The sequence below is a fragment of the Sebastes umbrosus genome, chromosome 22, assembly GCF_015220745.1.
Source record: "Sebastes umbrosus isolate fSebUmb1 chromosome 22, fSebUmb1.pri, whole genome shotgun sequence".
Classification (NCBI taxonomy): Eukaryota; Metazoa; Chordata; class Actinopteri; order Perciformes; family Sebastidae; genus Sebastes; species Sebastes umbrosus.
The window spans coordinates 10,470,243-10,593,480 of NC_051290.1; the positions used below are offsets into that span (position 1 = coordinate 10,470,243).

A 123,238-nucleotide genomic window follows, 5' to 3' on the forward strand; every position below is an offset into this window, starting at 1 on the left:
CTATGCACAATAGCACCATGAAGATTGTCATGGTTTTGCATCACAACAATTGCAAACGATAGATAATTTAGTGAAAGGGGAATAACTCACAATTCAAAATGCATCCACCTTTGTTGTTCTTGTCTTGATGGACAAACAATCTGTAACTGTGAATATCAGAATCACTTTTGTTTAATTTGTTTGGATTTTGGATTGTTAATCGGAAAAAATAAGGAATTTCTTAATGTCACCTTGGGTTCAACGTAAAGTTTAACGTTTTCCATTTCTTGCAATAAATGGACTTTGAAACTGTGGATAATAAATAATAAAATGGTGTTAATTCTCACTTTTTGATGTTATTCTTTCATAATTGTTAGATTATTTGTTAATATTTTTAATTACAACAATATTTCATCTTAAAAGTACACTACATTTAGCCTGTAACAAAGAAATGCCTATCAAGAAAAATAATTTCAGCAAATTTTTTAAGCATATCCTCTTACCCACTGGTTCCCAACCTGTTTTCCTTGAAGCTATAATAGCATGAGAGACAAAATAGATTTTTTATTGTGGTTAAATAAATGTAATTTATGGTGTTGTTAGATTGGTGCTAAACCGCCCTGTTAATATATATGTGCCTTAATATTATTTAAGGCTCCGGGGCTACGGACACAGTATGCCACAGCAACTTAAATTCAGAATCCCCCATCAATGGACGGTGACAAATATTAAATGGATCATCAATCATCAGTAAACAGAATATGAAACTCGCCATTATAAGACAATATGTCAACAATAAGTCAAGACAACGCTGTTATTAAGCCCAGTAGGCCTGTGCGTTCAGCGGCAACACAAGAAGATCAGTCTTATAAATTAAAAACCCACAAATATCACAGGCAAAGAACTGGTATAAATGTGGAGTGGAGGTTTGGGGTCCTCCCCCAAGACAATTTGAATGTTTATGACCTAAAACTATGCAATTTTACATCATTCTGAACCATTATTATTACTATAACGCCAAAAAATCTTGTATATCTTATAAAAATATTCTGTAAATCAATGGTGCAGATTCAGAAAACTTTTAATGTTTCAGTAATCAGCTATATTTATTCTAGCCTACAGCCTAGATCCTGGGTTAGGCACCATTGCCCGTTAATATCGGTGCGGGCCTCCCCTTGTGTGCATCAAGCAGGAGAGCAAATAGCTTTTTGACTGCAGTGAAAATGTTGTTTTTGAAAGGCTAAACGCCAAAAAATACGGATTAAAGCAGAATATTTTGTTAGATTTTGCTATTTAAGTAGCAAAAATGTATATATTTTTAAATAATTCTATATACAGACTTTGTTTAAATTATCCAGTAAGTGTGTTATTATGATTTTAGAGCAAAACAAATTTTGACAACCTCAAAGCAGACAAATTGGGGCGCCTGAGGGTAGAGCAGGTCGTCCACCAATCGGAAGGTCGGTGATTAGATACCCGGCTGCTCCGGTCACATGTCGATGTGTCCTTGAGCAAGACACTTGACCCCAAATTGCTCCTGACGGCATAGCCATCGGTGTGTGAATGAGTATTTAGATTAGATCCTGATGCACCTTGCATGGCAGCCTCTGCCATCAGTGTATGAATGTGTGTGAATGGGTGAATGCTGACGTGTAGTGTAAAGCGCTTTGAGTGGTCAGAAGACTAGAAAAGCGCTATATACAGTAAATGCAAGTCCATTTACCGTTTACAAATCCTGACGCACCCCAGTTTTTTTTTTGGCGCAGGCGGACGCCAGGTTGAAATCGACTGCTCTAATTAGTTTTAATATGTCCCAGTGGTGATATGGTAGTTTATGACCATCTTGCTAGAGATGCAATAACGAGGAAGGAAAATCTGTCACACGCAGTCATCACCTGGGGAATGTTTACTAGTCACGTCTCTGCATTCATCTTCGATCACATGTCAGGATGAGTTTTGATAGCTTTTAAAAATCCAGAGAGCAGTATGTCAGTTATAAAATACAACAACGGCCAGTGGGTTTAAGGTCTAGACCAACCCAGTTCCTTTAACAGCAGTATTCGGGACTTTGGCTTGCCTATAAAAATTCCTGTCTTAAAATGTTGTAAAATATTTTTGCATGGACAATATCATAATCATAAAAAAAAACAATGCGCTAGTCTGTTTCTCAATATTTTACAACTTCCCTACTCTGTCTGTGCCACGCAGCCCCAAGCCCATTGGTTTCCTACTTCCTACTGAGGATGTAAATCTTTAAAAATAGATGAAAAATATGTAATTAAATTTTTTTTAATGGTCAAATAATTTGCATTATTAAAGGCCTGGTACCGTTTTTAGATGCCTGGTGGCGTTGGTCTTACTGTTGCATATTGTTGTTATGGCCTAACTGTTCTTATGATGATGCTGCTAATCAGACCCGGTTCTATAAGGGTGCAAAAGCATGCATTGCACCTTCAGTTTAATATTTGCACACTGAGTTGAAATTTGAATAATATTGTATGCTCAGTTTGTTCAAAGCAATACCTTTCAATAAAATGTGGCTTTATACACTTCTTTATATACAGTATATAAAATAAAAAACTGCACATACACGACTTCGTGAGTCGGTCTGTGTTAGTGGCATATGTCAACGTGCCCGCCCAGTAATTTGCTTGAAATTTATTTCTACATGTGCAAATTTGGTTAATCAAATGAATAAACCAAATATGAGCATTCAAGCAGAACAGTCAATGTGAAGGACATCCGGGCTGAGAATATCCTCAGCGTTTAGGATCAGTGAATTCAGAAATACTATACATAAAGTGTGACACCTACTTCCACCACAAATCACTGCAGACTAACTCTCTATGGGTTATTAAGAAACTTGTTTCAGAGATTGATAATTGAAAAACAGTATCATTAAAATTGTTTAATAAGTTCTGAAATACAAAACTAATTTTTGTTAATGAAAGAAATCAAATAATTTCGTATATAAAATTTATTTTAGAAAGACAACATTTATACATAATCAGTTTAATTAAAATAACATGTTTATTTCACATTTTGTGATAATTTGCAATACGATTAAAAGATTATACAGATTTTGCATCAAATCAAATGATTAAAAGAAACATTAAAAGATGCAATACGTCGGTTTTGCAAAGGCCATCAAACTGCCTCTGCCACTTTTGCATTGCATTGTGGGAGAAGATTGTACATCAACAGCACGCTCAAAACTCAAGAGCTTTTTAGTCTGCATACTGACTGTTTTGAGTATACTTAGTAGGCCTATAGATGTACAGAGGAATTTATTCAACAGACTGCAAAGACTTGAAACTTGACTTGGACTTATGAGCATCTCTGCTTTTTAGTTCATGAAAGTATACTTTGTATACTTTAATTTATAGTACTTAGCCAAGGATTTACGTATTACATAAAAAGACTTGCTCCTTTTGCTATTTGACTTCATGATTTGTGATGAGATTAAAAAAAATAATAAAATCAGTTTTTCTCGCGTGCCTCTACGGCGAATGGGTAATCCAAAACCTTGATGAATTGAAGTAAATTAATATCAAAACATCCTTTTACAAACTCTCACATACTTTAATAGGCTACTCTATCAAAAAGTAAGCACAACTACAAGCCAAGTAATCTTTTCTGTAGGCCTATAAGGCAAGAATACTTAATTATACTTATCTTAAGTATATCTTCATTAAGTAAGTAGGCCTATAAGCAAAGTATACTTAGACTTTTCTGTATACTTGTCAGTATAAATCAAGTATACTTAGACTTCTCTGTATACTTGTCAGTACAAGCCAAGTATACTTAGACATTTAAGTATACTTTTGTTAAGTATATCTCTAATAAGTACCTACAAAATAAACTGAAAGTATACTCGTTTTTTAAGTTCAAAAGAAGTATACTAATAGCATACTTGAATAAACTTAATTTTGGTAAGGGAAGACATGCTGCTGCCTCCTACAGTCAATACTAACATTTTATTTTGAAGGGGCTGTTGTGTCAGTATCTGGACACCAGTCAGAATTTTCTTATGACAGTGTTGCACTCATGCATGTCATTATGTAAATGTGATTTCCATTTATTTGTATGTAGGTCAAATAAAAAGCAGAATACAGGAAGGATTGGGAACACTTTGATAACCAAAGTCTAGACATCATAAACACGTTATGGATTTACACCATAAATGAAACAGAAAAGTTCTATAGATCATGGAATGGAAATTCATTTTCATTTGGGGTAAGTCATATAATTTGTTTAAATGAGTGGATTTTTGGTCTTTGTTTGAAATAAAAAAAAGATGAAGAATCACTATTACAAAATTAAATCTATTTTTTTTATAACGTATGGCTCATTTACAGATTAAATCCGAGATGGTGGCCATTCATTTATTTTATTTTTAATTTTCCTAAATTCGAATATCAGTGTTTGTCATACAGTGGGCCACATTTAGAAACTAAAATGTGTTTTTAAGAAATTTATAAAGCTGCAAGATGTATATTGATTGTGTATTGAAAGAGTTTTATGTCAATATTAAACTTTATTTGCAGGGTCTATCCTTCTCAGTTTGAGGATTACTCATCAGGCAGGTAAGAAAATATTTAGTATGAAAAGCAGTGATGAAAGAAGTACTCAGATCATTTACTTTAAGTATAAGTACCAATGCAACAATGTAAAAATACTCCATTACCAGTAAAAATCCTGCATTCAAAAAGTACAAAATGAGCAAAATGTAGTTAAGTACTTGTTTTGCAGTAAAATGTCCTGTGTTGACATTAGATTGTTAATACTAATGCATCAATGTATCATGAGATGATTAATGGCGTAGGAACGAAGAAACTCAAAGTTCTGCTATACAAATTTATATTTATTTTTTTGACTTTTCTCTAACCTTCACTCTTTCGTGAAATACGTTGACCACTCTGGGCGTCAAACAGTTATTCAGGATATCTGCAGGTTTTGAAAAGTCTTAAAAACATTTTAGTTATGTAAAAAAAAATATATATTTTACATATTTTGCTCTGTACTTGATTACTGATTCTATAATCTTTGTCGCTGTGCTAACTCTCCAGCTAACGTGGCTCTGGGTGGAGTGGCTGCGCTGTCTTCACTGTTGGACCCCTTGCTTTTACCAAACTTGGTGATTGATGGCAAACCTTATTCAGACTACGCATCTCAGAGCTGTGTTTCCACTTTGAGGGAGGACGACCCCTGGTGGAGAGTGGACATGGGGCGTCCGCATGAAATCTCAACAATTGAAGTCATTCGGAGATCAGATTGCTGCGTTTCTGAGCTAAATAGGGCGGAAATCCGCATTGGTAACTCACTGGAGAACAATGGCACCAACAATCCTAGGTGATACAATGTGGTAAAATGAACTTGATAATCAGACTGGATTGTTTTTATTTATTTTCACTCCAGTATTCACACTGACATGTGTTCATGTTGGATAGAAAGGGGGGGAGCTAATTTGCTTAGTTTTGTCCTCAGACCAGCAGTACGGACGATAGTCGGCTCTGGATAGTGGTTGCTAGGAGCTGTTAACTTTTCATATTGGTTGAAGAAATATGCTGTTCTAAGAGTCTTTATGTGGAATTACAACTCTATCTTTCTGTACTATTTATCTCTTCTCCCTTCCTCCTTCCTCAGATGTGCAGTCATCACTGGGACCAATGACATTTACATGACCTTCCACTGCAACCCGATGAGAGGACGTTACGTCATCATTTTCCTCCCTGGAGTAAATAGAACACTTCAGCTTTGTGAGGTCAAAGTGTACCCTGCAACTGTTACAGGAGGTAACGAACAATGGCATCTAAAGTTGATTAAATTATGCAGTGGTTATGTAATGAGGTAGAAATTGACACAATATTGTTTGTTAGTTGCATATTGAACAACATACTGTAGGGTAACGGGGATTTTGTTAATTTGTTTGTTTGGATTATTTGGTTTTAATGAACAATTTAATAACAATAATCAATAATCGATAAGCTACATGTAGTGTTTTTGTTGTAAAACTTATTTTCTCCCTTTAATTTCGCTTCATTTTCAAGATTCTCATTAGACTTTGACACCCGAACTTACCGATCCGATACCAGTACGTTAAAAACACATCGCCGTTTTACTCGTGGGATTTTCCAGTGTGAAATATTGCCAAATGATGTAGCGATAATTGTTGTTACGGAGCTGATGATGGAAGTAGCTAATGACAGGATGGACGGATCGAGTAACGAGCAAACCCCCAGGAAGAGCGCCGGGCTTTGAAACAAATTTCGCATAGTGAGCAAACCGAGGAATTACAACTTCCGTGTACGTCACATGATGCCATTGGGCCCAAAAATACTTTTTCCCATAGTCTTACATTGGGGAGGAGACATATACTGTAACTCAGTAGATAATTTTTTTTAGCTAAATCAACTTCCTAGTGCGAACAATTGAATAGCCTTTATTTAAATCATTAGGTCTTAAAAGTTGTAAAATGCACTAACAGCCAAATCAAGAGTTACTTTCCTACCTCCGTTCATGTAGGCTGTATTGGAGGCTTTTCCGCTACTGGTATCGGTATCGGAACAACTCTAATTCTCATGAAGTGCTTTCCTGTGTAACATATTTTGCATCGCAAACATAACTCTTTGTCGCTGTGCTAACTTCTCCAGCTAACGTGGCTCTGGGTGGAGTGGCTGCACAGTCTTCGTTGTGGGACCCCTTGTTTTTACCACACTTGCCGATTGATGGCAAACCTTATGCAAACTATTGGTATGGGAGCTGTGTTTCCACTCTGTATGAGAACAACCCCTGGTGGAGAGTGGACATGCGGGGTCCATATGACATCATATCAGTTGAAGTCATCCGAAGATCAGATTGCTGCGTTTCTGAGCTAAATGGGGCAGAAATCCGCATTGGTAACTCACTGGAGAACAATGGCAACAACAATTCCAGGTGATACTTTGGGTTAATATGCAATATGCTGTTTTAAGAGTCTTTATGTGAAATTACAACTCTTTCTTTCTGTACTATTTATCTCTTCTCCCCTCCTCCTCCCTCAGATGTGCAGTCATCACTGTGAACAGTAACATTACCATGACCTTCAATTGCAAACAGATGAGAGGACGCTACGTCAACATTTTCCTCCCTGGAGTAAAGAGGAGACTTCAGCTTTGTGAGGTCAAAGTGTACGCTACTACCCACGTTACAGGAGGTAACGCAACACTGAGCAATGGCATAATATTATGATATAATATTTTTTTATTTTTGTTCAATATAGAGTGCTACAGGAATGAGTCCTAACATCTGGAAATGAGTTCTTCCGGTTCCCTCGTCTGCAGGTCAATGGGCTTTTTGAATGGGTTTTTAGTTAGATGCCTGAAATAAGGTCTGTGGTTAACACAAGCTTAAAGAGATTTTAATGTTTTGTTCTACGACATAAAATACATCAATAAATGCCCCGCTCGTTAATTTTGCAGCTTTGATGTATCTTAAAAAAGGCGGTTGCTAAGTGGCTAAAGGCCGACTTGTCCTCCTTTACAGCCTCGTTGTACGTACTCTCGCTGATGCGACCATGGTGTAGTTCGTCTATAGCCTAACATTAGCATTTTACTTCTGTAGATTGTATTCACACTTCAAAAATCATAAAAGTGGTGTTCATTTGTTAAGATTATCTTGCTGAACAAAACGTGTAAGTATCATCAACGTGTGTTTGCCACAGAGCTTATTTTCTGCAATAATCCAAAACCCAATGGAAAAATCCCATTGGCTTTTTGTCAAGGGAACCCAGGGCAATGCTAACTTCCTGGTCGGCCTACAATAATACCTCATCCCTGGAGCACTCTATTGTTTTATGTTATTACTTGGAGTTACACAATTACTTCAGTGAAGAATAAGGTCTGTGTACATTTACAACCAGTTTCCAGGTTGTGAGTTTGAAGCATTTTCTTCGGAGGTAAAATTGAGTTTATGATTCAGAATAATAATTTTTTTTTATATTGTTGACTTTTAAATGTTTTTGGTGATTTTAACCACGCTAGCAACTTGTTTGAGGGATGGAAATGTCATTCTGATGGACTTTTATCAAGCGCCATTATCAGGTCAAATTTCTGATTTGTCTAATACTTTGGTTTATCTACCTAACAACAGTTTGGTTTGCTTTACAATTTGTATTACAGCCTCAAAGAGCCGCTAGCGTGGATGTAAACTTGGACCAATGCTATGGTTTTCCAAATGAATCTTTAACTGGTTCTTTTTCATTCATTTATTCATAACTGCCTTCATGACACTCCTGACAGTTAACCTGGCACAGAGAGGTACAGCTACACAGTCTGCTGAACCAGCTTCTGCTGAAACTGCTCCACGTAAGGCCGTCGATGAACGCCCTGGGCCGAAGCAGTCGCGGGAAACCTGTGCCTCAGTCCCAATGCGAAATAATCCCTGGTGGCGACTAGACCTGAGGAGTATCTACCGCATAACTGCTGTGTCAATCATCAGCGTTGGAGACTGCTGCTCAGAGGAGCTGAATGGTGCTGAGATCCGCATCGGCCTCAGGAGTGACACCAGCAACCAAAGGTGATATTAGCCGAACAAAAGAGTACTTACTTGCTGTAGTAGCACTAATACTTACCAGCCACTTTGATACTCTTACTTATACTTCCTCCCCATGTCAGGTGTGCCATCATCTCCATTGCAGAGGGACAGCGCAAATACAACTACCATTGTGGAACAATGGAAGGTCGCTTCGTCCATGTAGTTCTTCCTGGACTACTGAAGACTTTGACTGTTTGTGAAGTACGGGTGTTTGGTACTCTGCTTGGTAAGCTCCACACACCATGACGAATACTGGCTTCCATTTTATGTTTACACCAATGGCTCTTTGGACTTCTCCAAACACCATTGTTTAATTGAAATTAAATTGGAGATATTTGCAGATATGTGCATGTGATATGTTTTTTGTCAAACAACTCATCTTTTTTAACACCTTTCTCCTCACTAGAAAATGTAGCTTTGAGAGGAGTAGCTTTTCAATCTTCCTCAAGATGGAAAGCCGAAAATAAAGCTAGCACAGTTATTGATGGCCGTAGGTCTTCCACCTGCAGCAGAACTCAAAACAAACCCGGTCAGTGGGTGAAAGTGGATCTACTGGTTCCCTACAATGTGACTGCGGTCCAGCTTGCCTACAGCAAGGACTGCTGCTATAATGCCAATGTCCGAGTGGACAACACAAGGTAAATATATAGTCGGCCAAGGTTGGACGAATGCATCGCCCATTATGTTAAAAGTGGGGACTGTCTAAAAAGTGGAAGTGGAACTACATAATCAGTCATTGCAGCAAATGCCCAACATTTTTTACCTTCAATTGACAAAACCCTCTACTAGTCGCCGTAGGATTTATGAATCTTGTCTGTTGGGAGCAAAGGAGGAAATAATGTAACAGAGGGAGGAGGTTGAGGTGGATGGCTGTCTCAACAAATCATGGGACTTTGACATTGGAGAATGTAAACAACTACAGCAAATACTTTGGGAGTTTGGCTCATTCAATACTTAACCCAGTATCTCATAGTTTTGAGGATTTTGTCATGGTACCGTAAATATTGTAAAATAAAATTTTGATAATAAAATAAATAAAGCAGTATCACATGCACCACCTATGTTTCTATATCTCTATTTCAGATGTGGGGTCATCCCAAGTGGTTTACAATCTCTGGTGACCCTGGATTGCGGTGGTGCTGTGGGTCGCTATGTGACTGTATTCCATCCTTTCATACCACCGTCTCTGTGTGAGGTGGAGGTCTATAGCACTCGGATAAATCTTCAAAACAAAGTCCCTCAGCAGCCCCCGCGCCATGGTAAATAGATTATGCAGTTTCAAAAAATCCTGACAATGCAAAATTCCAATCGAAATGGAAGAATCATCAGATTTGCAGATGATACTGTGATTTATGTTATTTTGTTAAGACAATATTCCTTGTTTTGCAGAAATGTACAATGCCAACATTTTTTTCCTATCAATCGGGCTGTAATAAAACTTTCAAGGCTAATGCGGTGATAGTGGCTGACTGTATTTTCCATTCATAAATACAAATTGCCATTTCAAATGAAGGATTTTACTTTTATGACCTCTATAAATACCACAGTAATGCTGAATAATTGCTATCGATGCTCTCAATTCTTTTTAAGAATACTGATTTTCAAGATTGATTGAAATTTTTCTCTTTGATTGATTGATGTGATTTATTCAAGCCTGGTTTTACGGACTTACAACAGGTATTCATACTAGTTCATCATAGCTACATCATGCATTCACAAAAAAATCAATATTGTTGAATTTTCCTTTTTCTACCAACAGATTACTGTTCCCCCTCTTCCTGCAGCCGTGACTACATTCTCATTCACAATCAACCTAAAACATGGTTTGAAGCCCAAACCTACTGCAAAGAGAGGCACGGTGACCTGGCCTCCATCAACAACGTCTGGGACATGAACAGGGTCATCGATAAAATGGAGAAAGACTTCAACGACTTTTGGATTGGGCTGTATGAAGATGTCGTAACCTGGAAGTGGTCTCTGTCAGAAAAGGGTTACTATAGAGACGGTGAAGCTGAGTTCAGGAACTGGGGTGTTGGTGAACCCAACTACAAAAGTGTCATCCGGCACTGTGCTGTCATACGACACACGGGTGAATGGAAAGACCTGGACTGTGACTTACTTCAGTACTTCTTATGCTTTGATGGTAATATTATGGAAAATATTATTCACATGTGTTTACAAAGTATCTGTAGTGAGCTAGTGTCTATTGTCTCCAAGGAATGTCTTCTACGACATACTATACTATGACTTTTTTTTTCTCGACATACTATACTATAACCTTTTTTTCAACATACTATGACTTTTTTTTGACATAATATACTATGATTTTTTTTTGGACATACTATACTGTGACTTTTTTTCCCCACATACTATACTATAACCCTTTTTTCAATATACAATACTATGACCTTTTTTTCAACATACTTTGACTTTTTTTCGTCATACTATACTATAACCTTTTTTTCAACATGCCATACTATAACCTTTTTTTTTTTTTTCGATATCCAATACTATGACTTCTTTTCAACATACTATGACTTTTTTTACATGATATACTAGGATTTTTTTTTGGACATACTATACTGTGACTTTTTTCCACATACTATACTATGAACTTTTTTTTTACATACTATACTAGGATTTTTAACTAACCTGTTTTTTGCATGTTATATACTATTAACTACAAAAGTGTGGGTGATTTAAATATCATCAACCAATTTCCAAAGCTCATCATTGTTTCCTTCCAGGAACAACTGGCGTTCTTAGTGTGTTGTTTGTGCATCATGATTATTTCTGTGGTCACAGGCAAAAAAGGTGCACCCGAAACAAAGATTCTCGTGAAAACAGCATTGAACTGGACCGACGCTCGACGCTACTGCAGGGAGCACCACACAGACCTGCTCAGCGTGAGGAACTGGACTGAGAACCATGAAATCAAGAGCATGGTGCCGGCTGGAAAGCGGGTCTGGATCGGCCTGTCAGGAGAATCCTGGAAGTGGTCAGATAGGAGTCACTCCTCGTTCAGATACTGGTCTCAGGAACCACTTAGCAGCTTAAGAGGGGGTCCAAACTGTGTTCATGTCTATGACGGGAAATGGAGCGTAAGGTCCTGCAACACCAAATCTATGTTTCTCTGCTACTGTGAGTGCTATACAAGTTCATGTAAGCTCTAAATTAGTGCTTAAGTAAGTAGTTGATTGACCAAAAAAAAAGTAATTTTTCAAGCAAAAATGTCCAACATTTGCCGATTCAAGCTTTTTAAATATGAGGATTTGCTGTTTTCATCTTTTTTACATCTTTGTAAAGTAAATATTTTGGAGTTTGGGACTGTTGGTTGAACCAAAAAAACAAACAAACAAAAAAGAAATTTCAAGATGTCTTGCTTGGACAAAATTAACAACAAATTAAGATATTTTTATAGGAAGTTAAAATAATCCAAATTAAAAGCACTTTTGTAGTTTTATGAATTGGATAGAAATTGCCAAGCACCCAGCTTTTTGTCAAATTTTTTTTTTTTTTTTTTTCACATGAGGAACAAACATTGGATGACAACATAATTTTAACACCAAAATATGGCATTTTAGCAATTTTAAATTACCTATCTCACGCAGATACTAAGTCTCTCATTGTAACTTTATTTATTTATTTATTTATTATTTATGTGGTGATGGTCAGTGGTGATGCTACTTGTAGCTGCAATTTGTAGCCAATGGACTAAAAGTTGCTAAACAAATGACACACTTTAAATCTTAACATTTCATAACGACACCATAAATGCCAGCTATGCAATCACATCAGCAACCATATTTTTCAGACTTTAAGAAGAAGAAGAGATCTGTGTTGAGGATCAGCGCTGACTTTGACATGAGTGACCCGGCCATCCAACAACAAATCTTGAGCCAGGTGAGAAAGACAAATGTTACTGAGAGATTGTTTCATATGTGCATTCGTAAAAGTCGACTCCATTAGTAATTAATAGTTTATAAGAGCTATAGCTAATGATATCCAAGTTGCTAATAATTCAAGTTATAATAAATGTAAATATGAGTGTTGTGTATGCTTCTATGCTTCCTAGCTGGAGGCAGAGATGAAAAACAAGGGCATCAGTGATTTCAAGATTCGCTGGAGGATGTCAGGACGACTTTCACACAAGGAAGAGACAGCACGGTAAGACTTTAATTTAATAATAATATAACTCATAAGTTTCACTATTTTCTAACTTTTATAGACAATTAATGAAGAAAGCAACCAGCACATTAATTGCTAAAATAATATAACAGATAAACATGCAATCATCTGTCAAGTCTTTCATTTTCAATACCTCCTACACTATGTGGAGTCTTAGGCCTACAATGTGTATTCTCTACAGTGCTGTTCTACGTGTTTACCTGTGGAGGGAGTCAGACTACAGAGTGTGTGTGCTGTCTTTTCTCCAACAGGTTCATTCCACCAGAGGGAGGTGAACAATGTGGACTGGAGGGTTTAAACAGGGAAAGTAGAGTAAGATCGTAAACAAATGCAGTATTTTTAACCCCTTATTTTTAAAGTGCTCAATGTAACTGGATGCAAAGTTTGTATAAAAGTTGCTTTGTGCCGATATAAACATAGTCACTTTTTTAGCGAAAAAGCCGAAATAATCTTATACAGTTAACCATGACAAAATGAAACGGTGAAGCTTGCAATTTTTTGCATTCAAAGAAATTGTGTGAAAACATGAATCTTTCTGAAAAACAGTCCATGTTATGAAAAAAAGTTTAAGGCCCTGTCTACACATAAACAGATATTTCAAAAAACATATTTTCCAAAAATTGTCCACAAGACCTTCGTTTTTACAAAATATCTCCGTCCATTCGGCCTCGACATGTTTAATGTGTTCCCTGCTTCGACCTCCTGTGATTGTAACATTTTTCAAATGTAAAGTAGTAATTAGTCAGATCAGTGCTAACAAAACGTAAAAAAGCCAGTTGTCCGCCATCTTTGTTATTGTTTCTGACGCATGCTAATTACACAAAGCAACAATGGGCATGTGTGAAATGAAGAGAGAACCCAAACGCTCCTGTTTTACACGTCCACACTGATACTAGGTAACCAGAGTTTTTAAAAATCTGCACCTTAGAAGGCGTTTTCAAAAATATCCTTTTTTGTGAACCAAAACTTTGTTCGCGCAATACAAAACCTAAGGAATCCAACGGTACCAACCATGTCATACTAGCTTGTTGTAAAGGAGGCTTAATAACACTTCAAACTTGCACTAAATTTTGGCGAGAAAAAACTGGAATGGCCATTTTCAAAGGGTTCCCTTGACCTCTGACCTCAATATATGTGAATGAAAATGGGTTCTATAGGTACCCACGAGTCTCCCCTTTACAGACATGCCCACTTTATGATAATCACATGCAGTTTGGGGCAAGTCATAGTCAAGTCAGTACACTGACACACTGACAGCTGTTGTTGCCTGTTGGACTGCAGTTTGCCATGTTATGATTTGAGCATATTTTGTATGGTAAATGCAGTACCTGTGAGGGTTTCTGGAATATTTGTCATTGTTTTCTGTTGTTAATTGATTTCCAATAATAAATATATACATACATTTGCATAAAGAAAGCAGATTTGAGTATTAAATACTTGACAAATCTCCCTTTACAGGTACATTTTGAACAGATAAGAAATGTGCGATTAATTTGAAATTAATCTTGATTAACTATGGACAATCATGCGATTTCATCACGATTGAATATTTTAATTGATTAACAGCCCTAAAAATGTTATAACAACATGCAACCCCAGAAAGTCTATATTTGTTGTATATATATATATATGTATACATATGCAAAGCACCACTGCTGACAAACAGCACAAACACAAAGATGGACAACCACCTGATGCCAAAGGACCACTGGTAACCAAATCTGCTCATGTTTCCACCTCACTTCTGGTCGCATTTTGCATGAAATGACATGAAAAAGTGACAAAAGCTTTCCATGAATGTTCCCAACACACAACCTGAACTCCTACACAGACCTGGTTGTGGAAGGAAGAGAGAGGTAAGTCCATGTAAAAAAAAATACACAGTATGTACTAGTAATTTAAATTCTTCTACACTGTAGAATTTGAACCACACAAATAATGCAATTATTTTTTTTGTTTTCTCACCGTGATATACTTTCTGTGATGTGCTGTAGGTATATTTTTTTTTCTTCTTCTGGCTCACAGATTAAATGGTGAGGCTACAAAGTGCTGTCCCCTTCATTGGTAAGCACAATTAATAACTAATACTATTGATTTGGATGGTTGTTGTTGAAAGATGAAAATAACACAGTATGCTTTTCTTCACAGGGATTCTCTTTTTGTTTCAGAGATCTACTGCTCAGAGTAAGTACCTGTTCAGGGCAAACATTCATTTTACATCTTGGCCACTGTGAAACATGTTTCATTATTAATAATGTGTGACAACTGGCAAAAGGCACTTTCCAAAACACACAATGGAGCAATTACCCAAGACAATAATGCAGCTATGAGTTAGCTTTTTTCCTTAATTAAAAGATTAAAAATGTACCTCCTTCTCCAGGCTGGTGAGAGATGAATGACCTTTTGGTGTTTCATTGATCACATATCAGTCATTTAATTTTCTTTGTCATCTAAAGCAAAACAAATTGAAAAAGTGCCTTGTTTAAAACAACCTAAATGGTTGCCAAGTTGGCAGCAGGCACATTGAGACAATATTGATTAAATGTTAGTATTTCTATGTTGAAAACCCAAATACTTGCAATTACCGCTTATTGCCATAGAGAACAATTGTAACTTTAAAAGTAAAAAGCTCACAGTGTACAGATTTTGTTGAGACTATCACAGAGGCATTGATTCTGCAGTAATTCAGGACGCCCCATTCACCTTTTTTGATAGTTTGTATATTTGTGCATATTAATGTTTCTGCCCTGCTTTCATTTTTTAAATGTCTAAACTTCTGCCCTAAGTACCTCCGCAGTACCACCTGATCAATGGCCCCCTGACCTGGTATGAGGCACAGAGCTTCTGCCGAGTAAAGTACACCGACCTGGCAACCGTTAACAACATGGGCGACAAGAACGAGCTGGTCAAAATGCTGGGCAGTCGTGTGGCGTACAGCTGGATCGGGCTGCGGAAAGGAACGACTGGCAGGTTGATGTGGTCCGATGGCAGGGGCACACCACACTTCACCAAGTGGTTTGAAGGTGAACCGAACAACGACGGAGGCAATGAATTGTGTGTCGAGATGAATGAGGATGGCATGTGGAATGACGTATGGTGTGGAGAGGATAACGGTTTTGCTTGTTATGAAGGTGAGTAAAGGACACACAGTGTAATTTTTGGAGAAGATGTAATATAAAGATATGAGAAAAACATGCTTTAAAGAGGACCTATTATGCATATTTTCAGGTGCATACTTGTATTTTGGGTTTCTACTAGAACATGTTTACATGCTTTAATGTTCAAAAAATACTTTATTTTCCTCATACCGGTTTTGCTGCTGCACCTCTTTTCTCCCTCTGTCTGAAACGCTCTGTTTGAGCTCCTGCCCCCCAAAAAACCCAGTCTGCTCTGATTGGTCAGCTGACCCACTCTGTTGTGATTGGTCAACCGAACCAATCTCTTCGGACTCCGCTCCAGCTCTGCTCTAACTAGCTTTGTTTGAGTGTGTGCCAAACTAGCCGCTAGGCATGTATTATGCAAATGTGTTACTTGGTGACATCATCATGTTACGGGAGAAAAGGCGGGGCTTGAAGCGAGGCATTTCAGGCAGTTCAGGAGCAGTGTTTCTGGGCGGGAGAGTAACCCCCTTTGGCGTGGACTTTAGGCTTTGTAACTCTGCAGACCTTTTACTAGGGATGCACCGATCCGACTTTTTCAGTCCCGATACCGATAGCGACACATGGGCTTTGGGTATCGGTTGATACCGAGTACCGATCCGATACCAGTGTTTAATTAATAAACTGTATGCTTCACTGTGTGGAAGTGACTGGGATTATTCTTTTATATGTAAGGCAACATCAGGCTTGACTTAAACATTACTCTCTTAACTTTGTAAAATCAAACGTAACAAATAAATACTTAGATATAAATTTACTGAGTTGTTATTTATTAATATAATAATAAGTTGTACAACAGCAACTTAAAGGTAACAAATCTTCAAAAATAACAGGATTTACAATTTAAGTGTAAACCTTTTTAATGCAGCAACAAATTGGTTATAACTTAAACAGGAATTAAAATTCCAGTATATAATACTGTATATACATATAGAATTTAACAGATCGGCCCCATTGCCCCCACAGGATTGGATGCCGCTTTCAGTCCATTGATTCGTAGGTCTTTAGATACATGGACTAACACTAAATAACAGCTACATTTATTTTCATGTTTTCTGATGTTAGAAGTTAGCCTGCATCAGTAATGTTTAATCTCCTAATCTCTTGCTTGACCCCTGGCTTGTTTTGCAGAGGAAAAGACCTGAAATATATTTTTTTTGTCTCCATGTATGTCTCTTTAGTCCGGCAGGATGGCATGGTGAGGTATGTGGTTTACTTCGGAGGAGCAAACTGGGTGAACAGTCAAGAGCAGTGCAGAAGTAAGCACACTGACCTGGCCTTTATAAGCACCGAATCGGATAATTCTGTGATTGCCGAAGTAGCCGGCAAATGGAAAAAAAACGTGTGGATTGGTCTGTTCTATGACACCTGGATGTGGTCGGATGGAAGAGAAACTTCCTTCAGGTACTGGCTGAGCGGCTCGGAAAATTGGGGAGACTGTGCTTCTGTTGCCGTGTCACACGGCACGGGACGCTGGGTTGGCGCTAATTGTGACGCGAAGGCCACGTTTGTCTGCCAAGGCGGTGAGTTATTGAAAATGCAAAATGTATAAATTAATTCCTAGACATGCAACCAAATTGATTTTTATTTAGAAGAAGTTGGCTGAGCAAACCCACATTTTGATCAGATATTTCTTTCAAGAGTTGGTGGAGACCAAAACAGAGCAAAAAGGAGAGTGAATATTGGACTTACATTCATCAGGTGGCCCAATATTGTCTCTTTCAAAATTACGTTCCCATACAACTAAACTGCATTCTCAATTACATTTAGAGTAGGGCTGTCAAAGTTAACGCGATAATAACGTGTTAACGCAAATTCGTTTTAACGCCACTAATTTCTTTAACGCATTAACGTTAGTATGACATGGTTGGTACCGATGGATTTTCTAGTTTCATATGATGCCAGTATCTTCACTCTAGCTTTAAAACTGAGCCCGCTACAACCCTAAAAATTGCAAGTTGCGTTAATACGTTAAATAAATTAGTGGCGTTAAAACAAATTTGTGTTAACACGTTGTTATCGCGTTAACTTTGACAGCCCTCTAAACGTAATTGAGAATGCAATTTAGTTGTATGGGAATGAAATTTTTAGGAGACAGGGCTGGGTGGCCAGAAACACGGCTACAAATGAATGGTAATGTTGCTCCGACAGCTGGATGTTTAAATTTGCTAATAAAGAAGATAATGAGTTGTGTTTTGAAACTTGTTTCTGCTGCCCCCAAGTGGCCAAAGAATCTTGTATTGCAGGTTGAAATAATTTACTTTCTTTGACAGAGACCTGATATGATTGATAATGTACTCTTTTTTTTACTCAAAACAACATGATTCTGTGTTGGGATGCTGCAGGTCTCAAAGTAAAGAGGATGGTAATAAGGATGACGGTGAGCTCTGATGTCGACTTCACTAACTCCACAGTCAGCGATGCATTCCTGAAAAAGGTAAAAAGTATAACCGATGAAGTAGTAAAAAAGATAAATAGATTTGTTTGTATTTTCAGCTTTTCAAAACTGATTTACAGATACAGAAATGTTACACAAATGGGCAGGTAAAGCTATTTCTGGGGGTTTGTGGCGAGTACGAAAAAAGGGTTGTGTTTTTTTCTAACACTGGTGTTTGCCCTCAGTTGGAGACGGGCCTGAGACAACAGCAGGTGACTGATTTTAATCTCAGCTGGCGAAGTGACAACAATGGACTCATCTTCCAACGCCATGAGCAGTTGGAGGTCGCCGAGACCGGTGAGTCTAGCATCCTGAGCTTAAAAGACACCTTTCAAATATAGCATTTTGAAAGGTGTTGGGTCGGCTGAGACCCGTTGACCCAACATCAGTATGGTAAAGTTATAACAATCAGAGCCTGTCGTGGCAAAAGAAAGCATTTTTAGTGGATGTAAATGACAGTGCCAGCTTGCCCCAATAGGATTACATTGCAGCCTGTGAGCAGCTGCCGTCTACAGCGCTCTTCCTCAATACTGGACAAATTTCAGAAAATTTTGGATCAACAAACACATGTGGTTCTTTGATGAAACGATGATTTTGGTTTTACTTATTGAAAAGCCAAATTTTGGATCCCAAACGAGTACGAAAATATGAACAAACTGAGCCTCCAGTTATTTATAGGACATATTTATTTTGTGTTTTCATTGAATAGAAGCCTCTAGCAAGAAAAAGTCTTTATATGAACCCAATGGACAAAAATTCATCAGTTGTCGTACATTTGAAAAGCCTGCAAGAAACACAAACTATGACTAATACCTAATATATTTTAGTTAAATTTATAATAATTGAACCTTAATACTAGACATAATGTGCCTTTGCACAGAAGTCCTTATTTGGGCAAAGGAATTGTCACTTCAGTATTGTTGAAATTTAATTTAAAAGGCATTATAATGAAATTCTACCTGCTTTCATTTAAAAATAAAATGTAATTAATTTAATTAATTATGTAATTTTCTGTTTTTTCTCATTACAGGATGTTAATTGTTCAGCCGAGGTGCCCATATTAATTCAAAACAACTGTTGGGGGTTAAAGTGGGTTGAATTGTACTGTTGAAGAATTGAAAGTGATCATTTTAATACTGTATCTAGCTTTGGTGTATTTATAAACTGTTTGTATAATTGATGTATGCATCTTCTTGAAACCTAAACATATTCTAACCTATTTATTAAGTAAATGAATTGCTCATGTTGAAGTGGTATTTTAGAATGAGAGTTTAAGTCTGTGCTTTTATTTTTGATTAAATAACATTTTATCTGCAAATATTCTCTTCTGTTGTCAACATTTACATTTGTGCTTATTACATGTGAGTGAATTTATCGTGGTGCACAAACTTTCTGTGATTTTGTGGATTATAAGAATCTCTTTAATGTGGAGTTTTGAATACATGAAAGGTGATGTTCATGTTCACTATGAATTGTTACTTAATGTGATTACCCATGTTCTGATGTCAGAATGTCAATCATAAACCATTTGTCATTAAAGAAAAAGATAAAAAAACAAGACCTTTAATTAATGTGATATTAATGTGTTTATACTGTATGGTTGCTTATGTTTTTGTTGTGTTAAAAGTAGAAAAAAAAAAGAAGTCTTAAATCACTTTCTCAATCTCTGAAGTGATTTTTTAGACTACAGGTATGATGGTTTAACCTGTCAACTATCTTAATCCTGCCAGAAATTGTGTAAATGCTTTACGGTACACTTGTAGTCAAACACATGTTGAATACACCATCACACACCTTGGTGGGTTTGCATACAGTATGGATCATTTAACCCTGCAAACTCTGCACATTGTCCTTTGGTTTTAGTTTGTAAACAGCAATGGATCCTGAAAACTGCCTTTTTTTTTACAGGTAAACTTAAACAGTAATCAAAATTTCCATGATTTTTGTCATTAAATGTCTTTTTTGTTGTACTAATAACTTATTAAACAGTAGTTTTGAAGTCAAGGTCCACTCGACTCTTTCAGCAGTATCTCGGGGCCTCATCAGCAAAAGTACACATTTATTTAGGAAATGTAGTGGAGTAAAAGTGAAACTTGACAGATATAAATATAAAAACTCAAGTTAAGTACAGATAAAAAATAGTACTGTAACAAAGTATTATTACTTTACAAATGTTTCAAACCACAGACTCAGTCTCTCTTTTATTTTCATTTTATCTTCACCTGTGTATCTGTTTCTCTTTCTCTCTCTGGTGGCTCACTGGTTGACTCACTTCCTTTGCACCATAAATGGGGCCTTCATTTTCCCGGGAGATCATACCCGGTATGAGACGGAATTGCATAGTGAAAGCTATAGCCATTACATTGTGCATTTACTTCATAATGAAAAGTTAAAGCAAAAAAAACCCATTTAGAATTTATAAGCAGCAGTGGTGTAATGTAACAAAGTATTATTACTTTGTTACATTACTGCTGCTTATAAATTCTAAATGTTTTTTTTTTGCTTTAACTTTTCATTATGAAGTAAATGCACAATGTAATAATACTTTGTTACATTACACCACTGCTGCTTATAAATTCTAAATGTTTTTTTTTTTGCTTTAACTTTTCATTATGAAGTAAATGCACAATGTAATGGCTATAGCTTTCACTATGCAATTCCGTCTCATACCGGGTATGATCTCCCGGGAAAATGAAGGCCCCATTTATGGTGCAAAGGAAGTGAGTCAACCAGTGAGCCATCAGAGAGAGAAAGAGAAACAGATACACAGGTGAAGATAAAATGAAAATACAAGAGAAACTGAGTCTGTGGTTTGAAACATTTGAATATCTGCATTCCTTTTCAGGCACTGCTGGAAAAAAACAGGGTGTGTCTGACGTCAAAATCCGCTGGCGAGCTGACAAAAAGGAACAAATATTTCGTTCGCAGAGAAGATGAGCACAACGGAACCGGACACGTTACTGACCTATTTTAAGAGTCCTGATGCAATAAACAACATCCACCACTTACTCCTTAACTTACTTATGTTTTACTGTAAAACAATTTGCAAACACGTGACGGTTAATGCGATATTGTTCTTCACTCAGTAAACAATGAAACCAGTTTTTCATTTTTCATTGCATTTATTCTGAGGCCAATCAACTAACTAAATCATTCTATTTTTTATTTTGAATGCAGGTGGTTGAATACAGAAGACATTCAAAGGCTCCTGCATGGTGAGGTTGTTCAATGAAGACAAATAGTTATGTTTTTATGTCATTTTGCTTTGTTCATTCAATTCAAAGCCTATCGCTCCTTTGTGGGGCATAGGCCGTTGACCACAGTCCGCCAGAGTCTTTTGTCCTGGGCTTTCCTCTCCAGTTGTTTCCATGTCATCCCGCTCTGTTTGATGTCCGTGTCAAGGTCCCTGCGCCAGGTGCTCTTGGGCCGGCTTCTCCTTCTTTTTGCCTTGTGGGTTCCATCTAAGGGCCTGCCTGGTGATGCTGGTACCGGGTTTCCGGAGTGTGTGGCCAATCCATCCCCATCTCCTTCTCCTGATCTCTTCTTCAACAGGTTTTTGACCTGTTCTCTGCCAAAGATCATTGTTGCTGATGGTATCCGGCCAGTGGATGTTTAAGATGCGCCTCAGGCAGTTGTTTATGAATGTTTGTACTTTTGTTGTTGTGGTCTTTATTGTCCTCCACGTCTCTGAACCATAGAGGAGTATTGGTTTAATGTTGGAGTTGAAGAGTCTGAGCTTTGTCCGCCAGCAGATTTCTTTGGAGCTCCAGATGTTTTTTAGTTGTATGAATAAAGCCCTTGCCTTGCCGATTCTGGCTCTGACATCTGCATCCATTCCGCCCTGTTTATTGATGACACTACCGAGGTATGTAAAGGCTTCTACTTCTTCCAGTGCTGTTCCCTCCAAGGTCACTGAGTCTTCGCTGGTTGTGTTGACCTTGAGGACTTTCCTTTATGGATGTTGAGGCCTATTTGTGATGATGTGTCTGCCAGTATTGTTGTCTTTTCTTGCATGTGTTGTCGACTGTGAGACAGCAAAGCCAGGTCATCAGCAAAGTCTAAGTCGTCTAGCTGTGTTGTGAGTGCTTTGTAATTTGTTGTATTTATGTTCAAATCTTCATGTATAAATCTAGCTCTCTCTGGGCTTTAAACCACATCTTGTGGTGTTCCTCAGCGGTTGAAGTTTGTTTGGTTGTAAAGCTTGATCTCCCCACGAAAACACGACTTCCCATGTTCCCAAGTTCATGAGTTTCATTTGAAGGCACCATAAGTCCATAAGTCAAGTATTTAATACTCTTATCAACATGGGAGTGGGCAAATATGATTTAGTTATGCAAATGTATGTATATATTTATTATTGAAAATCAATTAACAACTCAAAAACAATGACAAATATTGTCCAGAAACCCTCACAGGTACTGCATTTAGCACAAAAAATATGCTCAAATCATAACATGGCAAACTGCAGCCCAACAGGCAACAACAGCTGTCAGTGTGTCAGTGTGCTGACTTGACTATGACTTGCCCCAAACTGCATGTGATTATCATAAAGTTTGGCTTGTCTGTAAAGGGGAGACTCGTGGGTACCCTCATATTTTGAGGTCAGAGGTCAAGGGACCCCTTTGGAAATGGCCATTCCATTTTTTTCTTGCCAAAATTTAGCATAACTTTGGAGCGTTATTTAACCTCCTTTACAACAAGCTAGTATGACATGGTTGGTACCAATGGATTCCTTAGATCTTTTAGTTCCATATGATACCAGTATCTTAACTCTAGCTTTAAACTGAGCTCGCTACAACCTAAAAGTTGCAAGTTGCGTTAATTTGTTAAATAAATTAGTGGCGTTAAAACAAAATTTGTGTTGATGCGTTATTAATGCGTTAACTTTGGCAGCCGTATTTCAAGGTTATTTTATTATTTTTAAAGGAAATTCGATGTTTTAATAATTTAAATGATTTCATTGTGCTGTTTTATTTTGATTGAAAGGTTAAACGCATGAAGTAATGCAGGCTTATCAAGTGAAAAGGCATTTACAGGAAAGCAAAACATAAATGATCACCGGTTCAACAACTGAGCTGAAGGACTACTTTCATTTCTGCGTAAATGTGACTCGAAAGTTAAGTGGCATCTCGTCTTTCAAGCACTAGCTACTGAAACTATTACTCACACAAACAACAGTGGATTCATTGTCGTTATGCCCGATCACCAAGGAGGAATGAAGGTTCAAGAATGTAGAGTACAGAGGGCGTGATTTAAAGCTGTGTATAAATAACATCCTCAGGCTCTTTAGTCATTCTCACACCTGCTGGAAATCAAACAGGTAACAAGATTTGCATACACCTTTATTGCTTATTTTTCCATTGTTATGTTTCTTTTATCATTATTATACGTGTGCTGTTATCTTACTCAAGGCTCAGGGCTTCAGAAAATATTAGAAAGTGGTAAATCTAAATGATTAATATGGGCTCTGTTGTTGTCACCTCTTCAGATATTCAAATACTGCTGGACTACCTTTTTGAAGCAGCACCAAAGAAAAAACTAAACTTTCGTCTTCATCTTGAAGTCTAAGCTTGCCGTCATGGAACGCAACCCATCTCAAACTTTGGTCACTGAGCGCAGAACGCAACTCTTCTCTTTTTTGGCGCTGCTGAACGCGTACATTCCTGAGGCCTACCTCCTGATGTCTGAGTGTCAAAAGATCCTTGGACCACCTGATCCCATCCATGGAGGCCCCCCCTTTGAAGAAAGAATGGAGCCTTTTATAGCCTCTATCAAAACATCCAGTCCAAGACCTGGATGCGTATGTATGATTAACCAAGAGGTTGCACAGGAAAGTGTGGAGGAACTAGCCATTTCCAGGAGTGCTACAGTGGAGAAATTTATGCTCTCGCTTTGTATAGATCAGACCCAGCCACGTATCCTCCAGTACGTCAAAGATTTGCTTACAAAGAGAAAATGTGGAGTAAAAGGTAGAGAGAAGTTCTCACGGCTGATTGAAGATATACGGAAGGAAGAGAAGTTTTCCAACGCTTTGTCTGTCTTGGAAACGGCATCAGATAAATTCAAAGATAACAAGATTTACCCCCAAACCATTTCCCGTCTCTATTACACCACAAGAGGCACCAGAGACTATGGAAAAGCTGAAGAATGGGCAAAGGAATCCATTAAAAGAGCTCCAAACAACTCTTTTGTGGCTGACACTCTTGGACAGATTTATAAGAACCGTTTGATGAGGGTAACCACGCCACCGGAGGATATCTTACACATGGCAAAAGAAGCCTTCAAGGCCTTTAAAGATGTGGAGAGGAAAGCTGACAAAGAAGAGGACCCAAAAATGAGGGACATAGCTGGTACTGTAAGCTTTTCCAGTATCTTCAACAACAGAGGCCTTTTTGGCTTCATTCAAGTGGCAAAGATCGCCCTTGAGAAACTCAACAAGGTACAATGTTCTTCACAGAGACACAGCTTCATCCAAAGGTTAGAAATGGAAGTTGAAGCCAAGTTTGACTTTTTTGAATGGTACCTAGCCTACTCCAAGCCTGCCATGACATCCGTAGAGCCACTTTACTTCTGGAAGGACGTCGTACTTTGTTACGAACTGTTCACAACAAAAACAGCAGCTGAATCCACCAGCGTTCCAGCCCTACTAGATTGTCTGAATCGCGGCAGTTTCTCGTCAAAGGGAAGACGTGCTGGGTTTGAAGAGGCCGAAGAAACTGTGTCTGATTTAGAGGCAATCCAAGAGGATTTGAAAACCGCCTACGAGGCGAATGTTAACGATGTCAAAGCAGCTGAGAGGTACATCCTCTCCAACATCATCTTGAGCAACAAGATGCGTAACTCTCCGAAGCTCACACTGGTGAAAGAACTCCAAAGAATAATTCACAGATTCTTGGTCGCAGAAGAGAGGTGTAGAAGCCCTGAGTTTTACCTTTTGGTTCTGCTGTTGTTTTGGCCTGAGGAAAAGCCTCAAGAGTTGCAAGAAGAGGATGATGAAGGAGAACAGTCCACAGAGAATGAAGACCAGAATGATGAGGACAGCGATGAGGAACAAGAACAGTCCACAGAGGATGAAGACCAGGATGATAAGGACAGCGATGAGGAACAAGAACAGTCCACAGAGGATGAAGACCAGGATGATGAGGACAACAATGAGGAACAAGAAACAAGAGGAGAACCTGCACAACAATCTGTTGACTTCATGTTTAACCTTGACCTGCAAAAGTATGTCACGTTCATGGAGAAAGCGTTTGAGGGAGCTCGTGCCAAGTACCTTCGAGGCCGGTACCTTTTGCCTCTGTTTTTTCTGGGGAAGGGCTCTGGGCTGAGCAAATGGATTCACAAATCCAGGTTGGATGCAATCATAGAGGAAAAGGCGGACGCTAATCTAGCTGATGAACCATATACACAAAATAAGAAGAAATGGGGGCTGATCAATGAAATGTGGATCAATGGGGATGTGTGGCGAGTCTCAGAAATTCAAGACATTCTTCTCCCGGTCCGGATAGACTCTACCACGATGCCACAGAAGCATGATGAAGTGTTTGTTTGTGTTGGAGGGAAGCAAATAGTGGCTACAGTAGAGGCTGAACCTGATGCTTCAACGCTGAGCCCAATGCTTTTCTATCTTGGCTTCACCATTAAGGGTCCTGTCCTCTATAGATGCTGAGATATTTCGGTCTGGACCAAAGTGGTGAGCTGACCGACAGACCAATATTGTTATCCCTAGAGCCAACTTGTTAGTGTTGCTAAAAAATATTGTCTTTGGGACAGCAAGATATGGCCAAGAACCATGTTGTTTTTTTACCATACAGTACAAATGTGTTATTTTTGCCTATTCTAAAAATGGTGTGTTTGAATATATCTTCATACTGGGGTCTTGGAATTAAATAATGATTGTGTATCACTGTAAAGCTGAGAGTCTTGTGTACCAATGAGCCCAATTGTATTCATGTGTGATGATGTTAGTCTCCATAGCAGCCATTCCATTGTGAGACCATTTTATGAAACTTGACCTCACTGTATAAAATTACCAGTGGTGACCTCTAGGATAATCACAGCCTCATGAAACTTGTACAGTCACAAACTAGAAACCTAGAGCATTCAGAGGATGGATGGCTGCTATCTGCCTGCTATCTCCCGTAAAGACCCCATGTACCCCACTAAAAAAGACAAAAACAGGTATATATGGGTCTCTCACGGTTAAAAGATACATTTAATATGAAAATTCAGTCTGCTCTCATGAAGAAAAAAACAATACGAAAGGCATTATCTCTTTAATTTTTTTGCTTTTCCAATATTGTACAGCCTACTTGTATAGAAACATAAATAGTAAGAAAAATGTATTGTATTGGATTACAGTGGACTTTCGCAGTTTTATGATATTTTATGAGTTGTTGGTTATATTCCTGTTTTTTTTATGTATCATGTACGTGTGTTCTAACATAAATCAATGTTTTTATCGGAATGTGTTGTGAAAATGTCATCGGAAATAATGTATGCAGTTTTTTTGGCAATAAAATTAAAATTGCAACGTGGTTATTTTTCCTTCGATGTGAGTTTTTTTAAAAGTTGTTAACTATTATTATTATTATTATTATTATTATTATTATTATTATTATTATTATTATTATTATTATTATAATAATATAATATACCACCAATAATGATCCAGATCCAGTATATGTTTTTCTGAAATGGGTCATTCTGCAAATGAGTACTTTTACTTTTGGTACTCTAAGTATATTTTGACGCTTTTATGTTAGTATTTTTACACTGTAGTATTATTACTTTTAATTAAGTAAAATATCTGAATACTGTTTCCCTCCACTCCCCCGAATGTATGTTGTGACCCATGGAGGTGGCGACCCCTATTGGTAAGCACTGAACTAAACAAGCCAACTGTGTATGAAGAAGTTAAAACTAACTGCACCTTGTACATTACAACAGTACACCAGTAAAATGCTACTTACACATTGATGCATCAAGATTAACAATGTGAAACACATTAACAAATTAGAAAACACAACAAAAAAACAGAAAACACAGCATGAAATATAAAACTAACAATTTAAAAAAATTTTTTTTATTTATTTAACATTTATTTAACCAGGTAGTACTCATTGAGATTAAGAATCTCTTTTGCACGATAGACCTGGCCAAGACAGCAGCATTTAAACATACATTAAAGTTTCAAATGCCACAACATAAAACAAATGCAAAATAAATACATAGCATAATATCATACAAAACACATTCAAATCAAGTATTTGAAGCCAACGTTAAAGTGAAAATATTCAGAAACACAGACAGCTCCCGATTGACTCTGCTTCTAGATCTTTCATTAATGTTTTAAATTCATCAAAAGTAATCAGATTTCCCAGTTTCAACTTAGCTTGCAGTGTATTCCAGGAAAAGGGAGCAGAATAGCTAAAGGCCATCTTACCTAGTTCTGTGCAGACCTTAGATACAGATAATAAGTACAGGTCAGAGGAGCGTATGAAACATAACTAATTCGTTAATGTGGTTCAGCCAGTGTTTTGTGCTCTTTCCACCCCTTCTTAAAGACCGAAGAGTTTTCCTCATTATTATTATTATTATTATTATTATTATTATTATTATTATTATTATTATTATTACTATTATTACTATTATTATTATTATTATTATTATTATTATTATTATTATTATTTTTATAATTATTATTACTATCATTATTATTATTATTATTATTATTATTATTATTATTACTATCATTATTATTATTATTATTATTACTATTATTATTATAATTATAATTATTATTTATTATTATAGTACTATTATTATTATTATTATTATTATTTATTTATTTATTATTATTATTATTATTATTATTATTATTATTACTATTATTATTATTATTATAATTTTTATTTTTATAATTTGTATTATTATTATTGTTTGTATTTATTATTATTATTATTATTATAATTGTTGTATTATTATTATTATTATTATTAGTGTTATTACTATTATTATAATTATAATTTTTATAATTTGTATTATTATTGTTATTTTTTTATTATTATTTTTGTATGATCATTTATTATTATTATTATTATTATTTATTTTATTTATTATTATTTATTTATATACTCCAGTCCAATAGGTGGCGGTAATGCGCCTATAAGCTGGTTTGCCAATAAACACCAAAGAAGAAGAAGAAGAAGAACGAACAGCGCCCTCAGTGGTAACATAACAGTGTAACACGGTAGTTTCCGAGGAGCCCCTGAAGGCATCATTTTGCCCGCATCAACCTGCCCAGCAGAGAAGCGTTTGTCTGTCGCACAGGTGTGTTTCCTTTCGAACAAAATGCCTCTTTTGTTGTCAAATGCCGAAAACACCAGATGAGAAACTAACCGGAACGTTTCCTCTGACTCTCCTAACAACAAACCGGGCAACAAACAGCAGATCTAACGGGTCAGTTAACCATTAACATGTTAGCAGCAGCAGCACGACAGGTGCAGCCTCATCGGTTATTGTGATATATACAGCCTGAAGGTAAATCAGTGTTTCAGATTCGTACAAAGGCAGATTTTATTAAAGGTGAGTAACGTTAATGTTAATCTGTTGTGGTGTTGCTTTAGCTCATCACTCACTATCCCCAGCAACTCAACTAAGGGTGGAGAGATTAGTGTAGCTAACGGGGGAGGCGAGTTAGCTGATTGTTGCTTTGACCCCTGAACCTAACATAGCTAAGAACATAAATAAATAAGTGATAATAAACATGCTGTCAGAGCAGCTTTATAGGCCTTTATATGTCTGACAGGACTGGAATCACTGCTAAACTAACAGGGATGTACCAGTATGTGTGTCATGTTAACAACACAGAGCAGTTTGGCAGATTTCCATGTTATCTTTGAGGTCATAGCCTTTAAACAGACCTGTTTTCAACATGCTTTGGAGGTTTCATCATGGCCTAAAGTTACTTTCATTTCTATCCTTTTATTTAAGAAAATGCAGGAAGTAGGAAGTGTTAATGTTGGTGTTGTGTTTCATATGTTCTCACCAAATGGTTGAAATAAGGCAGTTTACTTGGTTACTGAGGGCCTAATCACATTTAGAGCTGCAGGTAACATTTGTTTTTATTACTGACTAATTTGCAGATTTTCTTTGTCTATATAAATTCCAAATTAGTGAATAATGCCAAACCCAAAGTGATGTATTCAAGATGCTTGTTTTATCACTTGTATGCATGTCATGTTAACAACACAGGCAGATTTCCATGTTATCTTTGAGGTCATAGCCTTTTAAACAGAAATGTTTTCAACCATGCCAGCAGCAGGACAACTGACCTTGTTTTGGAGTTTATTTTTATTTTTATTTTTTTATTTTTTTATTTATTTGAACATTTATAAAATTGCACAAAATCCAGTCAATGAAAAAAAACAAAACAACAAATGTGTCAGGAGAGGTCAAGAAGCCACAGGCTTATACAAAGGACCTCCCCCCCCAAACCCAGGGAGAGAAAAAAAACAATAACAAAAAAGGAAGAAAGATCTAAACTAACATCATTTTAAAAATACAACAAAAGTTAAACAACATGTACACAAAATGTGCAGAAAAACCTAACCAAACAGTGGAAAACAATCCAATAAAAACAATGAAATACATACAAAAAAAACAGTACAGAAGAAAACAAAATATATCTAAACATATCAAAAGATAATTAGTAGATAATGTAGTTTTATAAATGTTGTGTTTTCTGTTTTGTTGTTCTGATTTCTAAAATATTGTTTTTGCTTTTCTTGTATTTTCTAATTTGTTAGTGTTTTCTCTAAAATGTTGTGTTTTTGTTTTGTTCTCTAAAATGGGTTTTTGATTTTGTTTTGTGAAATGTTGCATGAATGTTGTCAAAATACAGTACAGAAGAAAAGAAAATATATCTAAACATATCAAAAGATAATTAGACATAAAAAAATAAATATGATGATAATTTCCTTTTAAAATGTTCTAAGGAAAACGAGCTCTTGATAACATGTATTTTGGGTTTTCCATATTTGTACACCTCGATATCTGAGGGAGTACTGGCCGTGTTTTGTTTTGTAAAAAGGCAGGTGAAGATGATTAACCTGTCTAGTATTATGTGAATGAATTTGAGAATTAGATTTAAAGAAGTTTCTAAACAATGAGGGTAAAGAAGAAGGCAAGAACATATATTTATATATAAACACACATATCTGATGATGATTTATGTCATGAACTGAAAGAGTCAGTGGAGCAGAAGCCTCCTTAGAGTTTGACAAAGTTGCCAGTTTCATCAATTTTATTTGTATTTAACCTTTATTTAACCAGGTTAGTCCCATTGAGATTAAGAACCTCTTTCCCAAGGGAGACCTGGCCAAGACAGTCTGCAGCAAGAACACAACGTTGCAGACACAAATAGAGATAAAAGACAATTCACAAACACTAAAAAGCACTAAAATTTGCATTAAAAGAGAACTATCTAAAGAGAAATGGGGGGGACAGAAATGTACTTTTCTGGGAGTCAGCTGTACAACAAGGGGGCTAAAAACATTGGCATGCCATAGAGTCTGCTTCTAAAGCTTTCATTTTAGATTTAAAAATATTGAATGAGACCAGCTCCTTGAGTTTCAGGTCATTTTGGAGCAAATTCCAGGCTGAGGGTGCAGAATATGCAAAAGCCCTTTCCCCAATTTTCATCCGAGCTTTTGGGACAGAGAGCATAAAGAAGTCCACAATTTTTTTTGCGTAATAAAAACACTTAAGTATCGTGGGAGCAGACCACGAATCACCTTATATATGATGATTGGATGTACCAATGGGAGAGCCTAGGGGTTGCCAGTGCAGGCCATCCCACCCGAGAGTACAACTCACAGTAGTGAGTCAGAGCTTTACAATTTGTGATGACGGTATCAAGGCCTAAAGTTACACTTACTTTCATTTTTATTCTTTATTGAAGAAAATGCAGACGTTGTTCTATAAAATGTCGAAAAATGTCGATCAGTGTTTCCTAAATCCCAAGACGACGTCCTCAACTGTCTTGTTTTGCGAAAGATATTCAGCTTACTGTCATAGAGGAGTAAAGAAACCAGAAAATATTCACATTTAAGAAGCTGGATTTAGAGAATTTTGACTTTTTTTCTTAAAAAATGAGTCTTCTGATTATCAAAATAGTTGTCGATTAATTTAATAGTCGACAACTAATCGATTAATTGTTGCAGATTAAATGACTTAAACAATTAATCTGTCATCAGAATTGTTGTCAACTTTTCAGCTTTACTTTTAAAGCAACGTTTGACAATGATTATTTCTTGTTTTTCTTAAACTTTTAGCAACCTGACATCTACAAAAGGTGAAGTTCTACATCAGGAAACCTGCAGCCACCTTTCCCTCTCCCTGTCCACACCGTCCTGCCTCTCTATCTCCGCTCCCATTCACTTTTCTACCCACCTCCATCTCTCTCCTACCTGATTTCACCTTCCACCACCTTATCTCCTCACTTCTATCCATCCTCATCTTCATCACCACCTTTTCATCTACGACCAGCTCCACTTGCTCACCCTTCCTGACCTCACCAATCCTGACATGGCCTCGGCCCAGTCGGAGCAGTGCAGCGTCCTGCAAGAGGAGCTCACCTGCCCGGTGTGCCTGGACTTGTACCGCGATCCCCACTTGCTTCCATGCGGCCACAACTTCTGCAAGACCTGCCTGGACCGCCTAAAGCGGCAAGCGGATCGAGGTCGCTTCCGCTGCCCGGAGTGCCGCGAGAGCCACCGGTGTGGCACCCACTTTCAGAAAAACTTCAAACTAGCCAATATTGCTGACGACTACCGTCACCGACGCAGAGCCACCACCGCCGCTTTAAAATCCAGAGAATTGGTTCCGTCTTCTCTGTCGGCGCAGCAAGCCAGGAGTCTGTTTGCCGTTCCGTGTGACTACTGTCCCTCAGTCGCCGCCGAGGCATCATGCGCCAGTGCTGTCAAGGACGGGTCTTCTGCTGGTTCTGTATCTCAGGAAGCGGGTGGCAAGCAGGAAGCTGTTGCTGCTGCCGCCGTGTCGGTATTTGCGGTAAAGACGTGCCTAAAGTGCGAGGTGTCGATGTGCCAGGAGCACGTAAAGCCACATCTGGAACTGCCGGCGTTCCGCGAGCATCCACTGACGGAACCGATGAACGACTTCTGGAAGAGGAAGTGCCCGGATCACGATGAGATATACAAGTAAGGAGGGAAGTGCACTCATATTCGTATTTCGTCAAATTCTGTTTTTTCTCAATGCCACAAAGTTTTGATCGACCGTTACTGCGATTCAATCATTGACAACTTTTGCCCACAAATAACTGGATGAATGAAACAATATTTTTGAACTTGTACATAACCAAACTTAAAGGGATAGTTTGAGTGTTTTGAAGTGGGGTTGTATGAGGTACTAAAGGTGTGGTGTCTAAAATACGTTTTGCTGCCGGCCCCGTCCACAGCAGTACATTGCTTTGCTCCTGTCGGTAACTCCTGTCTGCTACTTCAAACTGGGAGCGTGCCGACCGTCATCTACTATAGGTAATACACTGACTATTGATAAGCACCTCATACAACCCCACTTCAAAACACCCGAACTATCCCTTTAAACACATTATTTTACAATACAATCATTTTTTTTCCACTCCATATTTCTATAGTAGTGTTTTTTTTTTTTTTTTTTGCTGCATTGGAGCGCCACTTTATTAGCGAGGGCATTACTGCATTTACAAGATTTATCTGAATCCTGTCATTATTTGGTATGACACTCCAGATATTACTGCATGGATGACAAGATATGCGTGTGCAACGCCTGCACCATAGAAGGAGGACACTCGGGACACACGATCAAGACCCTGAAAAACACGATGAAAGATCTCAAGGTACACTTTTTTTTTATCATCATGGTTTCCACACATGTTAGAAACGTCTGCATTATTATTGTTGTTATTATTATTATTATGGGAAATCATTTAGGAAATTCTTACATCTTTAAAGGTTTTGGAATTGCTCTGAAAGCACAAGTTAGGATTTGTCAGTGCCTTTTATAAGGCAGGGTTTTTGAACGCCGCCGACATTCAACGTTAAAATAGCTGCATTATATTGAAATTATTTTTATAAAACAAAATCCCTGTATTCAAAATAATATTTTTTAGTATTTAAGAGCATTGTATTCAGAAATAAATTGTCTGTTGTAGCCCCTACTCCGTTCGGTTTCACCACCTTCTGATTGTTTGGCTCACACAAAGTCTCGTGATGAGTCTGGAATCCCGATGAATGAATATTGTCAGTTGTTGTTGTTGTAGTGTGTAATGAATGAAAGAGTCACGTGACTCTGAGGTCTTTCTATGGGAGAGTTAAATCCACTTCCTCTCTGCCTCCATTCTCCCGAACAGAGTGTGAAGTTGAGAGGCTTCCAGTTCATTGATCTGGATATTCGGTCCAGAAGGCCTGTTGAATTCAACATGTTGTATAAGTGGTGTCCGACAGAACTGACTCATAATCAGTCAAACTTATTATATTATATTAATTTAAACAGTAAGGTAGTAGGCTTTCAAAATCATCCAGCAAGTTTTCCTTTTGTTGGCAACCAGATGGTGCTATTGGGGCAAGCTGGCAACGTCATTCCTCTCCACTAAAAGTGCTTGTCATTGTTTTGTGTTGTTAATTGATTTCAAATAATAAATCTATACATACATTTGCATAAAGAAAGCATACAGTATTTGTCCACACCCATAATGATAAGAGTATTAAATATTTGTCAAATCTCCCTTTTAAGGTACATTTTGAACAGATAAAGCTATTTACAATCATGCGATCAATCGCAATTAAATATTTTAATCGATACACATCTCTAATTTTAATATTTAAGATCTAACATGTATTGTGACGTCATTGGCATTGAGCACTTTTTCCTCCTCATGTTCACCAGGGCACGCTGGATAAGCAGCTGTACAGAGTCGAGAGGAAATACAGCATGGCAGAGAAAAAACTCCAGGAGCAGAAGGAGAAGGAGAGACAGAATAAGGTAAGGTGGCACACATTTCCATTTCAACAGGACTAAACACATTAAAAAACTTTGAAAACTAGAACATTTGAAAACTATATAAATACGTTGCAAAGGGATGAAATAGAGCTGGCCAAAATGATTATCACGATTATTTTGATCAGTATTGAGATCACAATTATTTATCGCGTCTATTCATTGAATTTAGGAACAAAATATTTGTATTGCACTTTCACATTTAAATAAACAGAGCACTGCTAAATTCCCGTATGATGCATCCTGATGACATCCTGTGTTCTTCCTCTTTTCCTCCTCATCACTTCTCTCATCTCAGAAGTTCATGGACGACTCTGAGCAGTGCTTGAACAGGCTGGGTGAGGAGATGAAGGCCAAAGTCCTCCGCTTCATCACCAGGTTGCGAGAATGCTCGCGCAGTCACTGCGACACCAACGGGCCGGCGATTCAGAAGAACATCTTTAGGATCTGCCAGGACCAGGCCCGTCTCCAGGAGGTCCGCTGCGGCATCGAAAGCCTCATGCAGGAAAACGACCCCTTCCGCTTCATCGAGGTGAAACGCAACACTGTCGAGCTGTTGGCACGTTTTGATCCATTAGACACACTTTAAATTACTGCAAACCTTTTCCCATAGTATACAATTCCTTAGGTTTTCTAGCTTTAAGACTGAGTCCGCTACAACCTCTGAAAATCAGATTAGCGTCCTGATTGTTAAGAGGTTAATAGTTTATATAATAAAAGATAGATACTTGATGTCCGTGTATCGATACAATATTGCCACGCAAAATATCACGATACCATGCTGAATCGATTCCCCCCGCCCCTATTGTGCAAAGGGCTGCTGTACCAATAAGTTACTACTATTAATTATTTATTTTTATGGAAATCTACTTTGTCTGTCCAAACATCTGTTGTTTTTGTCCCTTTTTCAGGCATACAAGACAACAGGAAAACAGTAAGTACTTTTATATTCATTCAGGGCTCAAGCAAAAAATAATTTTCATTCAATTTTCTTTATTGATTGATTAATCGTTTTGTCTATTAAATGTCAAAAAATGTAAAAAAAAATATTCCTACAGCCCAAGGTGATATATTTCGGTCGCTTGATTTATTTGACAACCGTCCAAAACCCACAGATATTTAATGTATATCAAATCCTGACATTTGAGAAGCTGCAACCAGCATTATGTTTGGTATTTTATCATTAAAAAATTTATATTAATAACTATTAATCAGTTATCAAAATAGTTGCTGATTCATTTTCTGTTGATTGACTGACTAAGCGATCAATCAACTAATCTTTGACACTATTTATTACAATAAAAAAAAGCCTTTATTCATGTTATGTGTGTTTTAGGTGCCGTAGGCAGCTAAGAAAAAACATGTTCTACCCAGAATATGTCGACATGGAGACGGAGGTTCTCGGAGTGATGATGGAAGAAGAAATGAGGAAATTCCTTGATGTGGAACTACCGTGCCACATTGTTGCTGCCATTAATTCCCTATGTAAGGAATTTTCATTCGTGGAATCATCTTTTAATGTCACTTTGTCCTAAACGTTGTCAGCTACATGAGCTACGATCAAATACTTTTTTAGCTAAAACTATGACAAAATGCAGTTTTTTTTTGTTATAACAGCTCTGCAGGAGTTTCTTAACGTTGCACAACATAGAGCAAATACAACAGTCATGCAAGAAATGCTACCTTAAAGGGATCGTTTGGGTGTTTTGAAGTGGGGTTGTATGAGGAACTTATCCATAGTCAGTGTATTACCTACAGTAGATGACGGTCAGCACATCCCCAGTTTGGAGAAACAGACAGGAGTTACCGCACAGGAATGCGGTGGGTGTCCCATATAAATGGGGGTGGACAAAATAATAGAAATACCATCACCCCTCTAAACTTTCCCCATCAGAAATGTTTATATTCTGTCAGGTTCATTCTCATCAGGTCATCTTTCAGATCTCCAAGAGGAGGAGGAGGAGCAGGAGGAGAACGAGGAGGAGGCCGCGGAGGAGGACGACGACGACGACGACGACGACGACAGCAGCGTGGAGGAAATGAGGAGCGAGGGGGAGGAGGAGGAAGACGAGGAGGAGGAGGAGGACGAGGACAACGAGGAAGGACGCACCCGGAGCGAGCTAGCCGACGATCTTTACAGCCCGGGGGAGGACGAGGAGGAAGAGGGCGAGGAGGAGGACGACGAAGAGGACGAGGACGGAGAAGAGGAGGACGAGGAAGAGAGAGGAGTTTAACCGAGGACAGGATTTGTATACATATATTTTTACACCTATTAAAGCACTTTGGACAGATGTTAAGGTGGTAGCATCTGTTTCAGTGTTGCGCCCATCTTCTCTTTGAATGTCCGTGTACCGTTCAGGACTCGAGCAGCTACCACATTTTGCCTCAAAACCCTCCTACAATATTCTGAGATCACACACTGGATGACAACAGCTGGATTTAAAACTAACTGCACTGAGAAATCTGCCAATGTGAATCTCATGCTAAAACCTGTGTTGCATACTGCTAAACATAACTGCTAAACTTTGAACTAAGGTGCTTTATAGTAGAAGACGTTTGCTGTATACGTAAACACACGGATGTGAATGTATAATGACAGAATGTGGCTGGAAGGACTCGAAACCGAATTTGGCAAAAACCTCTGCATGTCTGCGATGCCAGATTTTCTACCACTTTGCTAGACATTTTACGAAATAGGAGGAATTTGCCTAAACAGAATTGATCTAATTTGTTTTTAGCACTTTCACTTGTTCAACCTGAATTTTTGATATAACAGGTGCTAGGCAGAGAGAGCTTCTGAAACAATTTTCCTTACATTTTTCGAAGCAAAGGTAAGAAAAGTCCTCGAGTTTCCCAGTTTTCCATCACCATAGAAAGCCTTTTGATCCGTATCCGTAAACATATTTGACCTGACCTGCAGAGCGAACGTGCAAGTCCTGCGTGAATGGGTTGTTGTGATTGTTTCATTCGTGCTACAGTTAAACATTGCAAGCCAAAGAGTGTGAAGAGGATGTGTGTGTGTGTGTGTATGTGTGCGCATGAATAAAAGTTAAAAGTTTTATTGGCTTGGCATGACATTAGAAAAAGAAATGCAATGTGTCAGCAGTTACATAGGCTATAGGATGATGTTGCTTTTCATAGTTGTGCTTTAAAAGCAGTTAATGCATTGTTTTAAGAAAAAAAAAAAAAAAAAAAAAGTTCCTATGCACAGTTCATACATTATTCTCAAAATATCAGTTTCAGGTGATGAGGAATTTTGCACTTTACTACAAACAAAAAAAAATGCTATGTTAGGCCTGAAATATTTGAATGTTAAAAGCTGATTTTTATTTTGATACGAGTGATTCTGTGAGGGGCCAAACTGAAATAATGAATTCATAATAATAATAATAAAGCCTGTTGAAATGTACAGTTGTCTAGTTTTCCTTTTGAAAATATGAAAAACGCAAGTGTGCATGATTTAAATTCAGTTAGAGTTGGTCTACAGGAGGGCAGAGAGAAAGGGTTAAAAATAACTAGTTTTAAATTAAAACGGTTAATTACACTTCAGAGAATAATCACACTGAATTTCTATTTTATTTCATTTCTTTTTTACTGGAATCGCTGAAAAAAAATCAGATGTGGGCAGTGAATCAGGAAGATGTCAGGAACCAGGCTACAAAAAGTGCCATAATAGTAATAATGATAATAAAACATTTTAAGATTGTAAATAAATAAATAAATAAATCAGACAAAAGTAAAAGATAATAATAAAAAAAATTTAAATAATTAATTAATAAATAAAAAAATAGTTGAATAAATAAATAAAAAATATTATCAATAAGATAAGATAAATAGATATAGTGAGACAAATGCATAAAATAGAACTGGAAAAAAATAAATGGCTTTTAGATTCAAGATTCAAGATTCAAGATTCAAGATGTTTATTGTCTCCCCGGTTATACAGGTACAATCGAGTGAAATGCTTTTTGCTGGGAAGCTCCATTAAAATAATAAGTTATATTACAATTATAAAAGGAAAAACTTTGTACAAGGGCATATTAAGAACATATACATTAAGAACATAACAATTCATATATACATAAGATGGGGTTAAAGGGAGTTCATTTCATAAAAACAAAAAAGACTGGGATAAAAGCAGCCTCATTTAATAGTGTTAATTTCTGCATTTTTTTTTTACCAAACATTTACTACATTTTAACAAACAGAAATACATAACACATAATAAATAATTTACATAACGTTCTGCTGTAATAGAAATATGAGGAAATGAGGAATTCCGTTCTGGAATTCGGTTCTGGAATTCTTGTTCTGGCGTGTTCAAACCACGGACACAATTACGGACGGACTAACTTCCTGTGAGTACTTCCGGTTTGTAGCAGCAGCAGCAGCAGCAGCATGTGTTTTGAATGTTTGTAATTGAAGTTACATGTAAACTAACTCACCGAATCACACCGTTTCCCGTTAAATAGACCGAGAGACGTTGAGCTATGAATGCTGTATTTCGAAAGGTAAGGTTGTTTTTGTTTAGTTTAGTTTAATTGAGTTTGTTTTCTTCACAGAGGTCACAGCTACAGCTCTGCTTCTGTCAGCTACTCCACAGAGCTCTGCATGTTTACTATAACATTAGGTCAAGTTAAAGGCATTTCTACTGCTTTGTCCGTGTTTGTGTGCAGATTTAACTTGATATAACGCTAGTTCCTAGAAAATCAGCTAGCCAAACTGGAAAGCTGGAGCCAGTTTGGACTTGAGGATTTACAGCTTTATCATGTAGCCATTGATAAAAACATACCTGAATCATGTCTAGTACTGACAGTGGTGGAGGAGGTACTCAAACCGTTTACTTGAGATTTTACATGAGTGAAAGTAGCTATATATATATATATATATATACATTTATAAATATATTTATAAATATATTTATAAATGTATATATATATATATTTATAAATATATTTATATAAATATAAATATATATATATATAAATATATATATATTTATATTTATTTATAAATATATATTTATAAATAAATATATATATATATTTATATTTATATATATTCTGCCTCATTATGCTGAACAGTCCATTTCAGAATAATATATATTATATTATTGGTTTCTATAAGTATCGATGCATTATGTACATTACTTTAATGTTGAAGCTCGTGAATGTGGGGCTTTTTTTTTTTTTACTATATACACAGCCAGGTAGCAGTCAAGTCTCATCTTAATCCATAATAATACATCATAATATATTTGTTTATTGTATTTTGTATTATTAATCCGAATCTGCAATGTAACTAGTAATTAAAGGTATCAAATAAATGTAGTGGAGTAAAAAGTACAATATGAAATGTAGTTGAATACAAGTAGTAGAAAATGTATACTATATATATATATATATATATATATATATATATATATATATATATATATATATACTGACAATCTGAACAGAGAGATTAATCGACGATGAAAGTAATCGTTAGTTGCGGCCCTAGGTATGAGAATATTGAGAAATATATGTTATATAGAAGCTGTTGTTTTGTTTTGTCCAGTTGCAGGTGTCCGTCACGCAACAGGGATTTGTGTTAAGTCAAGCACTTGCATTATGCTGGTAAGTCTTTGCATTGCTTATTTACTTCTCATACCTCATGTTGGCCTAACAGAAGGCTCAATTGTGAGTGTGATCATTGTAGTCCTTCATAAAATCAACAACTATTTTTACCTAAAACTTAAAAGATTTTATTACATTTGGGTATTATTTTCAAAGTTTTGGCCATTTTTTTGTTAGTTATGATAACATTTTATGCAACAAAGTAACTGCTGAGATTCAGGAAGATGGCAACATCTCATACTGCAAGAAAAGTGCAGTCAAGTCAAATTTTAAGACAGATTTTCTCTGAGCCACTTTGTTTGACGGTGGAAAAATACTACAAAAATATGACCCAAGTTATGCTAAACCATAACTATCCAATAAGTTCCAGCTGTACAACATTTCAACTTGTTATTCACATGAATGCAGAGTATTTACTGGTGACCTTGGTGATATGACTCATCTCTTTCTAATACTGTTTCTGACTAATACATATACTGTTGTATTTAAAGGGCCACACCATCCATCCAGCATCCTGTTTGGGGTGAGTATTTAAAAGACTACCATGAATAAAGAAACAATCAAACTTGTCCTTTGCATGTAAAATACTGTATTTGTGTGTTACTGCTATCAGACAAACTCTCGCCTGTTAAATTTATCTTGCAAATACCAAGATGTGGAGCATGCAGGGTCTGAAATTAACCCTTTCCACTGCCTGCCACTGTGGCAGGCAAGTTTTTTTTTTTGTCTGCAACTCAGAAATTTTATCTGCCGCTTTTGAAATCCATGCGTACATTTTAGATCTGATGTCATTCAATGTTCCACATATTTTACACAAAAAACATATGCATGGTAAATTCCAGTGTTCAAATTACAATCTTGGCATCAGTAGTTTTAATGATGTATTATAAGCTGCTTAAAAGCTAGTGTTAGGAAGTTAAACAGGTCATTATTCCCTCTCTATTATCTATTTTATATTGCTGTGAAAACATCTGTCAAACAACTATTTATTAACTCATTTTACGAGGTTACATTTGAACACATCATGATAATGTTGTAATTTACCTTCGCCCAATAGTCATTTTACTGAGCAGAGTTTGAACGCATCATAATAATAACTCAATGGCACCTCCGTTAACATTAGTAGCTCCATCATTTAACCAAGTAGGACTCTGCTTTCCTGCAGCTTCGAACAGGTAACATTACTAACTCTCCTGCTGATTTCAACACAGATTTGTTGTTCAGTGTCGCATTATCAGGAAAAAATAAGGTGCATCCCCTCAGGTTTAGTAGCGCCATGCTTTTGAGCGCTTTTTTTCTTAACGCCGTGTCTCCGGTCCCAAACAAACTGAAACATGATACGGCGTGCGTATGCGTCTCTGTGCATGTGTAACTTTTGGAAAGCATTGAAGAGGAATCGATTTACACGGAGGCATGAGATGCCAAGGAATTGGACAACTGGCCTGATGATTTTATCCACCACTGTCAACAATTTACCCGCATTTGAGTGGTGGCGGGTGCTAATTTCAGAACCTGGTAGCATGTGTTTACAGAATATGTATTTAAATGGACAAATTGTCTCTTCATCCACAGCTTCTGTAAACGAAAGACAATACAAATCCATGCCGACCCACGGGATTGGGAGGTGGAGACATCTTTTACCTAAAGAAGCGGTAAGACTCTTTTTTCTTGTTGGGAAAACATCTGTTATTTCTGCTGCAAATTCTGCCCTCATTTAAACCATTATGTCCTAAAAGTTGTAAAATGATCTAATGGCTGAATCCAGAGTTTCACGTGATCTTCACTCAAACTTTAAAACTGAGCCCGCTACAACCTAAAAATCGCAAGTTGCGTTAATGCATTGAAGAAATCAGTGGCGTTAAAATGATTTTGCGTTAGGGTGTTATCATTTTAACTTTGACGAAATTTTGATTTAAAAGTGGTATAATATTTATAACAGGGTATAAAATGTCCGTTGTAAAGTGACTTGTGTTTTTTTGTTGTTGTTTTTAGCCAAAGAAAAAGAAAGACAAGCACCAGATGAAAGAGATCATGGCAGAGACGGATACAACATACGGGAGTCTGAATGTGAACGTGTCGGGTTATGACATGACGGTGGTGGAGCATTACTCCCAGTACATCCACAACCTCTGCAACCGGCTCGGCATCAAAGTGGCAGAAAGGTAAGGATTTTTAGAACGCCATAACTGTATATGTGAGTTTTTCCAGTTATGGAATTGGTTAATTCATGTGGGGGAAAAAGCAGGCTGACAAGAAACAATCAGCCAGTAAAGCTGGGCATACAGTGTATGAATTTAGAACAAGTGTGCGTTAATGCATTAAAGGAATTAGTGGCGTTAAAAGAAATTTGCGTTAATGCGTTATTATTGTTAACTTTGACAGCCCTAGTATTACCGGAAGATGAATGTTTTATAACTCTATGAAAGAATCAAGAAATGTCACACGCTGTTGATCACTTGGACTCACTTTATTTATGAAATGAAAAGTGAAATTCAATTCAATTACATGCTGTAGAATAGAAAAAAACAAGCAGTAAACTCTTTAATACAGCCAGAAAGAATATTATTATTATTATTATTATTATAATAAAAATAATAACTTGAATTATATTGCACTAAAAACAGTTACAAAGTGCTGTAACATAAAACAGAACAAAGCAATCAAAAGATAGACATAGCAACGAGACAAATGGTGTCTTCAAATGAAACTCGTTTTTACAACATGGGAAGTCGTTTACACAATATGCTTGGCGTTCAAATGGTTAAGTCGTGAGAACACCGCTGCTAAGCAACAGTAATATTAAGGTTTGTTTTTCTCACACAGCTACGCTTTGCCAACCAAGAGCACAGAGGTCATGCTAATGCCAGAGCAAGGCACCAAGATGTACGTCGACGCCGTCCTGAAGACTCACGTGCGAGTCGTCCAGGTAAAACTGATGACTTGCTGTATGCTCTGCTAGTTCTCCTGAGGAATTTGGAAGACCCGACCGTTGAACCGTGTTGTTTGTCTAGTTGAGCAGCCTGAACGCCACGTTGTGTCCCGTTTTCATGGACGTTCTCTTGAAGAATCAACCAGAGGGAGTTCAGCTCTCTGTGAAGGAGGTGAGTTTAGCATGATGACATCTCTGCCACATTATACTGAAGCACGATCCTTTTTTTTTTTTTTTCCTGTTAACCTGCGTCAAAATTCAGGTTAGGTTCATTTAGGTTGTTGTGGTCAGACATACTTTTGGCCATATAGTGTATATGAATAAGAACCCAAATTAAACACTAATTTATTATGCAAGTCCCGAGTGGTTTACACATTCAAATCTACATTAAAGTCAGCAAAAATATCATTTTACCACGAGCAATGTCAATCATCTTGTGATTATGTATTTTAACACAGAAGTAATGATGATCTCTTCACCTCTCCTCTTCCCTATTTTCATCTCAGCACACCAAGGCTGATTTCGAAGCCCGGTTCAAGGGCCGTCCAGAGCTGGAGGGGCTCATCGCTCAGATGAGCTATAAGGACATGTGACGTTCTCAAGTTTGACCTTAATGACTTCCAAAACTGTATGTGACACAGACGTCACAACTCGTTAACTGTTTGATTTTGTTTATTTATTCCCTGGCATTCCTTAACTGAATGCCGTTAAAAGGTGATCATTTGCGTTTAAAAAAAACTGTACACATTCATGTTTGACATTCTTTTGTGACCGCTGGAAAATAAAACCATGCCTATTTTTCCCAACTTAAGACATTGTCATATTTAATGCTTCAATTTTGTTCTTTAAGATCAAATAAAAACAGTTTTCCTCAAGAATTCAAGCTAACATGGGGTGAGTAATTGATATTCAAATGGTCATTTTGTGGGCGAAGTATTCCTTTAACCTCACCTTAATTTTGTAACATACTATACTATACTTTTTTTCGACAAACTATGCTTTCTACGTGTGTGGGAAAGAGGGAGAATTGTATGATAGGGCTGAGTGTGAGGGTGTCTGCAGATACTGGGCCTACCACAGCGCAGAGTGCAGCAGGACCTTTCCAGGGACCACAGGATATCTTCAAATTCTGTCTCTCCTCTCTAGATCTAGGTGGGATAGCTCACCATCTACATCACTGGAAGGTCCAAGGCACAAAACAAAACCAACAGAAAAAAACCTGACCTGTCAACAGACAGGGTCAGAGAAATATCATGAGTATCAATTATCTATCTGTTTTGTCTGTAGTTAACATCATGTAATCTGCATTGACACAAACTTTAAAGGACCCATATCATGCTCATTTTCAGGTTCATACTTTTAATTTGTGTTTCTACTAGAACATGTTTACATGCTGTAATGTTAAAAAAAACCTTTATTTTCCTCATACTGTCTGCCTGAATATGCCTGTATTTACCCTCTGTCTGAAACGCTCCGTTTTAGCGCATTTTGACGGAATTGCAACAGAATTGCGTTGCTAGGCAACATTTTGGTTCCATGTGTACTTCCTGTCAGCTGATGACATTCACATACACTGCAACAGGAAATAAACTGGGACACATTTAGAATGTTTACGTTTCAAATTGTGTCAATGGTCTAAATATTGTATATTTGTGACATCACAAATGGGCAGATATCCTGACAGCTTGTTTCAAATGCAGAGTTTGTGAATACAGGCTGTGTTTATTTCCCTGTGGATTGAGCGTTTCGATACTTTCACAGTATTTATATAGGACTTAAGCCTGCTTTATAATAAAAAAACATGAAAATCTCACTTTTTTATAATATGGGACCTTTAACATGGCAAGTTATAGATCAAATCAGTTTAGCTGCCATAGAAATCAGCAAAAAGTTACATAAAGTGCAAAATAAAATGACTTTCATTCATGGAATAACCTTGTAAATAGACAGCTTGTATCTACACAATAATTCAGTACAATGACTCCATTAATACAAAATTAAATGAAATCCCTCATTGAAATGAAATTAGAAGGCTGGACAAGCAGGAAATGACTGCGTCCAGGCAGGAAAACCACGAGGTTTCTACATAAGCATACAGTGCTGCTAATAAGACCAATGTAACTTCAATGCCCTTTTTCTTACTGTTCAAATCTCATTAGATGAATGCAGCTTTCATTATGGATGAAATTACAATAAAATAAATGGTTCATGGTTCAAAAATAATAATAATAAAATAAATAACTAAAAAAAAAAAAAAAAATATTCAGAAACATTCAGCTGCAGGAGTTGGGGGACACTGAGAATGATCCTCATTACTGTGGATTTGTCTCAACTGGTCATTGACACAATGAGGTGAAATACACCTTTTCCAGGAAAAAGGAGGCTCTCACGAAATGACAGTTAAAAAAATGACTATTATATATTATTGAGTCAATAGAAGTCTATGCATTTTATATTTTCATATATATTGCATCAATTTCACCAGAATTATTTGTGTGTGAATGTGCAAGTACAACCAATACAATAACACACTTTTGTTTCTTATAGCAGAATTACAACTTTTATTGAATAATTTCAAGTAAAAAATAAAAAAATCTCCATGAGTACACACATCAAAAAGAGATATCACAAGATAAAAACAATCTCATTCCTATTTTCCTTAATAATGTCTTGACAAGATAAAATTACTGATAGTGGTACATAGGGGGAAAAAATCAGTGAGACAGGATAAAAATAACTCCCATTATATATTAAAACGATCAACGTACTTTGTTAAATCCATGTAACATTATTCTGGTTTTATCATCCAGCTGAAGGAAACCTGTTGGGTTTTCGGTCCAAAAATATAAAATAAAACAAACACACAGTAAAGCACATTACAGCAAAACATCAAAAGTCATGTGTTCTTACTTACTTACATTTTTTTTGCCAGTTTCTGGCTAGTTGAAGAAGATAAATGTACTCTCAAAAGCTTTAGAACAGTCACATACAACTCAAACAACATTTAATGTAAAAATATAGACTGTATAATAAAGATGGACAACATGACAGCTCCCCAAAAGTGAAGCCAAAATATCTCAATCGCCCCCTGGTGGCTGGCTGCAGTACAGGTCATAAGTTCCGCCTCCTCCATGTTAGCGGATGGGACATGGGCCAAACTAAAATCAAAGTACACGTCAAATATATTTTTCCCAAAGATGGTTTCTGTCATTTTAGGTAGTTCTTATCACACTGATGTATGTTCAAGTGTTAATTCTTCTTATAAATTTGGTTTAATTAGTTATTTGATGCTATAAAAAGGGGGTGAGACGTCATTATTGACAGCTGGGACCTCTGGCTCCAAATTACGTCAAAATCTCAATCTGGCAGCTCCCGTGTCTGGGATATATTGGCTTCACTTTTGTACAGTGGGAGGAAGTGGAGACACGTCATCCATCTTTATGTAAAATGTTGAATATTAACATAGAAGAAATTTTCCACTGAGAACCATAAACAAAATTTTAAAACAGATACTATGCAAATGATAAAAATTTTAGGAGCTTAATTTCGTTATCGTTCGATCAGCTGATATAATTGACCAGAAGCATTCCTTTAGCAGACATGAATAAGTCCATTTCTAAAAGTGCTGTTTGACCAGTACATTAAGGATCATTATGGATAACATTTAGTCCAGTTTCAATTTTTTTTTCTTTTTTACATTTCGCTCCTTTAATCAGATTTCTCAAGCTCAGCGATCAGAGACCTCGTACTCCTCATCCCTTTAAGGATTTCATAGAGAGCGTCTTTCCCGGTTGGAGTCAAACACTTTAGGATGCCGCACATCTGGTATTGCGTGTTGTTTAAAGATCTCACAATCTCGTAGTTCTCATTTGAGGTCAACCACACATCCTTGAGCTTATCCATGATGGTTCCTGTATCGCTCACTCCGTCTATCAGGGCTCTCCGATGGCGATCCACGAAATGCTGACCTGAGGCAGGAAGATAGAAGCAAACAATACTAGAAGTTGTAACAGTCATATGTTAAAATTCTAAAACAAGGAACTTGTTTGAGCAATTGTGTTCTAGACAAGTCATCTTATCATTTCTCAATCCTAATTTTTATTTTTGCATATTACTTACCTCTAGTGGTATCTTCTGGTTTTATTTGCTCGGGTTCTGAGCTTTCTGTCACTGAGGTTTCTACGGCCACTGAATACAATAGAATGGGATTTTATTAGTGGTACACACAGCTGAATAATCTACAGACCTTCCTGTGAACGGTCTTACTATTTTCTAAGATTCTAATCAAAATACACACAGAACTAAAAAAAATAAGGGGTCGTGTCCACCAAAGAGTTTTTTCCTGAGGCCAGCATATTTCTTTAATGCTTTGCAATGGGAGCGCCGCGTATTTACACTATGGTAAAAACACCAACAGTTTGACGAGGTGCAGAGCATCTTTTCTGCGCCGAAAACTGCACGTTTTGCGGGTTTTTTTTCAGGTTGAGAGTTAAAAAATGTTCTACTTTGGGTTAAATGTTGCGCTCGTCACTGTCACTTTTTACCCAGCTGTCCAGTCACAGTGGAGGAGGGGCGTCAGCACAAATAGCCTACCACAAAGACGTGATCAAAAGCGATTTATTATGGGTATATTGTGTTTGTTTTTTTACTGAGGACTTTATGTTGTCCTCATGTCTGGAGCACTGGACCAAACACATTTCCCCATGTGGGATAATAAAGTTGATCTGAATCTGAACCAAACGATCATACTCGCCGAGATGTTTCCTCATCCACAAAATCTCATGAATCCACATGACCGACAGGTCCGTCTACATGCTTCAGCCTGGAGCAAGCCCCCCACCTTGTACCGACCGACATGTTTCCGCGGATATAGAGTGTTCCAGTGTGACGTATTTTGTAGACCAACCAGGAAGTCAGCATCGCCCTGGTTCCCTCGACAATAAACCAATGGGATTGTTCCATTGGGATTTGGATTATTGCAGAAAATAAACTCTGTGGCAAACAAACGTTTATGATACTTACATGTTTTGTTCAGCAAGATAATTTTCACGAATGAAGACCACGTTATGATTTTTGAAGAGTGAATGCAATCACCAGAAGTAAAAATCGAACGTTACGCTATAAACAATCTACACCACGGTCGCATGAGTTTGAGTATACACAACGAAGTTGTAAAGGCGGACGAGTTGGTGTGATGACGTTTTGTAGTTTTATTTAGCCACTTGCTAGCAACCGCCTTTTTTAAGACACGTAAAAGCTTCAAAATTCACGAGTAGAACAAAACGTTAAAATCACAGACCTTATTGCAGGCATCTAACTAATAACCCATTAACAAAAACCCATTGACTTCGAGGCGAGGGAACCGGAAGTGCTGAAATCATCCCAACTCATTTCTGGGTTGTAGCATTCTCTTCCGTATCATAGCAACCAGACGCAATCAAAGCGTCTCAGCTGAAAAAACGCTGCACCTCCAACGCGCTCTCAAACGCTTTGGTGGACACGTGCCCTAAGACTAAATCCTGGAACTATTTTTGACATTTCTGCCAGGTAGATATTTATTTATGCTTGAGTTATAATATGTTACCCTTCTTGTCCTTTTCTGCAGGTTTTGTCTGGATGTCAAAGGCTACAGGACCTCTGATGGTAAATCCAAGGTAAAAGGAAACTTGGCCTTGTCTCCAGAGGCTGTTTTGGCAGTTTGCGTCCACCTCAATCAATATGCCACCAATAGTTGCATAGACTCTGTAGTTTCGCACCTCCCCTTTGACTTTGAGAAGGCGTGCTTGGACCTTGGGATCTTTGAAAATCTTCTTGTTGCTCCAGTTGCTCGTTTTCTCAAGAAACATTTCTTCGAGGACCTTTCTGTGAACAATTCTGTTCAGATCTTGACCGTTTCCAATGAAAAACAGAGGGCGGAGGTACCTCGATCGAAAGTGCATCTCATATGCGTGATCATAAGAGCAACGCATATGCAGAATTAATTTACTGAGGTCAAGGACACATTTGTCGTCACTATCTGTAGGCCAGCACAGGAGGAGGGTCAACATGTGGAGCTCAGGTGAATCTTCGTGGATCAGAGGCATTTTCTCTTTAAATGCAGTTAAATGTTGGCAATCAGAAGGAAGCATTGCTCCCATGTTTCTTAACATGATATGAGCGAGGATGTAGTTGACCAGAGACGTTACTGAATCTTTTTGTAGAAAGATTTCTTCCCACCATGTAGTTATTTCTTTAAGGTCTGATTCAGTGCATTCTCTGTCAAGACACGAGAGTACTCCAGCGGAGGTGTCCGCTAGGTTTTGTTTCAGCTTCTGGATGAGATCAGCGCCCTTTTGTTTGAACTCGTCTGACGGGGAGTTTCCGACATAATTCCCGTAGCATTCTGAGATGCCTTTGGAAAAGTACTTGGGATCATCTTTCTTCATATCAGGCTTCGAATAAGTCAGATATTTATTAAGAAATGCACATTTCCTCTCAATCTCATCTCTGAGGCTGTTTATTAGATCGTTAAATCTGAAGAGTGTGTTGTCTCCAAGTGATTCCAGGACAGAGCCCAACGAGACACTCTTTGTGAGAACTCTTCTCCAAATATCGTTCTGCTTTACAAGTAGGTCGTACACAAGGTTACAAACCTGCAGATAACCTAACAGCCCTCTGGTGTTAAAAACAGTCGAGACTTTGGTATTGCCATCTCCTTTCATGTCCATCCCTCGTTCATTTTCAGCAAGTCTTTCTTCATCTTTGAAAGCGTCAACGGCCTTCGTGGCCAGTTGCAAAATTTCTCTTGGATTGGAAGGACGCTTCAAATTCTTCAAATGGTTCTTATGGACTTGGCCCAGTGTATCAGCAACAAATGAATTTTGGGGATCTCTTAGCTTTGCTTTCTCTGCCCACATTTCTGCCAGATTGTAGTCTTTTACCTCTATGTAATAAAAACGAGCAAGTGCTTGTGGAAAAAATGGATTTTGAGTAAACAAATCTGACGCCAGTTCTAGAACTAATACGCTCTGTTCATCGCCCTCATTCTCTTGAATGTCTAGAATCAGCCTAGAATACTTTTCTTTGTCCTCTTCAATCTCGGTACTAGTGATTGGGCTCCGTTTGGGTCTTCGTTTGGGTCTTCGTTTGGTTAGCATATCTTTGACAAAACCAAGCAAAAATGGAGGAACCTCATCGCTGCACAAACAGGTCAAGAAGTTTCTTGCTGTGTCACTTCTGGTCAGACCTGCCTCAGCCATCAATTCAGTACAGCACCGTGCTATCATAGGGTGAGCCATGCAGACTTTTTTTTCAGATTCTAGATCATGTTGGAAGGTGACGATGAGATGGCTAAAGTGCTCCATTCTGTCCTCCAGAGAAAAGTCTCTGTCATGTTTGAAGAAGTCCAGGCACTGAGACTCCAGGAGATATGAGCCTGGTACGTAGGCATTCAGCAGGGATAGGAAGGCAGCAAGCTGGGTCTTCTGTGTTCTCTTTGCTCTTTTGACGGTTTTGAATACAGAACAAGCCTCCTGGATGTAATCCTGAGAGAAATTAGTTTGCATTATGTTAAAGCCGTGGAATTGTTTGCATTTCTCACTGTACATTCTGTCAAGTTCTCTCTTTTTCTCAGAAAATGTTTGCTTCTCTGTGTCAGAAAGTACTTTTTGTAGGACGACATGGTCATCCTTCTTTAGAACATCATCCTCTCTAACACAGTTGAGTAAAATCACCACAGGCATATGGGTGACTATTTTCTGCTCAGCAATCGTCGTCCTAATGTGGTCTTCCAGATTTCCCAAAATCTTCTCATCATTCACCAACAGCAGCACAGTGTTCTGGTTGCCTCGACTGCCTGCTGTGAAAAGGTGGACCACCTCCTCTGCAACACGTGTGGAATCTGAGGTTGAGCCTGTTAAAACAGCGCTCCTGAAGGTTTTCCTCAAATCCCACAACACCTTCATGGCCAGTGTGGTTCCCCCGCACCCTGGCTGGTGGAACAGTTTAACGGTTGATATTCCCGGGTTTTTTCTTTTTTGGCGAATTTGTTCCACAAGTGTATCATATCCATCTCGTTTGATGAAAGGAGTCCCAGTGCCTTCTGACTCTGCCTTTTCACTAATATGAAAGTTTAACCATTTGGGTGGGGCCCCTCTGTAAAAGTTTTCCTCTGTCTGATCAAGAAGTTCCTGATTGAAAGACTCTCCTTCAAACTGATTTGCATAGAGAACATCCAGCTGTGAGAACGAATCACTGATTTTGTTTCCAATGTCAATTTCCCCTCTTTTAGCCGTGGACAGGGCTGGTCCATTTGCCATCTCAGATTTTCAGTTTCCTGTACCTTAATGAATGTCAAGAAAAAACAAACAAAAAAGTGGAAAACATAAGTATGTTATATTGGACTGTACTGTTCATTCATTCATTCATTCATTCATTCATTATCCTTAACCGCTTATCCTATCTGTAGCCCGTCTACCCTCTATGTATGTAGACTGGGCCCTGAGTTCTTTTCCCCTATTAACTTCTGTAGGGTAACTCTGATTTACTCAATGTTATTTATCTTGGGTCACTATAGAAATAATTGAGTATACTAACCCTTTAACACAATGTATAAGCACCACAGTCTATGTAGGCTATATACTAGGGGTGTGACGATTCACTCAGCTCACGATACGATACACGATACACGATACACGATACATGATACACGATATTGGGTTCACGATCTCGATACGATATTATAACAATAATTTTAACAAAACTTGAATGATGAAAATATATGACTGAAAAAAGTGTTGCTGCCGAGCTAACGCGCTGTTAGCCGCAGATCGAAACGTTGCTTTGTTTCATCATGTTTATGCTTGTTGAACAGGTGTAATAACAGCGTTTTATTGCACTTACTTATAGCAACGAGATATCGCGATCCAGTTTTTCGTCTCGACGATGCATATCGTCACGTTTTCATATCACGATATTTCGTCACACCCCTAGAATTAAGTAATTTCTTACTTTAATTGTAATAAAAAAATAAATAAAACAATATTAACTTAAACCTTAAAGGGACTGTTTGTTACTTTTTACACGTATAAATCTACTGGGTCGGGATCCCATGCGCGCTCGCATATGCATACTCGCGTGTGGCCGGAGTCTCTGCTCCTATGCCTGCTTGCCTTCACTCACACCTTCACACCGCGCGCGTTCTCGCTGTGGTTTTAGCTGACGTGTGTCGCCTCACTGTGTTGACCGATGCTTGTTCATGTCTATTTAGAGCAAGCAAGCGCGAGCCCGACGCTGACTTTCATTGACTTAACGGCCAGAGGTGTCGCTGTTAACAAGCATTTCTGAAAGTTACAAACAGTCCCTTTAAGTGTGGTTTTTACTTTTGTTTCTTAAACAAGTGTTTTCACTTAACAGCAATCACAATGCGTATTTAAACCATAGCCACAGTATATTTTCCCGTAACTTATCTTATTGATCATACACACACTGTGCGGCAAAATATCAAATCAAATCGTTGCAGGCCTGCTTCGCTGCTTGTGATCGTAGGGACCAAAAACTCAGCGGTCACTTCACTCCAACAGGAGCAAAAACAAACTTAAAGCTGCGAGCAGCGATGAACGGGCCCTCCCACCTCCCTGCGCATCGGGGGTACTGTCGGGACTCCGACTGACGTGGCCAGGCACAGTGAAACCGAAACTCTGATGAGCGCCATGATGCCTGCCGCAAGACTTTATGACAAACGGTTCATGAGTTATAAAAAGGGGGAGTGGCTAATGTGTAGGGGGCGGGGATAACAATACCAACTTAACAGGCACTCTCTGCTGAGTGATATGACACCTCCCACAAGACTCTACGACAAACGGTTCATGAGGTTCATGCGGTGAACGGTAACGGTTAACGGTTCAATTATGAAAGGGGACGTGGCTAACGTGTTGGGGCGGGTTGTTTCATGGCAAATGGTTCAAAAATGGCCGCCACGCCATGGTCAGGTCATTCAGTGAAAACTCACCATTTTGACAACTTTTCATCCTCAAGGTCTTAAGATGGTCCTGACCAAATTTCAAGTCGATCTGATTAAATCTGTAGGAGGAGTTCGTTAAAGTACACGCCTTATAAAACGCTAAAAATGGGTGAAAATCGCACAATAAATTCAAGATGGCTGACTTCCTGTTGAGTTTTGGGCATACCTCCAAGAGGCTTTTTTGTGCGTCTCCACATGTTACATCTGTCTGCTGAATTTCATACATGTAGGTGAAACTGGAGTGAGGGGCTCAACTTTTTCAACTCTCTAGGGGGCGCTAGCGAGTCATTTTGCAACACCCAAGCCCGAGACCCTTAAAATATAAAATTTTTCACCGCGTCTGATAAGTGTGCCAAGTTTAACAACTTTTGGGGCATGTTAAGGTCGTCAAAAAGGCCATTCATTTCGGAAAAAAAGAAGGAGGATAATAATAAACGCTACAGTTTCAATAGGGCCTTCGCTGGCCCGACGTTGTCGGTGCCTAATAAAGCAGGGTGGTACCTCTTTTGTAGTTAGGTGGTCCTCCAGAGATGTTACCAGTCCATCGAGGCATGTGTCAGCTATCTGTGTGTTGTCTCTAGCTTCCAAATCGAAAGCATCACCTCGTTAACTCCTCTTCCGCTCTTCCTCCTCTCTCTCTCCCTCATGCACTCTCTCTGCATGCACACGCACACCAGCCAGTCAACAAGCAAAGCACACGTTATTAGATCCACAGAAAGATACCACTCTATCATATTAAAAGCTTCAACAAAATAAAATAAAAAAATACATGAATGCATATGCAATATGCATTTTTTTTCTATCATTCTTAACATTTTTTATCCCATGATTCAGCATTTTAACACACTGAAAAAAAATTATTTTAACCTTGCTTTTTTTAAAGGGACTGTTTGTAAGAATCAGAAATGCTTGTTAACAGCGACACCTGTGGCCGTTAAGTCAACGAAAGTCAGCGTCGGGCTCGCGGTTGTGCTCGTTCTCAATAGACATGAACGAGCATCGCTCAAAACAGTGAGGCGACACACGTCAGCTAAAACCACAATATCACTCTATATTTCACCTGCTTGGCAGTAATGTTAGCTGACCAGACGAAGGTCTCTCCATGAATCACTGCTGATCCTAGTGTTGGCTTTTCCTGCTTCAGCCCCCCGTCCGCTGCCGGAGGGAAGAAGGGAGACACCGGTACCCGGTCGGAGACGATAACGTTTCTCGCTGCGGAGCCCCGTCACTTCACAAGACACGGGAAACCTCTGTTGGTCTGGAGGAGCTGCAGCAATTATTTCTGCCGCGTCCTCCAACCGCCGCCAACACTGTTTTGCAATACGAGCTTCACTAGATAGAACTTTGCGGTTTTGGTGCTTCTGTGTAGTTTGTGTTGGAGTCTTGTCTGAACGTGCATGGGACACCAACCCGGGTGATTTATACGTGTAAGAAGTTACAAACAGTCCCTTTAACAAACCCTATTTATCACAGACAACTATTTATGTATGCATAACTTTAACTGGGCTACATATCGATCCCAGCTGACATTGGGCGAAGCCGGGGTACACCCTGGAGAGGTCGCCAGACTATCACAGGGCTGACACATAGAGACAGACAACCATTCACGCTCACATTCACACCTACGGGCAATTTAGAGTCAACAATTAACCTAACCTGCATGTCTTTGGACTGTGGGGGGAAACCGGAGCACACAGAGAAAACCCACGCTAACACGGGGAGAATGTCCACATTACAATCATTAAACGTATATATATATATATATATATATATATATAGCACTCTTTGAGTCAAGATACAGATTTACAGTATGTGAAACTAAAATATTTCAACAGCATGTACCTTTTTAGTCTAACTGAAACTTCAACATGTTTGCAGATTTAAAATTTTTCTTACCTTTTTCCAGATAATGCAGAAGTCTCTGAAGTCTCGTGAACATGTCATGCACTCAATATTTGTGACCTGTAACTATGTACTGACAGGTGGTTAATATAGCCACATGCCACACCCACAGTAGGTGGGTGGATTTACATGTAGCATCATCAAGGTGACATTCCTACTGGAAAATATAATTCTTATGGTGGTAGAAAAGCACTGTTTGAAAGCACAATTGTCTTATATCAACCGCTTATTATCATGCCTGTATTCATTTAATGTGTGTCTGAGTTCTCATATAGAGGTGCAGTATTGGCCTTGATGCCTCAGCATATTATCATAATGTAACTGCTAAGTGACTTTTGGTATCGTCGGGTAATTTTTCTTGCAGGAGTATCGTTTCATTTGAAATGCTCACAAGGACTTCAAGTAAAGGGTGTGATTTGATCTGTTGTTTTAATGGTTACTATAACGCTCTTTCAGTTTAGTTTCCTGTTATCTTAAACTGAACAATGCATTCCTTCACTAACAGTTCATTGCTTTCATTGCATCAACAGTTGTGCTGAACATGTACGGTTGCTGTGCAGCTGTCGGTTTGCAGCGCTGGAGGAAATATTCAGATCCCTTACTTAAGTATAAGTACTAATACCACACCGTATAAATACATTACAAGTCCTGAAAATGTAATAAAAGTATCTAAGTACAATCAGGAAAATGCACTTAGTGTAAGGTATGCAAAGTAAAAAATGCCCCCTGTGACTTACGTTATTATATATCATTATATTATAATTATCCATGCATGAATTTGTAAAGATAATTCACTGTTGCAGCTGGTTGAGATTATTTTATTTTTACTATTTTATGTGAGTCTAATGATTATTTTCAAGATTAATCTGCTTATTATTATGTTTCTTTATTATGTTTGGTCTGTAAAAAAATGAGAAAATTGCCCATCATAATTACCCAGAGTCTAAGGTGACACCTTCATAATGCTTGTTTTGTCAGTACAATAGTTTTGTAAGTGTAATTTTATTAAAATAATTACATTTCAGAAGCTGAAAACATTAAATATTTGCCATTTCCTTGCATGAAAAATAACTTAAAAACCAACCTCTGAGTACTTGTACTGAATACACTTATTTAGCTTAAAAGGGATAGACTTTTAATTTTGGATAATATCTTCATCCTACAGGGTTTGAAAGCACTCAATATAAGTCACTTTGGACAAAAGCATCTGCCAAATGAATTTCATAATAATATAATAAAAAAGTAATTGTAGTGGAGTAAACAGTACTAATATTTCCCTCTGAAATGTAGTGGAGTAGTATGGAGGACGGAACCTGCCAAAATAAAAAAAATAATGAATGAATGAATAAATAAATAAATAAATAAATGTAGCAAAAATAATTGATATTTATTAAAAATAAATGTAGCTATTAATTAATTGATAAAATGTGACATAAATTGATATTTCTGTTTCAATTTTCTTGCCTGCATTCATTTAATGTGTGTCTGAGTTCTCATATAGAGGTGCAGTATTGGCCTTGATGCCTCAGCATATTATCATAATGTAACTGCTAAGTGACTTTTGGTATTGTCGGGTAATTTTTCTTGCAGGAGTATCGTTTCATCTGAAATGCTCACAAGGACTTCCAGTAAAGGGTGTGATTTGATCTGTTGTTTTAATGGTTACTATAACGCTCTTTCAGTTTAGTTTCCTGTTATCTTAAACCGAACAATGCATCCCTTCACTAACAGTTCATTGCTTTGATGATTTCAACCTGTTTGTCAGGTTTCAACAGCGTCGGATTAAACCTCAACAACGCAACAAAATCAACAGTTGTACTGGACATGTACGGTTGCTGTGTAGCTGTCGGTTTGCAGCGCTGGAGGAAATATTCAGATCCCTTACTTAAGTATAAGTACTAATACCACACCGTATAAATACATTGCAAGTCCTGAAAATGTAATAAAAGTATCTAAGTACAATCAGGAAAATGCACTTAGTGTAAGGTATGCAAAGTAAAAAATGTGACTTACGTTATTCTATATCATTATATTATAATTATTCATGCATGAATTTGTAAAGAGAATTCACTGTTGCAGCTGGTTGAGATTATTTTTTTTTAACTATTTTATGTGAGTCTAATGATTATTTTCAAGATTAATCTGCTTATTATTATGTTTCTTTATTATGTTTGGTCTGTAAAAAATGAGAAAATTGCCCATCATAATTACCCAGAGTCTAAGGTGACACCTTCATAATGCATGTTTTGTCAGTACAATAGTTTTGTAACTGTAATTATTAAAATAATTACATTTCAGAAGCTGAAAAAATTGAATATTTGCCATTTCCTTGCATGAAAAATGACTTAAAAACCAACCTCTGAGTACTTGTACTGAATACACTTTTATTTAGCTTAAAAGGGATAGACTTTTAATTTTGGATAATATCTTCATCCTACAGGGTTTGAAAGCACTCAATATAAGTCGCTTTGGACAAAAGCATCTGCCAAATGGATTTCATAATAATATAATAAAAAAGTAATTGTAGTGGAGTAAACAGTACTAATATTTCCCTCTGAAATGTAGTGGAGTAGTATGGAGGACGGAACCTGCCAAAATAAAAAAAATCATGAATATATAAATCAATAAATCAATAAATAAATGTCATTAAATGTAGCAAAAATAATTGATATTTATTAAAAATAAATGTAGCTATTAATTAATTGATAAAATGTGACATAAATTGATATTTCTGTTTCAATTTTCTTCTTTCTTTCTTTCTTTATCTTTGTATTAATTCCTTTATTTATTTACTCTTCTTTCTTTCTATTTCATTTTCATTTAATTATATATTTATTTTAATTATTTTTCAAATCAATTAATTAATTTTTGCATATATGTTTTATTTATTTATTTTTGCATGTTTTTTGAATGTATGTATTTCTTTATGTATTTATGCATTTTTTTAATTTCTTTATTTATTTTTGCATGATTTTTCCCTTAGCATTTCACCCCTTATTTATTCCCCAACCTTATTTATTTCTGTATTTTCCAGTCTTCATTCCCCTGCTCTGTAAAGTACAAATAAAATGGAAAATTAAACAGAAGAGTAAATCAATAAGGGAATTAATACAAAGATAAATAAAGAAGCAAATTAAAACAGAAATATCAATTAATGTCACATCTTATCAATTAATTAATGGCTACATTTATTTTTAATATTATTTTTTTGCTACATTTAATGATATATTTATTTATTTTTGATTTTGGCAGGTTCTGTCCTCCATAGAGTAGAAGTAGAAAGTAGCACGAAAAGAAAATATTCAAGAAAAGTACAAGTACCTGAAATGTATCAGTACAGTACTTGAGTAACAGTCCAAATAAACTGTTTTATTTTTGTCTTCAAGATGTAATCTTTGTATTTTGTAACCTCTCAACAACCTTTGAAAGAAAGCAACTTCACACAGTATAGGTTAGCAAATATATTTTAATATATAATATTTATATTCATTTTAGCACAATGACAATGGCATAATTTCAGTTCAGTCTCATTTAAATCATGACAAAAAGCCACACCTTTATATTTGTTTGAATAATACCTCATATCATATTTTGTTGCAGTCGTTGCAAAATAAATCCTGAAGTACTTCTTGCCCCATGGGAGGAAAACCTTAGCAGAAGTTTCTAACAGCATTAAGCCCACGGCATCAAACGGGGTTATGTTATGAGCTCTATGCGGAAATGTAGAAATGGATGTAATGACGCACTTCACTGCATTGTTAAGCACAGTGTCACATCTCCCAAAAAACAGTTTCTTTGTCACTGAGACAGAACTGTATAACTTCATTGTCTCAAACGAAATTCAACTGTCAAGAGCAATAATTCTTGACTGACATGATGGAAAGAAACAACAACACACCTGTCACTTGCTACACCTTTTGAGAACGAAGCACATTACAAAATAACGAGCAGAATACGAGAGAAAACATCCCACCGACTGACTCTCAAGGCAGTGACACACAGGGCAACTCAAGAATTTAACTCAGCAACGTTACTTAAATCAACATTTTTCAAGCTTGTTCTGAATGATGCCCATCTCCAATAATGGGGGGAAAAAAACTGTCAAAAGTGAAGTTAAAAATTAAGTTTCAATTCAAAATCTGCAGATGCATTTTGGGAAAATCTCTGCCACTTGGAGGTTAGTGTCTCAAAATCAAAGATGGGTCTAATTTGTATAATACTAACACATTATTAGACTTTTCAAGTCCTGTCCGACACCTCTGTAAAAACCTCCTCTAACCTTGCAACTCCTCCAATGCTGAGTCAAATTATTAGATGCCTATAAAAGTTATATCACACCACAGGAATGTTTTTTTTTCAGTTAAACCTCTCCAGTTACAAAGATCAGATCACACCTCAAAATAGCCTCTATTGTCCACTACTGCAAAAAACACACACACTTCAGAAAAATCTCTGATCGAGCCACAATGTGACCATCTGAAATAAAGATTGTTCACTACAAAAAACCTCACGAGATGCTGCTAAAAGTCAAGCACGGTTGCATGATTTCAAGTCCATCCACCCCCAGCAGTTGGCACTTTTACCTACAATGTGAAAAGCGTGTTTTTTGTGCATGAAATGTAAACTTTTATTTGTCAAAATGAAAATTAAAACAGCTCTAGAGAAATGTAAGTAGGTGTGGTTAAAAAAGCTTGTGCACAATATTCAGGAAACACTGTCCCTGTGACGGTTAAAAGGTGCAAAGGAAAACATAAAAACTATGTGACTCTGACCAGACATTCAGCATTCCTAGGATTAACGCACCTTATGATCACATCTCATCATTTCACAGCATTCTTGTGCAAGACCTGCCACATTCAAAATGATACTAACTAAGGGTGTGACGTCTCGTACACATACCAGAGATGTTTACCAAAAGTATGAACCTACATATGTCTCTCTGCTCACACCTCAAACAGCTACAACACCCGCATACTATTCTTCACTACTTACACAACTCTACCCAGCACTGATATACACTCACATAATTATACCCATACCTCCTCGCTCTGTCACTTCAACCATGAACCCCTTTAACCATTCACTGACACATTACTTTGAAAATAGCAAATAAAACTATGGAGGCCTCAAGTGTTCAATATTGAATAAACATACGGTATGCATACCATTGTGTAAAATATATATGAATGAACCAATAAATTCTGAATAATTTAAGAAAATGTTTCAAAGCCCAACTACATTATTATTATTAAATGTTATTTCATCATTCTTATTTTCATGTTAACAGTTTTATTTGATTTCATTATCCCATACATTTGTATTTCAAAATGCCCTTTCAGCCAATCACGAGATGAGATTTTGAGCCAGGCTAAAAGCTGTTAATACGTCACTTTTTTAAGTTTTAATATGCTTTACTGCGAGAAAGTAACCATTTCAATTCCCAATATTTGGTCAGTTTATCCCAAATAATACCTATTTGGAAATTTTCTGCAATGTTTCCGGAGATGTTGACGCTGGCGGGGTGCTTTGAGACCGGCCCGGCCGTCATGTCATGTCATGTTATGTCATGTTATGTCATGTTATGTCATGTTATGTCATGTTATGTCATGTTATACGTCTTGCTTGAGTATACTTCAGTGTGAACAATCTGCTAGTAAAAAATCATACTTAATCGTTCATTTAGTACGCAGTATGCAGTACATACTGATTGAGTATGTAGTATGCAATACATTCGTAAGCTATGCAATTTTGACTTCTAGCTAGTTAGCTGGCTAGATAGGTAGCATGTACAGACTTCTTAAGCTGAATAAAAGGTTAGTTTCAGTGTCTATGTACTCCGTTCATTTGCAGTTGGTCAGAATCAGAATTACTTTGACGCTAAGTGGCTAAATTTGGTAGCAGTTGTTCAGCATATTTGCTTAAAGGTCTTACTGATAACATTTTTATGTGGACAAATATTTTCCAAAAAAGTAATACATCCACAGAGCTTTTAGAAAAGTGTTGAATAAAAGTATGGCGTATTTTTTTTTTAATGCAAATTAATCATTTTTAAAATTTTGGCGGGTCCAAAATAAATGTTTTTTTTTTTTATCTCTGTGGATGATATCGGATATTTGGTTCCTTCTTCTAACAAGGCTTGTGAGCCAATAGTATCTCTGGGTCGTCAGCTAGTGTGGAAAAAAACGGATAAATGGCTGAGATTGGCGGTAAGTGTCTGGCAATGACTTGTTGTGAAGTAATGGCAATGGAACGGGGGAGGGAGAATATGATATTTAGTGGCTACTAAATACTACCTACTACCACTTTAACAACAATTGCTAAATTGATAATTTTACACAATCTATTCATGTGACTATGTACTTTTACAATTACTTATTTTTCCATTTAATATTGAACATTTTGGGACTTGAGGGTTATCAATTATCTGTTTTTTTTATGGTCAGTGGGTTGTCTTTTTTTTTTTTTAAGAGAATAGAATGAGAAAATATTCTTCATGAAAACACTGCTAACGATCGAAGACACTCTACAAATCAGGGTTCAACATTTCTTGAACTTTCTATACACACCTAGTCCAACCTTTTAAGATGCTATAGCCTATACTCTTTAACTTTCCTGCTCTTGGTGCAATGTGCAAGTGACAACATGTCTCGTACGAACGAAATGGCCGATTATGACTTTGTGACTGCTTTTATCTTTTGTCATGATTTGGAAACTCTCTGAATAAAATCATTTTACGAGCAGTGACCACGACACATCTGATCAAATACGACACAGTAAAACATAATATGTTACATATCAGTAAATACAATGAAATGAATATCACTTTTTTTTTTCCTTTTTTCTTTTGTAAAATCGTCACCTTAAGCTGAAACAGCAAAACGGGAATGAAGAAGAACATGAATTATAAAAGTGTTGATGCATGGTCCGCTTAACATTAGATAAGCAACACGTTTTCCTCCCCTTGATTTGTTTCCAGTTAGTAAAACAAAATCGGGACACGTAAAAACAACAATATATAGGCATTAAATAAATTAATCAAGTTCAAAACAAAACACAGTGATATATATTCAAAATACATATTTACAACCGAATAAAATGAAAAAAAACAAAAAACACAGTCTTATCCTTAAGGGAAAATGATACTCTTGTTTGAATGAATTTTAATTGACGGTTAGCATTACATGCTGAATACCTTCACACAATATCTGCCTCTTCATTTCCTACTTCATCTATACTCATGTATTGGTTATAATCAGGTATTCACCCTAAATACATATATATATATATTTTAGTAGGATTATACTTTTGCAGCATTTACTAAGTTGATATGTACTTGGTACATGGAAATCCAAATTTGACATCATTTGCGACTGATATGTTGATATATTATGTGCCGATTGGCTACCGAGGAAAACGCTAAGCAATGCCAAACATATAATCCACCTGGTGATGAAGTCAGAGGGGCTGTGCCACGGTTACCATGGTGACACTGATGGGGGGGTTGACTTTAGCGGAGTAGGAAACAGGAAGTGGATGTGAAAAAACATAAAAAGAAATTGGGGAAAGGTGCAGCACAGCCACATTTCGATGCTGACAGATAATTGAACACTCCAGTGAATACACTGCTAACCAGGAGCATCAAGAGCATCACATAGTTGGATCTTTTTTGAGGTTTACAGATATTGCATGGACAAACTAGCCTACGGACAAACTACCACACAATTGTTAACATGAGTCCATTGTACTGAAATTCTGAGAGAGAGAAAAAAAAAATAAAAGTCACTTGGTCACATACATCTAAATTCACAAGTTGCTATTAAAAAAGCACTTAAAAAAAAAAAAAAAAAAATGGAATGGCCCAAATCCTCCCTTGCTGAAATTTTGTACAATAATGGAAACACATGCTAAGATCTGGAAAGAAAACACCTGCCTTTTGGTTTGTAAAGTCACCAAAGCTCTTCACTGTGGAAAACATTTATGGCCAATAATCACATCCATTTTAACGCTGGGAAAGACCATTACCCACAGGTCATAGCAGTAAGTTCAACTGCCTCCCTTTGCCTGACAATATGCACTCATGTTCAGCTCTGTAATAAATGCAGTGGTCCCACTTTGTGTTCACTAGGCTCAAGCTACAGGAGGGCAGCTACCGCTTCACTTGGGGTCAGGCCTAGCGAGGGCTAGTCTGGACGCTGAAGGGAAAAAAATCCACCCAGAAATACTTCTGACACTGATATATTATTATCATCAGTGCATATACCTGGATATATTTTGTGATGAAGTGTTGCATTCTACAGTTTTTTGGTTAGACTTTTGTAAACACCTACGTTAGTTTCTCCCCATATTACTGTTAAAAGTTGATGCAAAAACTACAAAAACAGAGTTTAAAAGAAGCCCTTTTCTCTTTGATCTTAAGGGACAAAAACATAAGGGTTGATGTTGTGGAAGAATAAAACATAAAATGTTAAAAACTGAGATATGGCTTCACATATAAACAGGACTAAGAGTTAGAGAGCTGGTGGCACAGTGGTGCTTTGAGCTAAATGCAAACACCTGCATGCTAACATTATAATGTTTACCATGTTCACCGTCTTAGTACAGTTGGGGCCTATGGGAACTTATTACTCATTACTTTTGCAAGTGTTTGGTCAAATACCAAAGTAATGGACTAATACAAATGTTGGCCTGATGGTGGCGCTAGATGTCAGTTAGTTATTATAATTGCTCCTGAGTGGACAATGTATCTCGGTGCCAAATTCCATGGCAATCCACCCAATAGTTGTTGAGGCATTTTACACTGAACAACAAATGTCAACCTGATGGTGGTGCTAGAAGAAAAAGTCAGAGGATCACCAAAGTCATCAGAATTCATCCTCTGGCGACCATGAATGGACGTACCAAAGTTCACGGCAATCGATCCAATACTTCACCTTCATATTTGGTCTTAGTTATTATTCAGTCTTAGTTTGGCTTATAATATTTATGAGTATAGCGTAAGGCAATAGTTCAATGGCCAGCTGGGAAGATACTGATAAGGTATGGTTGTTGCCCTAGCAACCCAAGTCATCGCAGACCCTATGCTCATAGGTAAACAGTCAAAAGCAGCCAGCCTCCCTTCCTGGAAAGGACGATAGACTATACAGACGATTTATGTTTATGATTTGGTACCCAATAAGATCTTTACATGTACGGCTTGATGATGCAGTCCCATGTAGAATATCCTGAATATCCTTATTTGGGCAGGTAGTCACTTCTGTAAGGGGTGAAGATTCCCTGCAGGCATGATAATCTCCAGAATTGGGGTGGAACTGCACTGTCTCCACTTGCATTGCTCTGCTCTATTCTCCCATGGCCAAGCTTCATTCATTAAATATTCCTGCTTAAGAGAGCCGTGTGTAGGATCTAGCAGTATCTAGCAGTGAGATTGCAACCAACTGAAGCCTCTCCCGTGTGCCAAGCGGGTTAGAAGAACTACGGCGGCCGACACGAAAACATGAACGGCCCTATCTAGAGCCAGTTGTTTTAGGAGTAGCGTAGTTCATTTAGAGCAGAGCCAGTGCGTAGAGTGTGTGTGTGTACGTGGGAAGTGAGTGATGAAGCAAGAGAGAGAAAGAGCGGCGGCGACGACGGCGGCAGTGAGTGACGTTATCGGCTCCGGCCCAAGCCAACAGATCCCCCTATGTTACACACTGGTCCTTTAAGACATCATGGGAGTGTCCTGAACCTCTTGAATCACAAAGGACCAGAAAGGACCAAAGTGGTGGACCGACTGACCGACAACGCCACCCACCACTCGGTGAACGGATAAAACCTGAACTGCAAAATGGGCCCAATTGAATCCAAAGCATATATAACAGTGTTAAAGTATTTAAGGGTGGACTATTCCTTTAACAGTACAATAGAAAGCTTGATCTGGCCTAGATTAACTCAACATTTTATGCAAAGAAACCACTGTTTGTAAACTATTAAACCTCCTCACACAATTGCAGGCATTAAAGGACTATTGAATGTGTGTTACTTCAAGACTTTGCTTGCAAAAGAGTAGAATGGGAGTTCTACAGTATAGTTGGTCAGACAGGTATTTCTCCCAACCAGTTTTAAAACAATGAACATTGGGTAACAAGCATTCATTTTCTTTCCACAGTGCCACCCAGCACATCCGTCATGCAGATTCAACACAAGAAAATCAGGATCTTTGTCAAACACCCTGACGTGTCACAATAAAAGACTTCAGTTCTTTAGATTAAGTTATTTGTTGGGAGGATATGTTACAGTGCAGAGTTTTCCTACAGACGTAAATGCATAGGATACAATTCAGTCCAACACTACGATATACAGAGAGCAATACAAAAAAAAAAAAAAAAAAAAACGATCACGGAAACTGTGATCGAAATAAAAGTCTTGGTCGTTGGCACTGGGGTTGGAGTGGAGCGCGGTGGCGAGGGAAAGGAAGTAGGAAGGTAGCGGGACTGGGAATAATGACTAGTCATACACTGATAGATTTTTATGTTGGTTCATTTGTTTTTTATCCTACAGCTTTGATAACAACAAAACCGGAGGGGCAGAAATAGACCCACAGACATTCTGTACACACTGAAGTCCTTAGCAAATTTCAGAATAAAAGCACTCTTTAAAAGCGAGAGCCGTTTTTGATTACGTGCGTCCGCCTCCGCTTCGCACGCACAATCTCTCACAGTATAGGGAAACATTTCGGGGTAAACACAAAGTCAGCTAAGGCTTCGACGCGCGGGGGAGGAAAGAGACACAGTGTTCAAAAGAGCAGTTATTATAGTTTAGTTTCAACAGTCTTGCTAGCTATTATGTTGGTGCATGGCGGGAATGGCATAGTCAGCGGGTTATGAGCCGTTGTGTTCATTAGAGATCCTTGTCACAATCTACTTTATGTACAGTTTATTAAAGGACATGTTTTATGATCACATGCCGTGTTTGCTTTCGGACATTTTCTCCTTTTTCTGTCACCTTAGTTTGTCCTCTTTCATTCAGTGAAAAACCACAAGCTGGTCAGTTATTTTCAGTGCGACAAATGAAATGGCGACAAGACGGGTGAAATAAAGTTTAGTGTTTTGTCTCATTACGTGTCACGAAACAATATCCAATATGATTTCTCAAAATATACTTTTGTATCCTCTAATGTACATGTACTTTTTAGTGCTCGGTAAGTGTTTTTTCATATCAATAGTTTCAGATTAGATATAATTAAGTGTCAAAACCAGACACGGTGAAACGGTGAAAGTGCCCTCTATGGAACACACACTGCAGGTCAATATATTATTTCTGCTATGTTTTCTTCTAATATATTATTTGTATATTTACAGCTCTAGCCAGCTCATACGACAGACTTTCATGCTAACTGGTCCCCTTGATGAAAAGAGAACCTATGGACCGGGAACATCCATAGTACAGAAATAATTGCTATAACTTTCCCATCTAAATATTTTCTCTAAATAACTCTTGCTATGATTAGAAGCTAAAGGCAAATATTGGCTTTTCCTATGAAAATCAACTTTAAATATCTTTTCTAAAATATTACTTTTTTTTTTTTTTTGCTCTTGAAACATGATATAATTATCTGCGTAAGAGTAAAGGGAATGCGTACAGAACCTCCAGCTGAGGAACAGTGATCGTCCTGTCCTTTAAGTTGGACTTAAAGTTTAGTTTCAAATGCAGCGACCTCGTGGCAATGTGGCCAAAAGAGTCAAGAAGATGGTAACTAAATATTTTTAATGAACTATATGGATTTTAAAGGAATAGTTCGACATTTTGTGGAATTCTTTCATTCTTTTAATTTTTTTGCCGAGAGTTAGATGAGAATCTTTCCCAAAAATGTTGAACTATCCCTTTAACATTACAAACACACCTGAACTATTAATGCAGCTACACACAAAACCAAGAACTTTCATAGAAACGAACCAAAGTCTACGACCGTGTATTAGGGCCATTGCAGGTAAAAAAAAAAAAAAAAAAAAAAATACTCTTATTCTGAAAAACTTTGATATTATCTGAGATTAAAGTCGTAAATTTACGAGAAATTTCGTAATTTATTTATTTTTTTTACCTACAATGGTCCTAATATGTCATCACAGTCATATATGTGAGATTTAGATTAATTTTTCCATTTCTTTTTAAGTATTTACTTACTTAGCTGCAGTTTTATTTTGAAATTCTTTTTTTTTGACAATGTAAACCAAGTATTTACATGTTTTAGTTTCGTCTTATCTCCAAGGAGTTTTCAGTCCGTCAGTCATGACATTTTGGCTATCTTGCATATTCAAATTGAATATCAATTGAACAATTAAGCACTATAGCTGAATTTATGTTAGTCACAGTTATGTGTCACTGTAAATACAACGCGTACACAGCTTTCTATGGTTACCTATCAGCTTTCTGACACTTTCAGAATTTCTGAAAAAATAAAACTTTGCCATTTCACTTTTGTTGGTAAGTTTTTGAAGGCAGGGTTTTGTAGTTTCAAATGCTTCATGGGAGGATGTTTTAACTCTAACAACCTTCGCTGACATGCACACACACACACACACACAGACGGTTGCATATCAGCACAGCATCACAGATTGAACAGTGTTTACAGATTACACTCATTCTGAACTGACCCGCTCAGTGTTCGAATCGAGGGTAGACTTTGGCTCTCTCTCTCTCTCTCACTCTCTCTCCTCACACACACATACACTGTCGGTCCGTCCCAGATTTCTTCTTCTTCTAGTGTCTCTTTTTTACGCAGCTTCCAGTCTCCCCCTCTCAGCTTGGGAAGAGGCTGCTTCGCTACGATCTGATTGGTCGCTTGGTCGGTGGCTGCCTGCGTGGTTCTGTGTCACGGCATGTGTTAGTGCAAGGAGGGTGCGTGGCTGGATGTGTGTGTGTGCGAGGGGGGCGAGGTGGGGGAGTGACGGGGTTGGTCAGAAACGGTCGGTCGGTTGATTGGAGTGCCGTGAGAGGAGAAATCAAGGTGCAAAGATCGGGGTGGCGGGTCGCCACCTCACACTTTTTTAGGGGGGGGGGGCCAACTTGATGATCTCATCTTCAGAGGGCTGGCGGATGATGTCTTTGAAGGGGATGGGAAAAGAGGGCAGAGAGAGAGAGAGAGAGAGAAATCATAAGAAACCTATTCTTTTTATTAACAAATACATTTGTAGAGAAAACAAGTAAAGGAGAACACATCACACCTGTTTTTTCTTATATGGACCAAAGCTGTGGAATAGTCTGTCCATAAATATCCAGCATGCATCTTAAAGTTACAATCCTTAAAGAGGACCTATCAAGCTTTTCCCTTCCCTATAGTGTGTTATATATATAGGGCTGTGTATTGGCAAGAATCTGGCGATACGATACGTGATCATGATACAGGGGTTACGATCCAATGCACTGCGATATGTTGCGATACTGTAAGCAAGGCGATATATTGCAATATATTGATTTTTTAAATTGAATTTTAGAAGTTAGAATCGCCCTGGTTCCCTCAACAAAAAGCCAATTGGATTTTTTATTATTGGGGTTTTGCAGAAAATCAGCTCTGTGGCAATGTGCTTATGATACTTAAAAGATTTGTTCCTTAAAATAAACTTTTTTAAGTCACATAAAGGCTTCAAAAGTCACGAGTGGGGTATTTATCGATGTATTTTATGTTATAGAACAAAACCTTAAAATCTCCTCAGGAATCTGACTAAAAAGCCATTCAAAAACCCATTGACTTCCAGATGACGGAACCAGAGGTGTTAAAATGCTAACTCATTTCCAGGTTTTAGGACTCATTCCTGCATCACTCTATATCAGTCTCACTGTTCACACTTCAGTCTCTTAACACAGTATCACAGCTGTACTAAGCAGCATTTCTTACAGCTGCTGCTTCACATTAAAACTGTCGAAAAACGGGGTGGCGTTTATTGTGAAGCAGCCAGAGGAAAACACAGTGTACTCATGCAATTATGCACTTATGTATTTATCACTGATCAAAAATGCATCTACAAAACAAAACAACGGTCAATTTCCCCATTTTTTTAACCAGCGGATCAGATTTAGGGAGTAACGGAACAAAAGGGAGCAGCCACAGTGGGCTGAAAAATGAAGAGTTGCAGGCGACAGGCCTTGCTCATTTTATTGAATCATACGAAAATAGTTATTATTTTCGACTCTGATTGATTATATTTTTATTTCTTTATTTGTTTGAAGGCTTTTTAATGCAATGTAGATTTTGTTTAGGCACTTTGAGTTGCATTTCATGGATGCTAGTTGCTTTATACAAAGTACATTTTACTATTATTCTAAATATTTCAAAGGAAATACATTAATTCTAGACAAAAGATTAAAACATTGGAGCTCTGAGAATATCATTTACAGGATATGAAACACACTCACTTTGCAATAAAAAAAAAATTACTTGTATTTTAAGTTTTATTTATAGAGCACCTTTCAAGCAAGATGCACAAAGTGCTCTCCAGAGTGGAGAAGATCAAACACAATGACAGAACGCAAGCAGCAGAAGGAGATAAATAAAGCAACAAATATTGATATGACATAGTAAAAAAAATAATATTAAAAAGTAGTAATAAAAACACAACTGTGTAGAAATAGACAAAATCACAGTACAAGATGAAAAAAAGTTCTTTTAGTGCAACGTCATGAAAATGATAAACACATTTAATCATTTTTAATAGCTGAGGAATTTTTTTTTATGTGGCCAGTGCACCTGTGTTTTTATGTTGTATTAACTCAGCCTTGCTGGAGGCTAAATTTCCCCTGTGAACTGAACTGAGCTACAAAAAAGCTGTAGAAATGAAATACATCTAATAACGGCAGCAAACAGCCGGCTGAGAGGAGAACATTTTATTGCAACATGATCCATGATCCTCCTCTTAAAGGCCTTATTGGTTATTTCAATCTTTATTTCACACATGAGATCATGTCAAGAAGATATAATGTTAATGTAATGGCGTATATCTATATATATATATCTTAGGAAACCACTGCATTGTGTTCTGTGAGTGCGTTACCTTTGTATTTCTTGGCTGATGGGATGCGTGTGAGCTTGGTGTCGATCTCGTCATCCTCGGAGATCTTGAGCACGGTGGTGCGGTACTCGATCACCCTCGTCAGCAGGTCCGGTCGCCGCGAAATCTCGAAGATGTGCTCGATGTATGACAGATTATCTGCATGAGATGTGTTGTTATTAGTTTATATCGGAGTAAAAATCTTGGAGCTCAATCTGTGTCTCTGCGTTTCTCACCTTGGGCCAGCTTGTCGTTCTTCTCCAGGTAGCTGAACCACTCCTTGGAGGAGGTGATGTTGTTGCTCTGGTCCTCGGGGATGTCCTCCTTGCAGGCCGACTTGAGCTGCTCCAAGTCCTCGTTGGTGATGTTTTCAGACAGGTCGCTGAGCAGAGAGCTGTACTCCGCCATGGTCTGCTTAGAGACAGAGAGAGGGAGGGGGAAACAGTTAGAGATGCTGAATAAAATGATGCCAAATGTAAACAGGAACTAAAGGGGAGAAAGAAAAAAAGCCACTGAAAATAACCTAATGTTGTTAAACTTCTCAATGTGCCAACAGCCCACCTACTTCCCAGACTCCAGAGTGGAAAACTTAGCTAATGGCAAAAGCATACTGTCAGAGTGGGATGGAAAAGCACGGAGACACTGAGAACAGAGCATATCAAACCGGTCAATCGTCTCTCTTTGTATCTGAAAGAGGAGACTGACTGAAAAGACAGGATGTGACAAAACGGGACGAAACACTGTCTTGCACCTTAATTACAGACGTCCCGAAGGGGGATCTATGCACTCAGTGAAGGACTATAGTCAGCATTCGGCTTTTGTTTTCCATCACAAGGTTGTCCATTTATGTTGACGTTTATTATACTTGAACTGATCATCAATTAAATTGTTCTTTATTGTCGAAAAACTCCAATCCAACTAAATTTAAAGGTCCCATATTGTAAAAAGTGCGATTTTCATGTCTTTTTCTATTATAAAGCAGGTTTAAGTGCTGTATAAATACTGTGAAAGTATCGAAATGCTCAATCTCAGTCAAGATTTCTACAATTTTGTGATGTCAGAAATTTACAATATATAGATTTCAAAGTTTTAAATGTGTCTCAGTTTAGATCCGGCAAAGGATATAAAAGCAAAGAGACAAAACTCTGGTGTTTTTTTGACAACAGTCGCTGCCCCAATTTTGGACTGAAAACACTTATTATATTTATAATATTATTGTTCAACACAGGGCATTTTTGGTAGAATATGACAATAAAATAGAAATAATCTTGTTTTACTTTTGTACGGCACTTTTAAGGCGGACGTTTTACTGGCGTCCGATCAGTCTCTTTCAGTCCAAAATGGAGGAAGAGTAGCTTTGCTGCCGGGCGCTGACGTTGCAATGGAACAAACAATTGACTCTCACTTCTTTGCAATATACTGTACGTTCTTTGGTTCCAGTTGCAGTGTATGTGAATGACATCAGCTGACAGGAAGTAAACATGGATCCAAGCTGTTGCCTAGCAACACAGTTCCATTGCAATTCTGTTGAAATGTGTTAAAACGGAGCATTTCAGTTAGAGGGTAAATACAGGCATATTCAGGCAGACAGTATGAGGAAAATTACGTATTCTTTTAAATCGATTACCGTAATCGATTTATCGGTTTGAATAATTTTTTTTAAGAATTTTTTTTCTAAATTCTCTGATTCAAGCTTCTTAAATGTGAATATTTTCTGGTTTCTTTACTCCTCCATGACAGTAAACTGAATATCTTTGAGTTGTGGACAAAACGAGACATTTGAGGACGTCATCTTGGGCTTTGGGAAACACTGATCAACATTTTTTCACCAACAACTAATCGATTAATCCAGCAAATAATCGACAGATTCATCAACAGTGAAAATAATCGTTAGTTGTTGATAATAAGAAAAAATATAGAAAACATCAGCTTTCCTTATCTTTTAAACTCTGTACTCTCCACATATATTATAGTACAGTAAAAATGGACCAACAATATCGTGTGTGAAGAGAAGGAGAATAAAAACATGAGTTATTAGTTGCTTTTCATCAAATCAACTCCAGCTTTAATGAACATTTCTGTGGTTCTCTGTCTCCCTCTAGTGGACTTCTTGAAGAAGAGCATTTCTGTGCTACTGAACCACAGAAGCAGGTGGTTGTCAAATTTGTCTTATTTACTTGGATTATTTTCATTATTGATTAATTTGCAGCTTATTTTCTTATATTAATCGATTAATTGTTTGGTTTATAAAATGTCAGAAAATAGTTTCTCAAAGTCCAAGGTGATGTCTTTAAATGTCTTGTTTTGTGCCAAAGATATTCAGTTTAATATGATATAAAACAGAGAAACAAGCAGCAAATCTACATGTTTGAGAGGCTGAAAACAGCATTTTCTGCCATTTTTGCATGAAAAATGACTGAAACGATTGATAGATTATCAAAATAGTTGGCGATTAGTTGACTAATTGTTGCAGCTCTAGTTGTCTTACATAAAATCAAGCAGGGAGGTACACCGATTTTAAATTGTGGGGAAAAAGAGAATATATTGGATCGGTATATCTGCAGATACTCTGAGTTGAGGTGTTGGGATCTGTAAAAACAAAGTCAGTTCTCTACTTATAAGCATCCTTCTTGGACAGAAATAGATCACAGGCAGCTCTGTATGCACACAAGATATTCAAATACGTGGCTTGTTTTCAGATTTAGAGCTGAAATAGGAACAGTGGTTTGAGGATTCAGTACACAGGCATGCAGTGGTTACGGATCAGGCTAGCGTCAAGAAATGAGTGTTGTCGAGATCGCGGGGTTTAAGTTGCCCTCACAAAGATAGGGTATTAATCTGTGTGTGTGTGTGGGGGAGTGTGTGTGTTGGCATGCGAGTTGTTCAGAAACAGGCAGCCAGCGAGAGAAAGACAAGAAACCACAGTGAAAGAGAGACAGAAAAACAGACGTGAGAGAGAGTGATTCAGGCGTGTTGTGAGGCCTTCTGCTCCGTTCAGCTGTGTCAGTTTTGTAGAAGAAAAACAGATGAAGATGAAAAAAAACGCAGGCTTCAGCTCATATATCTCGCTTATTAACATATTTAGGTCAAGCTATTCATATGCAACTTCATAATCCGGATGATCGCAAATATCTGTACATAGATTATTACTACAGATAGTATGGTGAGTTGCAAAACGTGAAGTGTTACAAGGGAAGAAAAGAATTTGTGCAAAAGGTATATAAAATGCAAAATCGATGTTAGACCAAAATTAATTGGCAACAGTCAGGATCATTTATTAATCGTCAATTTTTTATGCAAATACGTCAAAATCTACTGGTTCGACATTCCTTCTGGTGAAGTGATTTAGAGCTGTATTTAATTCATCTTTGTATGTAAACTTAGTTCAAATCGATACAGTATCACGAAACACAATATCCCGATATTCGATATTTCCGATATTTTCTTACACCCCTGTCGCCCAGCCCTAGTTGCAGCCCAAATATCGCCACGAAATCAGACGCTACGGCCCAAAACTACAAAATAAATCGATAAAGCTGAGCACATGTTTTAATAATCCAGCTAATAACGGCTCATGTCTCCCTTCACCGTCGAGTAAAATGACGAAGTTAATGTCAAAAGTTGTGTAGAAAAAGGCGCAGACAAGGAACAGTGAATCAAAAACCAACTGGAAGGTGCTGCTTTTTCAACTCTCACATCCAATCAAATGACCGCCTCAGGATTTCCACAGGCCTATGATCTCCCATCCTGGAGAGATTTCCCCCAGCCCTTTAGTGAGTTTAACGAGGCGGCGGTTTTAGCTATGTGGAAATGATTAAGGTCACCTAAAAACAGCTGCATCGGAGCTGAATGGGATCCAGTGTCTTGCTCAGGGACACTTTGGCAACTTTGGGAAGCGATCGCCTCCCTTTCTACCCATCTAACATAAGCTTCCCACGACATAAACGTGCATCTCTTTTCTGTGTCACACACACACACCCTCCCCCCCCGTCCCTGGCATCCATGCAGCTGGATGAATGCAGTGCATCATGGGCACTGGCACGAAGCTCTGTCTGCCTCTGATCCCCTCAGTCTCATCACAGATAAACACGGCGTACAGAAAGCCCCAGAAGAGGCTCTGCCGTGATGAGTGGTGTGACCTATATAACGGCGCTGCTGTTACCTGCAGCCGCCACCAGAGGGCGCGCATTCGCCGTGGAACATTATAGCGCCGGCTTAAGTTGATGCTTTCTAGCTGAGCTGAAAAGACAACAGGGATGTATCTAATATGACTAAATTTGATCGAAACAAAAAATGTGCATTTCCAGCTACATACTGGCGACTACATGAAGAGGTCTACACGTCGTCTTTAAGTCTTTAAATCAGCATGTGATGTGTGTAGAGGCTGATTTAAGGTCGTGATTTGTTTGCCTGTTGTCTCTAATGGCCAATTGGTGGCATTTGGTTTGTCGGATCCAAGATCTCAGCCTCAGGGCGAGAGCACAATGATGACAGGGCGCTTTTAGTGTGGCAAGAGAGAAAGTGTGTGTGTGAGTGTGTGTGTGTGTGTGAGTGTGTGTGTGTGCGCGTGTGTTATTTTCAGTCTTAAATGTCACATTCATCTCCTCTCTAACCAGAGCAACTTGCTCAATCAACACAAAGCGCTGCGTGGGAGAGAGCAGGGATATGCACCTTAAACTCTGAGTGAATACAACAAGGGTCTGTGCATGAATGTGTGTGTGTGTGTGTGTGTGTGTGTGTCTGTGTGTGTGTGTGTTGGTGCCTGTGCCTCCTCTCTCAACCCAGGTCGCCCTGCCTGCTCTCTGTTTTGCACCACAATGGACCGGCGCTGCTTTTGTGTACTTTTAGAGGAGAACGGGGGAACAAAAAACAACAATGGATAGAGTGGCTACATTTAGCGTTTCTCTCTCTCCCACCACCTCCCTCACATCGCTCCCTCTCACTGCCGCCCTTTAACTCTTTCTCCACCGCCAAATAAAGATGTTTCTAGTAAAATAGTCAGTACCGGCCTTCCATCGAAATTCAAACAATTAAATGCTACATATGTTATTATTATTTTTTAAATGAATTAAGTACTTTTATTAACCATGTTTTCATTTTATATTTGTGATTACTTTGCAGTTTTACTTTTTGTTTTATTTTATTGTTGTCTTTGATCATGCAACTGTGGAGACTATTTTCTGCCACTTGTACAATATCTCATTAAAAAAATGTAAAAAAGTGGATTTTCCTTTACAATAATTACAAGAGACCTTGTCATAATTATGAATAGAGCAGAAACAATGAATAGATTAATTGATAGGTAAATCAACAGAAAAATAATTTTTCATAATTTTTCATAATCGATCCCTCAAAAAAATTGTATTAAACCCCCCCTAAAAAAATAAAAAAATAAATAATTGGTTCTAGCATCTCAATGTGAAGTTTTGCATATTTTCTCCTTTTTATATATATAGTATATGTAAAAACTGAATTTCTTGGGGTTGGATTGTTGGTTGGACAAAAGCATTTTGAAGATGTCACCTCGGGCTCTGGGAAATTGTGATATTTGTACCTATTTTCTGACAGTTAACTAAAAGATGAATCGATTAATCTTGTAGTCCTAATTATGACGTCTAAGGATGTCATAAGAACGGATATTTCGGTACTAAGTCGATGCCAAAATTCTGAAAACGTGACAGTTCTTGTTGTTCTACAGTACCAGGTACAAGGAATCAGGGATCGAGACTAACATTGTCCAGTCATCCTGGGATGATAGGAAATTTCCCTGATACTTTGTTAACAAAAAATCTGTGTTAAAATCGACAAGAGGAGAGCTAGTAATGTTAGTTGTTAGCTGCAGCCGGTGGGCAGCACAGTCCTGCTTGGCTAAATAACGGAGATAACGGCTAACGTATTGAGGTTACATTATGATGCATTCAAGCTCTATTCAGTAAAAATGAGTGGGCGAAGGTAAATCAAATATCATTATCATGATGTGTTCAAATATAATCTTCCTAAAAATCAAAATAACATTTAGTGTTTGGCGAAAACTTGAGGCGGATCATCAGGAATTAAGAATAAATTCGCAAAAAAAAAGTATGTATATTTGTTTTTTTTTACCGTGGTATCGAATTGAGTATTGAGAATCGTGGAAATTCACTGGTATTGGTATCGACTACTAAATTTCTGGTATTGTGACATTCCTAGTAATATCATAATTCTGACATAGCGTGTCGCTAAATATGTATGTTGGAATAGGATGACACTGCAGAAAATGGGCTTACAGGTGCTCTCACTGACAGGTCTTTCTGTTACAGATGACAGTAAATAAGTAAATATTGTTCTTTATTAACATTTTTTTTTTTTTAAGACATTTTGTCATAATTATAACATATCTCACAATTTTAAGGAAAAGGAACGCAATGATTTTTTTTTTGGCAGAAATGGGCTTCCGTATACAATATAGATCTCACTCATATTTCTTTCTGTTACTGTTATAAGATAAATGTAAATAAATTATAATTGTATTATTAAATATTGCTTTGTTTTCCACTTTTTTTGTGGCAAACAAAGCAATTTTTTAAGTAAGAGAAACTTTGTCAGAATTTAATATCTCACAAAAAAAACAAAAACAGCTTCCATATGCGACACAGGTGATCTTGATGACATGTCTCTGTGTTCTGATGTTGGATTAAAGCAGAAAACTTCATTGAGTATTAAATATTTGTGTTCATGGGTCATAAATGCTTCATCTTAATGCTGCATATGACAATGAATGATTGTGTGATCAGCTATAATGACAACATGTATAAATGATCACAGATAGATGCCACAGAAAGTTAGTTTTAGTACACAGCCATTTCTGCAAAGGCAGATTACCATGCATCAGCGTTTTGTAAAAAAGTTCTGTGACGTAAGGCCCACATTTTTAAATTCCTGTGCACATTGTAGTCATGCTCAAAGCAAAAGAGTTTGTGAAATCCCCTCGAACTAAAGCTGCCCCCCCTCCCTCCCTAGTCTCTCTGGGACGAGCCTGACACTGCTTCCATACATAGAGACCCACTGTGCTTCACATTCTCATGAACACAAACATGCTTTTGTCTGCTCGGTCCTCTGTCTCTGCTGCCTGTGTGTGTGTGTGTGTGTGTGTGTGTCTTTAAATGTGAGAAAGAGAGAGAGGGAGCGAAAGAGTTGTCACTGAAATTATAATTACAAAGTCAAATTCAGCTTCATATCAAACTGCTCAAGGAGTCGGAACAATTAAAAGATAACTTTATAAACATATACCATTAATGCTGTATGTGTGTTGCGTTAAATATGGAAGTTCATTAGTGACAAAACATTTGCATATGCAATCAATTAATTCAAGCTGTAATCAATGTGCAAGGGAAAGATTTTGCACTTGTAAAAGGAAATTAGAAAATCTTAGAAATCTGCTCTCACAGTTTTCTTTAACAGTTTTCGGGGAGCTCGTCAACAACTTTTCGTTCAAGTCTTTAAAGGAATAGTTTGGAAAATACACATATTTGTTTACTTGCAGAGAGTTGGATTAGGAGATCGATATCACTCCCGTATTGGTCCGTTATATATGTAGCTACAGCCAGCAGCTGGATAGCTTAGCTTAGCTTAGCATAATGACTGTAAACAGAGGGAAATAGCTAGCCTGGCTCTTTCTTAAGGTAAAGAAATCCAAATGTCTGCATGTAGGGTTTGAAAACTTAAATACATATACACATAAATACAATATCTTTAAATACAGAAACAAAAAAACACCTCGAATTACTTTTGCACTTGTTTAGTAGTTTCGTCGTTAATGAGCTTCCATAGACCTCATGGCATGAATGGATGCCAAGCAGTCTTCTTCCACTCCGTGACTAAACTGTGAACCCCCCCGCCAACCACATCCACCATAGTCTGCTTTACATTGTGCAATCAGGCCATTATCCGTCCAGACGAGACGCGCTGTTCTCCCTATACCGCTCTTTTATTCGCTCCTTGTTGACCCTTTCTTGTCTCTTTTCCTGTTCGGTCCTTTCTCTTGTCTTTATCTCCATGTCTCATTCCAAAGGGGTTTCATACAGTGAAGCAACAGCATGCGAGCGCATAACGACGGCACAAAACGCGCTTTGTGTTTAGAGAGTGGACGGCAGCAGCAGATCAATATAGTACATGAACGCAGTCCTGAGTCAGTGTGTGTGTGTGGACAAATAATGATAATAATATCAAGCGCAAATGTGGCAGACCTTGACCTGAAAGCTGCGACAGTATCCGCAGAGTCCTCGAGCACTTGCAGAGATCAGATCTATTATCTTATTTTCCATTAGACGCTTTCATTATTCCCTTTTCCATTTTCAATTGCACTGATAATCAACCTGCTGAGCACGCACACACTCATATATACAGACATACATATATTTACCACAACCACCAAAACTCCCATTCACCCTCCACACCAATGACGTTGCCATGGAGACCAGGCCTAGCTTTGCCTTTAGGCCCGGAGACTGTTACCTAGCGACAGGGCAGAGACCATCCACCCTCCCTTTCCTCGCTTCACCTCGCACCCTCCCAACCCCTTCCCTTTCAGAATAAAAGCCCCCATTAGGATGATTGACGCACACAAAGACAATTTCCTTTTCTCCACTTAATTATCATGGAAGTTATTAAGTCTATGTGCGACACTGAAACGCTACATTTTGTTGTTAACGACACCGGTTTTGGTTCGTAATAACCACCGTGGTGATACAATATTCAAAGCAGTGCCAGAAAACACAACACAAACATATGTCAGCGCGGAAAGAAAGACAATATGAGACATCGTGACAGTCATGAGATCATTGCACAACTCTTTCTTCCTCTGGCTCTCTTTTGATCAAAGCCATGCATAAACAGAAACACACACACACTCTCTCTTTCAAACACACACACAGAGCGCTGGCCAACTGTGCTGGACTGCAGCATGGAGACAAGCCTTTAGATTTCACCATGGCAACCAAACCACCGGGATAGCAGCTCAAAAAATCTCTCCGACAGAGATCTGGAAAGAGGAATAGACTCTGTTGTACTGTTTTCTATACAATATATCCAGACCTTGTGTGTCTGGTCTGTCTCTTTCTCAGTTTTTCAGTTTTAACTTGCTCTTTTACTCCATCTCTCCTTACCCTCTCACGTATTGTCCTCTTTGTCTTTGTTGCTGTTAGTCTTCATGCGTCAAATGAGTTGCATTTTTGCACTTTCACTTGTGAATTTTTAAGCTTTTCTTAACCCTCTGAGACTTGTGAGGTTGCGGGTGATCCCAGCCGACTTTACTCTAGAGCTAGAGTAAAGTTACAGAGATCATATGATACTAGAAAACCTAAAGAATCCATTGATTCCAAAATGTGGGCTAAATTTTGGCGAGGAAAAACTGGCATGTCCATTATCAAAGGGGTCCCTTGACCTCTGACCTCAAGATACGTGAATGAAAATGGGTTCTATGGGTACCCACGAGTCTCCCCTTTACAGACATGCCCACTTTATGGTAATCACATGCAGTTTGGGGCAAGTCATAGTCAAACTGTTGTTGCCTGTTGGGCTTCAGTTTGCCATGTTATGATTTGAGCATATTTTTGATGCTAAATGCAGTACCTGTGAGGGCTTCTGGACAATATTTGTCATTGTTTTGTGTTGTTAATTGATTTCCATTAATAAATATATACATACATTTGCATAAAGCAAGCATATTTGTCCACTCCCATGTTGATAAGAGTATTAAATACTACAAATCTTCCTTTAAGGTACATTTTGAACAAATAAAAAATGTGCGATTAATTTGCAATTAAATATTTTAATCGATTGATAACCCTAGTTTCAACTATAAATATGCTTTTGATAAATTTGTTTATTTTTTTTTACAATGAATTGATAAATCAGTCTAAAAAGTCTCTATAAAGCGCCAGCTTGTTTTTTTTAAATATCCACCACAATAGTCCAGTCTAGTCCTCACTGGTTTCCAACTTACGATTAAACAAAAACAGACAAAAGCAGCAAATTCTAACATTTGAGGAGCTAGAAATGGAAACCATCAAACGGTTTCTGTTGCTCGACTAATGGATTAATCAGCACTGACAAGATGAGATCCAATCCCGCAACTATCCCTCATAAACCAGACAAAGTGGCATCAAACTGTAAACATAACATGGAGGCAAACTGGTTCAAATAAATGTGCTAAATGATATTCAATACTGCCCAACTTCTCTACCTCCTAATTCTTTCTTCTAATTCTCCCTCCGTCCTGTTCCTTTGTGTTTTACTCGGTGAGTACACGCAGCTCGTCTCTATCTCCTTCATTAAATCTCTCATTAAATATACCCTGACATTTCACCACCTCCTATGCTCTCCTCCTCTCTCTTTCTCTCAGTATAATATTTTCTTTTTCTATTTCACTACTCAGATGGACTGAGAGGCAGAGTGTAGGAGTCCCACCCACTCTCCATCTTTAAATCTCCCATGAAACTCACCTCGACGCTACAAAAATCTTTTTCAGCGTGTCCGTGTATGGCGATATCTATTCTAAAACAACATAGCTCTTGTTCCAAAAATGAAAAAAAAATGCAACAAAAGATTATATAATTACCTCACGAAATCTTTTTTCTAAATAACGCAATGGAGTTGTGGGATCTCTTTTCTCTCATTTGTGTCTTTATCTATATGTCTCAGTGCATTAAACCTTCTTCCTGAACATATCTCGAGTCTTGCAGGAGCGCCAGGAGGTGAGGGATTAGAGAGTGGGAGGCAAGAAGAAGCTCACAGTTGCAAGTCGAAGCGAATGTCCGCCTCCAAAATCTACCTCCCAGGTCAGGAGTTTCTCCTACCCATCCACGGATATCATTTTGCGTTTCGGAGCGTGGAACTAATTGCCTTTTCTTTTTAAGCATTTCGCTTCAACCCACGTGCTCACGATCACTCATTATGAAACCCGCTGTAAAAAAAAAAAATCATATTTAGCTAAAATGATTCTCAACAATCTTAAATTGATGTTTGTGCCTCTCCTTCTGTTGCTATTGGACTGCTGCCTAATGCAGCACAATTGTATTTATTGAGGCGACTGCGTGCATTACCGACAGGAAGTAATGGCTGAAACATATATTATAGCAGCAGGAGATAACAACCTTCACAGATACTCTATTTTACAAGCACTCTTATTGCGTTTATTACATTTATCAACACTATGCACGCAGTGAGAGACTGTTACTAAGTTTTAAGTTGTGTTCAAACTGTCCATTGTTACATATATTATCTCTTAGTGCTGGTATAAGCCTTTACGTTACGCATTTACAGTCTTTTTTTTATCAAGACCATGGGTCCAGTATTGGTATTAATTGTTAGTTTAATTCTATTACATCTAACAAAGCAAGAATGCAAACAGAGGAGCCTTATACCTATTGTAGATGCTGTGTAAATAAGTGTGTTTCAGCCCTTAGTGTTTATTGAAAAAAGATAGATAGAACATGTTTTTATCTAACAAAATATTCTGCTTTCAATCCATGTGTCGGTGTTTAGCCTTTCAAAAACAACATATTCACTGTGGTCAAAAACTCTCAAAACTCTCCCGCCCGCCACAACGTGAGGGAGGTCTCACTGACGAGTTCTATTTATTAAACGAAAGACTAATTTAACTGAGGATTTTGTTTGAGGATTTGTAATTTCTTAGTACAAACAAGGACACAAGGACTGCTAAGCGGTTATCTCCACAACCTAGCAGAGGTATTGAGGTTTGGGTTGAATAGTAGGGTTGGTTGAAGTGAGTAATTCTACATGTAATGAAAGGCTGTCCTTGTACAAACAGAGAAACTATTCCGCTTTAACAGCAGTGCTGTACTGGATGTGGTTGCTGGCCATGTTGGCAGAACTAATTAAAGACATTTCTTTGAATATTTTGGTTTTCATAATACCTCCTTTTCCATTACTCCTGATGGAAAATGGATGGATGGGAATTAATCACTGTAATTCAAGCAAATACATAATAAATGCATGACTAATATAGAAATACTTTTGCCAAGATCTGAAACTATTTCTACAAATTGCAAGTCCCCAAACTCGACCTTCCTGTCGGCTACTTGAGGAACAATTAGACCCTGAATCTCTCTCTGTTTACCCTCTGGGTTCAGGCGGTACATACACAGACTGTAACACCAAATAATGCAAATCCCATGCAGTCTGCCCTCTATTCTGTATACCTTTGTGTAAACCAATCTGACTGGCTCTCAAGCAGCATTGATCGGACATTGATCAGTGCTCGCCACAGGCGCTAAAGCGGTCCAATCCGCCTCTCTGCAGGTTTCTTTTTTCCAATAGTAAACAACAAACAGACGCCCCCTGCAGACGGCGACCGAGGAGGAGGAGGAAATGCTGTCCAGTCACCGCAGGGATCGACCAGCCATCGCTGCACATCGCCGTGTAACAGCTTTATCCACCGATGCTACACCGTCGGCATCCTGCTGGGCTACAGAACGACACCATGCTGGTAGCATGCAGCGGTGTCTCCTTTTTTTATTTCTACTGAGGTGGTAGGGGGCAGTTTGAGTTTTGATTCTCTGCCTGTGCTCATTCTGGTTTGGTTTCTGCCAGTTGTTGCAAACCCTCTGTCTCCTGAATGAATGTACCAAATGCTGCAATAAAAGCACACAGGTTGACTACATGGACATGAATGCGTCATTTTTTGATTGATTGATTGGGCACGGCATTTTTTGTTTCTGGATTTCCCTGAAAATTCCATCTGCTGTCTAAATAATTTCTTGACCCAAAAATCAAATAAAATTCAAGTGATCACATGGTTTATGAGAAAATGTATCCATCCATCCATTTTTTAGCTGCATACTGGGTCCAAGTTGGCGTGGCAGTAGGCTAGAAAAGTGACCAAGACATCCTTCTCTCCAGCCACTAGGTCGGTCCGTCCTCGGCCAAAGAAATTCGTAGTGATTATTTGACGAATCGATTAGTTGATTTAATTTACAGATCCGTAAAACTGAGTTTCTCCACAAAGAATCAAACAAAAGCATCGCTTTAAATCTTGTGTTTACCAGAGACGTGCTCATAAGTTTATTGGAAATAAACACAAAAAAACATAAAAAACGACTAATCGACAAAAATAAATAATTCAGATTCTTTACTTACTAAGTAAAAGTAGCAATATGATATAATATAATATAATATAAAAATACCCCACTACAATTAAAAGTCCTGATGGAGTTCATCTTAACTACTTTACACAGTGTTGGCTAGTTTTAATATATAACAATACATCAGATTTTGTTGTTTGAGTAGAAGCATAAAGCATGAAAGTGATAAACTCAAGTAAACTGTGACTACGTCAAATTTGTACTTAAATACAGCACTCGAGAATATATTTGCATGCCGCCACTACAACTCTGGTAATGCACTTTCAAGGCCAGCAAATACCCTAAATTTGCTGACGCGATTTATAATAATCACATCTCTCAAACTACGAAATGGATTCAGTAATGGACATTATGATTTATTCATACCGGTGATGAGCGAACAGTTAAGTTAGTCCGCTGCTGGTGAAGCACTCAGTCTGGCTGTTATCAGCAGATGTGACGTTTTTTTTTTTCCCGCAAAATGCCAGTTTAAGTGAGGAGGATGACATTTATGTTGCTTGTACAGTATGTCATTTTTCACTGCGAAACGCCGCGCCGCCATCTGGAACATGCTTTCACGTCTCAAATTAAAATACAATCCTGACATGGAAAAGGTCAAACACACTGCCGCTCCAAGGTTGGGCCATCCGCCCCCTCACTCTCATCCTCATCATTCTCAACTAACGCCGCTTCTTTCTTCCTCTTTGGCTTCTCCCTTCGTCATCACTACTTTCATTCTTCATATTTAAGCATCCCGGTTGCTCTTTACAGCACAGACGCAGGTCAGGTTATGAGGTCGTCATCATCATCACAGGAGCATCTTGCTGCCGGGAAACATTACAATTGATTTCTGACCATTAATCTTACTTAAATGTCTCTCTCACTGAGAACATTGCCCTATATGTACACTGATCCGCCAAATAAAAGACCAACTCTAGGGCGTTCGCAATAACTGTAATTGTGCATTACCACGCTACTGACAAGCCAACCGTGGGGGATTGGAAGCAACCGCCACAACCGCTATGGGCATGTTTTTTCTTTTTTTGACAACACAAACTCGTCAAATAGCACTGCTTGGTCAGTGACCACGGGACACACGGGGGGAGCCCTCTTGCGTTACTTTTGGACGTGTCAGGGACGGCGTCTCAATATACGCTTGTTACATGCATAGTGTCCTTTCAAAATAAACGTTCAGTTTTCACAGGAAATTAGGTTTAGGCAACACAACCACTTAGGGTAGGGTTAGGAAACGGTCATGGTTGACGTTAACGTCACATTTGACGAGTTGGGAGTGAGAACGGGTTGTTTTTTTAATTCTTTGCAATGGGGGCACCTCATATTTACACTACGCTACAAACGCCAGCAGCGCGACGAGGCGCTGAGCGTCTTTTGTTGCCTGCACGTTTGGTGTTTTTTTTTTCTGGTCAGTGAGAGTTGAAAAATGTTCAACTTTGGGTAAAACGCTGCACTCGTCAAGGTCACTTTTTTTTTACCCAGCCATCCAATCACGATGGAGGAGAGGCGGGACAAATACCACAAAGATCAACCGTCACATCCTACATGTATAAGTGAAGAACAACAACAATGGAGAAATGAATACATATAGACCGACAGGTCCGTCCTCTCTCCACTACGTACTTAGGCGTTCCCTTCATCCGGAGCAAGTACTCTACCTTGTGCCGACATTTTTACTTCTGCAGATATTGCGTATCATAGCAACCAGAGACAACCAAAGCATCTCAGCTGAAAAAAAACAGTATTTTATTAGTTTTAAAACTGTCATGTTTGTCATTTAAAAAGCAACAATATTCTTAATAATGCCTAACAATAAAGCTTATTTATACTGTATAGTACTAAAATCCTGACTGCCCGAACTAACTCTCCTGTCTTTACCCTCCTTTGCTCACTTGTTCCGACCTCCTCGCCCTCTTTCTGTAAGTCCTGCTGTTTCTCTCTCGGATGTCCTGCTTGTATTTGCATGCTTTGGAAGAGATTCCCCACCCATTACCGCAGGATTAACCCTCGTCCGGTCGCACCGCTCCCTCCCCATTCACACCACAGGGCCCGGACAGCGAGAAGAGGGATATAGGAGTGAAGAGGAAAAGCGAGGGGAGTGATATTGTGCACGGGATTATGGGATGAGTGGGGGGTTAGGTGACGGAGCACATAGGGACAGAGAGAAATAAGGAGGTTTGGTCCTTTTCCTTACAGACGGCCTCGTGTCCAATGAGGCGGCGAGTACTGCCAGCACTCATCACTTCAAAAGCCCAGAGCGAGAGAGATCGGGAGAGAGAGAGAGAGAGAGATACGGAGGAAAGGAGGACGCGCTAATCTGGGGAGAAGCCGTGAAGCGCCGCAGAATATAGGCCACTGGCCCATTTTTCATTGAGGAGAAAAGAAGATTTGCTGTGTGTAAAAATAGTGCAGTTGATTCAAATATCTTTTTTTCAAACAATCCATCACTTTTTCTAAAATCACCATTCTCTCTCTTATTTGATTTGTCTTCTTCTGTGCATCCTCTCAAAGCCAGTTTTTTTTTTTTCCAAATTTGGTAACTTCATTTCAGCAATCATTGCTGACATTTTCAAATTGCCAGTTGTTGGGCTGAGGAAGGGTGGCTGGAAAATTTTAACATATCGCCCAACCCTAGTCCAACCAACAGACAGACATTGCCATCCCAAGAGCCGTGCGGTTAGTGTGGCTGCTTGTGAGTAAATCCCATGAAATGATGAAAACCAACAACAAACTTGTTTACAAGTATAATCTGTGAAGCAAAATCCTGATATAGCGTTTTCATCCGTGGCTTAGAGCTCCACTGTTGTCAAAAAAAACTATTAAAAAACACCAAATGTGGATTAATCCATGTCTAAAAATAGTCCCCACCCAAATCCACAATTTACTCCTGTTTGACTAACGGTTGGCTCAAAACTACAGTGTCCAGCTGTTTCAGTATCACAGAGCCCTTCAACATGTTTTAATCTTCAATAGGAATTACCGGGCTTGGAGAGCAGGATGGCTGGAAAGTACTGAGCGAAGGACAAACACGTTGATGGTTTTTGATCTTGGTGTTGACATTAAGAAAAATATATATCTTAACTTTTAAAATGCTCAGAAAAAAAAATCTAAATTTGAACATCTCCATGACAACCGGGCAACTCCATCTGGTGTGGAAGATCCTATAATACGATTGAAAACTGGACCGCAGGCCTTATCCTTTTAATCCTCAGCAGTTACTTTTACTATGCAACTGGCCTGTACTTTCAGTCGATTACAGATTAAAGCACTGTGTACAGTAAAAGCCAACGTAGATTTCATACAGAATAAGGGAAGTACATTTAATCTAATAATAACAATCTAAAAAAAATTCTTAAGACGTGACGGTACTCGTTTTTCTATGGTACCATCGAGGCACAAGACTAATGATGTCCCGTTGTCCCCGGGACAAAAGAAAATGTGTTTGGATTTCGGCGAGAAACTTGATTTAAAACAGTTGTTTGAAGGAGATGTTTTTACAGTTTTTAAAATATAAAATAGAGACACTATGCATGTACATTTTACGACCACCGCTTGAGGATAGAAAAACTAGACTTTCTCTCTGCATAAGTCCTGCTCCAAAATGCTTGTTATGATTGTAATAATTGACGACAAAAACAGATTAATAATTGCATTGATTGCACAGGCAGGACATCCTAAAACACCCTATGTGGGTCTGAGCTCCAGAGAAACCCAGAGAAACTATAGTGTGAACAGAAAGAGGACTGAAGCCCCGTTAGAGCTGAAGTGGACCAGAAAGAGAAATGAGTCCTCTGACAATGTAAACGCTAAAAGAACAGAGTCCCCTTTTCTGTTGGTCCCCTTTTAGTCCACTTTAAGAGGACTGAGTTTGGTTCGTTTAAAAAGGACTATATGTGAAAACAACCGCAGTATAAAGACTAGAAAAGCGCTATACAGTATAAGTGCAAGTCCATTTACCATTACCATTTCACTTCCACTCATCAAATTTTGTCATGAAGTTTACATAGTCTACTACTTAAAGTGGCAGTAGGCCATATATTTTTGGCATCATTGGGCAAAAATTCCATAATAACCTTTCAGCATATTGTAATTCAAGTGTTCTGAGAGAAAACTAGACTTCTGCAGCTCCTCATGGCTCTGTTTGCAGTTTTTAGAAAATCTAGCCCATGACGGAAGACTTTGACCAATCACAGGTCATTTCATTGAGGGAGCGTTCCTATTGGCTGTGCTCCGGTCAACAACGACGGCCGCGTTACAAACTTTCGCATGATGATTCTGAAAACATTTGAGGCGAGAAATAGGCATTAACGTAACATAATATTGATTAATATTTGATAGTTTGATCGTTTGATCGGAGTTCGCGAGTGATTGACAGCCGGCTCTTACTGCTTGTTTTCCTCCGGTCTGTGACATCTTGCAGATGCCGTTAAGAGCACCGGACGACACAGAGGAACATGATTTTTTTCAGGTTACCTGTTTCATGTACTACTGTCACGATACAGCGAACGTTTTATTTCTAAAATCATATTGGCTCCAATCTCGCCTACATCAGCTTTAATGAGGTTGATTCATGTGCACAGGTACTGTGCACTCATTTACATCCAGTATCCTACCAAGAATCCTTGTGTATTCTTATTCAAATGCCTACCAATCTTCTGTTTTATATTTACTGAACGTATTCACATTATGTAATAACAACTACATGTTTATCTGTTTACATGCATGTTTCCTCCCTCACATTTTTTCTCCAAGTCATAGAAGAACATCGGTGAGGGAGTTTGTGTAGGCAGAGTGAATAACCAATCCTCCTAAGTGACACACAAACACACTACACACACACACACACACACACACTGTGGGCACCGTGTGGATGTGCCCTGCATACAGATATCCCCGGATTTTTTTGGCACAAGCTTTCATAAAGCCAGAGGGTAAAGGTCATCGAAAGAGAGACAGAGAGAGAGAGAGAGAGAGAGAGAGACACCATGGGAGACTTTCAGCAACTAAATCAAAGTGTTGCGCTGGGCGAACGCCAGAATAAATGCAGGACGTGAGTGTGAGCGCACGTTCTAGAACGAAAAGCGGTGGAAGAGGACGGAGCAAAATGTGCTGTTCTGTACAGACGAGGGCTGATTCATTAGTAAAACCAGATGCTGTCTTTTCTCAAATACCTGCATGTGCACACAAAACCTGTCTTTCCTCTGTGATTCATAACAAAATAAGAAAGAGGTGCAACATTTAAGACCGTCTAAGGCGTCTTAGCTGAATGAGAAAACAAGATATTTCAAGGAGCTGCATTCTGGCGTTCTGCGTGCCTTTGGAGACCTGGCTCCGACTGACCAGCCGAGGCTTTACTTCCTGCCGTCACCATGGACAACACTTCCTGGCCCCGGGTGTAGGGCAGCGGAAAAAACAGCAGCCGCCAAGGGAGAGAGAGAGAATAGATAGAGAGCGGTGAGAAAGGGAGAGCAGAAAGGATGGAGGGAGGAAGAGGAAGAAAAAAAAAGAAGCTCTGAATTAAAACTGGAGCTAATCCCTTCTGCTTTGTTCAACACTACTCTCTTCCTCTTCTCTCTCTCCGACCCTTCCCCTCGGGGCTTTTTATGCAGAGACATTTTGCAGACAGTGGCTCTCATTTGTCAAATTATATTCTCAAAAAATACGTATGGAAGACGCTTCAAACGTATCCACGGGAACACGTTTAGGCTCCATCCTACATCCGACTGAACTGCACAGGAGTCACTGATGATATAAAGGTTATGTATATATTAGGGCTGTCAAAGTTAATACGATAATAACACTAGTGAAGATACTGGCATCATATGAAACTAGAAAAACCTAAGGAATCCATTGGTACCAACCATGTCATACTAGCTTGTCAGGAAGGAGGTAAAATAACGCTCCAAACTTACGCTCAATTTTGGTGAGGAAAAACTGGCATGGCCATTTTTCAAAGGAGTTTCTTGACCTCTGACCTCAAGATATGTGAATGAAAAAGGGTTCTATGGGTACCCACGAGTCTCCCCTTTACAGACATGCCAGCTTTATGATAATCACATGCAGTTCTGGGCAAGTCATAGTCAAGTCAGCACACTGACACACTGACAGCTGTTGTTGCCTGTTGGGCTGCAGTTTGCCATGTTATGATTTGAGCCTATTTTTTATGCTAAATGCAGTACCTGTGAGGGTTTCTGGACAATATCTGTCATTGTTTTGTGTTGTTAATTGATTTGCAATAATAAATATATACATACATTTGCATAAAGAAAGCAGATTAGTCCACTCCCATGTTGATAAGAGTATTAAATACCTGACAAATCTCCCTTTAAGGTACATTTTGAACAGATAAAAAAATGCACGTAGGCTGCAACTTAGCCTTTATCTGGTGTGATGTCTGTACGGGACGATCATGTATTTACAGTACATGAAATATTGAGCATTTTGCAGCCTTCTTGTATCGCAGCTGATCCTGTGAATACCTCCACAGTTTTCTCTGACACGGCCTTCATGCCTGTACAAGGGTTGATAATATCTTTAACTGTATGCATGAATAGCTGTATGAATAGGAACGGCTGCATGTGCCACACACGTGTGGATGAGTGCACCGGTGTGAGACATAAAGAGAGAAAAGAGAGAGCGAGTTACTCTTTCCCCCGTCACTGGAGCTGCCTTCTGCTTAATCGAAATGGCAAACGCTTCATCGTGGCTGCAGGAAAAGACCAGATGGCCACGACTAAAACCAGAGAGAGAGAGAGAGAGAGAGAGAGAGAGAGAGAGAGAGAGAGAGAGAGACCAGATGTGGTGTGTAGAGATGCAGGAAGAGATACCGGCTAAATAAAAGGGAGAGAAATGCAGAAGGCTGATATGGAAGAGATGAAGGTAAATGGGGTTAAAGAGCATGTGCGGAAATCAGGAGTGAGTTATTGAGCAGTCCACATGTATAAACACACACAGAGATACGCTTCCTCTAATCAAAGCAAAGCCCTGTGTATTTTAGGACGAACCTCGCGACTCGGTGACCCCGCAGTGACAGCCGGTCACGCCAAAACGAGACGACGGCGGCGGCGGCGGCACGAATCGCATCCCCCACAACGCCGAACCTCCAGGTTTAATTCTCTAATCCATTAAAATCCTCCCTCCATGCGGCTAAGCTACCATAAGCAAGTCAGTAACCTTCAGCTACCTGATAAGACGGTACAGTCAACACACACATTACAAGCTGTTTAGGCTTCGAGGCAGTGTTAAGCTGCCGGCGGTGCTATTTAGTATTTAGTCACTTCCTTTTGTTTTCATGATGCAGGTGTTGCTGACTGGAGCTTATAGAGGCACTTTTTCTCTGTGCTGCTGAACTGAAATCAGTTCTGTCGGCAAAAAAACCCATAACAATACTGTATTCTATCTAACTAACTAAAATAAACAAGCCTGTTAGTATAAAATGTAAGTGGACTTTGACTTTTACGAGCTTTGATTCTTAATTCTTTTATGTGTAAGGCAACATCAGGCTGGACTTAATTATTGTTTTCCTAACTTTGTAAAACAAAGTGCAACAAATAAACACATAGTTATGAATTTATTTAATTGTTCTTTATTATTAATATAATAAATCGTACACCAGCAACTAAACATTTTTCAAAAATTAACAGGAATTACAATTGAAATGTGAACATTTTTAATACAGCAACAAATTGGTAAAACAGGAATTAAAATCTGAGTATATAATGTATATAGTATTTAAACATAGAATTGAATAGATCGGCCCCATTTGTTTTATTCAAAAGCAAAAAACAAACACTGCAGAGAGCCCTAAATCGTAGATTTATTATCAAAATGAGAAAGTAGAGAACAGGTATATCACATTGCCTCAGCACTAATCTGATGGCACTGAAGAGGAATGATATCCCACACTGACGGGATGTGGCCTTATATGATCTGTATACTGTATATGACGATGTATTGCATCACGCTCGCTGAAAGCACATCCCTCGATGGCGATAACAGTGACACTTGAACAAAGTGTCGTGTGTGTGTGTTGGGAGGTCTTATTTTATGACACAGTTTCACAAAAATGCTGGAAACAAGTAAATGGACTGAAAGTAAGTAGAATCATCTCACCTCGCTGCCTCTCTCAACCCAACGAGATTTCAAGATGTGATTAAATGGATATTTAAAATGTGCAATTATCGCTGAAATGCCTCAGTCACGACTAACATATGTTAATCTTGACACTCACGCACGGTGACAGTTTGCGTTCACAACAGCAGACAGAGATGTTGCAGTGTGTCACAGCAGCAGTGGCGGTATAGGAACCAGATATGGAAAAAAAAGAAGACAAAAAAAATCGTGGAAATGTATTTGTGTCGTCGATGCTTCATTAGCGTTTGGGCTTTATGGAAGATAAAAATATCTTTGTGCCTCTGGGAGGAGAGCGGATGAGGAGGGGAGGGGCTGGCTGTGTGTGAGCGTGAATGTGTGGAGATGAAATGAGGATGCAAGAAGGGTTTTTTGGTGCTTCTTTTTTTTTTTTCCCTGGTCTGTTTGTGCACAAGCGAGACTGCAACGGTGACATCGTTTTGAGCAAAAAACTTCCAGGCAAAATGTGACAAAAGGTGCAAAATCACGAGCTGACGTCAGCATCTCTCTCTCTCCAGACATCCTGCTGTGAAGTCAAAAATATCTCTCCTCCTGATCTCTGCCTCCTTCACTCCGTCGCTCTTCCTCATTTCTTCTTTTTATCAAAACCACACTGCAGGCTTTTGTGAAAATGTGTGCAGCGGTGCATGAAAACGTGTTTTGGTGACCATGAAACCAAAAAAAACAAAACAAATAATGAGGCGAGATCGTATCTCAAAATTGTAGGAATAAGATTAAGAATAAGACTTTTCAGATAATTCAACCACCTGAAACACATTTTCATCCATCTCTGCTTTTCAGGCTCATCCAAGAGCACAAATAGCAACAGACTGTATGACTAACGCACCTTTCTGACCTATTCTGACAAGGAATGAATGAACTACTAAATTGCACATTATGACACCAAATTGCACTGATTTCAAATCCATTCGTTTCACCCTGACCTGCGAGAAAATGATAGTCTAGTAACAGGTTGTTAACAACTAGCTGTGGTGTCTAAAAATGGGCAGTTGAGCTGAATGCTGGAACAAGTGGACAAAAGGCTCGAGATGCTGGACTGTTTCGGCCCTGGATACCAGAAGATCCAGTAAAATTCATCCACCGCCACATTAAAGGGGACATATCATGAAAAACTCACTTTTTCAGGGCTTTTTCGGGAAGGTTTCTTAAAGAGACAGACGCTAAAACAGAGTGTTTCAGACAGAGGGTGAATACAGGTTTATTCAGACAGGATGAGAAAAATAATGTGTTTCTTGAACATTAAAACATGTAAATATGTTCTAGTAGAAACCCAAAATACAAGTATGAAACTGAAAATGAGCATGATATGTCCCCTTTAAACCAAGATCAGCCAACACAGAGACGGGCATGGATGTATTCCACTATTCCACCGTTGTGTTCCGTCACTGCGCCAGACTTCAGAACGAGACTTCTCCTTGAGCGAGACTCTTTCCATAATGTCAGACACTTATAATAACAATCAGAGCCTGTCATGACAAAAACAAGCACTTTTAGTGGGCGTAAATGACGGTGCCAGCTTGCCCCAATAGCAACACATTGTAGCCTGTGAGCGGCTGCCGTCTACAGCGCTCTCCCTCAATACTGGACCAATTTCAGAAATTGTTGTTTCTATCAGTCAGTTAGACACAAAGGTTGAAAAATACTGAAGTTACCCTCTAAAAAGTCCTGCTGTTGTTATATTGTACTCATAAACAAGATACTACATGTGACCACAAGAGAATGAATAAAAAATATAAATAAATAATAAATAAAAAGACAAGATGTGTGTTTGTTCTTGTGAGGAAATCCCCTTTCATTTGTGGAACTGCAGACTACTAGCAGTTCTAAGGAGTTAAGTGAAGGGACAGTGAGTTCAACTGGATTTATATCCAGCCTTTGCATGACACATGACCAACTCTAAATGTGCAACATGTACCATGTGACCGCCACGAATGCTGCAGAAAAAGCAATGCATTCACGGGTATGTTTTGGGGAAAACAAGCCCAGAACAAACACAAAAAGGAACAGACTTCTTTTTGAAAGAAAAAATTAAATACAACACAAAAAAACACCACAGAGGGCAATCTTTTTGTAGACGCGAAAGGTTTCAAGTAGCGTACTGAAAAGGAAATCAACAGCTGTCTGTTTGGTAGGTTTTTTATTTTAAGATGATCCATTTGGTTTTTAAATGGTTTATTTACTTTAACCCCTTAAAACCCAGACAGCCTGCTGTTTTGTCTTTTAGAAGTTGTTACGGGCTGAGTTTTCAAACTAGAGCGATGATACTGGTATCCTATTAAACTAGAAAACCTAAGAAATCCATTGGTACCAACAATCGCTAAAGAACGCTACAGAACGCTACAAAGTTACGCTAAATTTTGATCCCATATCGCAGCATTGCTTTTTCTATGATGTTCCACAAGATCTTGGTGTCTTAATGTGGTATTTTGAATGGTGAAAAATTGTTGAATTTAGCACCAAATCTGTGTAACAAATGGTATCAACCCAAAAATTGCTGCAACAACTACAACAAATGAACATCATATACTTCTATTACAATGTTCTACGCTCTAATACACTTTCACAATTTATTTTAATTGATTAATTAATTTATTATTTATTTCTTATTAATGACTAGAACAACTTGACACAAATTAATCTTCAGGTTCCCAGCTTTCAGATGATGTACACCACTTCTATGTGACATATACTGCTGGCTATTTATCTAAAAAAAGAGGGCAAAATGGTAAGGGGTTAAGAAGAAAAGGGATTTTCTCAACCCATAAAGGAACACTTAAAGTTTCAATTGATTTGAATATTTAAAAGGACACGAAATTTGGTGATACATGGTTTTCACTGGACAGCAGCAATCTGTAGTCACGTGGCTAAACTGACTTAAAGGGCTTAAATATGCACAGACGGGTTGTTTAAGCTCCTTTTTTTTTTTTTTTTTATAAAAACACATTTTATTCTTTAAATCCAGAGAAATCATCATCCCTATATTCAACTAAATAATCAGGATTATACATTTTGCCTTTAAATGTGCAGCTCTGCTTAAAAAAAACGAGTGCCAGGCAGACAGGTGGCCAGGTAGTCAAGCGGGAGAACTAATTAAGAGCCAAAAACATTCAGACACAGTCAGCCTGCGGGGAAACGCCGCCGGATGTTTTGACCGGTTGTCTAATAATCAGGAGAAATCAGACGGGAGTCTGGCTGGTTTCTTATGATCAGCTGATGACGTGTTTGTGCGTATACAGGGTCATGAGCACAGAATTAGAGAGAGACGAGCAGTGAAAGGCCTGAAGGGAGAGGAGGTAGAAAGAGAGGGATGTTAAACTCCAGTAAGTTACGCATTCAGGGACTTGTGTTTAAGACGTGTTTACGGCCCGCCTCCCGATGAGAAGATGAGAGCCAGATGGCATGCAAGTCACTCTAATGGCATCTCATTTCCTCGAGGGGGTTGAAGTTCACAGAACAAATTCATCATTTGAGGAGGAAAGAGGTGAAAAGAACCAATACTCTGTGGACAGGAAGCAGGAGCATTCATTTTCACCTGAAAAAGCTGATTGTGAAGTTTAATAGCCTCCTTCAGTCCTAAATTTAACCACAGCAGAGCAGCAAGTAGACGAGGTGAAGGTACTCTAAACACCTTATCGCTTAGTAAATGCACCCAGCATCACATATTAATGATATTTGACACGTGGAAGAGTATAATATTATACATTTTTAAAGTTCATATTGGAAATACTGTAGTAACTTTTAATACTATGGCTGTCAAAGTTAACTCGATAATAACGCGTTAACACAAATTTGTTTTTACGCCACTAATTTCTTTAACGCATTAACGCAACTTGTTAATTTTTAGGTTATAGCGGGCTCAGTATTAAAGCTAGAGAGAAGACACTGGCTGACATATGAAACTAGAAAACCTAAGGAATCCATTGGTACCAACGATGTTATACTAACTTGTCGCGAAGCCTTTTTATAGCATCAAATAACTAATTAAAACCAAACTGATCAGAAAAATTAACACTTGAACATACGTCAGTGAGACAAGAACTACCTAAAATGATAGAAACCATCTTTAGGAAAAATGTATTTGATAAGTACTTTGACTTTTTAGTTTGTCCCATCCGCTAACATGGAGGGGGCGGGGTTTATGACCTGTACTGCAGCCAGCCACCAGGGGGCGATCGAGATGTTTTGGCTTCACTTTTAGGGAGCTGTTACGTCGTCCATCTTTATATACAGTCTACAGACAAATACAAAACAAATAAACGGACTTTCCAAAATGTCAAACTATTCCTTAAATTAACTGAAATACGAATATTAAAAAGTGTTTTCTGCTGTGATAGCCTTGAAGGGACAAAGACATGTAACACGGTGACGTCAACAAAGGTGAGAGCCGCAGGCAAAAAAAACACGTCTTCATTTTCTTTTCTCACATCCTCACAGTCTCCAACACCTTTTCTTCACTACCCTTTCTCTTGCCGTATTACTTCCTCCATTCTCCCCCGAACATCTCAGCCACCTCCACCCTTCCCTCTCGTTCACTCCTATTATCACTTTTCTCTTTTCCCCCCCGTCGTGCTGCTCACATAATCTCACACATTCTATTTTTTCCCTGTTTCTCTCTCTCTCTCTCTCTTCCAACATCTTACAATCTGTTGTATGTCAGCCCAGTCTTCTGCCTTCTTGATCTTGTTATCTCTGTTTTAATCGCTCTTTGATGCACAATGAACTCTGGAAATCTAAAAAAAAAATATGGAAATCAAGCAAAACACAAACTCTCTGTGAAAGGGTCTTACTATTATTTTGGTCTAAAATGTGAGTGAAACCTAAATGGTTTCCACTTTTTCAGTTTTCATGTGCTTCATTTTGCATGTTTAAGGCCATGACAAGATTCTTTGGCACTTCCTAATCCCGGCAATCAATCGATGGGGACTTTTTCCTCTCTAACTTGAACCTCTCAGGCACCTCCCGATCACAGGGCTCTGTAGACGTTGCCCTAATCCTGACCATAAAGGAATGGTTTGGCATTTTTGGGAAGTACGCCTATTCGCTTTCTTGCCTGAAGTTAGATGAGATGCCAGCCAAAAAAATAGATCCAGCAGTTGACTTCATTTAACAAACGATATATAACGTGATAATTAGTGAGCTTTAGGCGTAGTTATAGGCAGATTTGTGGGAGCAAATAAGTGTATTTTTAAGGCTGCCCCCTCTTCGTCAATTAGTCGACCAATCAGTCTTTTTGGTCTTAGTCGACTAAGTTTTCTTTAGTCCATTAGTCATTTTTTATGCTTTTTTTTAATGTTGAATGACCTCTTTCCAATAACTTTAGATTCAGATTTGAAGTGGCGCTTTTGTGTGATTCTTTGTGGAGAAACTCAGTTTTTGATTACCATGAAATTTGCAGACCTGTAAAATGAAGCGTTACCCAATAAAAATATGTTGTCGCTGAAATCAATGAATAGCCGTGATGAATAATTGTGATCTCAATATTGATCAATTGTGATTATCATTAGATTAGATTAGATTATTCATTAGAAGACAGTTTGACTGTAGCAGATAAAGGACAGTAGAGCCTGGGCCATGATGTTGCTTTTCTACCCCGACAACAACACCAACACCTTCACCACACATACAGAATACTCCTCTCTCTCTCAGCAATATGCCCACAAAGACATAAAACAAGCTCTAAATGACACACACACTGGGTCTAAATCACATGCTGATAAAAGGCCCACTCTGGCTTTGATGGTGCGGGGTTTTATTTCCCCCTCACTTTGCACACAGCACCTTTTGCATAAATAACTTCCAAGTCGCTGACTGAACAAAAAACAAGAAGAGAAAAAAAATTACTTCCTGTTTGGCTCCTGCCTGATCCCAGATGGAGAAATGGCAAGATGAGGAAAAATACTGCTGGACAAGACGAGAAAGAAAAAGTCTCGCTCGCGTGTTTGCATGTCAAAGTTTTTCGTTTGGGACACACTAAAATAACACCTTCTTCTGAATAACACATACAGGTTTTTTCCTTCACGTCATCCGCTGCATATTGTCACACCGTGTAGGTGTATTTGTATGTTTTCAAGTCTGTGTTTGACAGACACCTGCACAAACCCACATTCTCACCTCTTCCGAGCTGTTACCAACGAGTGAACATTGTGCCTTCTTCGACAACATGTTTCTCTCCCTCACGACTGTGAAGCATATGCAGGAGTGTTAGCCTGCCTATCTCTGCCTTTACAGCAGCAGCTGCTGTTGTTTCAGGGAGGAGACGGAAAATAGTTGCATAGAAGGGGACGAAGCTATATGGACCCAAACACATGTTTACTATACTTATGGGGAGTTTTCATTGACCCCCAGCACCAAAATCTATTGTTTAAGAATGAACCACTTTACCAGCTGGAGGCTTGAAAAGTGGCTTGTAAAACACGAGATGAGCAGCTGTGGTCGCTTTTTTTTTTCGCCGTAAAAATGAGTCGCCATTAGGGGACGCAACTAACAATCATCTAACCGTTAGGTCTTAAAAAAATCTACATTTATCTGACAGCTGAAGTTTCTACTAAGCACTAGGGCTGGGACGATACACCTATCTCCTGATTTGATACTATCACGATACTTGGGTGCCAATTCGATATGTATTGCGATTCGATATTACCATGGGAAAAAGTTGAATCATACACTTCCAGGGACTTTTCCTTAGGAAAATATCTAAATTATTACAATAAAAATGTTTGATTTTCAGCATGTATGTAGTCAGAGATGTCCTGAAGTCAAATATATCAGTCATTGTCAGGAACAATGCGGTAAATGAGTGGTATTTTCTTTTTAATTTCTAAGGGACATGTAATCTTTTATACTTCTGGTATATACAATACAATCAATCTTATTTCCATATGTGTATTTTGTATATACAGTTCCCTTTGTTAACACCTTATTTTGAAAAACGGACGTATTTGCACGAGTATACTTCTGCTAACTTTGCCAAGTGCGTCTCTAGCTCTCCCGTCAGGTCCGTTCTCTTTATACATCCATGGTCAGCTTCATCGGGTCTGTTTGAATGTATTAAACATAAATATCAGTATATAGGTGCTCTGCAGTTGTAGTGTCGGCCGATTTCGACCATGGAGATGAGAGTGACGGTTGGCTTGACCGCACGTTACCGCAATACGATAACGTATAAAAAATCAAACCAACATACATAAACGCGCACATACACCACTGTTTTGGGTTTGCATTTCTTAATAAATAAGAAAATGTCAAGTAAAATAATTAATTTTTCCGTGGTTACAAACTTGCATAAAGACAAACACATACACACACACACACACACACACACAGGCAAACAGTTACACAGCAGGCCTCGGTCCGGATGCCGGCATTCTCCACAGTGATAATGGGGCTGTATCCCACTGTAATGCACAGTTCACTGTGAGGCTGGCTCGGCTCCAGATGGAGAGGCAGCGAGGAAAAGGAACAGGATGCCATAACCTCGCCTCACACAGTGGACAAGAGCCACAGCTGCAGACACACACACACACACACGCACACACACACGAAGGCCAGAGTACCCACGCCTGCATCAACCCACATGAATGCTTGAATGCAGAAAGACAGACACATATCTACTGTATGTGTCTTCACGCAACATAGAAACAAACATCATCAGAAACGTATAGTTTCATGCACAGTGGGCGTTACATTCACCACAACAAAAACAACAACAACAAAACTGGTCTCAGTACACACCGACATCACACACCCTTACATAAAGTACACTTCATCAAGAGTGGTGGCTTTAATCATGCAGCTCCTCCGTCTGAAAAGAGCAGAAAGTAAATGGTGGCAGCGGCGGCGGCGGCGTTGGAAGTGGCGGAGGAGAGTGGGAGGAGGAGAAGGTGTCGTATTTTCAGGCTCTGTGCGACAAGAAAGAGCAGAATAGCCGCGATGTGCGAGAGGATTTGTCGCTGAAAAGTAATAATGTTATTCCGCCCTGTTCTGACCTGTTTATACCAGAGAGCCAAAAAAGCCTCCTCTTTGCAGTTCTGCACCAGAGTTGGTTTAAACAAAGAGCTGCACGACACGGTCAGAGTTGGCTTTTCAGTTCTTCCGATCAGTAATTACTTACTTGTTGAAATCGTGTTGTAATTCAAAATTCTTCCTTCAGCTGTTTCACTGATGCAAGTGCAAATCTTTTTAAAGCCACGCTAGCAGCTTTGATTTGAACCCATTGACCTCTGCAATAGAAACGCTTCTCCAGTGTCTACGTTGGTGTTTTTGCTTATTGTGATGTCATTTCTTGGAGTATGTTCAAATGCTTCATATCCCTAAAATCTGTACATCCTAAGCTATAAGGTTATATAAGTCAATGAACCATAACAATTGATAAAGGTATTGAAATTGTGTAATATACAAAAATTTTAAGTTTTTCATAAAATGTTACCAACTATACTCACAAAACATACTGATCCAAAAGATTTCTAAATGTGGAAACATGACTAACACTACTAACACTATGCACATTTTGTTGTTTTTGAGATATGGTCATTTTAATGAGCAGATCAAGTGCAAAGGCGTTTTGATAGTTTCGTTACGATCCGCATGTAGCGTAACGACATCATCCTGAGCGTAGAACATGATGACACGAAAGACAGAAGCCTTAGCTTTCTGTTGGTTTTATTTTACATCGATTTAAACAGGATCACGCAGCCATTAAGGGGCAATACTCAGACGTAACGTAACGTAACGTAACGTAACGTAACGTAACGTAGCGTAGCGTAAAGTAACGTAGCGCAACGTAACGCAACGTAACGCAACGTAACGTAACGTAACGCAGCATAACGTAACGTAGCGTAACGTAGCATAACGCAACGCAACGCATCGCAACGCAACGCATCGCAACGCAACGCATCGCATCGCAACGCATCGCAACGCATCGCAACGCAAAGCATCGCAACGCAACGCAACATCGTTATCACATGCGCACAACACAATGACGCTAAAGACACCGTGCCATGACAATGGTTTATATTTTACATCGATTTAAACAGGATCACGCAGCCATTAAGGGGCAATACTCAGACGTAACGTAACGTAACGTAACGTAACGTAACGTAACGTAACGTAACGTAACGTAACGTAACGTAGCGTAGCGTAAAGTAACGTAGCGCAACGTAACGCAACGTAACGCAACGTAACGCAGCATAACGTAACGTAGCGTAACGTAGCATAACGCAACGCAACGCATCGCAACGCAACGCATCGCAACGCAACGCATCGCAACGCAACGCATCGCAACGCAACGCATCGCAACGCAACGCATTGCAACGCATCGCAACGCATCGCAACGCATCGCAACGCAACGCATCGCAACGCATCGCAACGCATCGCAATGCAACGCATCGCAACGCAACGCAACGCAACGCAACGCAACATCGTTATCACATGCGCACAACACAATGACGCTAAAGACACCGTGCCATGACAATGGTTTATATTTTAGATCGATTTAAACAGGATCCTGCGGCCATTACGGGGCAATACTCTGGCACCCCCGCATGTCGTCACCATGTTTTGTAATGTAACGTAACGTGACGTAACCTGATAATTAATCTACAGTAGGTGCCACCAGAAACACAAGAACTGCTGCTGTGATGAAGCTCAGGAAAAAAAAAAGAAAGGGGAGGAGGGAGACATAAAGGATAAAGGGAGAGGAGGTGAGAGAAAGGGAGGAAGGAGAGCAGGATGAGGGAGAGGAAGAGGAAGGAGGGGTGGGGTGCAGTCTGAGTCATCGTCAAGTTACAGGCATCATCTGAGCCGAAGGGGGAGACGAAACAACACACACACACACTCACACACATACACACACACTAAGAGGAGAGGCAATCTTTAATGGCAGCGTCCCCTTCTCTTTCACTAACGGGGACGTGGAGTCAAACGGTCAGGGACCTTTGGGAATGGCTGTCCATATTGGAGCCATTGACCCCTCTCTAACACACACACATATATAAATAGCTAGGAGTCCCCCAACAGTCCATTAGAGATTAAACAACTTGTTCAGTCTATGTTTCAGACTCCGGGCGTGTCTGAAAATTTCAGATTACTGCCTGCTCGTCTGCCTTCCTCTCTCTTCAACTCCTCCTCTGTGTCTCTCTATTGTTCCATTAGAGGATTAAGCACGCCGGCACCAGAGAGGAAGATGGGCGCAATTCGGAGAGAAAATGAAACTCAGTCCATCACGCTGCATCGAGGGGACGTTAGATGTCTAACTGGCGTACTTTACCTGCCCGCCTTCATCGCCTCTTCACATTACGGCTCTATTATGGATTTCTATAATAGCACAACAGTTGATGAATCCACTGCGGGGCACCATGTGCAGCATGTCCTGCTAGTTCTCCTCCACATTATTGAGGTAATAACTCACAATTAAATGAGTGTTCCCGTTGGCGAAGCAGAACTATGGGGATGTTTATGTTTGAACCTGTTGACTGATGACGGCAAGAGATGTACCTCGTTCTGTTGAACAGGAGTCTACAGCCATGCTAGCGGCTCTGTGAGGCTGAATTAAGGCACTGTGGCGGGGCAGAGCCGGTATGAAAGTAACACTTTTCAGATAAACGTCATTTTTAAAGATAATGTTTTTGTTGTGATCAACAATTCGCATATGTGTTCTATCAATACTAGATGTTATTATGTGGAACGACTTCGGTATAATTTGACTTTGATTGGACGTTGCGTTACTTTCAACCCCGTTAGTTGGGACAAAAGTAACATAACGGTATAAACTTGAATGGTTTGTATTATTCTTGTATTTATTAAAAATGTCCAACAATGTCCTTGTCAATATGTAATTGCAAACATGTTGTCCTTTTTCTTATATTATTATACAAATCAGTGCACAAGAAGAGAAACGGACGTGAGGAGAGCGAGCCAACGAGTAAAGTCAAGAGGGAAAAACACTGAAGGCTCTTTTCATTTTCATCTTCAGCTCATCTGATCATTCCAATACACGGATATTTTCACAACAACATGGCCATCTGGAATGAAGCTAAGTGGTGAGTGAGATTGGGGTGAAAATGGTCGATAGACGCCGCTTTATTTCCTGTCTGTATCATAACAACGGCTTGTATATCCGCAGTCCTCAGACTACCGAGACCTGCTGGTGTGGAGAGTTATTTCCTCTCATGCAGGTGCAGAACGTACGTGGTAGTCGGCCGTCTGCTGGCTAGTCTTCGTGGTGTGTTCGAGTGCAACTTCTTGGCCGAGACAAAGGCGACGTCAGTCGACGCAACTGGTGACCATCGTCGCCTCTAGTTCTTTGATGTCAGCTTGGTGTGTCCTCAGCTGAAGCTGATGGATATGTAATTTGTTTTGCAGGTATTTCATCATAAACCAAAGTAATGGACAAATCGAAAATTTGGACCCGATAATGGCGCTAGATGTTTAGCAAAGGGATCACCAAGGTTGTTGCAATTCATCCCGAGGGGAACGTGGATATCAAATTTCATGGCAATCCATCCGGCAGTTGTTTGACTCCAAACCACCACCATGCTATCAACCAGGTCAGGGGGATCACCAAAGACAGTGGGATACGTCATCTGGAAACCATGAATGAAAATCTCATGGTAATCCATCCAATAGTTGCGGAAAAATTTCACTTAAAAACGATTAACCTGCTGGTGGCAGTAGAGGAAAGGTCCGGGAAAATTTCAATCAATCCTCAGGGCACCATGGATATCTACCGAAATCATGCCAAACCATAATGTCTTACATCCTGAACACAACATCCTCTTTCAGATGCATAGTAATGTTACATAAAGAGCAGTTACACAGCCACTAGAGTGCCCACAATTACAGTGGAGAACAACCTCGAGGATATTGCTGCTCTTTCACCGTATGATTACCAACACATGTGAACTGAATTATTACGAGATGTAGTCGTAGTATAGCTATCATCATGATAGATTAGCTCCTTGGTTACCGAACCACTTGCCTTAGCAACCAAAACAGCTCCCAGCTCTGTCTTCTTACAGTAATTATCGGTGTGGCTGAGATGTAACCTTCATCACCATTATTGCTTGGATTCAATTACTGCTTATGTAGTACAACCATTAAAGATCAATTTGCCGTATTATGCATCCTTGTTGTCCTCTTAATGTGAGACTAGATGCTGCGCGACGTCTTTAAAAAAGGAACATGGCTTTTCATTTCCTCATTGTGAAGATGCTTTCATTATTTCTGCCTTTTCCTGTTAATGCTGAGGTAAAAATTGACTTTCCCGCTCGATAATTCCCTGTCTGTCCAGACCTCGTCTAAAGCAACACCAAGAGACTGTGGACAATGTGAGACACAGCGCAGCGCTGTGATGACTAAGAGTTTTTTTTTGTAATAATGGAGTGCACATACAGTAGAGTGTGAGTCAGTTAGCGTACTCCAGTATTGAGCTGCTTGGCGTGGACCGCAGGAGGCTTTCACGCTGTTAGGAAACAGCCATGAACAATTAACTGGAAATGTTAATATATTCTGAGCTGCTTCTGTCTTGAAACTGATTTACTGACACTTTTAGTCAATTTTATATAATGCAAGTTTAGCTAGATATTATTAGGTAAGTAATTGGGTAGCTATTTATTTATAAGCTAGTTATTTCACACAAATGTCATCATGGCATTTGCTAGTAAATGAAAAAACGTCAATATGGTTGTAACAAGTTCACTTTCTTGGGAAATTAAAGTCACTGTGTAGAATTAAAATAAAATAAATAAGTTCCACAATTAAATTAAATTAAAATTTAAATTGTGTTTTTTTTATTAATTCAGCTAATTTAATTTAATTAATTTAATGAACATGTTATTTCACACAAATGAAAGCAAATTAAAAAAAATAACTCTTTACTATAGTTGCTACAAGTTGGCTTTCTTGGGAAATTAAAGTCATTATGTGCAGCATTAAATTAAAATAAATAAATTCCACAATTAAATGAAATTCATAAAAACAAATTAAATTAAATTGAATTAAAATTTTAATTTATAACCACCCCCTAGTGGTACAATCAAATAAAACACAACATATGCCATCACCATTGTAAAAGATGCTACAATCGCAAACAAATTCTCCAGATAGTGGCTTTAATTTCATCTATTGGGTGAGACGTAGTGTAATATTCCACATTAACCCTCATTGACCTAAAATTATTATAACTTACCGGTATTACTGAATGTTGCTACATGCAAACACACAACAATATTTTACTGCCATTCCACCTCTTGTCCAGACAAATCTATTAGAGCAGACAAGAGCAAATGCAGTATTTACATTCCTAAATTGTGTGCTTGCCTTTAAGCTTTAGTTATAAATATCTATATCTATTCTAAATATGTCAGTAAATATCCAACTCGTGAATTTTGAAGCCTTTATTTGTCTTTAAAAAGGCGATTGCTAACATGAGACTACTAAACGTCATCTGTGTATACTCGCGCTCATGCGACCGTGGTGGAGTCCGTTTATAGCCTAACGTTTGCTTTTTACTTCTGGCGATTGCATTTACACTTAAAAAAAGTGGTTTGTGAAGATTATCTTGCTGAACAAAAGATGTAAGCATCATAAACATGAGCTTCTTTTCTGCAATAATCCAAAACCCAATGGAAAAATCCCATTGGATTTTTGTTGAGGGAACCAGGGTGATGCTAACTTTCTGGTCTGCCTACAAAAATACGTCATCCCTGGAGCACTCTATTCTTTAACGATTTCATCTTTTAAACCCGACTTTACTCACAAAGCACGGCAGGCTAAAGTCGTTTTTTAAGACGATTTCCTCATGGATTGCGAAAAATGTCATTTTAGATGATTTAGAGAAAATGTTCCAAACATTGAATACTGCAAAGAAAGAAAGAGATATAATGGGAACAGAGTGAAATCAAACAAAGACAAGGGCAGATGTGGCTTGTGGGCTGCTCGCTGCCCACCTCGGTTTTAGTCTCTCCAAAAAACTCGGTGAAAAAGTATTCCATTAAAGCTTCTAACCGGGCCTCTGTCTAACAGTACAATGCATTAGTGCAAGCTGCAATACCACGAGCACTAGGTGGGTACATAGGTCCCCAGAGGGTTACATAAACAACATGCACAGAGCAAGTTTGACGCCTGCATCGCATTTTATCAGTCTGAGCGGAGAGGAGGTACATGTGTGTGTGCGTGTACTTTGTGAATTTTTCATCTCAGTGGCGGCGGAGGTTAACCTGATTCCCGAGGCTTTTTCAACCACACATACAGTACATGAACACACTTGAAGAGTGGATGGAGGTAATACCATTAAGGCAGAAAAAGGCATACTTCCTTTTTGAGATGGATGACATGGATGCTGAGACAGCTGTGTGGAGGAAAAACAAACATCAGGAAATACCAGAAAAAAAGGTGTAAAAGAAAATGTAAAGCTCAAACATGGATTTCACCAGCTGGTTATTCCCGAAAATGACTACACCAACCCCAAAATCTCCCATCAAACGGTCTTTCATGAAGTACAAAAGGACAATATTTGGTCTAATTCAGGGTGCCACAAAAAAAAAAACGACCACTCTGAATCACCTCAGCAACACCACTAAGTGTCTCATCAAGGCACTCATGGCTCATCAGAGCAACTGTTATAGACCCGTACTCTCCACCCACGCCACGAGCTTCTAAATCACACACACACAAATATCCTTCATCATCCAAAGAGCAGATGAAGAAGCGCAAACACACCAGACCCCCGACGGGCAATGCCAGCTTCTCCACGGCGCCACAGGCTGAGTCCTCGTCTGTCGCATGACAAAAACAAAAACGGGCCCAAAAGTTAGCCGTGTGCCACACACACTCACACACCAGGGTTATTGCAGTTCATTTTTAGTTTTACTTTTTCTTAATAGAAATAATTGCATTTTAAAGGGGACATACTATGCTAATTTTCAGGTTCATACTTGTGTTTGGGGTTTCTACTTAAACATGTCTACATGCTTTAATGGTCAAAAAACACTTTATTTTTCTCATACGGTCTGTCTGAATATACCTGTATTCACCCTCTGTCTGAAACGCTCCGTTTTAGCGCCTGTGATTAGCTTGTGATAAAAAATATGGCTCACTTTTGCAAAGGTAGTTCTCAAGTTGTGGACGGTACATTCTAATGAGCCTGATGTGACATAGGAAGGGGGAGTCAATTCTGAACGGCTTGTTGAATCACATGTTTTCTGACCTAGGCAGCCCACAAAAAACTGACGGAGTTGTTTTATTTTACTCCAGATACCCAAATGTATGTGCACAAGCACTGAAAAAGTAAGGTTTTTTTTTTATGATATGTCCCCTTTAACCCTTTTGAGAGCAAGCACTGTCCTGTAATTTTCTGGTATCGTGACATCACTATCCACAAGCACCCGAATGCACCGTGTAGGTTCGTTTTCCTAGCTTAGTGAAATTACTGGAAACAAATGGCTGTGTGGAAGTTACTGCAGGAGGCTGACCGGGATGGTAAAGTAATCGTGACTTGTGCTTTTGTGTGCAGATGTAGATGAGAAGAGCATGTGAAATGCATCAGCTCGACAGACAGCACCGAGGGGGGACTCGAGGGCTTTCGCTGAGCAGTTGACTACAGTACATTCAGCATTTTGTTTTGTTTCCTACCCTAACCCAGGAAGTGACGGAGAGTTTGGTGTTTTACACTAATGTACACGCTGGGTAAAAAAACAGTTGGATTCACTAGGGACTTTTTTCACAGTCAATTTGATGATTAAAACCGATGTGAGCGAGGCAGAAACAGAGTCAACATCTCTGAGGTGACCGTTGACAGAATATCCTGTAACACCTGAACCGCACACACACACACACTGCAGAACTCCCTCACCTCTTGCTTCAATCGAATCAACTCTTCTATCAAATCCAATCAGACCCACTGAGGCGTTTCATTTCGGAGTCGAGCGGCGGAGTAGATTATGCACACGGACGAAGACAGAATGGCCTGAATCAAAGTGTGTATGCATGTGTGTGTGTGTGTGTGTGCATGTAAAACAGAGGGAAAAACAGTGTGTGTATTCACGTGTTTGTGCATGTGTGCGCTGCAGCCCATCTGCACTGTTGCTGTTTGTGTGGCTCTGTCCGTCTGTGTAGGCTTAGGTGTGCTGCATGTGTGTGTGTGTGGATCACTTCATCCATTATTCTGGCCACTGTGAAACACTGCCAGTCACACAGATTGGGTTATGAAAGACTTCCACAGTTGTGTTAAAGCGTACAACACCTCCCTCCGTCCATAAAATAAACAGAATCACTCCAGTTTTGCATATAACCCACGCTAACTAGTACCTATTTACATCCTCTCACTATACCCTGCTGATGCCCCAAAAAAAGGGAAATATAAAAACTCTGCAGCGTGATATATTTGCATGGATTCAATTACAACACAGAGCAGATAAACAGCCATAAAAGTGGAGGCAAGCATTAAATAAAAGCAGCTTTTTTGCTGGTGTAGGCGTCACTTGTAGCACGGCAACTGACCGACCGACCACGCAACCAAGCAGTCGCTGCCGAAGGGATTAAATATGTGTTGTTGTTTTTTTTATGTGTCCATGTGGCTGCAGGCAGAGAGAGGATGGCTTAACCTTTTTGGCATTGGGGGAATTGAAAATAAATCATTGCACATGCTTCACGTATGCAAACACAGTTAACAAGGTAAATCTCTCCTTCAGGTTAAAAGAGAAATTGTGACCAGCTGCTCATTTCCTCTTCCAAATAACATATACCTGGTTTTTGATGCTAATTTAATAGGGGTGTCATGATTCTGTAAATCCACGATTCGATTTGACTTTCGATTTAAACCCATTGTTAGACGACGGAGTCTTGATTTGCAAAGATCGACAGATCATTGGTTTAATGCCCTGACAACTGTCATTTACACTTTCAAATTCTTCTTTAAAAAGAGAACTGAACTCCCCTTTTTTTTTTATTTAGAAAGTGTTTCAAAAATTAGACTACAACAGTCTACAATATAAAAAGCTGCATCTTTTCAAAACCAGTATCTGCGTGACCCAACTCAGAACAAAATCATTACAAAAACAACACATAAATCCTTCTGCAGTGCATTACAAGTGTGCTGTAATCTACAAAAATACTGTTTTGTTGTCATGATTGTTTGAAAATGACAGCTGCTCTGATTCAACAATGTTGAGCTTAAAAAAACGTGCATGTAGGCTGAAATTCAAGAGAGCTAGGAGTAAGGAAACGTAACTAACTCACTAACTAACTAACTAACTAACTAACTTAAGTCTGCTAGCTGCTAGGAAGTGCCCTGAGTATCGTAGCAACAAGGACGGCCCACATTTCCCATCATGCCTGCCTAGTCCCGAGTGCTGGACTGAGTAGTTTAAGTTTGCGGTTTTATGTCCCAAAATGCAAATGTTACCCTAACCTGCAAATTAAATGGTACATATTCATATGGATTTGGATGATAAAACCCACCTATAGGACCATCTGTGTGGTATCTACAATACAGACCTTTTTTGTTAATGCAGTAGCTGACGGGAAGTAAACTCGGACCAAAGCTGTTGCCCTAGCAACAGACAGGCAATAATAAGAAATCTGTGACAGTGAATGAAAAATTGATTATAACCGGTGATGTAACTGGAAATGCGGACTTCCCCTTTAAGGCATTGCTTCCTGTTTGCTGACGAGCACAGCATGCAGTGCTCTGAGGGAGCACAACACAACACACGGTGTTTGTTATAGACATTTAGAAAAACAAGTAGGGGCGGTGAGCTTATAGCTCCGGGTGCTGGTTTCACTCCGGGGCCCAGTCTTACTTTGTCACTGTTCTCAGTATCACTTCCTGTGACCCCGGTGACTGAGACGGAGTTATCAGGCTTAGGTTTCCTCTTCGGTTTCATCTGATATACAGTTGTGAGTATTAGGGCTGTACCTGAATCAGATTTTTCCTCCAAGCCAGCTCAGAGTTTAGAACAAATACTCAACTTTTTGTTGTGCTGCCCTCCGTCGACTATCACATTTGTACAAGTTTATAACCTGCTATGCTGCAACACTGCATGGCTCTGCGTACAATGATACAAGTGCAGTGATTTGACTGACAAATGAGGTTTAGCTCAAGGGCTTCTCAACTGATGATTCATATCACTGAAGTTTAGGTGGCAGCCCTTTTCAAATCCAGGTGGAGTCAAAGTCTTTGAGGCAATTATGTATTTTTACGTATTTATTCATATGGATATACTGCCCTATCCGGTGGGCAACCTGCGAGTCTGAAAAGTGAACCAAAGTGCCTTAAACTTGCATTCTTTCTAATAGCCAGCAGGGGCGACTCCTCTGGCTGCAAAAAGAAGTCGGATTGTCTAGAAGTCTATGAGAAAATGAGCCTACTTCTCACTTGATTTATTACCTCAGTAAACATTGTAAACATCAGTTTATGTTCTCAATCGCTAGTTTCAAGTCTTCTTCAATACAGCGTGATGTTCATTTAGTAAATTATGGTCCCATTTAGAGTCAAATAGACCATAAAGCAGGGTATGATTTAGGGCGTGGCTACCTTTTGATTGGCAGGTTGCTACCACGGCGTTGGTAGTTGGGAGTTGTCCGTGTTTTTGACTTACAGCTTTAACCCTTTCACAGTGTGTTTTCAGTTAATGAAAGTGAATTGTAACAGTTTGGTCGCCTAAAAAAAGACTTAGGTAATAACTAACGATTATTTTCATTATCGATTAATTTGCAGATTATTTTCTACAGTAGATTAATCTGCCTATAAATGTCTTGTTTAGTCAGTCCAAAACCCAAAGACAGTCAGTTTAATAGGATATAAAACAGAGAGAAGCAGGTAATCTCCATATTATCTGCACATTTTTGCATTACAAATTATTTTAACGATTAGGAAAATAGTTGCGGATTATTTTTTTTGACGATAAACTAATGGATTTGTCGACCAACCGTTGCAGTTCTAAAATGTCTTATTTAGAGTTCAGTTGTACTTACTATATCTCCACCCTTTCATGTCACTTCTGGTTGTAAAAAAACGAGATGGCGACGGCCAAAAATCTGAACTCGAGGCTTCAAAACGGCAGTCTACAAACCAATGGGTGACGTCACCGTGTCTACATCCACTTCTTATATACAGTTTCAATATTAATAGAAAGAAAGATTGTTACCTCCGCCAAGAAGGTTATGTTTTCGGTTTGGTTTGTTTGTTGGTTTGTTTGTCTGATTGTCAGCAGGATTACGGAAAAACTACTGGCCCGAGTTTCATGAAACTTGGTGGAAGGGTGTAGCATGAGCCAAGGAAGATCCCATTGCATTTTAGAGCGGATCAGAATCACGGGGCGGATACACCCATGATGTTTCACTCATGGGAACAGCCCTTCTAGTTACATAATGTCAATGTTCCCTGCATCACCTCAAGCTTTGCATCTGTTCTGGGCTGCAGGATAACAATGCAAATTCTTTTGCTTGTTGCATGTCTAGAACATGTGTACTGTTTACTTTCAGAGAAATGTTACTGTTGAGTTAGAAGGTGGCATCTGCTCAAACAGTTTAATCTGTAAATGGATAACAGACCTGAGGAAATTGGGCGGCAGCGGAGGGCGAAGCAAACGGGCGGCCGTAGCGCACACTACAGGCAGTGATGTAACGCGGCATAACGGCGCTGACCCTCCGTAACTCAAAGCTTCCTGAGAGCCCGGCACACATATGGTGAAAGTAAACAAACGCGCAGCAGGGGGTTGTGGGAAACAAAAGGCCGGGGTAGTCTGACAGTGACATATTTGTCCCCTCTGTGTACCAGGAGGCATGTCAGAGGATCCACTGCTGCAGGAAGTGGATCCTTTCAGAGTGACAGCGAGGCTGAAAAACACGGGTTGTTTTCACGACATCCGAGTCCTTACTTTGACACCACACACGTTTCTGTTCGGTTTTCAGCATGACGTGATCTTAATTACCCAGTGTGCTGCGTTGACGTGCTTTGTTGTCAGTTCAGGCTGATACTGGGCTTTATTAGATATCCAATGTCGGCCTGTCAGTGAGGATGCAGTGGAGGTTAGCCGGGGTCTCATGATGACAAAAAGGCTTTTTCAGAGACTTTTCTACACTGACAACAATGCAGCCGTGTAGCAAATCCTCAATCCTAACAGTAATACAAAATATATATATCTGTATATACCTGACAAAGCATGAAATCAGACTTTTTACACACGATTTAGTTATTTCAGCATCCTTTTAATCCATTTATTGCAATTAAATCACAGCACAACCTGTTTATTTTGGGTTCGTACCGCAGTAGCGACGTGTGGCTTGCTAGATACTAGGGGTGTGAAAAAAAAATCAATTATTTTTTAACAATTTTGAAATTGATTTTCTTAATGCCAGTCGAGATATTTGCTTCATTTGAGTCTATACGGAGGTAACAGGAAGTTACAGCCTTCAATGTGGTAGTCTGAGTAACGTGGCGTCATATCCGTTCTGTATCCGTCACCAAAACAACAGCTCGCCGCCGGATGATGTTATGAACCAAGACATGCCGGCGACTTATTTTCCGACGTTTTGGACTTCCACAACATGTACAAAGCAGCAATAGTGGTTATTTCAGTCAAACTCTTGCAATTAATGCAAGGCAAAAATTTGCATTTGCTGTGAACGCAGCATAAAAATCATGTCTTAGCCCTGCTTCATTATGGGATATAAAGATATTTTTAGGTCGTATTACCCAGCCCTATTTTTGAAAGATGAAGTCAGTTAGCCACACACTGCAATGCTGGTTTTTCCCACCCTGACTAATCTGTGATGATCATACCAAATGGAAATAGATCAGATGTCGGACAGTCCAGTTTAGTCTGATCAAAGTTTCCATTCCCCATTTCCTGCGGTTGCAGAAGTGACAACACAGGACTTTCACATTTTGGGCAAACTTGAGTGAATTTATAGGTTTCAGTTTTCAAGTGAAGATATGTTCTTCCTTGCATATTAACATGTTGAAAACAGATGCTACAATTGGTTTATTATGGTTATTGGGACGTCTATTCTGTTGTCTGGAATGTGTGATAATAAACAGCTCGCTGACAAGGGAGAGTCATGAAAGTCCATGCCAAAAAAAAAAAAAAAAAAACCTGACATGTTTTTCTTTTGTTTTCATTGCGTCAAGTTACACCAGTTTAACGCTGATCTTCCCGAAAACTGTGTTTGACTCAGCGCCTGTAAACAGCCAACCACAAACATTCCCCTGGCGGCGGCGGGGGGACAACCGACACCGCCGACGCACACTGAGAGGAAGTGAACCCGAGAGAGGAAGCACAGTTCTGCTGCGCTGACCACTTTTTTTTTTTCTTTGTCCGAGAAGACGGATCGATATGTATCAGAGAGGAGACCGGCTCCCAAAAAGCTGAGTCAAGGCACACACACACACACACACACATATTTGTACTTGTATAATTGTGAGGACCCTGTAGCTCCTGACCACAGCTACATGCTAAACCCCTTAAAACATCCTTAAAACCCTCAGACAGCCCTTTCTAGGAAATCCACACTTCTCAAAAAGGTCCTCATAAACCTGCAAAACTACAGATTCAATTCAGGATTACAGAGACGCTTTACTGTTGCTATCGCTTTACAAAAAGACTCTAACCTTGACTAGAATTTACCACCACTACTACAGCAGTTACTGTTCCAAAAAAATAAAGTTGACTCTATCCTGCTGTACTGGGGTTCGTTCAGCAGCTTGTAAAAAAGGGATGCTATGAGTGGAATGCAGCCTCACAGGAAATGAACTGACAGCTGTCATGCTGTATCACACACTGAAGTAATTGTGTGCAGTATGTGGATGGATGTACTGTATGTGTGTGTCACATGGGGTCAGAATGCAAGAGGACGCTGAAAATAGTAGGGTCGGAAAAAAAAAAAATCTATTGAGTTATGTATCGCAATTTTTTTTTTTTTTACGATTTTGAAATAGATTTTTTTTTAATGCCAGAATCGATATATTTTCTTCATTTGAGTCTAGACGGAGGTAAAAAAAAAAGGTACCGCTTTCATTGTTGTAGTCACGTGACATCATATCCGTATCCGTCAACCGATACAAACCACAGCTGGCCGCAGCGAGGAAGTACAAAACAGCGGAGGTTCCGCGCGGATACAACTTCACAATTTAAATACATACATTTACATATTTAAATGTATTAGTTTAGATTTTTCCAAATAAATACATCAGGAAGGAAGTTAAATAACGCTCCAAACTTGCGCTAACCTCTCCAAAATCCGACAGCCACTATTCTGTCTTTCAGAGGTGGTAGCGGGCTCAGTATTAAAGCTAGAGTGAAGATACCATACCACTGGTACTGGATTAACTCAAACTATCCCTTTAATGCATTTCTACGTTTTATATTCTACATTGAGTCGGAGCAAAAACAACTGGCCTAAAAAAGCAAAAAATATAATAGGAATACTTTTATAACACCATCAGGGGATTAAAACAGACAAAGAGGGATAATAGGTGATATAAACCAGCTAATGGTGAGGGAGAGGAGTGCTAGTCAGTCGCCCCCACCACTCCCAACACATACAGGCAGGCCAGACACATCCATTCATAAAAGACCCACCCCTTCCCCTTCCCCTTCCCCATCCGCTCACACACACACACACACACACACTCACGCAAACACACACACACACAGCCATCCGGGACCGTCACAGGTGGTCGCCAGCAGTTTATTATCGCCTCTGACTGAGTTTTGTGTGGGTTTAGAGGCAGAACATTCCTGATAATCAAATGAAATACAAGATATATGACCCAGTTAAAGCATCAGAGACAACATATATATAAATATTATATATAAAATGATGTAACTTATTCAATTCGATATATGATAACATCACTAAATCAAGTGCCAATGAACGGGGGAGCATTATGGGAATATTTGGCTGGGAAGTAATGAAAAGGACATTGGATCCATGAACGCCTCCAGCAGACACTAAAACCCAATCCAATTAGTCTAATCAATGGTGTGTTAAAAGCCCTCTTGGGAAATGGGAAATTCCCCAACTTGCCACTTATAACAGTCAAGTTCATGACATGAGTCGTGTCAACAAGGTGTTGCACATTTTCACATGGCTTGTTAAGATAAAGAAGTGGCCATCACAAAACACTTCTATTTTCAATTTTATTTATTTATATATATAATTTTTGCTCAAATATTTTGGAAATAACAGGAAGAAACTTCCAGTGTCCAAATTTGTCTTTTAGAATGAATTTCACCCACAAAATAAATGTGTACATTTCTATATCCATAAGGACCATGAACGCCCCGTTTCCTCAACTTTCGACCTATTTGATGCCAGATACCTAACTCGCGGGAACGAGATACCTAACTCGAGGGAACGAGTTACCTAACTCGAGGGAACGAGATACTAACTCGAGGGAACGAGATACCTAACTTGAAGGAACAAGTTACCTAACTCGAGGGAACGAGATACCTAACTCGAAGGAACGAGATACTAACTCGAGGGAACGAGATACTAACTCGAGGGAACGAGATACCTAACTCGAAGGAACGAGATACTAACTCGCGGGAACGAGATACCTAACTCGAGGGAACGAGATACTAACTCGAGGGAACGAGATACTAACTCGCGGGAACGAGATACCTAACTCGAGGGAACGAGTTACCTAACTCGAGGGAACGAGATACTAATTCGAGGGAACGAGATACCTAACTTGAGGGAACGAGTTACCTAACTTGAAGGAACAAGTTACCTAACTTGAAGGAACAAGTTACCTAACTCGAGGGAACGAGATACTAACTCGAAGGAACGAGATACTAACTCGAGGGAACGAGTTACCTAACTCGAAGGAACGAGATACTAACTCGAGGGAACGAGTTACCTAACTCGAAGGAACGAGATACTAACTCGAAGGAATGAGATACTAACTCGAGGGAACGAGATGGAACGAGATACCTAACTCGAAGGAACGAGATACTAACTCGAGGGAACGAGATACCTAACTCGAGGGAACGAGTTACTAACTCGAGGGAACGAGATGGAACGAGATACCTAACTCGAAGGAACGAGATACCTAACTCGAGGGAACGAGATACTAACTCGAGCCACTTAACCATCAAGTTCATGACATGAGTCGTGTCAACAAGGCGTTGCACATTTTCACATGGCTTGTTAGATAAATGTGGCCACAAAACACTTCTATTTTCAATTTTATTTATTTATTTATTTATATCTATATATATATATCTGTCTATCTATATATATAGATAGACAGATATATCTATCTATATATATAATGTTTGCTCAAATATTTTGGAAATAACAGGAAGAAACTTCCAGTGTCCAAAATGTCTGTTAGAATGAATTTCACCCACAAAATAAATACATTTCTTTATATCCATAAGGACCATGAACGCCCCATTCCCTCAACTTTCGACCTATTTGATGCCAAAACAAGCCAGAAAAACTACATTTTACAGGCTGACTGTGAAGCAGTCTCTCACACTCACACACAGTCATCATGTAATGGTATGCAAGGAGAGAAATGATCCCTATATATCCATGAATGGAGGAGCAGCACAGTCCAATTCATGAACTACACCCTGCATGGTTTTGTCTTAAAGAAATAGCCTCACCAAAAGAAAGAAAGAGGTTTGCAGAGTTAAAAAAACAGAGATGTACTCACCCCAAAGCTCAGCAGATATGAGTCAGCTACAGACAGGAGACAGAGGAGAGAGAGATGAGGGAGTCTGCAGGAAGATAATCTCCCCTGGATGTCACAGAAAGCTGCAGCTCTGTGAGAGAGACAGAGAGAAGGATAGACGTGCTGCAGGAGAAGGAAAGAAAAAGTCCAATCCTTTTAGTCACTTTCTGCAGGTTTCAGGGATGGATTTGAGTCTGTGTCATCAGAGGTGGAGGGGCCGTGAAGGGGACACAGGTGAGACGAGCTGTCAGTCAGTCAGTCAGGTGTTTGCAGGTAATAAAAGAGAGAAATAGAAGAGGAGGGTCGTGATTCCGCTCTCCGTCCGTCTGCTCTGCTGCTCTGCTCAGTCACCGGCTGGCTGCTGAAACGTGGAAACGCCTTTTCCTCTCTCTCTCTCTCTCTCTCTCTCTCTCTCTCTCTCGGTCACAGTTAAGCACGCTGTCTGATTCGTGCAGAGATCGTCTATTGCAAACAGAGGATCACTCTCTCTCAATATAAACCACTCAATGACTTATGATGGTGTATTATAGGGGCCATATTGAAGGGGAAAAAAAATCTATAGAGATTTCGAGAATAAAGTCATAATATTACGAAAAAAAAGTTGTAATTTAATGAGAATAAAGTCATACTATTTCAAGGGGAAAAAAAGTAATATTATGAGAATAAAGTCATGACTTTACGAGAACAATAAACGTAATATTACAAGAATAAAGTCATAGCTTTACAAGAAGAAAAGTCGTAATATTAAGAAAAAAAAGTTGTAATTTAATGAGAATAAAGTCATACTATTTCAAGTAAAATAGTCATAATATTACGAGAATAAAGTCATAACCTTACGAGAAAAAAAGTCATAATATTACGAAAAAAAAGTAGTAATATTATGAGAATAAAGTCATACTATTTCAAGGAAAAAAATTGTAATATTATGAGAATAAAGTCATACTATTTCAAGGAAAAAAATTTAATATTATGAGAATAAAGTCATACTATTTCAAGGAAAAAAATTGTAATATTATGAGAATAAAGTCATACTATTTCAAGGAAAAAAATTTAATATTATGAGAATAAAGTCATAACTTTACAAGAAAAAAAGTCGTAATATTAAGAAAAAAAGGTTGTAATTTAATAAGAATAAAGTCATACTATTTCAAATAAAAAAGTTGTAATATAACAAGAATAAAGTCACAACTTTACGAGAAAAAAGTCGTAATATTACGAGAATAAAGTCATAACTTTACGAGAATAAAAGAAAATAACACGTAAAACTTATTCTACTGTACATATATATATATACTAATATTATGACTTTATTCTCATAATATTACAACTTTTTTTCTCATAATATTATGATTTTATTCTCAAAATCTCAGATTTATTTTTTTTCCTCAATGTGGCCCTAATACTCCGTCGTACCGTCGTACAATAGACCTACAACAATGATAAATAAAAATGAAAATGTAAACAAAAAAACAGTTATTCATTTCCATTTTTAAAAATCCACAGGGATCCACTGGAGAGGGGCTAAAGAGCCGCAGGTTGCAGACGCCTGTCATAGACAAACATAACTTACCGATACGTACAGGCTATTGCCAGCGTGGAGGCATGAAAACAAGCTGCCGTGGTCAAAATGAGCAGGCTTGTTTTAGAGCACAGTGCACAATGCCATAAGCTGCATATTCTGCACGGAGCCGGCCAAGCTGTAAATTTATTAATCAAAGTGTTGTGTATCAAACTCATTTGGCCTGTGATCAACTTCCTGCAAATGCCAAAAAAAAAAAAAAAGGAGCAGGAAAGGGAGATGGACACATTGATGGTCAGCAAAAGTGAAAACAATTGCTGGCAATTTGGCCACATGCAGAGATGGCACAAGAGATGGCACCTCATCAAAATAATGTCTGCTATTGAAATCCGCAAGAAAGATGAATAAAAAAACAACAAGAACGTGCTACTCATGACCCTGTTGCCAACTGCCAATAGACTTTAACTGAGCCCACTGGTGGGCCTCAGAGCACCACCTAGTGGGGAGCGGATCTACTACCAACTGGTTAGATTAACCTCTTCAAAATCTGACGGCCCCTATTCTGTTTTTCAGAGGTCGTAGCGGGCTCAGTTTTAAAGCTAGAGTGAAGATACTGGCATCATATGAAACTAGAAAACCAAGGAATCCATTGGTCACAACCATGTTATACTAGCTTGTTGGGAAGGAGGCTAAATAACGCTCCAAAGTTAAGCAACATTTTGGTGAGGAAAAACTGGCATGGCCTTTTTCAAAGGGGTCCCTTGACCTCTGAACTCAAGATATGTGAATGAAAATGGGGTCTATGGGTACCCACGAGTCTCCCCTTTACAGACATATATGTCTCAGATGCATTGACACAAAATGTAGCTGTTTTTTAAATGAAAAATTGATGTTGGAGACAACCCTACACCAGTAAAAGCTCCAAAGCGTGTGGCAAGGAAATTGGACCCTGAATACTTTGGATTTACAATGTCAGGCAGTGATGGGGGAGATTAAGCTGACTATTTATGTTGGTCATTACACTTGACGGTGGCATAACACAAATTTATAGCCCAGTTTGTCATTTATTTGGGAAGGTAGTCCTCGAAAACTTTCAGAAACAGTCAGAAGTGGGCCTCAAGTTACAAAAGGTTGACAACCCAAATTATGTTTTATCATTCATTCATTTCTCTGAGCAGCGTTTACCGTATATTCGGGGGTTGCATCCCAGCATGCATTGGGAGGACAGTGGGGTGAGGCATTTGGTCTTCAGAAAAAAGAACAAAGTGAGAGTTCTCCCGGTCTCGCTCCCTCCTGATTCAGGCTTTTTCTCAGACACTGACACACACTCAGACACACACACACACTTGCACACACACATTTTTCAAAGCTGATGTCACCGCGCTATCCGGTCCGCAAATCCCTCCTCCTGTTTCTTTCTCTCCATCACAACACGATCCAAAACACCACCACCACCACCCTCTAACCCCCAACCACCACCCTCCAGCCCCAACTCCATTCTTTCAAAAAGTGACAGTGAGCCAACAGGAGCTGTGCTGCTGGGTGTTGATCCCTCAAATGAAGTTAAATCATCCATCACTTTCTCTTGTTTGTTGCCCTGCAGCACAATTAGAATGGATACAAGTAGGAAAACAGGCCTGTGTACTCATAGGCGAGAGTTTCTTCAGATTTCTAAGAGGTAGAGTAGAAAATATGCAGCCTGCTGTAAAAAAAAAATGTCTTAGAGGTCACCAAAATGTCAACATTATGCTTTGTTCATTGAGTGCAACACAAAACTGGAGTCAAATGCCTTGTACGTGTGCACATACTTGGCCAATGAAGCGTCTGATTCTGAAAAGAGCTACAATAAGAGCAGGACTTTCTGTACTTTCTATAATGCTCTAACTTGCGTGGTTGTTTACTGTTGAAGTTCCAGTTTGCAAAAATGTGCAGACAGTTGCAGCACTAGTTACTGTCTTAAAGGGATAGTTTGAATGTTTTGAAGTGGGGTTGTATGAGGTGAGGAGAAACAGACTGGACTCCCAGCACAGGAGCAAAGTGATGTACTGCTGTGGACGGAGGCAGCATTAAAACGTATTTTAGCCACCTAAAAGAAAGGAACTGAAGCCGTTACCTTTGCTCTCGCCAAAGCAACCAGACTCCATTGAGTAATTTTACCTCAAAGAACCTTGGTGAATCTGAACTAACCAAAGTCACACAATAGGCAGCGGTAGACCAGCAACCCCCGTGTTCTGCGAGGTAAAATTACTGTTTTTTTCAATGAAGTCTGGTGGCTTTTGCAAGAGCGTAGATGGATACAATGGCTTCAGCTCTCCGTCGGAAAGGGCTGTGTGACAAGTTAAAGTGGTAAAAGTATTTTACATAGCGTACACTTGAACTGATATTGATTTTTTTAGGTGGCTAAAATACGTTTTGCTGCTGCCCCCCGTCCACAGCAGTACATTGCTTTGGTTCCGTGCGGTAACTCCTGTCTGCTTTCCCGAAACTGGGGGTGTGCCTAACGTCATGTACTGTAGGTAATACACTGACTATGGATAAGTACCTCATACAACCATGGATGTATTAAGAGAATTGGATACAGCGTTGGAGGCGAGGCCCCGTTATGAGAGTTGCTCAGTAGCGCATGGGGCCGAAATGGCTCGACTCCCGACTGGAAAAGTACCCCGATCTTCGGGCGATCTTGCTCATCCACTGGGCCCATGGAGCAGGCGTAGTAGCGTCCGCTCAGTCACTATCCAAGTGTTTGTACCGGGAAGTTGACTCACCTCCAAAAGAAATTATCTGCTGAGTTACAGACGTCTCTTTCCCAATGTAAGTCTATGGGAAAAATACTTTTTGGGCCCAATGGCATCACATGACGGACATGGAAGTTGTAGTACCGCCGCTCGGCCACTACGAAAATTGGGATCAACGACCGGCACTCTTCCTGGGGGCTTGCATACACATACACTTCAAAACACCCAAACTATCCCTTTAATATAAAGCAAGGTAAGCCAGCCATGAAGTCAGTGGTCCACAACTAAACAACTTATACTGATTTTTTGTTGCTGGAAAGATGCTGGAAAGAGAAAGAAGGAGATTTTGTCCTTGAAAAGGTCCATTTCTTCCTCCATTGTATCTACAAAATTCTTCAAAAATCGCTCATACGTGGGTGTGAAGTGCCCAGCTGCTGTAGCTCTTGTGAACAGTCTTTAAAGTGTAACTTAAACCCCGGCCGGACGTTCACAGGTGTTGGGAGACCAAAGCCACACATGAAGCCACTGAAAGAAATGGTCCTGCTTGCACAGAGCTAATGACTCCTAATGGTTACACATATACCACAGGCGTGTGTGAATGTTTCCTTTTATTTGTAAGTAGACTTTATAAATTGTCACTAAGGTCAGACGATCCAAACAGATAATATGAATACAATTCTAAAAAAAAAAGAAGTATATTTTAAAGTACAGAACGCCTGAGTTGAAGTCTTTTTGATCTTTCATACTATTTCTCCCAGTTTCCTTTCAGTTTGATCTGTGAATGGTTTTGAAATGAGTCACTCCGAGCGCTATTTTGTGGTGTGGAAATTTTCCTAAAATTTGCGGTGCAATCTCATGACCTTCAGTCTTTGAAACTGTTCCACATCAGAAATGGAGTTGCGACTTTGTAGTTGGTCTATAACTCATGATGAGACGCATCCTCAAACCTTTGGATATGAATTAGACTTTTGTTGTGAGCTCTGTGACCCGGAGGCGAGGAAGAAGTCTCCCTTTTAAACACAAGAACAGACACATCCTCTAGCATCTACACACACATGCTCTTCAGAAAGCATCCAACCCTTATGACTATGTCTGATTTTATCATATGATATTGACTCAATTCAAAAGGCAGCCAGACATTTAGCAAACAGCAGCAGACAAGCTGAATTCTTTAGAAGCAGATAAACTATGATGTGTTTATGCAACTATTACATTCAGCTCAGTATAGGCCTATGAAAGCACTGTTTATAAGGTTAAAAGCTCAGCGGCCAACTGCTTGCGACAGAGTTCTCACATCATGATCATTTCTGTTGGCATTCGCTGCCTCTTAGTCAGCTTTTCATGAGGAAGTGATGTCACTACGGTCATTAGTTCAGTTTGAAGATCTGGGACTCAGTGTTTCCCACAGGATCTTGTGAGACTGTGGTGGGTGGATCTTGGACCCTGGGGGGGTTCGGGGGTTCGGGGGTTCGGGGGTCATGCTCCCCCGGAAGAAAATTTCGTACATTTTAAAGTTAAATGCATCAATCTGGTGCACTTTGAGAGCAACATGAAGAGGCTACATCTATGAAGAACTTCGTAAACAATTTTGTGCTCTAGTACTGGTGGAATGTTACTAAGTACATTTACTCAAGTACTGTACTTAAGTATAATTTTGAGGTACTTTACTTGAGTATTTCCATTTTATGTAACTTTATACTTCTATTCCACCATGTCTCAGAGGGAAATGTACTTTTTACTTCAATACATTGTCGCCATATGCGGTGGTGCCGCTCTAGGGTTAGGGTTAGGGTTCAGGTTCTCAGGGGGTTGAACCCTAAGCCCTGTAAATTGCAACACACATCAGACATCACAGAGGTAGATAACAGTATTTATTATAATATAAATAAACAAATGGTTCCTGATATTGTTGGCTTCGGAGTGTTTACAATTTAGTACAATTTACACTTTTATTAAGAAATAAGTGCAGCCAGGCAGAGGAAAAAGTGTGAGAAAGAGAGTTATAGGGGTGAAAAGTGTATTTCTTTCTTTCTTTCTTCATTTGTTACCTCAATGCAGAAAATGAGGAAGGGCACCTACCGTCATTTTTTTAAATTATTTTTTTTTAAATTAATTTTTTTAGAGGGCAACCGCCTATATGGCCTATCCCTACTAAATATATTTAGTAAAAGGTATCCAATTAAATATTGCGAATGCTGCTGAACACAATGACCATTGCAGCTTCTCACAGTCTAAATTTTGCTCCACCTGTGACCAGCTAAATGAGATGGAGCCCTCTCACCGACTGGTTTCACTGAAACAATAGGCACATTGTTGTTAATGAATGCAAATAAGTGCACAGTCATTTGCATTGGAGCAACAGAAAATGCTCTTTGGATTCACATCGGCACAGATGCAGAGGCATACTTACCTATGTGTACAAATCTAAACTGGATTATTTTTCTTTCTTTATGGCTGTAATGTAATAGATAGATTTCACATGAGAGGCTTAGCTTCCGTTTTGTTTTATAATTGATAAAAAGAAATGCCAAGATTTGGCAAAAGCGAATACATCACCAAAAGGAACATGAAGTGAAAAACAACCTGTTTTTTCGAACTTCGCATGTCAGATATTCAAATAGCTCCCAGTGGGTGATGCATGAGTCAGTTGATGATCTCTGGCTGCCTGGGAGGCCATATGTTGATTAGCATGCTGGGATTTATGGAAATGTTCTCAAGATTACAGACAAGAGATCAACGACTCTATCTTGTCACCGAGAACAATGACTGAACACGGTTAGCGTCTATAATTTAATTTCTATGTCTCTAAAAGATATAAAATCGTCTCTGTTGTGGAATTCTGCAACAGTATTACTGCTAACATTGGTACATTTGTACAGACTTGCTTTAGTAACAAAAAGCTTTCACACTTTTTGAAAGGGAAGTGGGAAAAAAGGGCACGTTACAGTGAAGAAAACACTGCCACAGTATGGAGCAAATAATCCATTAGCCAGTCCATAAGAGTCTCACAACATGCTCAGTTCACAAAGGACCAAATCAAAATCTCTTACTACCCATTTGAGTACTTTTCTTTAAACCCTTCAGTGAAGGCGTTCTGGTCGGTACAAACCCGTCTTTGTCCAAAACCCACAGATTCAAATATGTATCAAAT

The 123,238-nt window shown here is 38.8% G+C and overlaps 7 protein-coding genes and 1 long non-coding RNA gene across 18 annotated transcripts; 5 read left to right on the forward strand and 3 right to left on the reverse strand.

Moving 5' to 3' along the window:
* The first annotated feature begins 4,104 nt into the window (after positions 1 to 4,104).
* Positions 4,105 to 12,724, forward strand: LOC119482155. Its single transcript, XM_037759575.1, has 14 exons — positions 4,105 to 4,215; positions 4,527 to 4,565; positions 5,049 to 5,331; positions 5,626 to 5,774; positions 6,633 to 6,915; positions 7,023 to 7,174; positions 8,259 to 8,535; positions 8,634 to 8,779; positions 8,960 to 9,191; positions 9,637 to 9,812; positions 10,313 to 10,696; positions 11,359 to 11,694; positions 12,368 to 12,456; positions 12,629 to 12,724. The coding sequence occupies exons 1-14, from the start codon at positions 4,188 to 4,190 to the stop codon at positions 12,722 to 12,724; spliced, it is 2,670 nt and encodes an 889-aa protein (XP_037615503.1). The 5' UTR covers positions 4,105 to 4,187.
* A 1,785-nt stretch (positions 12,725 to 14,509) lies between these two features.
* On the forward strand, positions 14,510 to 20,193 carry LOC119481949 (macrophage mannose receptor 1-like). The gene is made up of 7 exons (XM_037759272.1): positions 14,510 to 14,805; positions 14,890 to 14,925; positions 15,528 to 15,872; positions 17,081 to 17,422; positions 18,245 to 18,336; positions 18,522 to 18,633; positions 19,367 to 20,193. Exons 1-7 carry the CDS (start codon positions 14,772 to 14,774, stop codon positions 19,372 to 19,374), a joined length of 969 nt encoding a protein of 322 aa, XP_037615200.1. The 5' UTR covers positions 14,510 to 14,771; the 3' UTR covers positions 19,375 to 20,193.
* A 3,342-nt stretch (positions 20,194 to 23,535) lies between these two features.
* On the forward strand, positions 23,536 to 26,175 carry LOC119481947 (sterile alpha motif domain-containing protein 9-like). Its single transcript, XM_037759264.1, has 2 exons — positions 23,536 to 23,656; positions 23,825 to 26,175. Exon 2 carries the CDS (start codon positions 23,915 to 23,917, stop codon positions 26,003 to 26,005), a length of 2,091 nt encoding a protein of 696 aa, XP_037615192.1. The 5' UTR covers positions 23,536 to 23,656; positions 23,825 to 23,914; the 3' UTR covers positions 26,006 to 26,175.
* Positions 26,176 to 28,554: 2,379 nt separating this feature from the next.
* On the forward strand, positions 28,555 to 37,804 carry zgc:92594 (uncharacterized protein LOC436996 homolog). 6 transcript variants are annotated; one of them, XM_037759268.1, is made up of 8 exons: positions 28,555 to 28,668; positions 31,674 to 32,558; positions 33,127 to 33,235; positions 34,285 to 34,380; positions 34,694 to 34,927; positions 35,307 to 35,329; positions 35,732 to 35,880; positions 36,310 to 37,804. In XM_037759268.1, exons 2-8 carry the CDS (start codon positions 31,927 to 31,929, stop codon positions 36,627 to 36,629), a joined length of 1,563 nt encoding a protein of 520 aa, XP_037615196.1. In that variant the 5' UTR covers positions 28,555 to 28,668; positions 31,674 to 31,926; the 3' UTR covers positions 36,630 to 37,804. The 6 variants fall into 6 exon arrangements, with proteins under 6 accessions (XP_037615196.1, XP_037615197.1, XP_037615194.1 ...); XM_037759269.1 differs by having other exon boundaries at positions 28,662 to 28,797; XM_037759266.1 differs by lacking the exon at positions 28,555 to 28,668 and adding an exon at positions 28,681 to 28,923.
* A 906-nt stretch (positions 37,805 to 38,710) lies between these two features.
* Positions 38,711 to 43,820, forward strand: mrpl48 (mitochondrial ribosomal protein L48). Of its 3 annotated transcripts, XM_037759671.1 has the most exons (9): positions 38,711 to 38,753; positions 38,868 to 38,906; positions 39,955 to 40,013; positions 40,505 to 40,536; positions 41,586 to 41,665; positions 42,006 to 42,175; positions 42,837 to 42,939; positions 43,025 to 43,114; positions 43,449 to 43,820. In XM_037759671.1, exons 2-9 carry the CDS (start codon positions 38,886 to 38,888, stop codon positions 43,533 to 43,535), a joined length of 642 nt encoding a protein of 213 aa, XP_037615599.1. In that variant the 5' UTR covers positions 38,711 to 38,753; positions 38,868 to 38,885; the 3' UTR covers positions 43,536 to 43,820. The 3 variants fall into 3 exon arrangements, with proteins under 3 accessions (XP_037615599.1, XP_037615598.1, XP_037615600.1); XM_037759670.1 differs by lacking the exon at positions 38,711 to 38,753 and having other exon boundaries at positions 38,760 to 38,906; XM_037759672.1 differs by lacking the exon at positions 38,711 to 38,753 and having other exon boundaries at positions 38,760 to 38,906; positions 39,961 to 40,013.
* A 2,739-nt stretch (positions 43,821 to 46,559) lies between these two features.
* On the reverse strand, positions 46,560 to 54,900 carry LOC119482196 (sterile alpha motif domain-containing protein 9-like). 4 transcript variants are annotated; one of them, XM_037759625.1, is made up of 6 exons: positions 54,839 to 54,900; positions 53,444 to 53,598; positions 49,103 to 51,262; positions 48,527 to 49,033; positions 47,062 to 47,130; positions 46,560 to 46,910 (listed from the first exon to the last, which is right to left on the reverse strand). In XM_037759625.1, the coding sequence occupies exons 3-6, from the start codon at positions 51,237 to 51,239 to the stop codon at positions 46,651 to 46,653; spliced, it is 2,973 nt and encodes a 990-aa protein (XP_037615553.1). In that variant the 5' UTR covers positions 51,240 to 51,262; positions 53,444 to 53,598; positions 54,839 to 54,900; the 3' UTR covers positions 46,560 to 46,650. The 4 variants fall into 4 exon arrangements, with proteins under 4 accessions (XP_037615553.1, XP_037615549.1, XP_037615551.1 ...); XM_037759621.1 differs by having other exon boundaries at positions 48,527 to 51,262; XM_037759623.1 differs by having other exon boundaries at positions 48,527 to 51,274.
* Positions 54,901 to 58,292: 3,392 nt separating this feature from the next.
* Positions 58,293 to 60,090, reverse strand: LOC119481291. Its single transcript, XR_005205161.1, has 2 exons — positions 59,833 to 60,090; positions 58,293 to 59,802 (listed from the first exon to the last, which is right to left on the reverse strand). It is a non-coding gene; the product is annotated as an uncharacterized LOC119481291 (long non-coding RNA).
* Positions 60,091 to 61,269: 1,179 nt separating this feature from the next.
* On the reverse strand, positions 61,270 to 116,211 carry LOC119481290 (astrocytic phosphoprotein PEA-15). The gene is made up of 4 exons (XM_037758068.1): positions 115,816 to 116,211; positions 70,101 to 70,275; positions 69,868 to 70,023; positions 61,270 to 67,922 (listed from the first exon to the last, which is right to left on the reverse strand). Exons 2-4 carry the CDS (start codon positions 70,270 to 70,272, stop codon positions 67,867 to 67,869), a joined length of 384 nt encoding a protein of 127 aa, XP_037613996.1. The 5' UTR covers positions 70,273 to 70,275; positions 115,816 to 116,211; the 3' UTR covers positions 61,270 to 67,866.
* Positions 116,212 to 123,238: the final 7,027 nt, after the last annotated feature.

What these genes read in the sequence shown, in the direction of transcription:
- LOC119482155 (XM_037759575.1), top strand. Translation starts at nt 4,188, where the DNA reads ATGGAATGGAAATTCATTTTCATTTGGG. An exon ending in TACTACCCACGTTACAGGAG is followed by an intron (nt 7,175 to 8,258) that starts GTAACGCAACAC and finishes CACTCCTGACAG; the next exon opens with TTAACCTGGCACAGAGAGGT. An exon ending in GTCCGAGTGGACAACACAAG is followed by an intron (nt 9,192 to 9,636) that starts GTAAATATATAG and finishes TCTCTATTTCAG; the next exon opens with ATGTGGGGTCATCCCAAGTG.
- LOC119481949 (XM_037759272.1), top strand. Translation starts at nt 14,772, where the DNA reads ATGGTGAGGCTACAAAGTGCTGTCCCCTTCATTG. An exon ending in TCAGAGATCTACTGCTCAGA is followed by an intron (nt 14,926 to 15,527) that starts GTAAGTACCTGT and finishes TTCTGCCCTAAG; the next exon opens with TACCTCCGCAGTACCACCTG. An exon ending in GCGATGCATTCCTGAAAAAG is followed by an intron (nt 18,337 to 18,521) that starts GTAAAAAGTATA and finishes GTTTGCCCTCAG; the next exon opens with TTGGAGACGGGCCTGAGACA.
- LOC119481947 (XM_037759264.1), top strand. Translation starts at nt 23,915, where the DNA reads ATGGAACGCAACCCATCTCAAACTTTGGTCACTGAGCGCAGAACGCAA.
- zgc:92594 (XM_037759268.1), top strand. Translation starts at nt 31,927, where the DNA reads ATGGCCTCGGCCCAGTCGGAGCAGTGCAGCGTCCTGCAAGAGGAGCTC. An exon ending in AGAAGGAGAGACAGAATAAG is followed by an intron (nt 34,381 to 34,693) that starts GTAAGGTGGCAC and finishes CTCTCATCTCAG; the next exon opens with AAGTTCATGGACGACTCTGA. An exon ending in TGCTGCCATTAATTCCCTAT is followed by an intron (nt 35,881 to 36,309) that starts GTAAGGAATTTT and finishes ATATTCTGTCAG; the next exon opens with GTTCATTCTCATCAGGTCAT.
- mrpl48 (XM_037759671.1), top strand. Translation starts at nt 38,886, where the DNA reads ATGAATGCTGTATTTCGAAAG. An exon ending in GGCATCAAAGTGGCAGAAAG is followed by an intron (nt 42,176 to 42,836) that starts GTAAGGATTTTT and finishes TTTCTCACACAG; the next exon opens with CTACGCTTTGCCAACCAAGA. An exon ending in TTCAGCTCTCTGTGAAGGAG is followed by an intron (nt 43,115 to 43,448) that starts GTGAGTTTAGCA and finishes TTTTCATCTCAG; the next exon opens with CACACCAAGGCTGATTTCGA.
- LOC119482196 (XM_037759624.1), bottom strand. Translation starts at nt 51,239, where the DNA reads ATGGCAAATGGACCAGCCCTGTCCACGGCTAAAAGAGGGGAAATTGAC. An exon ending in TGCAGAAAAGGACAAGAAGG is followed by an intron (nt 47,131 to 48,526) that starts GTAACATATTAT and finishes TATTGTATTCAG; the next exon opens with TGGCCGTAGAAACCTCAGTG. An exon ending in ACCAGAAGATACCACTAGAG is followed by an intron (nt 46,911 to 47,061) that starts GTAAGTAATATG and finishes TTCCTGCCTCAG; the next exon opens with GTCAGCATTTCGTGGATCGC.
- LOC119481290 (XM_037758068.1), bottom strand. Translation starts at nt 70,272, where the DNA reads ATGGCGGAGTACAGCTCTCTGCTCAGCGACCTGTCTGAAAACATCACC. An exon ending in GAACGACAAGCTGGCCCAAG is followed by an intron (nt 70,024 to 70,100) that starts GTGAGAAACGCA and finishes CATCTCATGCAG; the next exon opens with ATAATCTGTCATACATCGAG. An exon ending in ATCAGCCAAGAAATACAAAG is followed by an intron (nt 67,923 to 69,867) that starts GTAACGCACTCA and finishes TCCCCTTCAAAG; the next exon opens with ACATCATCCGCCAGCCCTCT.